The 144,179-nt window shown below is 35.4% G+C and overlaps 1 protein-coding gene across 3 annotated transcripts; it reads right to left on the bottom strand.

The window, feature by feature from the left end:
* Nucleotides 1–26,499: 26,499 nt before the first annotated feature.
* Nucleotides 26,500–118,589, bottom strand: LOC149806813 (uncharacterized). 3 transcript variants are annotated; one of them, XM_089958040.1, is made up of 22 exons: nucleotides 118,549–118,589; nucleotides 113,002–113,046; nucleotides 111,127–111,216; nucleotides 104,698–104,841; nucleotides 104,028–104,087; nucleotides 102,620–102,703; nucleotides 99,554–99,655; nucleotides 97,044–97,211; nucleotides 94,846–95,015; nucleotides 93,954–94,134; nucleotides 90,921–91,015; nucleotides 85,503–85,674; nucleotides 84,235–84,297; nucleotides 78,452–78,499; nucleotides 76,650–76,799; nucleotides 70,951–71,088; nucleotides 67,858–68,005; nucleotides 65,109–65,209; nucleotides 62,948–63,076; nucleotides 62,008–62,310; nucleotides 48,944–49,006; nucleotides 35,713–35,841 (listed from the first exon to the last, which is right to left on the bottom strand). In XM_089958040.1, the coding sequence occupies exons 1-21, from the start codon at nucleotides 118,573–118,575 to the stop codon at nucleotides 48,971–48,973; spliced, it is 2,454 nt and encodes an 817-aa protein (XP_089814166.1). In that variant the 5' UTR covers nucleotides 118,576–118,589; the 3' UTR covers nucleotides 35,713–35,841; nucleotides 48,944–48,970. The 3 variants fall into 3 exon arrangements, with proteins under 3 accessions (XP_089814157.1, XP_089814166.1, XP_089814174.1); XM_089958031.1 differs by lacking the exon at nucleotides 48,944–49,006 and having other exon boundaries at nucleotides 26,500–35,841; XM_089958048.1 differs by lacking the exons at nucleotides 35,713–35,841; nucleotides 48,944–49,006 and adding an exon at nucleotides 50,316–50,633.
* Between the last annotated feature and the right edge of the window lie 25,590 nt (nucleotides 118,590–144,179).

Raw genomic sequence — 144,179 nt, forward strand, 5'->3', positions numbered from 1 at the left:
AGTGTGGTATAAATGAATACATTGTATGTTTAATCTCATCATAAATTCTTTGACCTAAACATATCACTATACGTGAGGATTTTTTTCGCATAAAAATGTATTGTTATTGCAATATAGAACATAGTATGGTTTAATAAGTCAAGTAACAATTACCATAATTGTGGATAATTATGTATTATGATGACTGTTTTGAATTTGTACCAAATGTTTATTGCTCCATAAATGTAAAAGAAAGCCGTATGTTGAGCAACTGATAGTAAAAAAAATTGTTGCAGCCTTGTATTTGGTGCGTGAATGTCTTCGTGCGAATTGATGCGAACATTTAAAGAATATGCCGTTGGAAGAGGAAGATAGCCTACATAAAAAACGATTCAAATCATAAATCAGCTGTACTTTATATACTCGCTTATAATACCAGCCCAACTGCAAAGAGCACAGACCTGGCTCTTCCGTCGCGTATCGCTCTGGTAGATCTGGTTATGTGCATTTTGTTAGGAATAATTATTAGAACAAACAATTTGTTTGACTTTCGGGGCTGTCGGGTGTTTTCTGTTCAATTTTTGGGCAGAGGGGGTGCATTTTTCATGAAAACGCAAGAAGATATAAAACGGCTACTTCAGAACATAAAATAAATCCTGTTCGTTTCACTCATGTCATCGATCTTGATACTGTTCTGAAAGCCTGCGTTTGAACACAAAATTCAAAATATTTTTAATCGTAGAGCAAAGAGATTCTCATGAATCAGGCTAGAACAATTCTTTTCGATCACAATTTTTTTATTTCACTCAATATAAAATTAAATATTATTTCTACGAAAAAATAACATTTAGTTATACATTTATTCAAAGATTTGTATGATGACCAGTGACATATTTTAAAGTGGCGAAATCACTCCCACTCAATCCTCAATCTGAGCCGAAATGGATCGTTTCACCCTCTCCGTCGTCACGTGTAGTTGCGCCCCAGAATCCCGAATTTGAACCTAGACGGCTTCCAGACTCCTAGCCTTTTAAACGTCAATCACTACAAAATCGTCCACTCTCCTCATCACCACAAGAGACAGGGGCGTAACATTATTTTCTGATTAGTCGTGGTAATGTGGCCATAATTAGGGACATAGTGCTTGTGCATTATATATATATATATATATATATATATATATATATATATATATATATATATATATATATATATATATATATAATTTGTAGGCTGGATCTTACAAAATGGTAAAAATAAATTTGATTCCCTAACTAATTTTGTCACAAAGGTCATCATTATAGCATACCCTGATTTTTTGATGGCATTAAAAGGTTTGGGGTTCTCCTGAATCAAAATATTTTCACATTTTACTTAATTAATCCAGTTTCTTTTGTAGTTTAGATAAAGTTAAAATGTTAGTAGCTCTTAAAAACATAAGAAATCATAAAAGATCGCCTTGCTTAAAATAAATTTTAAGAAACTGGTTAATGCACATCATAAACGTACTTCAGGTATTGGTGCCGTCCAATAAAATAGCAGAATATGTTTCTAAATTTGGGTAGGTGACCGGCGCAAAATGTGTCAGTTACCAAAAAGGAAAGAATAAACTAGGAATAAATGTACCAGTTTGATCAATCTGACTGCATAGCGATATATTTTGTGTCCAAAGGACTGTTTCTTTTTATGTCGTAAAATAACTGACTCACTGAACAATCACACTAAAACAAGAAGTAATATGTTTATTTGTTAACGTATATTATAATTTCTGTCTCCAATCTTAAAATAAAAGTATACTTAGTTCTTTCTGCCGATGACGTAAAATTTGCCGTGAAATGGTCGTCTACTTTTAAGTATCTTTCTATCATAAAAGCGAGTGCAATAAAAGTAGACCGGATGAATAATCTGTATTTAGAAAACACAGTTATATCAGGCGGTCAATATTTGATTAACTATTATGAAATTTGACATCGAGAAAAGAAGAAATTGTACACACACACAGGCACACACACGCACGCACACACATACACACGTGCTTACATACATCCATGCATACATACATACATACATACATACATACATACATACTTTTCATTCTTAGGTTCTTTTTATTTCATTATATGCTATGGATAATTGTGTTTTGGACTTCATCTTGTCTAAAATCAGTTAATTTCCTACTTGATCTGAATCACTGATTTTCGTTTTGTAAACAACATGTTTTTCTCAATCTGAGTCCAGAACATTGGAGATGCCCAATCTAATGCTGGGTCTACTTGTTGTTTAACACATGTTATATTATCATGTTAGTAACATAACTACGATTTTATCTTGTAAACATTTGGAATCTTCCAGGACGAAATTTCCCATTAGGTAATTGTTTGTTGTTTTTTTTAATTCTGACCTGAGGCCAAGCAGATAACTACAAAAACTTGTTTATCTAGAGATTATTCATTCGTGCAGTAAGATCTGAGCCGAGTCAATTGCATTATTGTTGTGGTCAGTATTTCATTTGGGCTGAAATTTTTTTTTTTTAATTATTTAATTAAATGTATTCTTCTCTGAAAATACAAACTGCTCAAGAATAACTTTCATGGAAATAGAGAAGTCGATTTATAATGAAATTCAAAGATTTATTCTTGGATTATATTATTGTGATCCAACAAAGAACTGTTGGCACATCACCGCGACACGGGCCACCACAGGCACATCAATACCTCCAGTGGTGGATTTATTTTTGAATACCACTAACGTTTATTCAAAACTTTAGTCATTAGGACTTGTGCTAGAAATTCTAGGATTTTTGGGGATTTATTGCATAGTAAGTTCTTTTCTTATTTTTCACTTTGTATTCATAGGAAATAAATTATTTGTTACATTTGACAAAGCTTGTTGCTTCTAACTCTTCTCTATTGTTTATTTTAAAACAACATAGTCGTAATACATAAACATACACACAGGCACGCACGGACGCACGCACTCACACACGCACGCACACATACATATATACATATAGACATGCATATATACATACATGCATACATACGTAAGTACGTACGTACGTACCTACATACATACATACATACAACATACATGCATACATACGTACATACATACACACACACATACATACATACATACATGCATGCATGCATGCATGCATGCATGCATGCATACATACATACATACATACATACATACATACATACATACATACATACATACATACATACATACATACATACATATACAACATACATACATACATACATACATACATACATACATACATACATAAAAATTTCAAAAGAATCAATCAATCATGCAATAAGAAATATCACTGAAGACATTAAAGGAATATAGCTGCTCGTATAGATTCTGAGATTCATACAGAACTGGTACAAAATACCGAAAGATGGCCTTAAGTGCCATTGACGAGTTTGCAGTATAATGTATAACGGACGCTTACTTTTTTCGAATTCAGATATTTATCTGTTTTAATTCAGGAACTGAACTATCCTTTTATGGAGTATCTAAAATTAAACTTTCTCACAAATATAAACGAAGTAGTTAAAAGGTACGCTGAAGGACTTTTAATTTGAATATAGCTCTTCAATCAATAATCTTCATGAGAGATGAATGCAATTAAGTCTTCAGAAAGAAATGTTAATCTTTTTAATGTGTAATAAAATAGAGGAAAACAATCTCACCCTTTAATTATTTTTTTTTCGTCTTTAAAGATCGTTAGTATTGCTATTAAATATCACTGAGTTATATTCGTTGATATATAAATCTCGCAGCAATAGACAAGTCCCACCTTTTCAGATAGCAATAGACAAGTTACACCTATACAGATAACAATAGGCAAGTTACACATGTACATATAGCAAAACTTCTGACATGAACAAAAACTTTTTCTGAAAGTAAAATGTGTTTGCATGACTAGACACAATTGTCAAGCAGTCATCAGCTTTATAAAATAGTAAATACAACACGTCATTTGGATTACTTTGCTTCTTTCGATTCTTGATGCCATTGGTCGATTTCACTCCAACGACGTAGGTTACCACATTAAACACAACTCTTTGGAGATTCTTTTGCATTCTCAACAATATCAGACTCTTTATCAGACACCGCCTTGTCACTGGATGCACCTGCAGTCACTCCAAAATCAATTTTTTGTACGCCATTGGAGGACTTATTGGAACTATAACCCTTGTCCAAGCTTACACCTCCTACAGTCGTTTCTGGACTTTGGTCCTTTACCAAGAATTTGGAAAAATCTTGATCAAGCTCCGGAGGCCCAAAGATTATCTTCCCATTTTCGAACTCATACTCGGGAATATAATTCCAAAACCCAAATGCGTTCCATGCTGGAAAAAGTCCCATTTCTTCTCTCTGCTCAAAATATTCCTCTAGCTGCTCAGTCTCGTTTTCTCGCCTTTCTTCAGCAGCTTCACTTTCACTTTTACTCTGTGACGGTAACTGTTGAATAGTATTTATATCTCCGTGAACGTTTCCTCCAAAACCAGTTCCCGCTGAAAAACTGTGTCTGCTTTCTGGAAGCACTTGCATTCCAGAAAAGAAATTTTGCTGAGTAAAAGGATGCATAATATTCCGAGAAAAGATCGGCAATTGCCTATTCACCTGATGCACATCGTTGACTAAATAATTTGATAATCCCTGATGTTCGTTTCTGTTCACAAGAGGTGAAGGACTCCTCGTCAAGAAAGGGCTCAGTTGCAGTAAAGGACCTTGTCGCACAACATTTGGCAAAATAGATCCTCGTTGAAAGGGGTAGCTCATGGCAGAACTTGGTTGCACAGGACTCAGTAGAAAAGGTCTTTGCTGTATAGAACTTCCAAAAATTGCACCTCCTCTTGAAAATGGTATGACATCTTGTTGTCGCATATGATTCATGAAAACGCGTTGACGGATCGCCTCGGAAGCTAACCACGGTGTCACCAGAGGGGATTCCATAGATAAAGATATTCCTGCAGACTGTTGATGCATGACAGGGTTACGGTTTGGAGTAGGAAGTGGCCACATCTGTTTGTGATTCACATATGGTTGACCAGATTGATCAATGGTATTTCCAGGAACTACAACATCATGGATTCCGAGAGATGGCGAAATCTGACCAGACTGATGCAAAGCACTTCCAGGGACCATAGCCTGGTGGATACCAAGAGATAACGGATGCATTTGAACTTGTTTGTCTCGCATTCTGGGTGAGATCGGAAACGGAAATTGTTGAAACGTTGGCAATAACCTGGAATGTTCCGCTTGGATCATTGCAGGTCCCGATTCAGGTCCCATTGTGGGTCTTTGTGGACCGGAGTGTACACTGCTCAGCTTTGGCAATGGAAAATATTGTCCGTGAGAATACTCACAACCGAACAATACGAAAAGGAGAAGGCCGGCAATGAATTCCATCCCCTGTAAGAAGATTTTAATACGGAAAGCTAGTTTATGTTTTACTTTTGCACTTAATACTTTTCACAGCTTTGTAAGGGTAATTAAAGCTTCTAAATAGTTATATGGTGCAATGACATCGACAAAACGTTTTAGCTTTCTAAATGTCAGGTCAGACTTTATGTCTTATCATTTAGAAATAAATGTTTTCACTCGACCATAGACATATTCACAGAGAGATACCTGCAGAATATATTTGTGATGTGTTATATATTATAAGTTAGCTTTAACTGTATTTCCTATTCCAAGTTCATGCCTCCCAGTCAATGCACGTTATAATTAAAGGGATAACTGGGGTTGGGTGGGTGGAATATTGAGATTGTGTAGGGAAATAATAAGAAAATATAGGGAAAATAGTGTGCTAATATTGCCTAGTCAGTACCAAATTTTTAACACACACAAACTAGCCAAAAGTAATAACAGAATACATTGAAATAATAATTTAGACGCAGGTGCGAATCCAGAAATATCCTTTCGGGGTAAGCGCAAACAGGTAGGCGAGGGTTCGGTGGGGCGGATTTTCCCAGGGTCAGATTTTAACTGTATAGAAAGGCTACTTTAGGAAATGTTCCTGGTATTTCGTGTTCATTTTTCAAAGGGTGAAAGGCTCCGGTACCCCACCCCCTCCACACATTTTTCTCTATTTTATTGAATATAATATGTAATGGCGAAACATATGTATGTCCTTTTTCTGCATAAAACAAAAATGATAAGAAAAATGGGCACACGGTTCTCCCAGAAAAGTATAGGAATGTGATAGAGATTCTATAAATATTATTGGGGAAATACGAATTAAAAATATGTAAGGATGGATACAAAATATATGGATGTATGTTGGGCCTGCCATTTTTAAATTCTGAAGCATTCAATAAAACATCAATGTGTGTGACATTTATAAACTTTGCACAGGGATGATCTGTAATATATTTTAGCTTCAGTAATACAAAGTCATTGCAAATCTTGTCGACCTTTTACTTTACAATGAGATGCATGTGAATGCGGCTTTATGATTAAGAAGACTGGTTACCGACCAGTTCATATGAATTCCTTTATTTAGTCAATTCTATGGTGGTCTTCTGTGCCACTTGAAAATTTTGCTTTTCTGTTGCATCTCATCATTAACATTAAATGCAAACTTTTCAATATACTAAAATTATAAACGTTACCAAAATGTACAATTTACAATTGATACTTCTAGGCATATTTATGACCACTAAATAAAGACGATGTATTTATTTATTTATTTATTTATTTATTTATTTATTTATTTATTTTATTTTTTTATTTATTGACAAGTTAGCTATTTTTAATGAGTAGTTGGCTACCTGGCTGCATGGTCTGCAGCATTGATTTACTAATTTACACGTTATTACTTAAGTAATCAACACATTCGGAGTCATGACAATCTGTCTTTCTTGAAAAGAAAATGTAATGGAAACTATAGGCTAGAACTTTATAGATTTTATATTTTTATATGTCTCTGCTTTTAATGGTTGGACAATTTACCAAGCCGTTACATCATTAAATCTTTTATTTTTGAAAGCATTTGCTCTAGTGAAGGATGATCGACGTGCTTTCAGAAAGCAGTGAGACCAAATAAATCAATGAATAAACGACTTTATTGTTGATGGATCGTCAAGGAAAAGAAACAGGTAGGACATGTGGGATATTTTCTTGCAATTTGTGTAGATTCGCTATGATATTAAGTGCTGCTTTATTAGAAACAAAATACTACCTAGTCATTCTAAAATTTTAACCTTCATTCTTATTAGTGAATCTTTTTCGTTTAGAAGACAATGAACAAAATGGTATAGGTTAAAGCAGAATCTTTAATTCTCTTCAAGACTGACGTAATATCAAAGTTAAGTACATTTCATGCAAGCCTTTAACACTTTAAATTGCAGTAGTGCAAATATAATTTTTGAATCATGATAACAGTAATAAAAATTGCTTCGTTTTTTTTTTAAATAAATTATTTGATCGTCTTCTTATTATTATTCCTCTTCTTTTTTCTTCTTCTTCTTCTTATTATTTAATTATGTGTTTATAGTAGAGTAATCTGCATTACTCTGTGCACTGGCCTAAGGAGAATTACTCTTGAGAGATAATATTTGGAGGTCAGTTGGTTTCGAACCCGGGACCCCTCATGCTAAGATATGGCATCTTAATCGCCAGCCCACACGTTCCAGCGTTCATACTACCATTATTATTATTATTGTTTTTGTTGCTGTTATTAATGATTATCATGAAGACGTTGTGGTTGTTTGTTTTGTTATTTTTGTTTACTGCCTCTTTCTTATAAATACAGATTAATATATTTTGTATGGACTAGAATATCTTTGTTCTTTGCAGAATCAATATATGCAGATAAATTACCAACCAAATAAACATTATCAGGGCTGAGCTCTCATAAACAAACATACTGAAAATATTATTTATCTTACCTGTGATTGCAGCTGTTTTGCGCCTTTAGGTATGATTAGTCTCGGTGTCTCTCCTGCTTATATAACCATTTCCCCTTGGATAAACACAACGTGACTTCAAAACATGACGCGTGGAGGAGAAACATTAAACGGAAGTTGAAGCAGGTTAATTCACTTTGGCTTAACATCGTTTTACAGCTATATAACCCATGAACATCTTCGATATTTAAAACACTATGTTTGTAGTAAATAACTAAAATTAAACATTTAATTTATAATGAATTCCTAGAAACGGAGAATTTATTAATATGTCTAAACAAACACCGATGTATAATGCGCACGATCCTTCTCTGCAACGTAAAAGACAATGTAAAATACGTTCAAATAGTGTATAATTCCATTTCAGTCAGCTTGGAATATTTTAAATGTTCATCGAGCGTCCTTTTAAGGAAAAGAGTAAATTACATATTATTCTTTTTGCATGCATGCTTATCGTTCCCCAAACAAATCTAAAACTGTGCACTATAAAGATGGGATAATTCGGCAATGTTTACATTAGCTTATAAATTTTGAGGGTTGTTTTTGTTTATGTTCAACAGCGGCGACATGTTTTTATGGTAACTATTGGATGGTGGTGGATTACTGGAGATGAAAATGTACACAATCCCATGCGACACACAAGAACTAATGGTATGTGACCCTCATACAAGACAACAAAGTCCCCCACATGTCTATATATAAGTAGAGTCTATATATAAGTAGAGACATAAGACGTCATACAGTGACTCATCAAATAGACTTATCTGAGTGGACTGGTGATAAAATATAGACCTTTTTCAGGAAGTCGAATCTGGGGTTTTCCACTCCGATATTTAACGGATGCGCAATCAACGTAGGGCAACTTTTAACATGTTCGTGAAGAACGTTTCAAAAAAAATTTTAAAGGTTTGACATCTGTACACCCTTCACAGAAATAGTGTGTTTAAAAATAATGAGTAAATAGTTCAGTAACCTGCCTAAAACAGAAAAGTAGATATGAGCACAGAAAGCATCAGAGAGGACCAGGGCAGCGGACAGGATTTGTGGGCCCTAGGAAAAATTGTCAAAATGGCCCTAATGAATCACAAATTGAAACAACGGTGGACGCCCTGACCTCTGTGGTCCCCAGGAATTTGTCCTACTCTGCCCGCGGTCCTTTGTATGATCCATTTCTGAAAGGAATGGGGTGAGTGGACGATTTTCGTATGTGACCAGAATTACAATTTGTACAAATCTACGTGTATTTAGATGATTCTTCAAGACTATATACTCGTGAAAACATGAGGACTTACAAATCTCTTTGTTGCATATAATTAATTTCATAGTGGATGGATGCATACAGGTGAACACAGCATCATCAATGCCAGCGTAATCAGATCCCAAACCCAATCAAAGAATCCACAGAGTTACACTAGCTGATAGTACCGTAGCCACTGGTCATTACAAATGTATCGCAGGATGAGTTAACTCATCATTATTATCCATATTTTTTCATGGAGTTAACAAACTAAGGAGAGAGAGAGAGAGAGAGAGAGAGAGAGAGAATAAATTTCTTAGCCAATCCAATGTATCATAAGCAGTTTTGGGATTCACATTCATTCCCATTTAATTTATTAACTAAATGGCAAACCTTTGAGGAATCTGCTTAATATGTGACGTGCCGCCTTTGGTGTTCATTGTTTGCTGCTAATTAGACAAGATAACTTGTTTATTTTCGGATTATTCATTACCATGCAGTCGTGGGGGGGGGGCAGGGTTTAGATGAGAGTCACGATGCAGTAACATAAAGCAATATACACTCATTTATTGTTACAAAAATACTTGATGAAAACGTACATTTCAACTCTTATACTTGTGTACTGGCATATTATTGTTTACTACTATCTGCGGCGAATCTATAAAGACAAATGTTCTATTCATGTAAGAAGTGTAGGTCACTCGAGTTGCCCTACGTCAAATGCGCATGGCCGTACCGGATGCGGCTATGGGATAGGTTTGGCCAGCTAAAAATAGTATCTAAAAATGATCTATATAGAGCAATTTGTATTATGTAAACAGCGTCAAAAACCATTTGACTTCCATTTGAACAATACAGAACAAAAAAAAAAGGTAGCTGAAATATTTATTCTTCAACTATATACATGATAAATCCATCTATTTACAACTTTGGCATATATTGGGAACAACTCTTTGGCACACGATCAGCAAGTAAGAAGCATCTCACTAACTCATAAGCATATAATAAAATATATGATACATATAAACTAAGGAAAAAAATAGTAGAGTATGGTGTGGCTGGCTAAGGAGCTGTACCTGTGCAAATAACTATGGAGCTGCTTATACAAATCATGGTGCAACTAACTAAGGAGTTGTAACATAGACATTAACTCGGAGCATGCAACTGGCTAAGGAGCTGCACTCAGAAATTGAACTACTGCAAGTAACTAAGGATCTGATAGAGGTGCAGTTAGTATTGGGGGCAAGAGAACGAAGTAACACGAAATGAAGTCCCAAATGAAGTGCAGTTGAAGTCGTCAGATGAAATTGCACAGAGTGCCCCCAATATGTAGTTGTCTTCGTTGATTTTTTTTAAAGAAGAAAACAACGTAGCAAGTCTCACATACATGGCAAATATACATACTAAATGAAAACGCGATGGCAAATTTAAGATATGAAAATGTTCTGCATGTCCTAGATAAAGCCACATGCAACAACTCTTGACAAATGAAAACACTGGAAATTCAACTATGAACACAGGGTAAATTATGTATGAACAACAATCTGCATGTTCTAGATAAAGTCACATGCAACAACTCTTGACAAATGAAAACACTGGAAATTCAACTATGAACACAGGGTAAATTATGTATGAACAACAATCGTGTCAGTGCCTGGTTGGATCCACAAACAAATGGGTCCAAAGGAAGGGTACCCATGCTTTTGCGCACTTGCAGAAATTTCACCATCACAAAATAAGGACATATGGAGTTGTTTGTCCTGTAATACAACAAAGTAATCCCTCTGCGGAAAGGATCAGTTTTGGAGGATTTAAGTTTGAAAGTAAAATAATCGGCAGCAACAGAGACATCTTGAACACACAAATGGAGCGCAGTTTCAAACTTGCCTGTGGAAACCGTGAATTCGCCACACCATAAAAAGCCAAAAAATGCAACACATGACACCACTTCCATCAAGAGATCCGTGCATGGTGAAAAATGTTCTGTATGGAATAAGAAGCACAACTGCCTGAGCATCTGAACAGTTATTGGAAACCTTGGTCTGGTAAGATTAGATTGCAAGCATTTAACTCCTCTCAAAATAGTGAACAAACAATAGCACTGATGTCCAGCTTGCTGCAAAAGTGGGTTTGGAAGTCCGCTTTTTAGATATGCAAACAAACTGCACACAAGTAAAGTTTAATCTTGTTGTAGCGCAATTTCTGCACTCCATAACAATGAGCTACATACTGAAGAAGAGTATCCTCAGAAATTTGAGGAAGTCAAGACACTTGGTGTTTGCCAGTCATAACCATGAAATTGGGAAAATGGTGTTGGCCGGATTGGTAAGATATCTATGTTGCAGGGCTGAAGGCAGCATCCCAGATATGACTGATAACATCAATTAATACAGACTCTCGTCCAGACATGTGTATGTTTCCGGTACCCTGTTTGCTTCCGGTGAAAGTTGATGAAATCTGCTCCACTGAAAACGTTAAAACTAGATAAAGAACCAGCAATGCCATTGTTTACAGCTGGCAAGTATCGGCAGTCACAACGTAACTGTAAATCATAGCACATAGTGTGAGTGTCCATGTTAATTATAGCAACTGCTGCCTGATGGTCACAGTTAAAGATAATTTTTCGGGATGTCCAATTTTGACCCCAAAGTACAGCAGCAGCAACAATTGGGTATAATTCAAGAAAAGCCATAGATGACTCATTATCATAAATATAAATACCGTTAGGCCATTTATCTGAAAACCACATCATTTGAAAGTAGGCACCAAAGCCACGAATGGAAGATGCATCAGTATACAATTCGAAGTCAACAGCAAAGGTAAGTTCATTCATAAGGAAGAAGGATATGCCATTACATTTCTGAAGAAAAGAATGCCGCATTTCCAATTCAAGTCTGCATTCAGTATCCAGATACCCATATTGATATAGTTCTTTGACTGACTTAGCCAATAACAAAATCTAAATGTAAGAAACAAAAGTTCTGCCTGCACAATAATTCTGGATGCAAAATTAAGATGGCCAAGTAAACTCAATAGTTCTCTCTTTGTACACTTTTCCCGATGTAAAATCTGTCAAAAAAGTAGCAATGATCCTGTTCCTGTATATTTTTTCTTTTGGTGAACGAGCTTCCGTTTTATTAGTGTTAAACACAATTCCCATATATTCCAGAACATGAGTAGGTCCCATTGTTTTATGGGGAAAGTGAGATATTTAGTTTAGCAAATATCAAGGTGATACGTGCCATGGTGCAGTCAGCATCTGCATCAGGAGAATCTTTTGCCAAGTAATCATCTAATAGATTGCACAAGTGACTGGTACCATGTTCTTCTTTGCAATCTAGCAGATGATGCTGGCTAAATCATTAAATAATTTTGGACTTGGTCTACATCCAAAAACAAGACGAGTAAAAAAGAAATATTGATTCAAGTGTTTTACACCCTGAATGCACTACTGAGAGGGTTTCACATATATTAGTTTAAATGCATCTGTTATACCGGCCTTTTACACATCCAAGAACCAGCTCCCAAAGTCTGCAATGTTTGAATGGCGTCGTAAATCCTTACATAGGTCAGAGAACAGTTTTCCCTATCAATAAGATCACTGATGCTCATGATTTCTGAGCAGTGAGGGGCTGACATGTCAACAAAAAGTTTTTATTTACCAGATTATTTGCCCTCGACAATGCCAAGTGGATTTATTATGTAAGTGTCAAAAGCAGGGAAAGAAAATGGACCTAAAAGATAATCTTTGACTAACTCTTTCTGTAACAATTCCGAAACCATACTTTATTGTTTACAAGCTGTCAGATTGTTTTTACATTCCAGACTCTGTTGTACAGGAACTTCTATGCCAATGTCAAAACCCTCACTCAAACCTACAAGTAATATTTCAACCACTGATGTGTCATGTCACATAGTTTTTACATGTGTGACTCTGTAGTACAGGATCTTCTATGCCAATGTCAAAACCCTCACTCAAACCTACAAGTAATGTTTCAACCACTGATTTGTCATGTCACATTGTTTTTACATGCGTGACTCTGTAGCACATGATCTTCTATGCCAATGTCAAAACCCTCGCTCAAACCTACAAGTAATGTTTCAACCACTGATTTGTCATGTCACATTGTTTTTACATGCGTGACTCTGTAGTACAGGATCTTCTATGCCAATGTCAAAACCTTCACTCAAAACTACAAGTAATGTTTTATCCACTGATTTGTCATGATAATCTTTTAGTTCAAGTGCAAGTTGCATAATGTTAATTGGAGTGGAAGCCTTCAAAGAAAGATCTGAGATTGGTAGTCATTAGCCACATTGCACTTAGGATGTTCCTTCTTACAATTAAGGCAAGCATGTATATGAGTGCATTTTTCATGCCTGAAGCCAGTTTTTGAAATAAAATTATTGCATATTTCTTTTCTTTGATAAACAAAAGGCGTGGACATCCACATTTATCAAAATTCCTGTCCCAACGCAATTTATGTGTATCCAGGTCCTTTTTAAATAGGTTTGGTGGGCACTGTGGAGAGAAATGGTCCAAGTTATTACAGTAATTACATGAAATAATTTTTTCTCCCGGCTATCACGTTAGAGAAAATATAATTACCATGCATGCCCCAGTTAATCCGAATTTTATGTTGTGCATACATAGCAGATGCTCTTGAAAACATGATGATAATCACATCATAGAAAACGCTTCCTACAAATTTCATAGCAATTGAAACTCTCTCTCTCTCTCTCTCTCTCTCTCTCTCTCTCGTCCAGATCTTTCCTACGATTTTGGTACACCGCGCACATAATAGTTCGATATTCGGAGAATGCAGTCAGGAATTCTCCTAAAGTCAGTGTTCCAGAGAGGCGCGGATCAGTATTCTGAAACTAAACTTCCAGCACATTTGACTGAATGGCTCACATACTGCTAGTGTCAACATTAGGAAGTAGTAAAGAAGCTAAATTCACGTCCTTACCAGTCAGAATTTGCTGCCTAATATTGTCCAGCACGGTCTCGACATGGGGTAAGGACTGCGAAGGAACACCCTCCTTTGCCATTAGTGATATGTGAAAAGTTGTCTCCTGTTCACTCGTTATATTACCATCAGAGATAAATGGGCTGCAAAACCCATTCACCTTGTTCGCCAGGAAATCCACCGTTCTGTCAAGGAGGCAATGGCTGCCGCCATGTTGGACACGATCATATGATCAGATGTCATCAGCAGGGGGATGCAAGCCAGGCGTCACATCACCACTATTATCTGACCTGGATGAATCCTGCGCAATATTTCCATTTGTCCGGAGCTCCTCCTATCCAGACACATTGCGAATAATACCATCAATCTCAGATGGTGATGTGATGGTTGCTGAAGGTTGCCTTCTTTTCCTTCTGTTGTAGTTGAATTAGAGCCGACGTTTTAAACGTGGGCGGAGCTTCATGCCCTTGCAAATGTATCCCCGTTCTCAATTGTTCCAAAGTCCAGCTGGATGGATTTTCCATATCATAACGTGGAATGCGATCCGATCCGCCACTATCCAGTAATCTTTCAGTATTTACACGCGTCGGCGAGAGCGAACAAGGACGCTGGACTAGTTCACCCAAAAGTACATTATTGTGGACTCTGGTCCGCTGTCGTCCTTGTTAAGGCATTGTCTAAATCAAGGACAAAGATCACGAAACGAAGAAATTTCCAAGTAAATGAACATAATTTGTTCAGCACACTACGAAGTTCACCGATGTTATCATTGGGAATGTGAAACACCCAGGATCCACGACGAAAATAAAATCATTACTGGAGCGGAAATGTACACAGTCACACCTAATGTACAAGAATTAATGGTATATATAAGTAGATACCTCCGACATCATGCAGTGACTCATCAAATAGACTTATATGAGTGAACTGGTGATAAAATATAGAGCAATTTGTATTATGTAAACAACGTCAAAACCATTTGACTTCCATATACAGTCCAGCTGACTATAGCATACAGTCCAGCTGACTATAGCATACAGTCCAACTTGATAACCTTCTTATCGCAAATAAGTGAATCGGCTTATCCAAAACTACCACATTCTTGTCTTAATCCTTGACTATAAAATAGATCTGAGAAATCCGACCCTTGAAAAAACGATCCTGATGCATCTGAAAACAATTTTAATGCTTTCACGGGCTAGAAAACAAAATGTATTACTGCGGATTAATTTTGAGTGTTACATTTTCTAGTCATAATTTGACATAGTTGTAGCCATATTTTCACTATGAAATGTATAACTGCATTTTAATATTAATTTCCGCTTAAATAATAAATTGAAAGAACTTTGTGCATCGAAATCAAAAATACTATAAGTCCCAATACTAAGATCTGATAGGTTTGATTTTCACGTTTATCTGTTAAAATGTAATGGGGTTTTTTTCTCCATTGAAGCACGTTTCCGTACAATAACTTCTTGCTCTTGATATATTAAAACCAAATTTGATATGAGGTTTAAAATAAATGATGGAAACACTTTCATATATCTGAAGGGTGAAAATTGGGTTGAGTTACGGCTCTAGCGTCATAAATCGCGTTCTATACGATAAATATTGACGGACAGCATGGAATTAAACAAAATTGTGTGCGGGTCTTAATAGGTAAAAAGTCTTGATCGTATTATGTTTTCACCCTTTCTTGTCAAATATTTGTTAACAGAGATAAGATCCTTGTTTAACTTAGAAGTTTTGCTTTTGCATCTTAAAGCACGATTACTGCTATAATACCTTAGGCAATCGGTATCTTTTGAACAAATCATTTGTTCCGATCTTTATTTGCATTTAAATTAGGTCGATTGCACAAACTGCATCTCTTTTATAACGGGCTCCCAACAGCTCACTTGTTGGTCAGACGTTGGACTAGTGACGTGAAGGAAACCAGAGAACCCCCAAGGAAACCACAGTATTAGAATAGGTAACAACATATACATGCACGTAACAGAAACATGCATTCAGCTCGATAATGCAAGCGAAAGTGTTACCGTCATGACATACGGAAAGACTGATACAAGTCTAACAGCACAGGAAACATTTTATCCTGCTGCGGCAATGGGACTAAGGTGTTGTGCCCAGAGATAACCCACAGAGGCCAAAACGGTCTGATCTGGGCATAATTCGAACATGCACTCTTCTAGCAGCGAATCAAATACGCTAACCATTGAAATACGTTTGTTCCTCTAACGGTAACAGATTGTATGCGATTAAATATCAAAATTAGATATGAAATTAGCTAATCTTTCAATGCAAAAGACTTACATTTTTACTGGAAGCTCTTTAGTGGGAAACCTTTGTGGCTTTACAAGAGCAAACACCTGCGAAGTTTGTAGGAATATTTTATAGGAGTTAAGTAATCAAAACTAACAATGGCGTTCAACTATCATGTAAAGGTTGAGAGATATTGATCTCAGAGTTCCAAGTAATTTATTAGCCCCGTCTTTAATGTTTTGTGAAGTCAAATACATACAAAACTGAGGTATGGAGAACACATGCTAAAACTGAATCCTTTCTAAAACACGGAAAACTCGTATTTCAAAACCATCGTTAGACTTGCAGTCTAAACTTAAACACAGCCCACAAGTAAATTCCGAACCCTTTATCTAATTATTTCAAGGCAAAAAGTCATAACAGTTTCAAAAACTACTGAAGAATCTAAAGGAAATTGTATCACTACAATAAACTAATTGAGTTTTGCGCACACATACAATATTAACTTCGTTACCCTGATATCAAGCAGGTATAATTTATGAATCAGATAGTAAAGCTGGTTTATTACGTTAATGAACACAACATTTCCTCTGTTAGAACGTTTGAGTTTAATTTGCCCGTCATATTCACAATTACTATGTACTCCAAAGGCTTTGTTATAAAGTCCCTTATTACATCGTTTAATTGGCTTAGGCGTTTATATATTCTGATGTGGTTTTCACGCAATTTTTACGAAAAGAGTTTTATAATTCGTAAACTCTAAGTTAATCCGTTCCTCAATTCCGAGAGAGAGAGAGAGAGAGAGATAGAAGAAAGGAAGGAAGTTCAAGCCATTTGATGTAGTGTCACTCGATGATGAAGACGTGACTACATTCTTGGGGAATTGAAGGTACTCGGGATCGAGCTGCAAAAGACAGAGCCTGCTTGAGTTTCTGGCTAGCAAAACTTTATTGAAATACTCGACATGTAAACTTACATTTCAATATCAAACTACAACAAGCTCAATTTTCGAATATAAGAAATACATATAAAACTACGATATTCTTTCACTTACCAACATCATACTTGTATAATATCTGCCGTTTAGAATGTAATACAGATAATTAAATATCGAATAAATTCACGATAGCAAAGGAATCTAAAATTCAATATTTCAGACTAATACCGTAATTGAAATATATTTTACTGAATTTATTCTAAAAAGTCAACATATTAAACTCTATTATATAAAGAGTATTTTATTTCTAAATTAACTATTACTGAGTATGAAGTTGGTAGCGAACGTTGCTTTTACTATAATCAATAATATAATTATAAGTAAATATGAGTTCTTCAAACAATTAAACTTTCCGATACATTATATTAAAGAATAGCAAAGAAATATTAAAATTATCTAATGTTTAAACATACTGATGTTAGGTTAACATCTTAGCACTAAAAATTCTTATAACACTAAAAATTCTTATACTATGAAAACTGTACATAGACGGTTATCTTACCTGCAAAAGACAGAGCCTGCTTGAGTTTCTGGCTAGCAAAACTGGTGTCGACCCGTGGCTGGGCTTAATATACCCGCTTTCTTAAGACAACGCCAAATATGGCGTGTTCTTTAGCTCTTGCGTTTGGCCAGAATCTCAAAGCGAGGCTTCGTAGTCTCTTACAGATTATTGTCTAGGTCTGTGTACATTATTACGTAAGTACTTCTGCAAGATCAGCACATTTGCCCTCCATGAGAATTTTTGGAATCTGTCTAGTTCGCTATTTTTATAACCTGATGAATGTACTCTCTTTCTGCTGAGTCTGAGATACAAATAATGTTTTGCATAAGACGGTTCGTTCTTGATCATAATAGCGTAATCATTGTTGAATAGTAGTATATAATTGTAACACGAATAAATGGATTAAATCTCAATATATTTAAGTAGAAGATTACTTTCAGTATGATTTATCAACTTACTTCTAATACAATTTAATCAAAACTTACTCTTAACACAATTTAGAGAAAATTTCAATCTTGTTACTTGTACTAAAAAATTCTGTCCTAATACAATAATATTGTTCCTTGTTTATAAATCGACAGTACAAATACAGAACATAGATCAACTGTAAAATACGCATCATTGCAAAAATCTCAGGGATAAAGTAATTAGCATTTGATATCTTCTTAGACAATACTGCATTCATATTATTACATTGATCAATACGGAATATTCCTTATTACATGTATTGTACCAGTCTAGGCAGATAACAGAAGTAACGGATTATTTCTAAATTGAAAGGTTTTATAATGATAATGCACGTTTTAACAAAACATCCATTTAAATTCGATATATATAAAAGCGACTCCTCTAAATATGTTAGTTGGTCTGCAATAATATATAATTAAACAGTTCTTCGTAAGTTCAAGATTCAATTGCCATTCATGGAGAAAATGATATTCGTCTTCTAGAACTGAGCAAAATTTACATATTTTATTTCCTCTGGAAGTCTTATTAGACCTGTCATGTCTTTCATTTTCTATTTCCAATCTATATTATGATGTTCCTGGTTTATTTCATGCAGTTCTACATTTTTGTATATTAATGGCTTCTAAATATAAATGTTAGTTAAAATTAGCAAGCGTTCTATAGAAAATAGCCCTTGATGAATACTCCACCCTTTGCATTTCAGTTTTTAATATATCATCAGTCAACCATCATTTAACAAAAGCTGGAAAATAATTTATATCATCACTACCTTGGAAACGCCAAGCTTCGATGATTAGATAAAAAGAATCTAAGCAGGCTTTCCTCATAAAACATTACTATCATATCAGAACACTGTCTTACGCTAGCTACTTTCTAAATGAAATGCAACTGTTCCCTTTCAAGACAGTCAACTTTGCAAAATCATGTACCTCTGCTCTGTAGTTAAATATGGGAGTTATGAGTTTGTCAACTTAGTTTACAGAAACATCGGTGGATTTATAAAGGTATTTAATTAACTTATAAACTGTTTCTGGAGCCTTACAAAAGAGTTTTCTGATTTTCTGTGAAGAAAGCAAAATCCCGCAGATCTATAAACAATACTTAAATATGAAAAAAAGAAATTTTCTCTCTGCATTTAATTTGTATTATAGAAAAATGTACAATTTCAAGGTATTATTCCATTTTGCCTAAATATAATTACTGTTGTCTCCATTAGAGTACAATTTTAAAATTTCAGATCCTTTCTGTGGACTGCTTGTTGAGTCAGAAAAAATTTATAATAACATCAGCATGCATTACTAAAAACAACTTTATCTTACATTTTTCTATCTCAACAACACGATTAGGTAGAATTTATTTTCTAGGTCACTGAGATATACTTTAACAAATAAACAAATGGAGACAAACATTCGCATTGACATACACCTAAAAAGCATGAAACTTCTTCGCTAAATACATGCTGGGACTCTACCAATTGAATTCGTATTTTCATAAAGATTAACCTTTAACATTTTGCCACAGATACCTGGTGTAATCAGTTTACACCATGGAGTATTTCTAGCAACGTAATCAATAACCTTTGTAAAGTCAATGAATCCACAGTAATTTCTCACCACTAATGTCTCGCTGTCAGTAACTGATTTTACTCTCAATTTGATTTACCGTATTGTAATTACTTATACAACGAGTCCAACTGCAAACTGCACAGACCCAGATCTGCCGTCGCATGACGCGCTGGCAGATCTTGGTCTCTGCAGTTTGTTTAGAGTAATCAGTAGAACAAACAACATAGACCTGATCTGCGGGCGCATTATGCTACGGCAGACAAAGATCTTCGTTGTTTGCAGTTCGACTCGACCTATAAGCGAGTCAAGACGGTCCGACAAATAAATGTGTTATCAAAGGTATTCATTATTTCATTTCATTTGCTTATGTACTTTAACAACATATCCATTTGACAGATGGTTAAGCCACGTCTGGGCCTTCTAGTTTTATTCTAATAACTGTCGCAAACATCTTTTTAGTTTATCGATATTCGTGTCTACAAAAGGAAATTAAATGCATGTTTTACAAGGATATAATCACCGGCATGATTTTTTTCCGTAAGAGTGATAATTGTTCAGACATTTGAAACAGGTGTTGTCATCAGTCCGTCAACAATTTATGTAACAGCCAGTTAAATACATGGGGTTAATATCATTTTGCAGTCATGCTAAAACAGCCTTTCACAACATCCGGAATATGTCTACAAATTTTAATTTGAAGTTTTTACTTTTTTGTCCATTCCACAACAAGGTTTAACATATAACTTACATAATTTGCTGTTGTATGCCTTGAAAAAAGACAGACGCACCCAAAGGTAAGCAGAAATGGGTAGGTAGATATGAAAGGTAGATAGATATGTAGTCAGGGAGATAAGTAAGGTATGTATATCGAATTCTAGTTACCGACATACCTACCAACCTACCTAACAAAACAACCCACATACATACTGATGCAAGCCAGGGGTCTTTACTTGACCGATCGGTTGTCAATACTCCAAATTTATTATAATATAATTTATTTATCAATTTGAGACAAATTATGGACAACTGGAATAACAGATAACGAAAGCAAAACAGGAAAAAGCTATCTAAATACAAAACAATAAAAAGGTGACTACATACATACACGTTTATACATACATACATGCATACATACATACATACATACATACACCTTTATACATACATACATACATACATACATACATACATACATACATACATACATACATACGTCTCCGTTTTCCACGAACGCCTATCTGTAAAACAAACAAAACAAAAGCGAACAAAAAACACGCAAAAGAACAAAAACAAAAGACAAATATCAAGCAAGAAAAAAACTGCGCAACATACATCACCTAACGATTTCAATTGATTTGGGCAAATTCTGAAGACAACTAAGCGAAAAACTGAAGAGCAAGTGGTCAGTTTATTGCGAGAATGATTGATGATGGAGTTGAACACAAGACCACCTTTACACGGATTTGACACTCGAGAGGTCTAATCATGACGAATGGAAACCAATCGGCTTACAAAGAGAACGCAGGAGGTGAAATTAATTTTCACTAAAGGCATTCATGACTTTTTCCTGTGTATTATAACCTGCATTCATTGTATCTCAAAGAAACTAGACCAGAACAAATACACCGACAGATCCTGATATATGCCGTTTTTCTACTTATTTATACCGTGCTTGCGAAGGCAGACCCTTATCTATCCTGTTTTAATGCTAATGATTTATATTGAGCTTGTGAAAGCAGATCTGGGTCTACACTGTTCCCAGCTGGGTGAATTTTGCACACTAATAAACAGGGTAATATAAATCTGCAACAAATCGCAATCCAGTGTCCCCTACGTCTCCCCCCCCCCCGACTCCAGACCGTTGTCGCACCTCTTCTATATCGCAAATGTTTGCCGACTAATAATTATTATGATACCAATCTGCACAATCAGAAACACATTCATAACATATTCCTTAGTAAAAAGATTCTAACAAATTTATAACATATTCCTTTGTAACAAAAAAAGTATCTAACAAATTTATTACATATTCCTTTTTAAAAAGTATCTAACAAATTTATAATATATTCCTTAGTAACAAGTATCTAACAAATTTATTACATATTCCTTTGTAAAAAGTATCTAACAAATTTATAACATATTCCTTTGTAAAAAGTATCTAACAAATTTATAACATATTCCTTTGTAAAAAAAAAAAGTATCTAACAAATTTATTATATATTCCTTTGTAAGAAGTATCTAACAAATTTATAACATATTCCTTTGTAAAAAGTATCTAACAAATTTATAACATTCCTTTGTAAAAAAAAAAGTATCTAACAAATATATAACATATTCCTTTTTAAAACGTATCTAACAAATTTATAACATATTCCTTTGTATAAAAAAGTATCTAACAAATTTATAGCATATTCCTTAGCCAAAGAGTATATGTTTATTGGATACAATCAAAATGCAGATCCAGCTGCATTCATCCTTTATACTTTATGTCGTTTCCGTTAAAATTATACAACAATGCAGTCATGTAAAAACCTTTATAGATCTTATTTTGTTGTTCAACAATGTAATACTTGACGAGTTGTTCATTCCTGCATGCTGAGTAACCTGCATCTATACTGTATTAAACAATGAGGTAACCTCTTAACTGAAACCGACAGAAATAACAAAATTTTCATCCTAAATAGGACGTGGGTTGAAGACGAAAACACAGAAACATTCACGTTCCGAAATATTTCTGAGATTGACTATTCAATAGCAATATTTTATGCTACAATTTACGCGTTGATGATTTTAGTATAGCACAATATGACTGACATGATTCACTCGCTACGCAAAACTAAACTTGAATTCACACATCATGCGATTTTTAAAAATGTACACACAAACAGAAAACACACACACACATATCGGTTTGGGAAGCCAAAATGGAAAAAACAAAATAAGCTTAATCTAGCCGGTAACGTTAATTCTGATCAAACTGATGACATAAAGAATAAAGAACATCATGAAAACAAGCAATACTAAATAAAATATGGAACACAAATAAATTATTCATGATATATGTCTCTCAGTTTACAAATTGTTCAATGATTGGAGCTGAAAAACAGTTTCGAAAATAATAGGGTACAAATGATGCTGATAGTAGTAATCAGCCTGATAAATGTTTGTGCATACGATAGTGAGAGGCTCCGGATGGCCTAGTTTTCTAAGGCGCTCGCCTTTATAGATCACTCACGTATCTCACTTCTGTCCGCTTGAGTTCGAGTCTCGGCTCGACCACCGTGGTTATGTGACAAAGACAGCCAGGAGTTTCCCTTGGGTCAGTGGTCCTTCTCGAGGTTGCCCCAGGTTCTTCTTCCACAAAATATTCTGGCCGCCATGCATAATATATCATGTGCTGAAAAATGTCGTTCAACCCCACAAAGCACAAACCAATCGGATAACAGTGTCAAAGTGCATGAAAAAAAAACCCAACATTTAGTTAAGAATATATAAAACGTAAATCACTGCCTAGGAACTAAATTTTACATCCAAAGGGCAAGCAAGAATTACACACAAATAATTTTAAAAAATTACTTAAGAAACACAAAACAAACTAAGAAAACCGAAAAGAAAACAACCAAAATATTTTTGGAAGATTGTCAACGGCTTTGAAAACAAAAGCGACGACTCAAACATTACATTATACACACTACACGAATCTTTAAACAATGTAAACAATATGGCGATAATGACAACCGTAGGGAACTTTCGAATAAATCTGAACAAGGATGATGTTATATTGAATTACCAGATAACGGAGGAAGAGATCCTAAAATGCAATAAATCACTCAACAATAATAAGAAACCATCAAATAATAAAATTATCAATGAAATGTCAAGTATACTTCGGTTATAATGACTTACTTATGTTTCATTTTTTTCAACCTGATACTCGAGACAGGAATAAGCGCAGATTATGGGCTTGAGAGAATCACAAGACCCACATGCGAATTAGGGTTTGACATTTCCAGAAAGGTGTTCGTCCAGTAATAATACTAAACTGCCGCCGTAAATTATTTACTGTTATACTAAATTTCAGAATCAACAAGTTTTGGTTGTCAAAATATAATGGAGGAAAACCAAGCAAGATTCCGAACTGGATACTAAACAAATGGATAATAAACAACAGATAATATCCCCGTACCACATACCGAAAAATATTTCCAAACTTCTGACCACAAAACCCAAACTTCTGACCACAAAACCCGACGTGTTCTTCAATAGATTTTTTTTAACCAAACCTATTTATTCTTATGCATTTTTTCCCGGCAAGGGGACAGAACTCCTGATCGCACACACACATCCTACGCTGACGTGCAAGTTTATTTTTCTCATAAGCTACCTGTGTGGCCCGAGATTTAAAATAAAAATTAAATTTGGCTCATATGCATGTATGTATTGTGTGTGTGTGTGTGTATATATATATATATATATATATATATATATATATATATATATATATATATATATATATATATATAACAATAGCAGAATTTGGTTCTGTTCATTACCAGTGTAGAACAAAGCCCCGTAACGGTTCAAAAGTAATGATTTTATTGACAGACCATTCTTGGGGTTGGGGGCTGGGATTTTATTTTGAAGACATTTTTTTTTCTTTAACATCAATATAATAGTCTTAAGTAATATAATAGAGTTGTTTCCATACTATTTTGAGGGCTGGACACCCACCTCCACTAACATGCCGAGTGCTATGTTCGTTTAGCTCCTTGTCTTGGCTAACCGATTACTCGTAAGGTCATTTCACCTTGTGGGTCACATGGAGCAGCCCTTATATGATATTGCACCTGTGATTGGACGCAAAAACTTACGAATATCACGTCGGTACATGGCAGTGTGTCCTTAAACATCCGTGTTCTCGTTTTTTTTTATAAAAAAAACAGCACTGAAAACGTGAAAAATCTGTAGTACTTGATTACGACGATCAATTTGCTTATTTATATAGTTGTTTAAAATAACTTTCAGAGTGATTTAAGTAATAATCTGGACAAAATATCAATTCAGAAGATCGAGATATTCAAAGTTTAGTTTCCTTTCAAATAATCATTGTTAATATTTGAAACTAATGCAAATATCCCCAACGTTTCTGTTATTTGCCAGTTTAAAATATTTAAATCTCTCAAAGGCATTCTAGCAATAGAATACTTCTGATTTCAACGGAATTGTAAATGTCAAAAATAAATGAAAACGATTTTCGTTGATTGCTGTTACAAACACACACGTTTCAAGGAAATACTGAAACCACAAAAGAAACTAGATGAATGCACGTAACCTTTCCTATAGTACAGCTTGATAGTGCAACCGTTTTTGAGGCATGCATCAGACAAATTTTTTTTAAAAATTAGATCGAGCCATTAGTACACGCTACACTCAGAAACCTTGTCAAGAAAGACGGACGTGCTAAAGAAGGACCCGTTAGTATTTGTTGTGCACCATTCATCTTAACTGTACCAGAAATTCCTGTTGCAGATGGTCTCCACATTGAAGACAAGGTTTCAAATATATTTTTCGGAGAGAGAGAGAGATTCTATTGTTTCAAATTTATGTCCTTAATGGCGATTTCTATGCTTTACCTGTTAAATATTATTAATGAATCACTACTGCAATACATCATATGCCGGCAGATATGGGTCTACGCAGTTTGCAAGAAGTAATGAGTAAAACAAATCAAAATCTACTCTGATCGGTTGGTCCACTATGCGACAGATAAGGGTCTGTTTTTTGTTGTTGAACTTGACTTATAAGCGACTATATATGATTATTACAAGTTGAGCAACTTGCCTTTTGTTTTATGCATTCTTAAATTTCCAGTAATTTCAAGACCTACTGTAAGTGTATCCTTTTTTAAAAGTAATCTTGCAATCACACGACACTGCCATCAAGCCATGATGCTCAAAAAAAAAAATGTGTGGAGCTATGCTTGAGAAAATGTTTTTAAATTAAACTTCTGCAATAAAAATAAATTCACATGCAAATGGAAAACATGCCAAATGAAAAAAAGAAAGGAAAAGATTGTCATCAAAATTAACACAAACACCATAAAAATAAGTACATTACTCCATCAAATCAGATATAAATAAACAGTACAACAGGCAGAAGTCTGGACGATGTAAGTAACTGCATAAGTGATTCTTCTTGTTTCTAATAAATAGAGTTGAAAATATTTTTACCTGTATTTCAGACTCATTTAATTCCCACGGATGAAATCCCTTTTCAGTGATAATCTGCAAATTATTTTATTCTTTACAGCGAAAATTTTTCACTACCTGGAAGTCATAAATTATTCTAACAACTGTCAATGATGTGATGACATTACAAGTGGTAGTTGCATCCATACCATTTTGGTTATAATGAAATGAAATAAGAACTAAAATTTGCTGTCAAACATTCTACACAAATATTTAGTATTTACTGCAGTCATATGGTAATGCTTTATTTTTATTTATTACAAATTCAATTCCATCTTTAAATTGAATGTATTTTCTTTTTATTAAAGCAGATGATTAATAAGACAAGACACGAATGCAACAGTTCTTTCCATTTAATACCATGATAATGGAAATCCCAATTTTTGCAAATGCATTCCAAATGAATGAAAATGGACAAGAAATGATCAATGGAAGCAATAAACACAAAAATCAAAATGCATTTGTGACAATGTAAATGAAATACAACCAGACAGTAGCTCAAATGCAAATGTGAACAGAATGTAAATGTCAATAAGATTTGACATTTCATATATATATAGTGCTTTTAATACCATTTAAGAGGTTGCAGAAACTTCATATGAAAAAATATGAATCTTTACTCAAAATACTTAAGATGAATTCTATGGAACATGGTGACTGGCCTGCAACTTACGATGTGATGACCACACACATTTTGGTTCCTAGATAGTCCAGCAGTAGTGCACTCAATTTGCTTATCAACATTACTATGTTTGATACCAGGCTCCAGGTTTAGTTGATCCCCATGCCGGATTGGTTTCCTCTGTTCTCATGTTTCTTTCACCATGAAAGACCACCTTACACCAACTTCTGAACCATCAAGATCATGTTTACATAAGTTGAAATAACTTGTGCAATTCACATAAAATAAACTAAGTTTAAACTTTAACCATACCACTCACCCAAACTGACTTGCAAAATTTTTAACACCGATCCTTAAAATTAAGCACTGGAATCTGACAACAATAATCAATGACCACTTCTTTGCTTCCTCACTTTAAGTTAATGTGACCACTGGTACTCAACGATAATGATCAATGATCTCGGTTGTTTCCTCACTAAAACAAATTGGCCACTTGGACATCTTCCTACTGACCAGTGCAAACGTACATTAGTGAGACTTATACAGAAGACTTCAAAGTCAGCAAAGTTAATTCTAGAAGTGCCCAATTCTAACTACACTATATTTGAAAGGCAAAATGTATAACACAGTTCATCATTACATGTCATAAAAAACACTGACAGCAACCTAAGTTATTGTGCAAACTCAAATCACACAATTTCAGTTCCTGCAAACCTACTCGGCAAGACTATTTATTTCTTTTAGAATCCGAAACTGACCTGGTCGAATTATAGGCGAAGGAATTATATATTAAATAACTAGCCAATCAATGATGAGGATATGTATTAGATTTTCTTTCTAAAGTGTCTGGAACATATCAAATGATCAGTAGTTACAGATAATGTGTTATAAATACACAGCCAAAACACAGGAGAGTACTTGACTGAGGTGAGATGGCAGTGCCACCTATAAAGTGAGCACTTTAAACCTGGGCCCCAGGCGGCTGTGTGGTCTAAAGCACTCACCTGAAACAATCACTGCCATCTCACTTCTGTCGCATGGGTTTGAGTCTCAGAGCTGTCCAATGTGGGAATGTGAGGTAGCTACCAGTACCTTCCCATGGGCTGGTGGTTCTTACTGGGGATTTCTCTGGGTGTTTCCTCCACCAGTTATACTGGCTGCCATATATAGCCTGTCTTGTGCTGAGAAATGGTGTTAAACCCAAAACAACAACAACAGGCACTTTACACCCCTTGGCCAATTAGGTCCCTGGCAAGTAACTGTAATTCTTCTGAAGCATCTTACTATAATATGAGGAATATAATAATACACTTTTGATAAATATATTGGGAAATAAACCCAGATTTTGATTATCTTACTGTAGGGTAAGGGGCAAATGCATATGGAAATGAACTGATGAAATTTTATATTGCTTAATTTGTCTGTGCTTTTTCTTAAAATGCATGAGAATTTTTTTTTAATATAACAGAAATCAAATACTCAGAAGGAAAGGCAACACCCCCACATTGGTCAATTATAAATAGCACACAAATATTTCAGATTACAATTGAAAACTGCCTGGTCATCCTCCTGACCAGAATTTTTTTATTGCACATATATGCTAGAATTAATAAATACACCATACACATTTGCAATAACCTGTAAACATATGTAAAAGTATAATATTCTGCACAAAATGCTTATTAGTTATTTACCTAAATCTACCTTATGACATAAGTGTATGAGTATTAATAAATGCAACAACAGTTATTATCAGCATGCTGAAGATATTCAATTAAATGTTCTTCAACAGGAATGGTAGTAATATTACAGAAAAATGGCACAACGTCTGAGTTGGCCCTTTCACATTAAAATATCCATAGTTTTACAGCCTTTTAACAGGCAACCATGACAGTAAAAATTGGTAAAATAAAACTCAATGACCTACATAAATGGACAAACAAGTTTAAGAAAAATATTGAACCAAACAGGAATGAAAAGACTCAAAATCATATATGCAAATATGTTAGGAAAACAAAGAAAGGTGCTAAGTACAAAAGAAAAATACTTTAAATTATTATACAAAAAAAAATAATGAAAAAGACTTTTTTCCATCCAGCTATATACAAAAGAAGTAAAGAACCAATTCAAAATTTATTCTGACATTCAGTTGTAACTGAGTGATATCAGGTCGATTTAATTCCATCACTTGAGTACACTGATAGTGAGTAACAATCTCAAACATAACATATTGTGGTTAAATTTGTATTTATTCCTTGTATGTTTTTAATTGTGCCCTAATAGTATTGCTGTGTTTCCTTAAATAAAAGCTACCTCCTTGCTTATCAGCTGAGTCATGGCTGGCACAAGCTATGTGTGAGCACTGCACTTGCCTCCATAAAATCCATAACATCTATTGGCCAAACACGATTTCCAATGTGACCTATATGAAAAGATGGGATGTAAAAACATTTCCCGGGAGATTAAGATGCGCAAGATCAAATGGCTCAGAAATGTAACAAGAATGCCCCAAGAATGGCTACCCAAGGTAGCCCTCAGATGGACTCCAGCTGGTAAGTAATAACCTGGTGAAGGATAGTGATGACTTTACTGGAAGAGATGTAGCACTTTACTGGGGCAAGGTATAAACCATTGCTTATGACCAAACAAGATAGCAAAAGATTGTTGCAGGCTTATATCCCAGATGAGATGACATTGACTAGCTTACAAATTAATCATGCCCTAATATTATTGCTGTGTTTAATTAAAATATAAGCTATCTCCCTGCTTATCAATTGAGTCATGGCTGGCACAAGCTATGTGTGAGCATTGGGCTTGCCACAGGATGCTGTTTGCAGTGAGGCACCAAATCAAAGTGGTGCAAAAATCAGGCAAGAGAGCTAAAATGAAATGGAACCTTTGTTTTTTCTTCATACAAAAATATTTTTATTGGTCATAACTTAATATTAATGTTGTTAGTAGCTTTCAAATCAGCAAATATTGTAATGGGGGCTGGAGGCCAAATATCTGTTTTGCACAGGGCACCATATTGCCTCATGTTTGTTAAAATAATTAGTCCTACAGGGTCTATGCAGTTTGCAATTGGCTCTGACTTATAAAGGAGCATAAATGGTATTCTATGCAAAATACAGTACTGATGTTTTGACATCTTAGCACTTAAAAGAAGGAGAAAAATTATACTTGATGTTGACTTAAACCTTCAGCATGCTGTAAATTATTCACTTTTCTTGGTCACTATTTTAATGCTTTATTGTTTCTTTCATCTGTATATTGTGAAATTTTAAAAATTCGAAAATTTGAATTACATATTGCTCATAAACTTACTGCCTCAGGAGTGTGAATTTAACTGCCAAGACCAATTTAAATTACTAGAAAGCAAAATCTCCTCTTAAATAGTACTGATGTACCATATTTTGAGTTAAATATAATACACAGGCAGTGGCACAGTAAGGCATACATACAGATGTACATGTGTAACATAGAAAATCACATTGAAAGTTTCAGCCCTGTTATATTACATACACAAGAAAAATGCAAGGCCATGCCCCGATAAGTGGGGAGACACTGGTGATTACATTTCTTTAAAATATATCAAATAATATTCTCACAATATTTTAACATGATTTTTTTTAAAATCATGTCTGTTTAAGCAAGTAATTAATATTAACAAAAAGAACATACCTAATGGACCTCTGAGAATGCTGACCAGACAGACTTCAAATAGTCATCTGCAAGTGTAATTTGCAAATTTCTTTGGAGTAGTATGGTGCTCTCTTTTTAAACTGGTCAAATCAGCTTAATGGTTTTAAGCACAAGTTTAAAGGGTTGTCTGTATTTAGTAACAATGGCCATATTAGACTGCAGACTGGCATGGGAATCTGGATTGATGAAAAGCAATGAATGATGCACGATGGGCACAGGATACGGGGTCATACCATAAATTTATTTGGCAGTAACAAGCCTATTGATTTAGAGTTCAGTAAGATGCTTTCTGCATAGAACTTGATATATACAATGAACTACATCAATGAAACAATGTAAAATAATAAAATACTGTGCTATTATGATGCTTATAGCTAGGTCCCTGTCAGTCTCTAATCACTCAATTGATAAAACTATATTTAGACATAGCAATATACATGTAGTTTTAAGGTGTCAAGTGAATATTCTCATGTTTAGAGTGTGTCATTTTTCTTCGTCTTCATATTACTGTAGGAAGTTACAAAGTGGTACAGTCATCAGTGTGCAAGATTTGTGAATAAAGTGTTTTGGATTCAAATCCTACTATTGGATCAGTGCAGGTTTGCTACCATGGTGTGTCTCTGGAAAAGGCACTTTATTCCAACTGCATCAGGACTAAATAATCTGTAACTGATGCTGTATCATAAAACAAATTAACAATATTACTGTCAAACTGGCAAATATTTGCAGCATTAAATTGTTTTTATTTCTTGGATCAAAAAAGTTGCATTGTAATATTTGTGGTTTCAATGTTTAGTAGTCTGACTGTCCAAGAAGTCACAGCTTCTGTCAGAGGGAATATTTTGTCATCATAATCTTTAGTCATCTGACTGCCAAAGAAGTCTTAGCTGTAGTAAAAGGAATTGTCATTGTAACTCTTGGTTGTTTACATGACAAATAAGTCATAGCTTTTGTTGGAGGGAGTATTTTGTCATCATTTTTGTTAGTCTGAATGTCAAAGAAGTCATAGTTTTTTCCGAAGGAATTATTTTATCATAATAATTTTTGCATTCCCCTTCAATTGACTACAACAATTACAGAAAATTTAGCTGCTGCAAAAAACTCTTGTACAGTATTACAAGTGACTTACTGATAGTACTGAGATAATGAAAGAATACTTTACACGTAGAAAACTGATACAAGAAGTAACTGCATATATGGTGCATGATTTTATTCCCTGGCCAAACAAAAAGTCTTTTGTCACATATTACATATAATAAGATCCATAGATATTGCTCTAAGTACCATGTGGATTTGTAACACGTAATTGTTACATTGGTCTTTAATGGCACATCAATGGATGAAAGGCTATATCAGCTAATGTAACTGGAGTAAAAGTGACTTATCCAGAGAATACCATGGTGACCAAACTCCCTCCCACCAGTCTGGGCAGGATTCAAACCAAACTCCACACAAACCACTAACATACTATGGAAGAATTTTCTTGCAGCTGTATATTTCAAAATATGCATAACAACAAAGCATTTTCTTTTACCTTTTTTCATCAGGTAACATGTACCTCTTTTTGAAACAATACAGAGTGAAACAATCTGCCTTTTGTTGACATTTTTATTCTTGTAGAAATCGGACAAATGCAATAAGACAGGAAGAAGATGTAGTGGATACAACTTCGTATATTTTGCACTGATTCTGTAAATTCATTATCAGACATTCAGTGATCATTAGAAGAATATGAGCTTTCTTTACATGGCAGAAACTAAGATAAATTAATCTACATGCCCTGATAAATATAATTAATATCACATTGGCTGGCTCTAAAATAAATTAATGTATTTGTACCCATACTGCGTACTGTTGGATTGAATTTTTCAGATATGTACATAAATCTGAAATAAATCTGCACATATACTAACGTTACAAGCTGATGCATGTAGATGCATATATGTACATATATATGTACCAAAGGTCAGGCTGAAGTGAAATTGTTCAACAAAAGTTATCTTGAATCTTACCTTGGGCAAGATAATTCTGTCCTACCCTCGGGACTGAACTGTTGTGTTACCCTAAAGTACAAGTCAGATGGGTCATGTATGCGCATTGACTCATTTTAAATTAAATATAAATATACACTATTCTTTCAAAATTTAACACTTTTTATCTTTAACCAAATTGTATTCAATCCTGATTATTGAATCCTCTGCACCAAGAAACTTCCAAACAAAAATTATCTATCGCTATGGACTTTTACAATGGTGGCCATGTACTAAACTTGGGTCAAAATAGGAGCACATTGAGTGGAATCATCACAACTGGGGGTAGTACGAATTTGTTTATCAATATCGTTAGCTTTCACTGCGACGTCACAATGCACAACATTCAATCCAGATTTTACTGGATCACACCTTTAGGTTCATTTTGTCCAAAAATGTCTATGTACTTTAACATTGATTTTGCCTTATGCACCTCTCGGAGCATCTACATAATGACCTTCCAAAGGAATCTGGATGTACACAAATCCAAATGAAGTGAATACTTGCCACTTAAAGGTATGTAGAATCAAATTCTAAAAAAAATGACAGCCATAACTGAAATAGTCGGTGTTGAATGCGCACATGACCTGTGTAACTTGTACTTTAGGATCTGATGAGGTCAAACAGGAAAAAACTGCATATATTCCAAATATTTATTTCCCAAAAAAAAAGATTAAAGGTTAAATAATATCAATAACATAAGTGTTCTGGATATAACTACCATGTAAATCCAACAATCAAATAGACACCATGTGAACTTGTCTTGGTAGTAAAATAATGTCTGCAGTGGGTAACAAAACGAATCTACTTGTAATGATTAAATTTTCTTTCCATGACTTAGAAAACATTGCATTTAACAGAAAACTTTCCCAATGGGTTGGATCTTCCAACTCCAACCCCATCTCCTTTTCACAACATTAGGGGACACTGTGTATGTTTCGGATTTGTTTGCCAAGTTCCTTGATTTGCTTGGATTATAAGCTCAGCCTAGCTAGAAGAACAATGTTAAAAAACACCTAAACATAGTTATTTAAATGCATTCTTACATGTTATTTTCATAGCTACATATGGCAAAATGTCGCAAGATTTCTCACATAATATGATTTAATGAAGACATATTGTGTACAAATTAAACAAAATGACACAATATTTCAAAATCTTTGAGGTTGAATATTGTAAAAGCTTAAATCTCTTGGCAGATGTACATTAGACTAGATACACATTTGTATATTAATTAAATTACATGCAGGACAAAGAACACTGACAAATTAAAACAACTGGCACTGTAAAAATTCATTGAAAGTCTTGCCCACAAAAAATGTCACTTTGCAATCAACACTCGATACCAACAAACACAATTTTAACAAACATGACTTTTCATGAATTTTCCAACAAAAAACTTAATTTCTAAATAGAGTTTTAAGTATATTTAGCAACATCATTCATGAATATTATATATAATGCTGACCCAAAATTTGTGAAAATTATATTCTAAAATGTTATGAATTTACCCCCACCCGCCCACAATTTTATACTAAAATGTTATGATCTACAGTAGTTTACCTTTAGACCACAATGGATATGTAATTAAACTACTGTATTTATTTGCCTGTATATATGGAAACAGCCAAGTGTACACAGCATACACTCTGATCTCCCTGCACATACTACAATGGTAAATCAGGGCCTGAACTGTATTGCTTTCAATAAATTCTAAGCAAAAACAAGAAGCTGGCTATGGCTTCGTGTCCAGCCCACACTCATGCTTTTGGTAAAATGGTGTTGTACACATCATGATGTATGCAAATAACATGACCCTGTTGAAAACTGTGCTTGAGAACTGACCATATAAAAGAACTGAAATACTGAGGTTAATATATGGTGTGGATGGACATAAAAATGGACATATGAATGGAAGGAGAGACATACAGACTGATGAATTGACACCAAGGTCAATGTGAAGGTTCTACCAATGCAGGCATGACAACAGATCAAGGTTTACACTGTTTAAAGCTATGTGCTCAAAATGGATAAATACAGTATGAACAAAGTCTAATGTTAATCCACTAATCTTGACTGCAAACTAGGAATGTGTTCATGGAACATGAATGTCTCAGCACAGTGACCAAGAAACTTAAACAGACTAATGGAACAATCATAACATTATAAGCCTCATGATGGGGCACTTAAGACTGTACAACAACTCTAGAAAAAAAAACAGTAAGTAAAAGGCAAATATGAAGCTAAACTGTGTGTGATCCCTATGAGGCTCATGACATGACAGAGTTATCCCCCTTTGCTTATACAGGCAAATCAAAACACTTCTTTACATGATGATACCAATTCTGTGGAAATAGAGAACTACAATTCGTCCAAAACACTACTGAGACTGAACCTCCAATGTCCAACTGGATCTAATAAATTTATAAAACAAAAGCCTCAAAAAATTTCTTTCTATTAGAAATTTACCAAGTCCAGACTATTTTTCAAACAAATTATACAATGAAATATCATGCTCTCTTTCATATCTCTTTCAAACAAGTTATCTGTGTTTAATTTGCAAATATCATTTCTTTTGTGCAAATGAATAACAGCTCATCAAAAATATTCTGAACAACCCTTTGTAAATTAAAAAATTAAATTTAGGAAGAATTAATTAGAAATTGCATTACCAGAATTCAAATGAGCCCTACAGGTGTTAAAATTGTGACAATGTTTTGGCAGTTTCACCATTACCACCTCTAACTTGGACCAAACATCAAGAGCTTGGTATTTCAGTGTACTGAGGAAAGAATGGCAAGACTGGATAAAGTTAAGATAAAAACAACCTTTCTTTGCCTGTATTGACAAGGCTGGCTAAATCTTTTCCTTGATCTAGCCAGGGTACCCGTCTCAAACTCGTACTTGACAAACCATAGACTTTATGAGTGCTATATCTCTCCTAAAACAAGAACAGTTGAATTTCTAATTCTTTATATGTAGTATAAGTACTAAAAGAGACACAAGTAATACATGTAAAGAAATACAATTCAACCTTTATATTGTAACAATATACTTTGATTTGGCTACAAAGATGTTTAGATGCAGTAACATGGAATAAATTATGAGATAACATGGTGATATAAAATGTGATAACTGATTATTATTATGGCTACACTGCACTGTCAGGAACTTCTCCACGACTAAGTGCCAGTGCAAATTTATAATCTTCCTCCTCCTGTTTGGCTTTTGCTTTCTGTCGTTCAAACTCATCCCAACCAGAGGTCTTTGTTGATGATGATGACCCTGAACTTCCCCATCCATGTTGGTCAGTTTCTGAATTGAACTGAAATGTAAAATACAAAACAATATATATGTAAGCAAATTGAAGAAACTTTTAGAAAGTGTTGTCCATATTATTAGCAAAGACTTTTTTCCCCCTCAAAATTACATCATAAACTTATGGGCCTTAAGTTCATAGATAGAGTTTTATGAAATATTAAACCTAATATCAATCAACACAAAGCAGAGGTCAATGTGATAGGATATGTTTCTTGATATTCACACTAATCAGGGACTATACTTATGTTATTATTCTGTTTAATGCAGAATGTCATTTAACATGTCTTCAAATAAATGAAACGGATTATGTTTGTATGGTATCTCAAATATAACAGTATGTGAAATGGCTTTTCAGCTGTATGATATCATAAATATCACAAATATAACAATATGTCATAGACAGGTCAATTATATCATGTCAAGATGTTGATTTATCACACATGACACTATGTATGAGCCACTAAATTAAAATAAATGTCATATAGTAATACTAAAAACATTATTTTCTACTTCAAATTGATTGCTATGAAAGCCATATGGTTGCTAAGGATGCTGCCAAAACCATGAATTCTGTACAATGGGTCATAAGGGACATTTCCAAAAAGTTCAATAAAAATTGGCACAAAAAATAAATTTTTCACCTGGTTGCTATGGAAGCCAAACATTTGATTGACAGGGTACTTAAAATACAACTATGGTTGAACAGCTCATATGGTAAATTCCAACAAAGAATGATGTCAAAAGTACATTTTCCACCTGGTTGCTAAGGAAGCCAATAGCTGCTGTGAATGTTACCTAAAACTCAGCCCTGGTCATTCTTGTATGAAACATTTTAAAGTTATATCAAATAGGTCAAGCAATTTTTATTTTTGAGATATTAAAAATGCATTTTCCCCCGATTGCTATCATAAGTCAAACAGCCATAAATGAGGCTGCCATGTGTGTGTGTGTGAGTTTTTAATGTAGCTTTAAAAACTGTTAAGTGCTGTTGCTGTGATTTTGGCAGTGTGGCAGTTGATAGTGATGTCTAGCACTGGGGCATAATGCTGAAGACACCTAGGATCATGTTCCACCCAGTCACATTATCCTGACATTCGGCCGACCAGTCCTAACACTAGAATCTTAATGATGAGCACCAAGCATAGCAGCTGCTAGCACCATTTTTATAAGTCTTTGGTAAGATTCTGCCAGATTTCAAACCCACATACGAGGTGGACGCTCTGCGAACTTAGGCCACCGGAGCAGTGAAGGTCACCATGACCACAAGTATTATACAGCATGACAGAAAGATCACCTCCACAATGTCTCCTCCTACCTGATGTACCTTATGGTTTTAGAGATATTGACAAAAATATAATACCGATCTGGTTGCCTTGAAAGCCAAACACTTGCTAGGAAAGCCATTAACGATGATGAAACTTTTGGTGAAGTGTGTCATATAGAAAATTCTTGTAAAATCTGATCAACAAGTTACAAACCAGGCATTCTATATCAAAAACATGTTTTCCACCTGATTCTAGTTTGATGGAATCCATATGGTTTATACAGAGGCCGCTTAAAACAAGTTTTGTAAAACATGTAATGAGGAACATTTTAAAAAGTTTAATTAAAGCTGGCACAGTGCTTAAATATTAAGTGATTATTTTAATATATATATTTTTTGGTGTACCTACTGAGTGAGTTTAGTATGTTTCTGGATCCCAAAAAGACAAACAGTTGCCAGGCCCCCCAACCCCCAATACAACATGATATCAAATATCATCAGGAATAGGTCTGAAAATTCTAATAAAAACTGGGTTGGCCATTTTTAACATTTGAAGAATGTCCTAAAATGTTGATGGACACAGGAGCCATAACAATGGCTGTACAAGTCATGGTCATAGGTTACTGAATAAATTGGATAAATAAAATGTATTGAAAGAAAAATATTTAAATCACATTTCAAATTTACTTAATTTCAGTTTAATAAATTCTGTCAACATTCATGCTTTAAAGTATTTTTCTTGCAGGACTATCTTTTTCTTAGTTTATCTGGAAGGTTTTACCTTCCTACAGTTTCCCCAACATTTATTTTAACATTACAGCAAATTAGTTTTAACTGACACAAAAAAGCCAGGATAGTGTTGATGAGCCATAAAATCCTGTACTTATATAAACTAAAATAATTTTATTTCTTTGTCTTCCAACCACTTATTTATTTATAATAATATTTATTCTGTACCTTAAAAACCCTAGTTTGGTGGAAGACAACTGTAGCACCCATGATTTATACAACAGTTAAATCAGTTACAGTAAATGACAAATATTTAGTTTTTATTTATTAAACAAAATATAAAAATTAAGATTAAATCTAATTCAGCATTACTCAAAACCACCTGCAAGCTATACTATGATGTTCAAAGGATTATGTCATATCACGGAAATTACACTAGGTGTTTGACAAGGGTACCTCATGTAATTCACCCTGGACAATTACTCTACACTAGGTGTTTGACAAGGGTATCTCATATAATTCACCCTGGGCAATTACCCTACACTAGGTGTTTGACATGGTTACCTCATGTAATTCAGCCTGGACAATTACTCTACACTAGGTGTTTGACTATGGTACCTTATGTAATTTACCCTGGACAATTACTCTACACCAGGTGTTTGATAATGGTACCTTATATAATTCAGCTACTGTCTCCTAAACACTATGCTGGGCTCCTTACAAAAGCTCCAGTCATATTACCAACTGTGCAATGAACGGTTGTCAGGGAACAATTAACCAATAAAATTTTGTCACGAGTCCCAGACAATATGCCAGACAACTATGCCAAAATATGTAAGAGTCCCAAATAATATGCTAGACAACTATGCCAAACTACAGGAGAGTCCCTGACAATATGCCAGACAACTGTCTTAAACTACAGGAGACACCCCTGACAATATGCCAGACAACTATGTCAAACTAAGGAGAGTCCCTGACAATATGTCAGACAACTATGTCAAACTAGAGGAGAATCCCTGACAATATGCCAGACAATTATGCTAAACTTCATGAAAGTCCCTGTCAATGTGCCAGACAAGATTTACTTAACAATGAATCCTACACACGATTCTTGATATTTAAATAAATATCCCTAAAGACGAAAATAAATCATACACATATTTTACAAATCAGAGGTTAATCAAAGGAACTAGTCACTGTGCAGACAATATAACTTCACTTGTTATGCTGCCAAAATTAGATCTTTGGTATATAAAAAAAATCATTAACATGCTAGTCATCTGCTTATACAATTGTCGAAATATGGCCATAATTATACAATTAACAAAATATGGCCATAATTATACAATTAACAAAATATGGCCATAATTATACAATTAACAAAATATGGCCATAATTATATAATATACAAAATATGGCCATAATTATATAATTTACAAAATATGGCCATAATTATACAAATGATTAAACATGACCTATAATTATTAAATTGACAAAATAGGGCCATAATTATACAATTGACAAAATATGGATGTAATAATACAATTGACAAAATATGGCTGTAATAATACAACTGACAAAATATGGCCATAATTATACAATTGACAAAACATGACCAATAATTATGAAATTGATAAAATATGGCCTTAATTTTACAACAGACACAATATGGCTGTAATTGTTTATAATTTTAAAAGGATATACAGTGTCAGATAATCAGAACAAGTCTATTATAGTATCAGTACACATCTAAATAAGCCATCTCAGTTGTCAACATGGAGAACTTTGTAATATTTATGACAAAGGTGACATACTACAAGTAGACATGGAGAGAGCAATCAAATGACAAACCCTAGGACAATTTTTTCTTCAAGCCCCGTTACATCATAGCTCAGAAAGGTATGTTATATTTCAAAGTTGGCCCCGAATGGTGATTCACAATTCATGTTATAACCAACCAACCATAAATGAATTTTATTTTGCACAGAAAACACACAATAATAATGATAAGACCAACTATTAATTATAGGTTACTGCATTTGTATGGGAAAATATGAACTAGTTTTTCAGATGAAAATACTGCACAACCTTGGGAGTGCAGATATCCATCCAACAAAACAAACAAGTTCATATTTTCCCCCACAAATGCAGTAACCTTTTCATTATATGCTCATTTTCTACCTAAGGCTTAATTATGTAAACAAAATACACTACACCAAACAAAGTAACTGAATGTATGCCGTATTCCAAACTAAATACACAAGCACAGATTCATCATTACACAACAACATTATTAATGCACACATAACTCCGCCCAGATAAATTTGAACTTAGTCATGCGCTAGACATAACTTTCAAAATAAAATGATGTTTTGGTCTACTTAAAATTGAAATTTGGAGTCATACTGTGAATGAATGTACATTGCAACAACTTTTCCATTTGATCTGGAATGAATAGATTTTGGTATTTTTGTCATTTCTATAAAATTTCATGATTATGGACAGGATTTATCTGTGCAAATTCTACTTGAAGTACATTGGATTTCAGCAGTGAAGGAGCAGCATGTTGACATCTGCAAGTTTGTTTCTGTTCTGTCACTGAATGTTTGAAATCATAATGTGGTAAAAATATGAAGTCTTTCAACTGCAATTATCAAAAAGATGCTATGGAATATAATGTTTATTTCATTTTGAGTGCACTGAAGAAGATGTAATTGCACTTGGAATATAGTCAAAATTACAGTACAATTTCCAAATGTATAATCAAGCTTGAGAACCCATGATATGGCTCAAGTAATTCGTATTTGAAGACCTAAGAAAGTACATTCTGTCCAATTCAGGATGTAAAACTAAGTATATTTTTTGCCATTCTTAATACCATCTAAAGAAGACAGTTTATGCCTTGTCACTTGCATGTTATTTTTAGGGACCTAGCAATTTTATGAAATCTGGCATCTGTCACCCGCCTAAATCCAAAACATTGTATCAAAAAAGTAAACACTGAATGTAGCAAAGCAACTGGTATGTGGCAGTTCACCAAACATCTGCTTTAGTTCATTCAGAAACAAATTTAATCAACCAAAATGTAAAGCGCCTACTACGTGAGTGTACATGATTTGTTTACAAAGTAGTTATCATACAGCCATCGCTGCACATTTCTGATATCACCATCAGTTGCCTGCTTCATTGAAAGTTTCTTATGTGAGTCTATGAATTCATCCACATTGTCATCTTTGTCATCTCTACTTTCAAATGGCTCAAACGGTTTACTTCATCCACAGACAAATAAAAAAAACAAAGGTGCTGGAGTCTGCATCTTATGTTTGTTTACAATAGCAAGCAGTTCCTTTATGAGTACAACATGAATTGTGTGTGCAAGTGCAATATCGAAAAATACTGAAAGATTCTGACGAAGTAAAATTAACAGAGAAAAATATAATTACAAAACATGAAATACGAGTTCAAAAATCTCGTATTTTTCACAACCTCCCAGCATTCAATGAGATTGTCTTGTGAACATATTACTTCACAGTATATGTGGTCAATCTGATATAAATCTATCATTATTTTAAGTTAAAATTACACACGTGTACATTTATATCTGAAACAACACAAGCTAACTCAGTGAACTTTTTTGTCCCCATCATATCACAATGCTGTCACCAAAATTATATATTGATGAAATCAGATTGTGGACCTTGTGAAAATATGTCAAGTTACTAGGCAGACACAGAAAGTTTTCATGTCTATCCTAAAGGCTATCAGTGTAAAAGTGAAGAAATGATGGGGGTTTTTTGTTGACGCTGTCTCCCAGATCTGATGTTGTTAATTTGGCTGAATTGCACACTCTGTCCTCTGATCTTTCTATAGCAAGAGTGTGCACCTGGACATGTATGGTAATGATATGTGTCAGGAACACTAGGGAGAAGAGATTCCTCCATCTTTGCCATATATCATGTTTTTCTCCTAGGTTTTTCAAATATCCTTGAGTGAATTGTTCTTCCAAGTTCAGGATTCATCATGCATCACATAAATCTTCCATCAATGTATTGGATTAACCAGAGTTCCTTGGAGATGGATGATCTGTCCTGATGTAATTGTCTTTTTGGACAGCCATCTAAAATGTGTTAGGTTTACTAAGAAGTTTTCAGTAGATTCCTGATTTGGTTGAGAAGTCTGTACTTCATATGGCAGGGCCCAGAGTGGCCACATGGTCTAAAGCGCTCTCCATTATGGATCACTGCCATCTCAGCTCTGCATAGGATTGAATCTTGGATTCTGCCAATGTAGGTATGTGAGAAAGCTTGCCAGTAGCTTTTTGTGAGTCAGTGGTTCTTTCCGGTGTTTTCCCTGGTTCTTCCTCCACCATCAATACTGGCTGCCATGTATAGCCTATCATGTGCTGAAAAATGGTGTTAAAGTGCATGGTGTTGTTCTTACATCAATTATAGTAAATTTATATTTAGAATATTGTGACAGGCATGAAGCAAGTCTTTTACTGCATCAGTTCTGTCAGGATGAGTTCAAGCATGGTCTTCTAAGATTAAATGGTCCAAGAAATTGCATATTTTATGTGTTCAGCATCAAGCTTGATTCCAGCAATCTTTCAAAATCAAATTCATGTCCTTAAAGCCTTTATGAAAATATCATTGTGATATGATTATGTTATTCATTTAGTTTACTGGTATGATTATATCATCCATGTAGATTACAGGTATGATTACAACATCAATGTAGATTGCTAGTATAATCATGTCATCCATGTAGATTACTGGTATGATTACATCATCTATGTAGATTACAGGTATGATTATGTCATCCATGTAGATTACTGGTATGATTACATCATCAATGTAGATTGCTAGTATAATCATGTCATACATATAGACTGCTGGTATAATCATGTTATCCATACAGAATACTGGTATGATTACATCATCAATGCAGATTGCTAGTATAATCATGTCATCCATACAGAATACTGGTATGATTACATCATCAATGCAGATTGCTAGTATAATCATGTTATCCATACAGAATACTGGTATGATTACATCATCAATGCAGATTGCTAGTATAATCATGTCATCCATATAGAATACTGGTATGATTACATCATCAATGTAGATTGCTGGTATAATCAGGACATCCATGTAGACTGCTGGTATAATCATGTTATCCATACAGAATACTGGTATGATTACATCATCAATGCAGATTGCTAGTATAATCATGTCATCCATATAGAATACTGGTATGATTGCATCATCAATGTAGATTACAGGTATGATTATGTCATCCATGTAGATTACTGGTATGATTACATCATCAATGTAGATTACTGGTATAATCATGTCATACATATAGACTGCTGGTATAATCATGTTATCCATACAGAATACTGGTATGATTGCATCATCAATGTAGACTGCTAGTATAATCATGTCATCCATAAAGAATACTGGCATGATTACATCATCTATGTAGATTACAGGTATGATTATGTCATCCATGTAGATTACTGGTATGATTACATCATCAATGTAGATTACTGGTATAATCATGTCATACATATAGACTGCTGGTATAATCATGTTATCCATACAGAATACTGGTATGATTGCATCATCAATGTAGATTGCTGGCATAAGGACATCTATGTAGACTGCTAGTATAATCATGTTATCCATTTAGAATACTGGTATGATTACAACATCAATGTAGATTGCTGGCATGAGGACGTCTATGTAGACTGCTGGTATAATCATGTCATCCATAAAGAATACTGGCATGATTACATCATCAATGTACATTGCTAGTATAATCATGTCATCCATATAGAATACTGGTATGATTACATCATCAATGTAGATTACTGGTATAATCAGGACATCCATGTAGACTGCTGGTATAATCATGTCATCCATATAGAATACTGGTATGATTACATCATCAATGTAGATTGCTGGCATGAGGACGTCTATGTAGACTGCTGGTATAATCATGTCATCCATAAAGAATACTGGCATGATTACATCATCAATGTACATTGCTAGTATAATCATGTCATCCATATAGAATACTGGTATGATTACATCATCAATGTAGATTACTGGTATAATCAGGACATCCATGTAGACTGCTGGTATAATCATGTCATCCATATAGAATACTGGTATGATTACAACATCAATGTAGATTGCTGGCATGAGGACGTCTATGTAGACTGCTGGTATAATCATGTCATCCATAAAGAATACTGGCATGATTACATCATCAATGTACATTGCTAGTATAATCATGTCATCCATATAGAATACTGGTATGATTACATCATCAATGTAGATTACTGGTATAATCAGGACATCCATGTAGACTGCTGGTATAATCATGTCATCCATATAGAATACTGGCATGATTACATCATCAATGTAGATTGCTGGCATGAGGACGTCTATGTAGACTGCTGGTATAATCATGTCATCCATAAAGAATACTGGCATGATTACATCATCAATGTACATTGCTAGTATAATCATGTCATCCATATAGAATACTGGTATGATTACATCATCAATGTAGATTACTGGTATAATCAGGACATCCATGTAGACTGCTAGTATAATCATGTTATCCATACAGAATACTGGTATGATTACAACATCAATGTAGATTGCTGGCATGAGGACGTCTATGTAGACTGCTGGTATAATCATGTCATCCATAAAGAATACTGGCATGATTACATCATCAATGTACATTGCTAGTATAATCATGTCATCCATATAGAATACTGGTATGATTACATCATCAATGTAGATTACTGGTATAATCAGGACATCCATGTAGACTGCTGGTATAATCATGTCATCCATATAGAATACTGGTATGATTACATCATCAATGTAGATTGCTGGTATAATCAGGACATCCATGTAGACTGCTGGTATAATCATGTCATCCATACAGAATACTGGTATGATTACATCATCAATGTAGATTGCAGGTATAATTATGTCATCCATGTATTCTACTGGTATGATTAAGTCATCCATGAAGATTGCTGGTGGTGGTTGTTGTCATTTTGGGTTTAACAGTTCTCAGTGCAAGAAAATCTATACATAGCAGTCAGTATAACTGGTGGAGGAGGAACCTAGGAAAACCCAGGAAAGAACCGCCAACCCATTGGAAGTTACTGGCAGCTTTCTCACATACCCACACTGGCTGAGTCTGAGACTCAAACTCACACTGACAAAGGTGAGATGGCAGTGATCATTAAAGGTGGGCACTTTTGACCACTCGCAGCCACCTGGGGCACTTTAGACTGCTGGTATACTAAAGTTACATATGTGAACTGCTGGTATACTGAAGTTACCCATCTGGACTGCTGGTATAATTATGCCATCCAAGTCATCCATGTACCAGTCAATTAAACATTATTCCCATTGGAGTCCATGCAGCATGGTCTCTATGAGACACTCCAGCCCAATGGTATACCTTTAAACTACTAATAGCCACTGCTGGTGGTAAAAGCAGTCTCCTCTTTGTCCTTTGGAGCTATTCCTATTTTCAAGAAGTGTAAGCTGAAGCCAAGGCAATGAAACCATTTGACACTACTGAGTCAGGACAGTTATCCACCTTTGGAATCAGATAACTGTCTTTAACAGTGAACTCATTCGGCCAATAATAGTCCACAAAGATTTGATTGAAGGCATCCTTCTAAGTTACATGAACTACAGGAGAGGCAAATGGGTTATTTAACAGTTCCACCACATGTCTGCACTTCACAATTTCTTCTCTCAATGCTTTCCTCTTTTTCCCAAAGACTTTTCTTAGTGGCTGCCTAAAAAATGTTGTATTATCTGCATTTATAAGATTATAGATTCAGTAGCCAAATTGAATAACTTACCCCAACAGATCCCAATCTGGGGAGAGACATATGCATTTGATTTATCATGGAGTTGTTAAATCAAAATACATTTATAAGCAACTATATTGGTTCCAAAGATTTAAGAAAGAAAAGGACAATTGTAATACACACTCTGTGAATTCAAGATATTTAAATGCATTTCTTGTATTGGTAATGATTATTTCAGTGTACATACTGAGATAGTGTGGCATAAGCGAAACATAACCTTAATAAATGTTTACTTTGCAAAATGATGGCTGGCAATCAGGAATGGATTTATGATTTGAATAGCAAAACGTTATTCAAAGCATAAAATCTAATAAAACATCACTTTTAGCAATGATGTAACTGTGCACAATGAAGAATTTGCTGTTGTCTCATTTGATTCCATGTCTACTGAGATTAATACATTACCTTCTTCATGAAAACTCTTGACATTGCTAACTCTGATTACTCTCTTCAGCCAGGTGAATAAAAAATGTACCTATCAGCACCCATTATTGATGTAATTGTTATGATTGGTCTCTCAATAATGCACTGATACACCAATACTGATTTCTTTGTATGACAATAAAGTTTCTTGGGGGTTGTTGATGACAAATGGAAAAATTGTGGCCTGACTCTGGATCTCTAACTTTAGCGTGTACTCTGCAGCCGAGCTAATACTTGTAGCTAGTTCCTGTGACCTATTTGCCCTTTTTACAGATATGTTTCAATTATCCACAAGTATACAGACATAGTAAAGCTGATATTAAAACTAGTTTTAAGTGTCACAATGGCTTTTGTGTGTCCAATGGTTTTCATGTGCATCCCACTGCTGCCACCAAATAACACACTGGGGACAAAATGCACAGCCAGAGTGGGCCTCTCCACTTTAAGGTTAAACTTATGATCTTGAGAAATATTCTGGCCAATCAAAAGCTACATTTAAACATTTCTAATAAGAATTTCAAGTCTACAAAAAAAAATTATTATTGATATAGTGAGTTAAATGTATGACAGGAACCAGATCTTGGACCTGGGACATCCCTAACTCTAGATGGGTCCTCAACCATCTGACATATGAATCAGTGCCACCAGCTGGTTCCTGTGACAGTGACATGCAAAACAAAAACAGATAAACAAGAATAAACTAAACACCACTGCTCACTAATTTATGCCTGAGTATATTACCATATTCCACATAATATCAACCTATATCTTAATACACACACACACCTTTTATAGTCAAAATGAATATGTTTTAAATCACATGTCTCTTGATCCTAACATCTCTCATGGGAGGGAAACAACTGTTACAACATGCCAGGCACATCACTGTTTTCTTAGAAGTTCTCATTATACATGCCTTAGTGCTGAGTAACCAATCAACTCTGTTGGTTAAAACAGTCCCAAAAACAAGTTTTTATACATGGTTTATTCAGCATGACCATGTTTGGATAAATAATGAGCCTTATCAATGGAGAGCTCCCACAAAAGGAAGCTACTTCTCACAGTGAGAAGGACACCACTGTGTGCTTAATATGATGTGCTTCATCACCATGGAGTTTACTGCAAATATGTTGGGTTTTCTTTAAAGTGCACAGTGTATATTACATTGAATAAAACTTAAAACATGAGCCAGTAGAAAAAAAGTATCTGCCAAGCCTGCACAAATCAATGCTTTCTCTCAAAGACATTATGACTACTGTCGTCACTCACTGTTATGCCCCTCAATATACTGATGTCCTCCTTATAATGTGAATATGGTCATGGCTGTATCCCATTAAACTATTCACATTTTCTTCTGTCACTGCTACTTATAATATTTCCTTTTATTTTAGTTTCTGGGTGCTGAGAAGTAATTATAAATGGTTTGAAATGCCCCATTTTTTGTTTTGCTCACTTTTATGACACAGCTTATTTTCAAATATACCTCATTACTTTGTTCACTCAATCACAACATGATTCTGATTTAAGCCTCCTTTGAACAGCGTTACTGAGATGGTATTGCCAACTCAATTTGAAAATTCTGGTCTCATTAAAGTTAAAATACTGTTTAAATGTAACATTTTTATTATCTCAATAAATCAGACCCAAAATCAGTCTATAACTACTACCATGTACCAAAGAAACCAGTCATTTTATATGGTCTATCACCTTGTCACTACACTTGGGTCAACATGCAAACTATAATGGAAGACACTATTGGTTTTTAAAGTCAAAGTCATATTCCATGCATTCAATCACAGCATTTCAGGCCTTTCTGTGAACAGAAAAACACCTAACATGTAATATGGTGGACAATATGTTCAAATGTTTCACATATGCCGAAAGTGTGGCCATTTGCTCAGGTAACCACAATCATAAATATAAAGTCTTTCCCACCAATCAACATGAACAATATGGCATCTTATTAAGGGTACATCCGTGTTTCTGATATGTGATTTATAGCAGTCTCAATGTACCATTAATATATTAAATTTCACTATGTTTTTACTGTCAGCAGAAAGCCCAATATCTTGTGACTGTGTATGTATGTGTATATATATATATATATATATATATATATATATATATATATATATATATATATATATATATATATATATATATATCAACTGCAGAAATTGAAACAAGAAAATCAAACTGTACAAAGTTGCTCCTTGAGAAAGCCATGGGAACATTTTCTCACCTCTGTTAATCAGTGTCCCCATAATTTAACAAATACCCCTATCATGTTCAATTTAAAGGAAGAAAAGTACATAAAATGCTTCCTTGACAGCTCAGTCAAGGTGCAACAATACAAAATGTAAGAGTGTGCATCAGATAATACATTTAAACTTATATAACTTGCTGCACATTCTTCATGTCATAAACCTGTTCTATTGATAGCAGTTTGTTTTCCTTTAAGACCTGTATTCAACCAACCTTAACCAAAAACTGAAAACTGCTAAGAAGTGGTGAAACTCTGAATGTGAGATTTGCTATTCAGATTTAAAGGTCATAGGTCATATGGCATTAAGCCTAACATACATGTATGTTAGAGCAATTTTGTTACAAATTATACAAACAATTTGTGTATAATTTGCAAACAAGCCAAAACCAAATTGCACTTAAACATTTCTTGGTTCTGAGTATGTTTTATGACCTATGTCATTTATTCTTCTGTAGAACATAATAAACGAGACTGGTTGAAAAATGGAGACAACAGATCCCACATACTGCATTAACTGGTGTGTAGTGCTATGGCTACTGACTTGCATCCAAGAGTTGGTCATCTTCAAACTACTCTCAGCCACAGCAGCAACACAAGAGAGAAGAGAGAAGACAAAAGTTATAACATTTGGTTAGAATTAACTTCCTGAGAGAATCAAACTCATGAGTACATGACCTTATAGCAAGGTTGGGTTAGAACTAAATTACACTAAATTTTTATTCTAACAAATGTTCATTTCATCTGCAATTTGACAAACAAAATTTATTCATAATGTGTACATAAACTTTTCAAAAGAGTTCCATTTCATTTCCAACTGGTTCTAGTCAATGAGTTTCAATCAATATGAAACTTTGCCATTTTACTTATTGATTCTAAAATAAATAATTTTAACAGTGAAAAAAAAGCAGGACGCTAGTGTAATGCAGAATGAACGCATATGAAATACAGAATGAATGCAAACAAAAAAGATGAATGCATTCTTAAGAAAATGTACAGCATAAATGCAAAATGCATAATGATGAATTCTAAACAAAAATGGAAAGAAATGCAAATGCATTTCATTAAACTGCCACTAAATTTCCACATCTGAATTAAAAAATCATACCAAATAGGTAACAAATTACATACAGATTTTATCACATTTTGCAAAATCAAATAAGTACCAATAGTTTTCTTAACTTGCAGTCAATATATACTGTACATCATCTTCCCAAAGAAACTGAAATTAACTAAACAGAATTGTTCAAGTTACCACACATGCTTTCAAAACATGGAACTGTGATCTTATGAATGAATGCTGTCTATTCAACATACAAATAAGTATTTGTATTGTAGTTCAAATTCATTCATTAAATGGTATATTACAGGAGTGGAAATGTGTCTTGAAAGAGTCTCAACAGAAAATGTCGCATATAAGTTTACAATATGAGGAACTGTGTCTTGAATTATGATCAACTTCAACATTTAAAGGAAACATGGCAATTGAGTTGTGTGAATTTTAATATCAGGATTTCAATCTATAGTTACTAACAATTTCTTTCAAAATTATTTTATCTACTTGTTGATTTTCATGACTATAATAGCAACCTTGTTTTTTCCAACTTCTTTAAATTTTCTACATATCCATTGTATAAGGGTTTCATTTTCTTAACGGATGAAAAAAGTGAGGATTTTTTGCCAAACCTGTGTGGTCACCTGTCTGTCTGTCTCTCATAGAAAACCAAAGCGTATTACAAATTAACTGTGCAATATGTTGTCAAATTTTTTTAATTTGTTTCCATCCACAAAACATATCCAAGTGTTTTCAATCTACTGTTTACAAACATTAATGTGTGTGAGAAAGCAATGCAATGCAAACAAAGTCAAAGAAAGTCTTAATCTTGATACAATTTTAATTTGTAGGACCTGGAAAATACAACTTATCTATTAGCTCTGCCACCCACCCCTAACCCTCTTTTCTTTCTCATCCAGGGTTATTATCACTATTGCAATAGAGGTAAAATGTATAGATCTCAATTGTGTTTGTGAGCAAAGACTGGCACAATATTCATAATCTTTGATCCCAAAATTAAAAAGCTTCTTCCTTGGTCCAGGTCTGTGATGTAGAAATAATATTATTATGCAGAATCCAAATATCTTCAGTTCAGTGACCTTGACCTTTAATCTTCTGACCCCAAGATCAAATGGTTTCTTTCACTATCCAGAGAAGAAAAAAAACTTATCTGTAAAGTTTGGTGAAGGTATGCGCTGTAGAACTAAAGTTATCATGTGAAAAAGTTCAATTACACAAATACAATGTCAGAACATAATACACTCTAATAAAGAGCATTAATATAACAAGCCTTGCTCCACATAGCTTACTTGTTGTGATTGTGTGTGTGTGTGTGTGTGTGTGTGTGTGTGTGTGTGTGTGTGTGTGTGTGTGTGTGTGTGTGTGTGTGTGTGTGTGTGTGTGTGTGTGTGATTTGGACTTTTAACGTAGCTTTAATAAAATTTCAGTCTTATCACTATGATGTCTGCAGTGTATCAGTTTATAGTGATGTCTAACAATGAGGTATCATGCCACAGACATATAGCATTATGTCCCACCCAGTCACATTATCTTGACACCAGGCCAACCAGTACTAACACTAACCTCTTAATGCTGAGTGCCTAGCAAGGCAGCTGTTAGCATCGTTTTTGTAAGCATTTGGTTTGACTCAGCTGGGGTTCAAACCCACAACCTCCTGCATCCGAGGTGGACACTGGAGCAGACACATAATCTAGTGATCAAAGAGATCACTGAGGGATACTTCACAGTAATTAATTCCAGATTATACCCATGTTTGGTATGGTTCACACTTTCTATTCCTGTGAAATTATCAAGATGTCCAGTTAATTCTACTCCATGATATTTGTCTTTGTTTATTACCTTAAATGTATGTTACATTCACATATGCTAACTAATGAGCATGCTTATCCAAGCATCATTTTTTCAAACTTTATGCAGCCTACCCAGAATGGATGACATGTTCATAAAGTACTCATATTGGCAACAATGCATCATCCCAAACCAAAGCTCAAGTCAGTAACAATTAAGGTCCAATAAGAATTAATGGTACATCCATTTCAAAACCTTGCATTCCTTTTGACCATAAATCATCTTAATCTTTTCTTTCCTTCTTCTATGCCACCATTTTTCACCAATTTACAGTCTAACTGACTGGGTTGTTTTTTTTTTGTTATTGTACATTAGTATTTTACACCGTGAAGCTACATTATTTGTACCAGTCTATGATATTAGTACTGATGAATTTTTCTCTATACCTGTGTCCATTCAGAAAACTCAAGTTCAAAACTGTATCCACAAAATGTTATTTTCCAGAATGTTGTCAATACAATTGGGAATGTGGAGTTGTCATTAAAAACTCATAATAATTCCACTAAATCCAAAATGGTTGGCATTTCAACATGTTTTAAAGTTGGTGACATTCATTCTGAACAAATTATGTCACCCACATTATTTGTGTCAAATAACAATGAAACAGCCTATTACATAACAAAGGGTGCTATTTGGACATAGTTAAATGCAGCTCTTGGTTAGAAATGATTCAGATTCAATACTCTTAAAGGGAAAAGTGAATTGTGATTCCCTCACCGAACCCCAATAATCAGTGTTGCTACAATTCTCAAGTGTGAAATTTGAGTTGTGATATATCAGGGTCCATGCGGGACTCAAATTTTCAGGCAAAGTGAATTCTCATGGCTGCCAGAATTGAAAGAAATAGTGGAAAAATAAGGAGAACTGATCAAAGAGGTAAATATTCATAATATAAAACAAGGTATCTTTTTATAAATATGAATCCCTTCACCAACATGAACACATTTGGAGTAGCCAATGTACAGACTGGCACAAAAAATTTAAGCAGTGTCAACTGGAATAAGGAGCAGTGCAAAGGGTTTTAGGGCAATTTGGGGATGGACAATTTGGAGTGGACAATTCGGAGAAGGACATTTTGGAAAGTGGACAGTTTCAAATGGGGACGTTTCAGAGACAGACAATGTGGAGATCACAAGGACTGAATTCAGAGCTGAAAATGTAGAATAAAAATGCAAGGTGAATTAATAAGACATAAAAACACACTTTAATGAATTAATTGGTTTTTTTTAAATTGACTAGGGCTAAAGCATTTGCAATAAGAATCTTGTATAAAGAAGCTACAAATTTTGAGCTAAGTTACAGGTCAACATATGACTGAAGGCATACCATATTAAAATAATCAAACAGAATGTAAATAATTCATAGTTTAACAAAACCTTATGATTTGTGAACAAAATGCTTCAAAGAAATTGCAAACAAACTCTATCATTACACCAGAATCAAAATTTCCATTATTGTTGAAAAAAGTGCTTTTCATAAACTGTGACAAGTCAATATTTATGCAATTAGGTTAGTTCAGGAGGAAAGTTATTGTTCTCAACTGAAGGAAGCAACAGTATCTCTTGATATTGCATTTATTAGTCTCAGTTTCTAGTAAAGACACCTGTGTGATCCAAGACATAATTTCAGAGTTCTGACTGAAATATAACTAGAGAATATTCTTCTGTTCATCATTTGATTGATATGCAAACACATGCCATGTCAGTCTCTCCTGAAGATGCAGTATGCATGTGATCAGAAGGTCTCAATGATCATTCCTCCATTGACAGTGTGGCAACAGCCTTTGCAGTAACAATTTCTACATCATCATACTTCCTTCCTGTTATTTTGTCTATAAGGTAACAATCGTCTTCAACAACTAACATTCTTTTTCCCTTTTCTGGTTCAAGAAATTCAAAAGAAATTATGTAAAATATTTTGTCCTTGATATAAAGATTTAATACCGCAAAGCTCGTATACTGTCTCTTAGAAAAAGCAATGTAATGAATAGTATAAAAACCAATGTAATGAATAGTATAAAAACCAATGTAATAAACAGTATAAAAACCAATGTAATGAATAGTATAAAAACCAGTGTAATGAATAGTATAAAAACCAATGTAATGAATAGTATAAAAACCAATGTAATGAATAGTATAAAATCCAATTAAGAGCCATTCACAACTCATATAAAGATGGCTGCTGCAGATATATAAAAGTAAATTGTTTCATTGAGCACATATTAAGTGTTAATCATACCCAGTGACAGCCGATGGATTGTGAAAATGCTTTTAACTTAAAATAGCTATTGCGAATACATAACAGAATGGTTTTATTTGATAATTGTTAAGAAGGCATGTAATTATATCAGTATGAAACAGTCTGATTTTGATTGTGTTCATTCATTTCATATTGTCTTTCATGTGCCCGCAGAAAGAATGGCTAAACATCAAAAGGATTATGTCTTATTAAGTAGATGTTAAGACATCACCTAATTATGTCGATTATTCTGGTATTACATGGCAATTACTATTATTCAGTGATATAATCTGAATTAGGAAAAATGTATTAATTAATTTAATACCACTGGTAACAGTAAAACACAGGCATACAGTTGTATGTTGTCATGTAACTGAACAAATAGATGTTTCTAAAAAACTGATTCATTTAATCGTGTTTTTATATGTGAATTGTCCCCTCTCTAAATTGTCAATTCTCTGAAATGTCTGCTCATAATTGTCCACCTCCAAATTTTCCGGACACCCTTTGCAATGATGTATGCCATGACAGCTGATCTAGACTGGTCTAGAAAGATCTGAACCGTCACAAATGTGTTGTGAGCCAATGATTAAGTCACCATAAGAATAAAGAAATATTACTGCAAACAAACTACTCATTAGGAATACAACACATGGGGAGCTTCATCAATGTGGGATAAAGGAAAGTTTGATGAGTCTAAATATAATGTGGTTATAATGTGGTTAAAGATAGTGAGGATGCAAGAAACAAATGGCTGAAATTCTGAAAATCACTTAAGTGTGAAAATTATTTACCATTGGTTTGGTATAGTTGACTTATTTCCTTGAGATGTATCCACATATCACTTTTCATAAGGGTATATAAAACAATACAAGTTATTGAGGGTGTAATCAGTGAATTATTTAAACAACACAAGTCATTCAAGTGTGATAATTAGGCCACAATGACCTAGTTTTGTAATGGCTGGGCTTACTCATTTTCATAACTATAGGTGAAATGGCACCCAAGATAACTGAGGCCATGAGGAATGAATATCTGAAAATACATGTGAATTGATGTTTGCAAATTAGGTCAGACTGATCTAGTTTTGGTATAACTGAGTTCCAATTGTTGAGATGTATCTACTTACCAGTTTTTTTAATAAAAGGTGAGATGGGGTTCAAGATATAGAGGAGGTAGTGAATGAATAACTGAAAATACACAAGTCATTCAAGCATGAAAGTTAGGTTGGAATAACCTAGGTTTTGTAAGACTGAGTTAATGTCAAAGATGCAGCCACATGCATATTCTGATGAACACTGATAGAGTCCGAGATACTGAGGGTATAATGAACAAATCAGTGAAAATGCACAAGTCACTCAAGTATAAAAGTATAACCTGGTTTGGGTATAGTTACTTTTCATAAGATGCATCCACATCATAATTTTCATGCATGTAGGTGAAATAGAATTCCATATACCAAGGTCATAACACATTAATGGCTCACTTAAGTAATAAAATAGGTCTCAGTGAGTAGATTTGGTATGGCTGAATTACTGTTGTTGAGATGCATCCATGTACTAATTATTACATTGTATTTGCCAAAGGTGAACTATACATATCAAACAAATCATTAAAAATACAAGTCATTCAGCTGTGAAAAATGTCACAGTGACCTAGTTTTGGCATGGTTTAGTTACCATCCACATACCAATTTCATAAACAAAGGTGAAATAGGGTTCATAATAAGGTGAAAATAAAAAGCCATTCAAGCATGAAAATTTTGTCAAACTGACCTAGTTTATATTTTGTAGAGTTAATTTTGTTAAACTGGTCGGGTTACTTTTGTCAAAATGCATCCACATGCTCATTTTATAAGTGAAAGTGAAGCAGGGTCTCAAAAGTTAAGGTGTACTGAACAAATAGCTAAAAATACAAAAGTCACTTAAGTATGAAAATTAGGTCATGGTGGCCTAGTTTAGGTATTGTTGAATTACTCTTGTTGAGGAAGGTAGTGATGTACTAATTTAAAAAGTAGACAACATAGGGTCATGGTAATTGAGGATGTAATTAGTACCTTAAAATCCAGAAGTCACTAAAGCAAAAAAAATAGGTCACAGTGATCAAGTTTTGGTACGGTTGATTTACTCTTGTTTAAATGCATCCAGATATCAATTTTCATGAGTGCAAATTAAATAGGGTCCTAGATACTGAAGGTGTAATTAACAAATGGCTAAAAGAAAAGTAACCTGAGAAAAAAATTTAATGACAATGACCTAGTTTTTATATGTCCAATTTCTTTCAAGATGCATCTACAAACCAATTTTCACAGGTGTAGGTGAAATAGTTTAAAACAAATTAAGGCCATAATTAATGAATGAACACAAAAATTTACGGATAAAACACTATCTTCCCTCTGAATTGTTGGCATCAGAGACAAAATTTCCAATAACTCAATCTCAGATTTAAATAATGTTAAATTACAAGGAATTGCTGTACACTTAATACAAATAATACAATTTTCTTTTCTTGATTTTCAAAGTTGTCATAAAACGTTATTATTGCATTCAAAATCAAACGACTGACTACTGAAAATAGGTGAATGAATTATAATGGGGATAATTATGTCGGGATTTTAGCTGTACACAAAAAAGCACTGAATTTCACTCACTTGCTAGAGAGCCACATTGAAATTCTCCATCAACAACAGAAAGAAATTTATATTACATCAGTTTACAAAATCATTACAAAACATTTAACTACTGAGTACAAATTTTGTGTATTTTTCTCTTAACTGATAAGCAAGCACAAGTAATTTTTATCGTGTTCAGAATACCAAATGTGAAAACTAAATTTGTGAAGTAAATAATGTTTCTCCATGAATACATACCCAATCACAACAATACCAGGAAGAAGCTCTGCTACCACTCAAATCCAATTATCACAAAATGATAACAAATGTTCTTTCCCATCCATATGGAATATCGGTGAAGGAAAGAAACACTTTCCAACCCCTTTCCTTACCTCTCTTCACCACCACTAGGAGGCTGTGGGGTTGAATAAGCTTAATAGACACCTCAACAAGAATGCTTGCATTTGTGGAAAGGTGTGGGAGGGTTGAATAGCAATGTGATTGGGTAAGTAGCATCACAACCATGCTGAAGGACCTACAGTGCGAAGACCTGAGAACCCGATGTCAACAGAACAAGGTCATCACGATGTACCAAATCATTAACCAACTAGTTGAAATACCAACAACAGGTCATTAGACACCATCAACCAGAGGCCATGCCAACAGATATAGGGTACCATAATGTTCCGTGGATGCATATAAGAACTTCTTCCCCACAGGCATTCGTCTTTGGAACTGCATGCCAGCGACAGCCATTACAGCACCTTCCGTTGATATCTTTAAGGTCCACAATGGTGCTGCATGTCTGATGTCTTAGCATGTTCACTGTGTGTTATTTTATCCTGTTTTTAGCTTGTACAAAGAGCTTTAATTCACATATGTACACAGTTCACCACAGTGCACCTATGCCTGTATATAGGCCAAGCACATAATTGGAAGATGAAACTGAAGTATCCTCAGAAAAACATAATTTAGTTAAAAATGTGCTTTCTCCATTGAACACATTTCTCTGCATTGCTAAATCATAGAGATGATTGGGAAGGCTGACTGTGCATGATAGTCAACTGCATCTATTATGTCTCATATCGCCACATTCTGAATGCACGGTGTGTAGAGATAACTCTGATTTGGTGAGCTGAGATTTTCATGAGGCATATCTATCTCTTGAAATCTCAAAAAACATAGAGCATATTGCCCACTTCAGCCGAGATGAGTAGTTAGAATGCCTTTTTCATGCACTTTACATATTGTTTCAACAGTGTACAGACTGGGTCCTACACCACTGCTTCCTATATTCATTGATGGAGGAGACAGAATGGATGACCACTCTATGATTGCCAAATGACAGCAACCTGTTCCTTGACCCTGCATGCTGAAACTAGAGCCATCAAGAAACGCATTTTGTATGATACCATCTTAAAAGAGGTACTGAATAAGGATTAAACTAATTCTGATGAGCCACATCAATACGCATGATAAAATTCTGCTTGGGGAAAAAGCGTGAGTGATTTTGGCCTATTAAATTCACAACAGACTAATAGGTCTGATGAATCCTAATCGTGACCTACATCTGCTACACTGTGATGCCTAACTCTGTCTGTGATATCGAGTGGTAGCCACTTCCCTAGTAAAACCTTATGGCCTTCATGCTTTTTAAATTCTCTCCAAGAAAAAAAAAGGGGTTAAATTATTTTATTCACAAAGCTCTCCTGATAAGAGCCAGGTGTGAAGGAGTAGCCTGTCTGTGCATGATTGAAAGGAAATGCAACTCAGGCTGTCAGAGTAGGTTGTGTCTTGGGTGAATTTTCCTGGTAAGTTTTATTGCTAAATCAAGCAGATCATTCATCTAAGATTCCACTGCAAACTGATTTATCATGTGGAAGCCACAAAGTACACAAATCTGCTGATAGATGGGTTGATGGACCACTCTGCGTGAATGGTGGACAAATAACTCTTCTTGCCCCTGTATGCCACTGACCAAGGTAAAGCTGGGCAAAAGACGGGCTCACCAACTGTACAAGCTGGTATCTCTACAGATTGTAATTTATGTCTTGGGTCTCTTCTAGAGGAATTCCTGCTGTGAACTGTTGAGCCACTGGCAAAGTTAAGACACTACTTCATACAAGATCACGATCTATTGACAAAAACCAACTGGAAAAGGGGCAGCATTGGGCTAGATGGACAATTTTCAAAGGGCACAGGAGGATAATCAATTTTGCTGCTGTGTTGAGAAGACCAAGGAGATGCACAAACTCTCTTGCCAAGATCCACTCCCTATTGGAAATTGGCTCTGTGATTGATAATCCCTGCCATGTGCAACTGAAAGTGACAAACAAGTCTGAGGTTTGTAAAAATTTCCATGCCCAGGTGGACAAACAACTGGAAAGGAATGAGGTCTCACTTGTCCCCATTGATCAGAAGTCCTAATTGACTCAAAAACCTATCATTATTGCAATTGACCAAAGATAAATTTAACACGTGTTTTTGAAGAATGTCAACAAAATATGCTGCTGTTGCTGGTGATGAGGTTGAATGAATGAGATGACACAGCTGATGCTCCTGGTGAAAGCTCATGAGCTGATATTAAGACTACATAGGAGAGTGTGAGACGGAAATAGTTCCTTTGAATCTAATTGATGGAACTTGTGCAAGGATGTGTGTATGGGGACATGAAACTAAGCATCAATTAAGTTTAAACTGCAAATTTGTCCCTTTCTAACATATATCTGGAAGCCACTGTGGCACAGTAGTTAGCATGATGTGATCGTGACTGAAAAGAGTTTGGGTTTCAATCATTGGACCAGCCTGGGTTAGCTACCATGGTGTCTAAATAATAAAAAAACTTGGAATTGCCTGGGTCATGTATGTTATGAGTCTGGTGGTCAGAAAATTCTTTAACCTTCACTGACTGGAAGAAGACATCTTCCAAATGCACTGACTCTTTAAACTTGTAGGTCAAGTTTGCAGCTGATGCAGCTGGGACACTCCATTGTACACTGTAAGTTATGGCTATTGCTGCACTCACGGGGGGGGTGGGGGAGGGGGGCTGTCCTCATAATGCATTCTATCAACATCAGAAAGACACCCCAGGAGGCAAGGTCGAGGCTGTGCTTTGATTTTTCCTCAAAGGATAAGCCATAAAGATTTTAGATGTTGGTTGCATCAGCAGCCCGGCAAGTGCTATGTTTCCTCTAGCGAACACGAAATGATGATAAGTGTGATGGCAAGTTGGCTCAGTTATTGTCTGGCTAGTTATTTCTGCTCTCAGCTGGACAGACAACAAGTCCAGTAACCACATGGTTGGTCTGTTTGGAAAATGGATGGATTGACTAACTGGATCTCCATACAGCTCCACATATCAAGATACAGTCAGTTGGGTAATGGCATAGCTCGACAAAGTGATGGATTCATTGTCAACGACTGTGGAGTACGGCCAGACTGCTGAACCGAATGGTCAGTAGATGGAATGGTGTTATATGGCATGGATGGATGGAAAAATGGATAATTCAAATCGGAACAATACCTCATGCACCCCAACTTACAGACCCTAAAGGCCAAGCTCAAGCATGTGGGGCACCTTACACCTGCTGGGCAGCCTAGAAAGGTGAAATGTTTCCCAAAACATAAGAGGGATGGAGAGGAATGAATTTACCCAAGGCCAGCAACTGTGCCGTCACCTCTTGAACTTAACCAGTCAACACATATACAACTCCAACAATGCCTGTGGAGAAAGTGTGGGTGGCAACTCTGCAATGCCTTTTTTCTTTCCTCTATAGTTAACCTGATGAAGTGGTCACCATGAAAGTGTTCCCCATTATGATGGCCAGAGACGATGTCTTCAGATGTAAACTTGATATGTCTCAGTCAGTCTCTCTGGACTTGTTGCATCTCTCTTTTGCCTTTAGTCTTTGTTACAGTATAGTAGATCAGTTGTTTTCTGTCAATGACTCACAAATGCTGCATGTATCTGTAAATGAACATTTGATATATGCAAGGCAGGTCCCATGCATGTGCTCTTTGCCTTAAACCATTTGCATTTACACATTTTATTGACAGGGGCAATCAACTTCTGCAAGACAAGAATGATGAAAATATTTTGGGAAATAACAAACTGAAAGTGTTGAACAGCATAAATAATCAATGCTTGTTACTAAATATGTGAAGAAATATCAGCAGTGTGTAAAAACAGTTAACAAGAAGCACGAATGATATTGTGTTGGAGAATAAGGTCAGAAAATAAAACTATAAGCCCAAAACTGTCAGAAATTCACATAAATATAAAACAATTACACAAAATAAATATTGCAACATAGAGTAAATATCTTTACACTCAATACTCCATTGACTTTGTCAATGGATGGTCAATACTCCACATGATTAACTTAGATTTTGTGAATGTATGAGATACAATCTAGATCATAATGAACAAAAGCTAAAAACTAGTAAAACAACTGTAGCAACCTAACATTGGTGATGGGAGGTAAGGGCAAGGGTTGGACAGAGTTTCCTCCCTTTGTCTATATGAAATCCACACATGTATTGTGCATATTTAATTTGCATCGAATGGTATGTTATTGTGATATTTTTATAACTGAAGTTGCTGAATTAACAGTATTTCATGAAGACTTTAATTTATTGTTAGCACATCAACCTTTTTCAATATTAATGGTTCATCAACACTTTCAAGATTGATGTTCGTTTGGAACATCACTGGAATTTATTCAGAATACTCTATGCTTTTGGACTTGCGACAGAACTTTTAGGACTATTAAGGGTTTAATTCACAATACTTTTCACATCCTATTATAGGGAAATAAACTGTTGTTGAATTTTACTAAACTTGTTTGGTTTTATGCTCTTTTCTGTTACTTAGTATAAGACCAATAGAGGCACAACAAAGGTAAGATGAATGTTTTGTTCCTTTTGCACAACTGCTGAATTTGTGAGGTCACAGAGCTTCTTCCTAACAGTAATGTGATCAGTGAATGTATCCAAAGGAGAAACAAGATATGGATGATATCAAACTATAGCAAGGAGAATTCAGCATTACATTTTTAGTGTTCTGAAGCAGATTAGTATGGACCGAGGTATATGCAGTTCTTTGCGTCATGTGTAAAATGGGTCTAGTGCTCTGGTTGGTGAAGGATGCAAATTATAGTTTACCAGGTCTGAACTGATAAACATGGAGGTTTAGGTTATTGTTTAACGATATTAGCTCCCTTGGTTATAGTCATCTGATAATAGTTGCATCATATAAAGCTTAGTCTGAATAAAGCATAATAAATCTTTACCCTTTTTCTTTTTTTTTAACTGAAAGAAAGTGGTTAATGTAATAAGACTCTATATAAGTATGTGTGTATGCATGTACTTATGTATATATCCTGTGAGGAAGAAAACTGATGTATAGTTTTCATCCTCATCGTGTCTCATTTTACTCTTTGCTGCATGGAACAGGTGAAATGTTATAAATGTTGTACCAATTATTTGAATACTGTTTATGATATCAAAATATACAAAATTATATTTTTTAAAGAATTAAGTAACTGTATTGAAAATAATATTAGATCTTAGTAGTGGCAAAGTGAATGAAAATAACGATATGAATGAACTGAATTTGTCTCTTTTTTCTTTTACTATATGAAATCATATATTCCAGTCATTACTCCCTTTTGTTAGAATCAAATATTATCCTCCTTTTGGAGAAATATATGTTTATTTAATAATTCTTGATCTAACTGAACACATTAATATGTGACAAATGATTGCTTTTCTACACATTTCAATGGAAGAAACTGACTTACTTTGCTTGGACTGAAATCAGCAAAATTGGCAAAATTATCTCCACTTCCCGTTGACGTACTGGCAAATGGGTCAGATGATGCAAATGGGTCACTTGGGAAGCCTCCAAAAGGATCAACAGAAGGTTTAGGAGGAGCTGGCTTAGAGGGGCTTTGTTTTCCTCCTTTTGGTGGGGCAGGACGAGGTGGGGGTGCTTTCCTCTGTTTGGGGGGTAATACTGGTGTTGGAGATTCTGAGCGCATGGAGCTGGAGCTGGCTGATTGTGGCAAGAAGGGATCAGTACCAAAAAGGTCTGCTTCCACTTTCTGCAATAACCCATATACAATTAAATACAGTGTACAACTTTCTGCAAAATCCCATTTTGTTATACACACCGATTAAATGCAGTTAAATGCAGTGTACAAAATTTATGCAAGATCGGCAAAGAAGAAAAAGGACAAAAATATTATTTGTGAATGAATAAGTACATCATACATTATTAACAGTATGTTACTGTGATATTTTTTCCACTGAAGTTGCTGAATTGACAGAATTCATGAAGACTCTAATTTAATGTATATCAGTAGCATCAGTACAAAATGTCCAATTCATAAAAATAAAGTTTTTTGAAGATTATATACATCAGTCTGATTAAATCCCATTATAGCTGTTTTAATTTTAAATTTAATCAAAGCAATGTATGAGAAAATAAGTCTGAATGATGTAATATTAAGACTAAATAAAACTATCATAATTTAACATTAACATAGCCAGTGATGAATATAACATTTTACCAAATAAAAGTGTTCCAATAATGAAAGTTTGCTCAAATTTAAACACACTTAAACTGTCTCTTATATTGTACTCATCCTATCTATTCATGCTAAACAGATGGATAAACATGGACTACTTTAGTATAGCCGCTACACAATTCAATTCAGTTAAAATCTGAAGAAGACTTACAGATTTACTAGACGTGCTTGAGCTACCACTACTTGACTCAAAGGCAGCAAATACATCGGTCATTTTTTTACTGCTGGTGGAGGAGGTATTGGAACTTGTAAAAGGGTCAAAACTGGAAAAAGGGTCAGCCTAAAATGGACATTATTATTGAACATGCAAATAGTGAGAGAAAAGGAGGCAATGAATATTTTTGTAATGATGAAATGCATGCAAGAAAGATATAGATAATGGCAAATAAGTAAGAGACTTCCTTTAAATGTCATTTCATTCAATAACAGGCTGGGTTTATGGTTCAGCATTTCAGAGTACATTCCATCAAAACAATTCTCAAGACATGTACATTGGTAATAGCATTACCCAAACACCATGTAAGACAATAAAAAATTTAAGAAAACAATTCCTTTAAATGAAAGATGTAATTTCGCTGATTAAAATTTGTGTGAATGCCCCGTTATCTCCTGATTTTCACCACAGAATGGCTCAAATTCTGACTGCTTGTGTAATGCACTTTTGCAGTTGTTTTAATTATGAAAACAAACTGCTTCTTATCAAAATAAGTTCCTAAAATTGCTTAAGCTAGCAAAAATCAAGCACTAATTAGTCTAAATTCATAATATATTTGAATTCAATAATGTAAACTCCTTATCCTTAAGAATAACTTCTAAAAAGCAAAATATCTGCTAATTCAGCATTTATCTGAGTGTATTATTGTAATGATTTCAAAATAATAACTAGAAAGTTCTCCCTCCTCCCACATATGACTGAGTGGCACAAGTAGAAAAGAGCAATAACTATGGCAGAAAGTATGCTTGTATCCCAAATAACATTTTAAATGGATAAAAAAGGAATGGAAATAATTCTAATAAATAATTGTAGAATCAGAAGAACATGTTCACTTGATGACATGTTTCATATCTGAAAATATAAAGTTATTTCCTTAAAATACAAAGTGAAAGAAGCAAAAACAGGGGTTAATGAATTCCTAAAATTCCTAAAGACTTCTATCAATTCCAAGTAATCCAGATTTTTTCCAAACATTATTCAGAATGAAAAGTGTAATGTGCTTATATGCTAACACCACAGAAGAATCAAAATGTCCTTTAACTGAATGCAAGGTAAATGCAAAAGAAATAAAATCCCAAGTGTTATTGAATGTCCCACAGTAAATCCAAAGACATAAATCCAAAATGTCCTTGAATGTTCCATGGTAAATAGAAAATTATAGAGCCCAAACTTTGAATAAATGTTACAGCACTGTAGTTCCAATGAATGATATAAAGCAAATTAAATAAACCAAGCTTTTAGTACTCTTTCGAGACAAATGTTAACTTTAAGACTGAGTGATTCCGCATTCTACTTTGTATATATAAAGATATATTAAGCTAACAACACAATAGCTAACATGCCATTTCGAGAATGTGATTCCAGGTCTTCAGTGAATCATCTAATAGTTTGAAATAACTCATCTGCAGTGAACAGTTCTTGCCACTCAGGAACTAGGTCAGTCTGACCCCTAAGCAGTAATAATGTCCTCCTTGGATCATGTGATGCTTACTACATTCATCAACCTTGGAATTTATCCATGAAGTTATACTATGTATTATATATCATTCATCTATACAATACAAACCATTCATAGGACATTAGCATTAAAAAAATGTCATTGACTAAATGACCTTTATAAAAATCATTATTTTAAAAACAATACACTGTTTGCATGTATGCATGCATGCACAAGTACGTGCATGCAATTTATGTGTGTGTCTCTCACACACACAGACATCCAAGCCTAATCTTATATGCCTCTGCCATACTCATGGGTAATGGCATACAAAGAGTCAAAGAAAAGCAATGCATTTACTCAAATCCCCATTATAAAACATAGGCCCATGAGGACATTTATACTACACACACACACATTTGATTCTGGATAATCAATCAATCAATCAATCAATCAATCAATTTTAATTTCAATAATACACACTGGGTAAAATGCACAAGTCATTAAGAAATAACATATCACCCACAACCCCATAAAGACTCCTTCTGGAAGTACCCAAGGTCCAGCAATCTCAACTTATTATAATAGTTCCCTATTCACCAATAAAGCATATTATATTAAGCTTACAAGTGCTTTTATCACAATGATACGATACATTACCTTACTAGAAGCAGTTTCCATCGAAGAACCGAAAGCATCCTTGAATGGATCTTCTGATGCAAAGGGATCCGAACCAAATCCTTCTGATCGGAATGGATCACCTGGGAAAAGTGAAATGTTATCTTGTTCTGAATCAGAGACAAGTAAATTACATGTTAACTGTAACTCAGTGTACAGTAAATAATGAACATTAAAATTTCCTTATAAATCAAGATTTATTAAAAGTCTGTGCTAAACTATTGTGCAACACTAATGGTATAGCCAAAGGTTATATGCATTCATAAATATAAGTGTAATAAAAAATTGTACACAGTTTAACAGAACTAAATATATTTTTCGTACCTGATAAACATGAGTAAACTATGCTCAATGCACTCTGTGTGTAATATAACTATGATTTGTCAATTTGCTGAATAAAGGTTACGAACTTCACAAAATTTCAGCAAAACTGGATATTCCTTCACAAATAAAACAATGATCGTAAACTTAAATTTTTCTCATAATAATCAACCAATGGGGGTGTTATATGTGTACAGGGTTAAATGAAACATTAGCATAATCTATGCTATAAAGTGCTAAGTAAGTTTAGGTATCTGATAAAGACACAAAAAACAAAGGTTACGGTAATATTGTACACTTGTAGCAGATGTGCCAACCCTACCAAGACCTTCTCAGCAAGGCAGTCAATTATTTTTCCATCTGCTGGACCAGTTTTCAGTTAGGTGAAACAAAATATCGTGCCACTATTGTCGTGCTGGAAAACATCCATTTAAAAGTCCAGAAGTGTGATTCAAGTCTGATGCAGTGACAGCAGACATCGCATTCAACTAAAAAAATTGTAAAGTTTACTTGAACCTTAATTACCTCTATTACAATTTCACCAACTGCAGTTCCAAACCCAATGGAGCTCAATGGCTTCTTCATATCTTTCAACCTGACATAATCCTTAAAAAAAATTAAATTTCACGAGGGACATGATGACAGCAATCATCCTTCCCACCATGTGACATGCTCAAATCAACACAAGATGTCCACTGTGTAATTTTTGCCCTTCCTGATTTTCCCCAACAATCCAAATGTTCGTTTTTATTCATCTGTACTATTAAACATTTTAAGGGGGTTATTGTTCCTTTTGTCTTGTCTAGTCGCTTGTTGGAAACCATTTTTAAAAAAAAAATAAAGCAAAAGCTTGATCATGCAGATGTTTCCATCACAAAATATGTGCAATTTAAAGCATCTGAGATACTCCAGTAACATCAGTCTGGTTCTCTGACTAATTCCTCTGAATCTATTATGAAACCTGGATCTGAATCAAATGAAGACAAGTTAGTATCTGGATTTTACTGCAAACAATCATATTTCTGTAATTTGTGATTTTACTCTATAAGTCCATATTTTAAGCATTATTTCCATAACATTATGGCAAAATTGTAAGGGTTGGCCGGTCAGGTCAAGTGTAGCAGGGTTCCCAAACTGTTTGAAACAAATATTTCTAGGTTTATCTTTGATTAAATTAATTTTTTTTAAGTTTTACTCATTACCTTTACTGCATGGAATAAAAAACATTTTGGTTTAGAAAAAGTTCATTTCTAAAATCAAATGATGTATCTGTTTTGAGAATCTCCCATAACATCTGAATTAGAAACATAACATTGTATGAAACCACAGAATACATTATTTTTAATGATATTAGTATATCTACTAATATTAAAACAAATCTGCATTTAACTTGTTTTAATTACAGAATAAATATGTTCATTTTACTCTTTTTAAATGCAAATGTTCCTATGATAAAAGAAATTACCTGTTTTACAATTTGACAATAAACCCTTAAAATGATATACCTTTATTAAAAGGGACTGAAGTTTTAAAAAGATTCACTTATGCAAGTCTCAGAGAAAATATTTCCTTACACTTCTCTTTGGGACAAGTTCATTACAACAGATGCTCGTCCATGTTATCACTTTACTTAGCACATTACACTTATAACATTCCTCATTTTCTTACTAAAAAGCAACAGGCAAACTTGATACTAGATGGGCTTTTAATCTGCTGTCTTCGTTCTCAATACATAGAGTCCTGATCTGAACAAATTTTATTATAAATTCTGTGAAAGGTGTAGAAAGCAAAGTTGCCTTCCCCTGCGACATGTTCTGGACTGTTAAAAAGGCAAAACAGACAAAAGTAATTGATATTTAATGTATACTGGATCTTGAGCTTCAGAGCTTGATAAGGGCAGATAATGCACACTTATATTCTCAAGCAGCAAATCTGCATCTACTTGGCTCAAAGACAAGTAGTCAAGCTTTCCTGGACAATTTGTATGTGGTGATGATCAAAGAGTGTTTATCCTGAGCAATGCTATATATCTGGTTGGTGCCCTATCATCAAAATTTCAATGTAATCTGACTATGGACTATGGACTGTGTATTTGATGCAGTCATTGTCAGGAAAACCAGAAAATGGAATTCTACATTGTAAATTACCCCAAGAATCAGTAGATTCTGACATATTTTGCATGAACAGAGAGTTCTTAAGACAAGAAGAACATTTTGTTACTTTTAAACGAATATGTTAAATGTTTTGAAGTTATATGTAGCTTTCTTACTACATACACATACATACATATACATATATTTCTCATAAATATAGTCTCCTTCTGGAAAGGCTCCATCTTATAATGCCGTTTTCCATGTGCAGAAGGGGTGGCCTTATAAGAGGGGGACTACTGTACAACTGAGTGGCTTACTTCCTTTGAATGGGTCCTCTGACTGGAAAGGATCAGTTGGTGTTCCTTCACTCCCAAAAGGATCTTTGGTTTTAAAAAGATCATCCTTGAAATCATCCATAGCTGAGCCTGCACTGAAATTACTGATGGTACTCACTGGACTGCCCATCTAGAAAACAGGAACAAATTTACAGTGCTGCCCTGATAATCCATATCACGAGTATCCAACTTACTTTCAAAGAATACAAGAAATTTAAACAAACTGTCTTGTTTGTTCCACCACTGTATCACCCCCCCCAAAAAAAAAATTACATGTATATTTATCACAGCAATAAAAATAAATCACTATGGCCTTCTTTACTTTGAAGTAATGAATGCAGTTTCATGCCTGTGAATGCAAAATTGTACAAGAAATGGTGTTATATGCATTCTACCTAATTAAAAGAGACTGCAAAGTGTGTCAGAGACAAGTGTCCCACTGCATCTACACTGTACATAGATCAGATACATTTCTCTGCTTACTGGCACAACAAATGCAACAGCAATGATAAAACTTTGTCTAGTCCAGTAGAAATGAAATCACTAAAATTTTGACCAAAAAAACAAACACTATGGCAGATGGAGAAGGGGTACGCCAATAAGAGTGATGTGCCAAAAGAGGATGTGAATGTTAAAAATTTGGGAAACACTAGTTTAGTCTATGCTTTGAGGGCACAACTACAACACCAACATTTTCAGAACTCATTATTTATCCTATTATGAAACTTTCTCACTAAGTTTTGACAGTTACTGTTCTAATGGAGTATTTTAAAATTTGGGCAACTGTATTTTTTGTACTTAACTTTAGAATCATTATTTTCATAAAGACATTTAGTTTTATTGTGTTGGTTGATACATGTGAACCTTCCAGACAGAAATATGATTCTTTTGCCATCTAAAATTCCTCCCATTCCTCCATTCATTGAAATTTCCATTTGGGGATGTGGGAGTCACAGAAAAATTCTGGGGCCTGACAGTATACCAGAACATTGAAATCACTATATTGCTGGTTATTAGTGCAATCTGAGCAAGCTGATGTTTGCTTTCTATATAATGTATAAAGCTCAGCAAAGAAAATCATTTGATGTACCTCAGTGATCTGAACATTCCAAAACATTAAATCTCAATGAATACCTCAGGGCTTATAAAGTCTAAAGGACAGAAAATGATCACATCAGTAACAAAAAGCTGTATGTTAAGGCGAAAACGACAAAAACCTCCAGGGCCGAATGAGTTAAGATGCACACAATTTGGCAAATTACATCTTGACATAACTCTGTTGACACGGTGAGAGAAATTCAAGTGTGTTGACATAACTTTGCTGATACAGTGAAAGTGGTGAGTGTGTCTAGACACTGTCCCATGAGATGCTACTTTCTCACATACTCCAAAATGACCAAGAATGAGACTCGAACCCACACAGATAGGGGTGAGATGGGTGTAATCAGTAAGGGTGAGCAGTTTAGACCAAGTGGCAACCTGGGGTCCCCAGTTACATATGTCGAAGTGATTCCACTAGTATATACAACTGACAATGTTCACAAGCTCATTTAAGTATAAAAGTGCAAGCAAATATTCTTTAACTTAACTCCAAGGTCAATTTGGTCTGGCTTTCATAGTTCCTTCACAAAAGTGTGGATATGTTTGTGGTCAGATCTGCATCATTTTCATTCTGAACCAATTAAATATTGCAAAAAGTGTTTAGATGAAATCTTGCCAATACCACCTTTCGTGCAGGAGAGGTGTTATTTTCAAGATGGTCACTATGGTGTCATAGTGACGGTCAGATGAGCAGGATTTTCATTCATTAGCTGCTAAAATATTGCTTTCATGAAAACTCTCAATGAGATCATCCATTCAAGAAAAGCTGCCATATGATTTTCACTATGGCCATCAAGGCAGCCATTTTGGAAAGCTAGATCAGCCTAATATTAATATAGGTTTAATTTCACTTTGGTGATTTATGGCACAGCAACACAAACAAGATTATTTAGTGCTATGGCAACTTAAGAAAACTGCCTTGTTATGGATGCACCATTATACCATCCAATCTGGCCTGATCCAATGGTAGGATTTGTTCCTGCATCATTCTGGTCACAAGTCAAACACACTAACCCTGAACGAGCATGGCTCATTTTTAATACTAGAGTCATGGCAGTACTATAATTAACATGCCAGACCCATGACTAAATATAGGAATAACTATGTACTGCAAGAAAGAATCAGTTTCTTTGTTGTTTTAAATGTTACTATGACGATCCATTAAAAAAACAGTGAAGCAAGGTTTTCGATATAGATGCCACAATGACCATATTGGCTGTCTAAGGGGTTACATTTAATCTAGAACCAGCTCGACACCAGAATAAGTCTTTTAGTGAAATTCTCCAGTCAATATGACAGTAAGTGAAACAACTGAAAGCCAAATTAAAACTATACATAAATGCACCTAAAAGTTTTAAATTAGTTGACAATACTAATGTGATAGCAAAATAGTTTATACTGAATAGAAACAGAAATGTAAATTAATTTTTAATTTTTGGGGAATCATTTATTTGATTATTTTGTATTTACCATGAATTTAAAAACCCAGCAAACAATATTCTAAGTGAACAGAAAAGCAATTCAAGAACCCAAAACTTGTCACAGTTTCAAAACAATGAAAATTGATACTATGAATATACATTAATGCACAACACATACCATTCACAGTACACTGCAGAGGCATACAATTTTAAAACACATATGACTGGACAAAACTTTTGGCAATGGTTTGCATGTAATGAATACTGAAATTCTCTCATCGGACCAAACCGAGCATTAAAACCACACTGTTATATCTATTTGATTTATTAGCCCCAAAATCAATGTCTTATATCAACATTTGACTAATTTGTTTGAATACAATAAACATTATTGTTTGTCATCATCATCCATGATGATGATGAAGTAAATGAATGAGCAGCAAAATCAACAGACATATGGAAAGAAAACAGGGACATATAATGAATACTCAAATTTTGAGAAAAGAGGGGAAACAGACAGAAATTGAAAATGAGTGTGCCAAGCTGCACTTACTGTAGCCCTTGTGCTGAACTGATCATCAGAAAATACAGATGTTGTGCTATTTATGTCATCTCCAAGGGAGGTTAATACACTTGTGCCTTGTTGCAATGCCCTCTGTTGGTCTTGCAAGTGTTGTACTCTAGTTCTTGCCTTAAATAATACAGAGAACATATAACATTTTACCCCATATGGCAAAAATAAAATACAGCTTAATATAAATTATTTGTCCTTGCATGAAATAACACAGAGACAATAGAAAATACAGCTTAATATAAATTATTTGTCCTTGCATGAAATAACACAGAGACAATAGAAAATACAGCTTCATATAAATTATTTGTCCTTGCATGAAATAACACAGAGACAATAGAAAATGTTACCCAATTTAGCAAAACAATATATTGCTTAATATCAATTACTTGTCCTTGCCTGAAATAACACAGAGACCATAGAAAATTTTACCCCATATGGAAAAACAATATACTGTTTAATATAAATCATTTTTATAAAAATGTACATCAGTTCAATGAGACTTTATTTTCATACTGATTGCTGCTCTTGTACAAAAAAAGAAAATAATTCATAAACTATGGATCAAAAATTACACTTCTGCTTTCTGGGGCAAGTTAATTTTTACCAGGGCAAGTAAATATTTAGATGTAGATTACCATCAGTATGATGAAGATACTTTCCATCTTGTAACTTCCCTTCTCTGCCATTTTACTCAAAGATCTGCATACAAGTAGTGATTTTGTGTGAATGTGGATTAAAATCAGTAACACATCAACTGAATGACTGGTGCTTAAAATTTATGGTAACTGTTTCCAATTTATAAATGCATAAAACATGACACTGACGTTAGTCATGATACTTTATAAGGCAACACATTGCCTTTTCTTACAAGGCAACAGGTCGATTGCCTGATTGCATATTTTATTTGTTGTTTAACACCAATATATTTTCAGTTCTTGTTTGCTTTCTGCTAATGAATATTCAAAGCTGTTGTGTATCATGGATTCTCAGGGCAAGTATAGTAAGTTTTTTCTCTTGACAATGACAATGGAAGGAAATGTGTATCAGAGGAATGACTAACCCTACCATCATTCACATAGGAGAAAGATTTAACTGTGTATTATACAGACTCAGAGACAATCAACTTACGATGACAATGGATGTAAATATATAGCACAGCATGGACTAACCCTACCTTTAACCATAAGAGTGAAAGATCTGATGTCATCAGACTGATCCTACATCTGCTTTTATTTAGCACAAGCCATAATGTGGCTTTACCCTATTACTTGTATATAATAATGGAAATATAAAGGAGCAGCATTCATATGACAGCAAAATTTAATGTCTAATAAGGAAGCATCCTAATTTTTGTCAGAAAGACTCTTCCTGACTAACATACACACTGATCCAACTTATCATCTGTGTACCTTAAGTAACATGGATTTTGTTTACTAAAAGAATGTCTACTTGAATCAGGTGTGGGACACGGTCAAATAATCATCTGACAGGTACAAGTAATCATCAGTGAAATAAAGACAAGACCTCAATAAAATTATCTACAATTCTAGTGGACAAAAAAATGTGTATAAAGATGAAAGCAAATAACTTTTTTTATGACACAAATATATGCATATGTAGACACTTTATATTATGTCATAAAATGATAACAACAATGAAAATATCATCTTTAACTGGACATATTGTACCAAAGTCACTAAGACCCAGCCTGCTCTGGGCAGGATTCTGATCTGTACTATTCAATGTTTATTCGCACTCCCTTATCATTGAACAAATCTGAGATCCAATTTTTATTTTAAAACAGGGAAGTGATATAATTTTATTTGCCCATGGGCAAGTATATGTTCTAAAATAATTAGAAATCGCCTGCTGATTATGTTTATCTCTGAAACTACACAAATGCATTTTCAGTTCCAAGTTCTCTCTTACTCCCACTCAGTCTCCTCTCTTTTGCTATAAGTACAAAACTTTCATTTCTGTTACATAAAGCTCAGATTTGTCCAAATTGTTGAATGTGTAGCATTAATTCCCTCAATAAAAATGATCCATTTAATTAATATTGCCAAATTTTAAACAAAACTAACTCTAAATACTTAAATATCCTCATTAATAAGCTATTTCCCTTTGTCTGCAGTTGTCCATTTTATGTTTTAAGAATTCGCTGTAACACCAGATCTACTACCCAGATATCATACTCTTTTATTCCAAGTTCGAGGATCAAGCTTAAAGATCAGTTAAACATGTGAACAGAAAATAAAATCTCCATAAAATAATATGCAAACAGAAAATAAAATATGAAGCTGCAAAATAATCATGTGGGAAAATGATCTTCCGCTTTGTGAAAAGGATCTGCAGAAAATAAGTGCTATGCCCCTGCAACATTTTGAAAATGGGAAACAGCTCTTTCCTTAATTACACTTTATAAAAAGGATCTTAAGGAATCAATGGTGCACCACGGAAAGCAAATCCCTGAAATCACTTACCTCTAAATTATTCCCTATCATGATTTATGTAATATCTAAAAATTTCAACCCAATGCAATTAATGGTTAGCAATACAGTAGTCCCCCTCTTGAATGTCCCCCCTGACCAGCGGCCACCCACTCCTTACATCCAGAATCCATTGGCACCGACGAGTTTGTGTTCAAAAGTACCCCTCACAAAAGGCCACCCAGCTAACACAACCAGCGGCCACCATATTAGTGCAATAATATAAAATTTACCCCTCACAAGCAGCCGCATTTTATTTTAATATGTATCCAGAACCAGTATTTTATTCCAAAAGTGTGTTAAGTAATCCGATTTCTGTTTCCCGATGTCAGGTTTTCATTACTGAAAGAAGTGTTGACTAAAGTACAAGTACCACTAAGATTAATATTATATCATTTATGCCTCACAAGAAGCCACATTTATTTCATAAGCCGAGAAAGACTCAAATTTTAATCCATACAAAAGGGTAAGTACATGTAATCCAATTAGCCTTCCTGCCGTGTTATCATAACATGTCCGGTTTAGTCACTGTGATAACTGTTAAGAGTACAATTATTAACAGTAGTAACAGCTGATAAGTGGCAGTATCGATGTACAATACACAAGTCAGCAGGAAAATGGTTTGATAGCCTTTATGGCTTCCCTTAGTAAGATGTTGAGCTTGTTCACTTTGATAATTGTGACGAGACTGCTTTGTTTTTTAGACTGTTACCAACAAAGTGACAGATGATGTGATCTGTAACATAATTATAAAGACAGCTTTAAATCTATATCAATGGTTAATCATAACATTCTTTTGAAAATGATGACACAGTTTGTTTTACATTTATTTCACAACATGCATGTGACTTTTTAATGAAAATATTAAATGTTTTAGAATTAAATGTACTTGTGACTTTCTTCATATGTATTTACTATTCGCATTTGTCATCCCCCTCTAGAAAGGCCACCTGCATTATAAGGCCACTCCCCTGCTGCAATAAGGGTGGCCTTATAAGAGGGAGACTACTGTATATTTAAGTTCAAATGTAAATGTCGAAATATTCCCCAGAAGCCATGCACAGCTTTGACAGTTTCCATGACTCAAGTATATGCACTGTCACAAGAAGAACCCCACATTGTGAATCACAACTGTTCTACTGCTGATGAGCATTAAGTTAAATAGACTGTTTTCTGATTGCATTATGGGATAGGGGTGTGTCACTGGTGGATGAAATAGTAGGAGTATGTCTTCGGCATCATAACATCATGAAAACAGAATATCAACTAACTAGCCATTTCTTTATCAACTAAATGTCAGATGATAATGGAATGAATCAAGTCATTCAATTTGTGTGTGTGTGAGAGAGAGAGAGAGAGACAGTGAGAGAGAGAGAGAGACAGAATATGTTAAGATTGCTTACAACTGCTTCAGACATATATATATCTATGCTGATAGTTTTAGAATACATGCCATTCTTTTATTTTTTTAAACTATACAAACAAAACCATATGTTGGATGAGAAAGTTTCATTTTCAACTGCTATTTTTAAAAAATGCCTGTTCAAATTGTTTTGGTAAAACAATTTTATCTTCATAAGCATGCCTTAGGTTAAAACATGATTCTCTTCCTAAGCATGGGTGTCTGAAGCAGACACACCAATAATTAAGTCCCATTATTAGCAAAGATGTTCTTACTGCACGTAATTTAATATATTTACATGGATTTTCTGGGGGAAAAAGTATTTAACAGATTTAAGTCAGAGAAACAGGGTTGTGAGCAATCAATGAAATATGTGCTCAACGTTTTATCTAAAAGTGAATTTAATTATATAGATTTAAGAATAATGGGAAAAAGTGTTAAAATTAAACCATGAGAAGGACAGACAGACAGACAAACACAGAGAGAGAGAGAGAGAGAGAGAGAGAGAGAGAGAGAAGAACTGGCAAAGACAGATGACTACAGCAACAGATGAATACATGGCAGTGTCAGACTAGTGGTCAAGTGTCCCCTATAGAGAGATAGCTATTTTCTCACATTATTAATCACTTTCGCATTAAATCTAACTCATTATTTACAGACATTTATTAATCATCAAACTTCTGTTTATTGCTGGACTATACTTGGGACTGTTAAATACAATGCTCCAAGTCATCTGGCTTTGTGCAATATAAATGATACTTTTCCCAAATGAAATCTGAAATGGTCAATTATCAACTCTCTTATTATCAAGCTTCCACTCTTAATAGATTGCTGGGCTAAACAATTTGGGCTGTTCAATAATGTGCTTCGCATTAGATGACATTATGCAACATGAATGACATAAAACACAAGTGTTCAATATCCAAGACTCTTTTGAAAATATTTATTTTTGTACAAATATATAATCAACGTAAAGGTGATTGATTCTTCGCTTGGTATCAGCTAGTACAATTGTACAAATGGTTTGCATGCCCTGTGTTACTCTTGTTGCATCACAAGCTGGCATGTGCATATCAGGCTGTTTACAAAACATCACTCAACTGTTTCCATGAAAGGAACATTTTGGTGGCAATTAAATAGCTATATCAACTAATCCAGTGAATGAATATACTGTAAAACCACAATTTATGCATATACTGCATTCCTGAGAAACCTTGTGCATATTCAATTCACATGACTTAATCCATCCATCAATGGGGAACCTAATCTTCATTCCAGTTCAACACATTAAAAAAATGGTGGTTCCTGCTTGGGAATTCATTCTGTGCATTCATGTATATACACAAATAATGCACATCTCATGGTGTGCTTTTTGCTTTGGTGTTAATATTAATTCTTGTAAATGCAAGACATGGGTAAGTTGAATATGCATAAAAAGTGAGTTTACTGTACAACAAGTCTTTGCAGCACACATAAAATATCTAACAAATTAACAAATGAGGTGTTAAACATGCAGGTCTATTTTCAACAAAAAAATTGCCCCCTCAGCACTTAAAATTTCCAAAGTTCAATATATCATCGACCAAAAGAATAAGCCTTTTATTAAAATTGCTTTTTGAATACCAACGAAGGCAACACAAATAAATAATATGGAAATTAGAATCCCTAATGCTTATGTCCACCTCAGTAAATAAAAGTGGACCCATGCAATCAAACAAGGTGTTTTTTGTGCATCCTTAATTCAAATCAATAATGTACACATGATAAAAAAGGAATAAATATCATACCTGACTAATTTGTAACTGCACATCTTTATGTGATTTGGTAAGTAGTTCAAGTTGTTTTTTACCAGCATCCACTTTCTGTTCAAGCTGTGCTTCCTCCTCCCGTAACTGATTCAATTCTGTCTTGAGTCTTGCAAATTCTTCATCTTGTTCCTATATGAACAATGTTGGTTTGTTTTTTTAGCAGAACTTTCAACAAATTATTTGGCAAAATATGTGGAGAAAGGTAATTGCTTTTCCCTAGGCAGCAGACCTAGACTGGCATGGTCAGGTATAAAAAATGCTATCCTTGGATTATTAGTCCAGCACTATACTAAAATGAGTTACCATGGCTCTCTCCTATATGAATAAGTACACTGTATTGAATTGTATGCAACATACACTCTGCTGTAAGCAATATAGAATCAGATCAGATCTGCTGTCACCCAATACACTAGCAAATCATGAAAATCTTGAGCTATAGTTTAAAACTAAGACTTTGTTTTACCAATCACAAATAAATTGACTTTTGAAACTTCATATATGTGTGTGTATATACAATTTTTGGTTACTACCCTGGGTAAGGATGGATCCTCTAACCTCTGAAGCCCTCAGCATTCAAAATAAACTCCACAACCATAACCATCAACATGCATTCATATTTTTAACCCATCTGACAATGAAGAAACCAAATTAGAGACTAGATTAACATGGCAAGGCTTAACCTTCTATGATACCCTTTAAGGATTACAAAAAGCACCAATCATGCTGCATGTGAAAATTGCTAAAATTCATTACTTTCAATTCCTTAACTTGTACTCATTAAAAACATTTTATAAAGGATAGTGACAACTGCATTCCAGACTACTTTAATGAAATGGAAAATTCACCATGAACTGACAAATGTTTTAAAAAAGCATTCTCTATGAACATTTCCAACAAAGAGCAAGATCAGAGCAAGGAGAAAATAGACAGCAGAATTTTTTTTAAAGACCAAACAAAATTGGATATACCAACACAATCAAAATGTCCCTCTTCCCATGTCTAGAATTTAAATATCCATGAAAATTTCCTAGAAATCTTGAAAATGAATGTCCATGAAATTCTCTAATTTCACAGTATTTTTATAATAATATTGATGAAGAAAAAAAATATTAATTTAAGATTTTACTCTGTTAACTGTAAAAAATGTCTGCTACATAAACTTGAATTTTGGACTTTGAGTTTACCAGTAGGCTATGGAAGCATATGATAAAAATGATTAAACGGTTAAATCAACTCAAGTAAATACATCAGTAACTTCATGATGGAAATATTTCTACGCAAATAAATAAAAAAACATACCCACTGGAAATATTAGATACTAGATGTCAATTGACATTTACATTTATCATTCTCAAGACATAATACTGAAAACCCTGTATTCAGACAACTCAATCTTAATTCTTTAGTCCACTCTGTTTATAACTCAAAGTTGACCATCAAGTTTACTATAGGTGATGGGATCTATTTAAAATATTATTTTATAAAAATCATATATGTGTCAATATAATACCGATGTCCCCATCAATATCATGCATTGGAAAGGCAAAGTTCAGAGTCAAATAGGGGCCATAACTCTGCTAAATTTTGTCAGAAAAAAATGAAACTATAATCTGACCTACGTTATCCTATTGTAAAGCCCTACAGATAGGCATGGGTAACATTATATGATCCCCCCACAGATATGGTAAAATCATAAATATAACAAAAACTAATCTCATGCTTCAAAGTAAAGTACAGTCCCTACACTTCCAGTAACAAAAAATTATCAATTTCAGACATACCTTGACTGATTTTTCTTGGTTCATGAGTTGCGTCCTTAAAATGTCAATCTGTAAAATGAAAAGGGGAATGACTTTATAAGTATTCTAATAAATGAAGTCAAATATATTACTTTATTCATTTTGAGGTTAATTCAAGCTTATAATTGTATTAATTTGTACATTCTTCAATAATTTATTGGCTTATATTTAAAGACTTTTAGGAACAAGGCTGTTTTATCCACTTTATGCTGAATGTACATCAACTTTAAACTCATGTTATAGATCATCTGTGCCACAAGTCAGTACTTTAATACAAATCAGTGTTATATGAACCCCTAAGGTGGGTATCAACAACCCAGTTTTGATGCATGAAACATCTTCTTCCCATGATACCTTTCAATACACATTTGGTGGGAAAAGGTGTTGTCGGTGTATCCCAATAAGAACCTGGATTCAAATAAAACATGCAAAGTAGGTCACTTAGACCAAATTTCAGTATCTGATACTTTCATCCCAAGATGTACCTGGAGTATAAGTTTAGTGGCAACAGGTGAAAAAGTACTGGAATTAGAGGCAAGACTTATCTTGAAGTAAGAATTAGAGACAAGACTTATCTTGAAGTAATGTTCAATAGCTTTTTAAAAGAAGGTTATAGTGACTCAGTTTTGAAACACAAAATACATTCACCTGAAGACAAATCTTCAGTACAAGTCTGGTGGCAATAGGTACAAACAGACAAGACTTACCTTGAAGTAATGTTCAATAGCTCTTTAAAAGTAGGTTACAGTGACTCAGTTTTGAAGCACAAAATACATTCACTTGAAGACAAATTTTTTGGTGGCAATAGGTACAAAAAGTGCTTGAATTAGAACATGGACACAGCTGTTACCTGGTAAGTAGGTCTCAGAAACCCAATTTTAGTGCATTACACACATTCATCCCAAAGTGCAGAGAGAGTATAAGTTTAAAGTAAATAGGTCTGGCAATAAAGATTTTAGAGTCTACATCAAGAGAATATATACAACCTTTTTTTTGAAATTTTCAATAGATCCTGGTAAGTAGGCCAGAGCAAATCAGTTTTGGTGTGGGACACATGTTTATCCCAGTATGCTCAGTCCACATTTAGAGGCAATAAATGACAAGGTTTTGAAATTTAGCCCAGATATATTTTTTTACAGCAATTTTACATAAATCCTGAAAATCTCATTTTCTTTAGGTAAAATGTCTTTATTTCTCACTATTTATTTGATTATAATATGTTAGGAGTAAGTTCATTACCTTGAAAAACCCAACCAAGCTAAAAACATTAAAACTGTATTTTCTTGGTTTAACAACAGTTTTGCTAACCTGTTGTTTCCATGCTTTAGAAGGAAGCTAGATGACACTATCCTCCTCTAGGATAAGGCTTGTCACCAAATCCCTCAAGTTGTAAGATAGTACTGTACCAGAGGCATACACATTACAAAAATATAACTGCTGAGACAGCATGGGAAGATGAGCTTGTATTATTATTTAATAAGCATTGTTGGAGAATAATATTTTACCTTCAAAACACTGGTTTATTATTCAAATATGCTACCAATCATAATATGTTATAAGAACAGGTAAGAGTAGGAGTGAGCTATAGTCTCTTATCTTGGAATCAACCAGGACTCAAGTCTCTTAACATATACGAAGCTACTTTGTTACAAACAAAATATGGGTTAGGACTGGCAGTTGGCATACAGAAGTGAAAGTCATAAGATAGATGAAAAACTCTTCTTCCCACCAATCCAGCATTAAGTACGGTGATCTTTGTTACTACAAAGTTGCTGATAGTCCTGGGTGGGTAGACTCTTTTGCTGCCACTATAGGTCCCACCAGGCTGAACTGGTTTTTGGAATGAAAGGTCTCTGAGGTAGAAGCAGGAAAAGATTGCTTCTAACCTCCATCTCAAACCTTGGATGATAACAGGGGAGCAGTTTCACTGGAAAGTTATGCTTATGATGACTACCAAAACCTCATGAGCCAAAATATGTAAGAAACTCTTATGAACTTGGATTAGTTCCCTACATGCTGATGGGATAATCCAACATATCCAAGACAGGAGTACTTACAAGAATAATTGCCTTTACCCATTTGAAATAGGAATACGAGACCTATCTCATGATTGGCTCAGTATACTTCAGGAACCAATTCAAAGTCCTGAGGGGCTCTTGATGATGCCCTTGGATAAACTGCCCTAGGAAGAAAGATGAATGATCAGTTGCTCATGGGTGGGAGCCCATTCTAGTTAACAAAAGCAGGGTCTTTTTGAAATAAAAGGAAAATGAAACCTTCTTGATGGAGCAGTAGACGGTTCAGGTTGACTATAGCACACTTATTCCACCTACAAACAGACAGCAGGTTTTATATTGGATAAGAGTCGCCAAAATTCTGGACAAGGGATCAAATGATGCTCTTTTCAGGCATGTTACTTCCAGTCCTTTCAGAAAGCCTAAGCTTTCAATCTGGAGAAAACAGGCCAGAAGGTTAGAGAGGTCTTCATTTTGGTTCATGTCCATACATCCATTGTGTCAAAGAGTTCTGAGATCAAAGAATGGAAGCCTTTGATGATGACTGGAGCAAGAATCCTCTTAAAATTGCTAAATGTAAAAGTTAGCTACCTGTGGTACTGAGGGTTTGCCTAAAATGACCCATGTGTGCATATTTGCCTCTTCCGATTTGAATATAAAAACCAGCATTAAGATTCATTTAAGCAGGCAAGGAGAGGGCAAGATCATCCCGGGAATCCCCTCAGCTTGATTCAGAAAATCAGATCCATAATTTGTCCAACAAGAGGGCATAAATCAGGATCAATCAGCACTCTGGTCTGCTGTAGGGGAGATGAGCCTGGAATTTCCATCACACAACAAATAAATATACCAGATTTTGATTTTTGTTGGTGCCGATTCTGTTGAAGGCCAATAGGTGAAGGATGAATCTTCTGATTTAGAAGGGACAAAAATTATGTTCAGATACTGACCCTACCAATTATGTGGCACACTTATAGGTGGATTATGTTCCTCCTTACATTCTGATGAAGATGACTACAGCTGAGATAATGGAATAGGTGCAAATAAAGTATTGAATAGAATGTTAATATATTTTCCAGCTGTATCTTACGCCATGAGTGGAAGCATTCACAATGCTACATTATTATTATTTTAACTTCAGATGGCACCATATAGCCATTATTGCACTGATGTGCTGAAAAATGCAACTAGATACATACATATCATTTCCAGCAGAATGATCCAGATTTGATTACTTTACCCTTAGTTGACACCATGTAGCCATTATTGTGCTGATGTGCTGAAAAATGCAGCTATATACATACATATCATCTCAAGGAGACTGACCTGCACACTTCAAGGAAGAAGGGCAGGAAGTGACTCTGCAGTCTATTGTAAGCCAAGTTAGATCCCCACCTTTGCTTACATGGGATATAATAAATATAGCCTGAACTTAATAGCTAGTGTAGAAAGCAAAGATCACATTTTGGTCATCACTGGGATTGAAGGATTGTCTGCTAGGTCCCATGGCACCATGTGAGGGGATTTTTTGGTCATCTTGAGAAGTCCCATGAGGCAAAGAAAATTCAGGGCTGAAATTCTATTTTCTCAGCAAATAGTAGACACCACAGAAATGATTCAAGACACATTCCTACGAGAGTTCAGCATAGTTCAAGATGGTTAAGAACTCCATGCCCAAATAAATGATGAAAAGGATAAGACAGGGTCCGTATCCACAGAAGGGGAAGGAGTGGTCCTATTTAGTGTGCCTTATCATGTCCTTTCTATTTTTCATTTTTCTGTTCTTTCCTAGGAAACAAGTTTGGAACTAAAAGTAACAGGTCCTTTGTTGTGTTCAACTTTGTTGGCCTGCTGTGAACTGAAAATGTCTTTGCAAAGGTTTTCAAGAGGAGAGTGGATGTAGAGAGAAAGCATCTTCTCCCACAAGTTATAGAATAATGGATACAGCTTTGGCATTGGAAGCGAGTTTTGATCTGGTCTGCTAGTACACATGCCATATGAAAGACTGACATCAAGGAAGGTTTGTAGATGGATTCTTGACAGAGCAGTTATACTATAATCAGATTTGAGTCAAACAGTCAAAGAAACTAATACGAAACCTATGCCTATCGTATTTCAAAATAGTTGTTGCATGACAAGGAAGGGCTTCTGGGCCATATACACTGAAGAGGGTTTGACAGTTCCAATCCTACAATATCTCTTTTAACTAATACAACTTTAAAAGTGAAAAGTAGGTGTGTCTTTTAGCATACCAGGTTAAAAGTTGATGGAAGGCACTGGTGCAAAAGGAAAGGACTTTTAATCCAATCAAACATGTCCACAACTGGAGTAGATTGTTGTAGCTGCTTGAATGATCGCTGGTCTTGACTAAGAGATCAACAGACACTGGAATTGCAAGATGCCACTGGCAGTTTCAAAGCAGGAAGTAGACAGAACTCTGGTGGCAGATGCCATAAAACCTCTTTGATATATGCATGGAATGCAGAGTCTTCTCTGAACATCATCAGATTGAAAAAAGGAAGATGATGCTTGTAAACATGAATGTTCACAAATGGATGAATATGTTGACAGGCGAACCATACATAAGGTTGCATCAACCAAGCCAGCAAAACATGTGGGATTGTGAACAAAGACTGGGAGTCTGTCCATGTTTGGATAGGGTTATCTCCAGGAATTTGCTGTGTGCATCACCTGCTGTCGGGGACTAGTACTGGGCATCAGGGAATGGGTCTTGATGTAGCCAGTACTGGACCATGATGGAGCAGAGACCAGTGATGGAGTTTTCTGGTACCAGTCCACTATATTTCTATGGGCCCAATCCTGGTCAGTGTCAGATGCTTTTTATGAGGGATGCAACCAGCGTACCATTTAAGCAGCTGAAGTGGTGAGGTGAACAAGACATGGAAAACAGTAGTTCTCTTTTGTCCATTAATCTGTAAGCAGTTCATTCCACAAATCTGTAAGCAGTTCATTCCACAAATCTGTAAGCAGTTCATTCCACAAATTATCCTTTTGTCCATTAATCTGTAAGCAGTTCATTCCACAAATTATCCTTTTGTCCATTAATCTGTAAGCAGTTCATTCCACAAATTATCCTTTTGTCCATTAATCTGTAAGCAGTTCATTCCACAAATTATCCTTGTTGGGATACAGTGATCATTCAAAGATTTACCATCATTCTGGTCTGGCACTGGGCACTGAGTGCTAGACCATGGCCACAGCCAGTACTGAGTCATGGTAGAATCAGGACTGGTGATAGATTAAAAACTCTGCTGTATCCACAGCAAGAAAAGTTGCATGTATCTGTGAATTTAAGTATTTCAGAAAGTAGATTTGAACATAAAAAATATTTTGATGCTGTGGGTATTTTGGAATTAGAGAACTGTATTTTCGAATGTTGATCCTTGTTTCTGTTGTGACAAACGTCAGTGAAACACATGCATGACCCATACAAGACAGAATGATTTATTAATTAGTCACTAAATCAAAGACAAAAGAGAAAACCATCGTCGTTTCTCTTTTGTCCATTAATCTGTAAGCAGTTCATTCCCTAAATTTTTTATCAGTCTTGTTTGCACCTCGTTTTACTTAATGTAATAGTTAAATAAAATTATATTTTAGTGCTCATCTTTTCTTTGTTTTATATAATAATTTCTATACTTTATATAACATTTTTGATATTTATAACATGTTCTATATTTAATATAATATTTTCTATGTTTATCCATACAAGTATCCTCTTCTACAAACCTGTTTTTGTTCCTCTTCACACTTTTCCCGTATTTCTTTCACATTAATCTCTAAATTTGATTTCTGGAAAGAGAATTCATACTTAAAATCAGGAAAAAGTCTGTCAACAAAATAGTGTATACAAAATTATATATATATATATATATATATATATATATATATATATATATATATTACAATCTAAGATTAACATCATATTACAACTTATTCCAGTTAGGCATGTACTTCCTATTAGTCGGGTTTACCAGGCATTTCAACTGTTTCAAAGTTTGGTCAGAAAACATCTCAAATTGTTTTTTAAAATCTTATGGTATAAAAATTATGAATTTCTCATGCTCCTGAATAAGATGTAGATTATTAAAAAAACAGCATGACACAATAAAGATATTTAATTTTGAATCAACAGCTAATAAAAACAAAGGTACAATAAATGGGATATAATAACACCCATACAGTGTTTGACGGCCTCTATGAAGGCACAAATGGGGCATTACTGACCAATGGGTCTCAATGACCTAGACCTTTGGGCAAGAAATCCAGTCTTGAACAAAGGTTTCTAAGCAGAAACCATTTCTTCACATTAGTCTTACCATGACCAAATGGGGCCCCGAGTGGCCGAGTGGTCTAAAGCGCTCACCGTTACGGAACACTGCCATCTCACCTCTGTCTGCGTGGGTTCGAGTCCAAGGCTCAGCTAGCGTGGGTACGTGGGAAAGCCTGCCAGTAGCTTCTCATGGGTCGGTGGTTCTTTCCTGGGTATTCCAGTGTTCTTCCTCCACCAGTTATACTGGCCGCCATGTATAGCCTATCTTGTGCTGAAAAATGGCGCTAAACCCTAGAACAACAACAACAACAACAAGAACCATGACCAAAACCTGACTGCAGATTATATAGGTTTCTTTTTCACTCTAACTGCAAACCATTAGCAAAGCTCAGTCAAGTGACTTGCTCCAAAATAAAAGTTACTCTGTAAAAACATTTATTTTTCTTTGTGCCACAATGACCTTGTTCTTTGACCTTTTAACCCCAAGGTCAACAGACCTTATCCATACCTGAAATGTAAGTACTCCCATGAACTTTGGGCATGGTATGTAATCTAAAACTAGAGTTTTTAAGCAAAACCATTTTTCTTTGGTCAAAATAATGTTGACCTTTGACTTTTGACACCATGGTCACTGTGAGACCAACTTTACAAACATGCAGAGAACATCAAAGTCATCCATATAAATGATGTATCTGACATGGAGTATTAGCCTGCAAGACCCTACCTTATCATCCAGTTCATCCAGACATTTCTGTGCTTCTTTTTTCTGATTTTCCAACTGATGTAGTGTGTTAGTGATGGCATCCAACTCCTTCTGTAACATTTGGACCTCTCCATTAATGATTTTAATGTCTGCATCTCTCTGAGCACTGTCTTTCTCAAGCTGCAGCTTTTCCCTGTTATATTGGGAAAGAATAAATTGTAGTTTTATCCTTTACATGTGAACATACAGGAAACCTCTGTATATATGAAAAGAATACTAGTTTTCAATTATACACCAGAGGCACCACTAAAATTCAAAATGGTTACCCTGTCTATCAAGGAGTATTACAGGATGTACTAATGTAGCAATCATGCTAATTCTTAAAACATGTCAATAAATATCAACCAATTTCATGAAAATCATGCATTGTATTTTCATGCCTATCTTTATTTCTTTATTAAATACTACCTGTATTCAGAACATTCCCCTCTTTCTATCCAAATGAAGGGGGATTAAATTTCAGTCATCATTATGACACAATGAGATGATATAATTACAGTAATACAGTCAACTCTCACTACATTGTGATACACTACAAGATAATATTAAGTTTCAGACAGAAAATTTATGTCTTTAGTAAGCCTGCTCTATATAACAGAAAATATTCTGCCTCCAACTCTAATAGCAATTAACATAGTTAAACATATGTATTTTCTTTATATATTGTTCTTTACAAAGACAATGTATTTGCTCAGGATTTTATTTCTACTGTGAATGTGACAAATTCGTCTGTAAACATTTACTTTTCTAAACCAAAAAGGCACATCGAGCCTGTGATCAAAGGCATTGTTGTAAAATCAGTGACCTTGACAAAAAGGTCAAAAAGCTGAAAAAGCATATTGCAGATTGCAGAATTAATTGTCTTCATAATACATTAACCCCAAGGTCAAAGGGGCAAGTGTTGTAGAATACATTTTATTAGCTTCATAATAATTCTTTCAAAGTATGAACAAAATCTATCTGGAGGTTTAGGAAATATAAGGAAATGAAAAACTGTAACCACAACCTTAATGCAAATTTGTGATGATGGTGCACAGTATGAATGGTCTTAGCTTCAAAATTTTTTATCAAAATTATGAGCAAATCCAACAAGGGATTTGGGGAATGTGTGCAAATAAAACAAACTGAATCAAGAACCTTGATGCAAATTTCCTGTGACTGTGACCTTGACTCAATGGTCAAGGGCAAATAAACATGTCACAAAATGAATTGTTTTAGCTTCATAATGATTCATGCCAAAATATGAAAAGAATCTATCTAGGGGTTCAGGAAATGTATTCAAAAGAAAAACTTTACCCACAACATTAAAAAATGTATGAATATGCAAATGATGCATCATAGTCTGCAGAACAGTGACTGCTACTTATTTCCCATTAATGTGAGCATGTCAAAACAGACATTTAAATATGGGACATTTTAAACCTATTATAATGATCACACTGGACAACAAATTTTTACAAAAGTCATGTTACTGAAATAAAATTAGTCAATTCTTATCAATTTTTATGTGCTGAACACGAATATGACAGTCAAATTGCAAAATTGGCTCTAGTTTTTTTGTAATCTGCAAGAAATTAATGTTTACATAACGAAATGCATTCCAATAGTAAAAGGTCAACTGTAATAGCCTACCTATAAAAAATCAAGTCATTGACTACATCTTAGATTTCTTCGCCTGTCTCTTGTACAGCTGTTCGGGAGCATCTCTGAGGAGTGTCCAGCAGTAGTCAGCCAGCATTGTAGTGGACCATTTTCCCTGGTATCTTTGTTCCATTGTTGCGATATCTTGATGAAAACGTTCGCCGTGTTCATCACTAACAATACCACAGTTGCTAGGAAAGAAATCCAAATGGGAATGAAGGAAGTGAATCTTTAGAGACATATTGCAGCCAAGTTTCTTATACTTCATCAACATGTCTTCTACTAGTTCCTTATAGTTTTCTGCCCTAACATTTCCGAGGACGTTTGTAGAAACTAGGCGAAAAGCATTCCATGCTTGTTTCGCGTCACCTTCCAGCAAGTTGTTGAACCGGTCATCTTTGAAAAGCTCTCGAATCTGAGGACCCACAAAAACTCCCTCTTTAATCTTTGCTTCGCTGAGTCGAGGGAATTTTTCATGCAGGTATCGGAATGCTGGCAAAGTCCGGTCAATGGCTTTCACGAAGTTCTTCATCAAACCTAGTTTGATGTGAAGGGGTGGTAGCAAGATTTTCTGAGCCTCAACCAGAGCTGGGTGTTGGATATTCTTCTCTCCAATGGCTACATTCTGCCTGTGAGTCCATTCCTTCCTCATGTAGTGCATTTCCCTTGCTCGGCTATCCCACTCGCATAAGAAACACATGTATTTTGTATATCCTTGCTGCAGTCCCATTAAAAGGGCAACTACCTTCAAATCACCACAGAGGTGCCAGCTGTACTTGTTATACTCAATGGAATTCAGTAGCTGCCTTAAGTTATCATATGTCTCTTTCATGTGGACAGCATACGCTACTGGAATAGATGGAAGAATGTTTCCATTGTGCAAAAGCACAGCCTTGAGACTCAGTTTCGAAGAGTCCACAAATAGTCTCCATTCTTGTGGGTCATGAGTGATTTTTAAAGCATTCATGAGGCCCTCAATATCGGAACAGAATATCAGATTACTTTCCTTTCTGAAGAAAGGCTCCAATTGCTGGTGGCGCTTTCGATATGCAGTAATTGTGACATCTTCTTCTAGAAGATTCCATTGTTGGAGTCTTGATCCTAGCAATTCTGCCTTGTTCTTTGATAAGTCCAAATCACGAATCAGGTCATTTAGTTCTTCCTGTGTTATTCTGTGTGGGGTTGATGATGCACCACAGTGAAAATCTGGATCACTGCATGCTGATGGACCAGAAGAAGAACAGGTCGACTCACCTTTGTCTTCGTCAGATGAATCAAGAGAATATTCTGCTGGAGGTTCTGGAATAGGAAGTCCCTCACCATGTGGAACTGGTCTCAATGCAGACGGAATGTTTGGGTAGACTATTCTCGACTTCTTTCGCTTCGTTATTCCGCCGGAAAGAGGAGGAACCAAGCAGAAGTAACAGTCATTTAGGTGGTTGCTTGGCTCTCTCCACACCATTGGGACTGCAAACGGCATTGATGACCTTTTGCAATTCAACCACTGTGAAAGCTGTGTTGTACATGTAGCACAGCATATATGCGGAGCCCAAGGCTTGTCTTGGTCACCAACCTTGCATCCGAAGTAAAGATGATATGCCTTCTTCACTTGAGAATTGATACTTTTCTTCTGGTTGGCAAATGTCACTTCCCCACAAATATAGCAAAAATTGTCCGCGGTATTAACACACTTTCGAGGCATTACTGTTCTTTATTGTACGTAAATGGATAAAATAATAAGTTTTATGTAACAGTAGCTTGAACTGTCTCGCACAACGTCTAAAATATTTTAAATGCTGAACCTATCTGATTGGGCTTTATATAGTACACTGCTTACGTCAGCTTCAGCAGCCGCCTGGCATTAGTATAATAGGCCTACACATGTATAGTACACTGCTGACGTCAACTTACTTCAGCAGCCGCATGGCATTAGTATTGCATTGCATCAGAAAATGATGCAATCAACTGTGGATGATGTGAGCATGATGGTATTATGCAATGTTACATCATTATTCCGGATGTTGCTGCAGTCCTACTGGAGAAATTTACACAGTGAAACATAGAAAATGAGGTATATGAATATCTTCAAAACGAGAGCCAATACAAATTTTTCACGGTTATATTCGTGTTCGGCACACCAAAATACTACAGATTAGGGCCTTTTCAAGTCAGTAATGATTTCACTGTTGACCAGTGTCATTTGAAACTATTATGGGTTTGTCAAAAATGAGTTTTAAATATTGGACAATGTGTACAAGATTTTAAAACTAAATTATTATAATCTTAATTATTAAATAGATTTATATTATATATTTATATTATTTATATTTCTGACTCACTTGTCTCATTTATACATGTCATTTTTACTAATGATAAGATAATGGCTGTAACTCTTTAATTTTGTTATCAAGAAAGATTCATTACTATGACAGAATTATCGAAATATGTTTATTTCAATGAAAGTTGACTATATTTGAAAGGTAGGTTTTAATTATTAGCATCAGTATTTTTGATAGCTTTCAAAAGAAATGAGTCCCTCAGAGACCCTTGAAGGTGGATTTAGGGGTCCTTTCACTTTCTGGGGCCCTGCCGATTATTTTGTCATTTACAATGGACTTGCTATAGTAAAACAAAAGGGACTTAGATTTCATCCAGACAACTTGTCATACAGATGAATACATTTTTGGTCAAAAAGTACAGCTGTGAATGGACACGTCTGGATTAAATGGATCCAATAATAACATGCTTGATAGCATGTGTATCAGTAATTAGGAAAATATTTACACACAACATACTTAAAAGCATGGTGGAAGGATAACATGGTGTGATGGTTAGTTATTTCATGTGTGGTCTAAGTGTCAAAGGACTTTGATCAAAGTAAATTCAGCTGACATAGATTCTATTCACACCTGTACCTTCAGATGATTAACTTATCTCACCCACTTGGTCATCACTGATCACTGACCAACAGTTAATTACACAGGCTCAAACCACAGAATGTATTTGAATCGAGCATTAATCTTTAATCATGCCTGATTAGTGTGGGATTTCTGCATGAAAAATTACAAACTGAAATCCACAAAAACTGATACACTACAAGCAACAGTGAATTAGTAGTATGCCAACAGGAATATGCTGTTCATTCTATTTTTGATTTCCAGTGAATGGCATAATCTTTGCTTTCATGGCATAAAAGGCATAATATGCAACAGCAGATTCAACTATCCACTTCACATGTAGCAGGGACACAAAATAGGTCACAATCACTCTATAGACAGTACAACCTGTCTTGAAGGACAAATGCTATGAAAGACCACCTGTCCATGGGGAGACCAGATTTACTGATTATACAGCATTATGACATGTTGAGACCAACTGTCTTGAGACTTTTATATTTGGCATAAGGGTTGTCTTTCAAGACATGTTATACTGTAGTTGCACATGAGTTGGGTCTAACTGAAAGCAACATAGACCCTGATCAGTCCTCAGATAATGCATTGGCAGATCAGGGTGAGTTGGGTTTTTTTCTGTTCATTAGACTTAAGAAACCACATAGAACCATATTTGCTGGCACATTATAAGATAGCAGACCTGGGTATCTGTGGCTTGCAGCTGGATCTCACTTATTAGCAAGTAGATATGGTACAAATGTTTGAGAAAAAAGCATCACTAATACAGCCTGAAACCCAAAGGAACAAGCAATACCAATACAAACTTGTAATGCAAAGTAACACGTACTTTTTAATCTCTTCTATTTCCTTGCTTATCATATCAAGTTCCTTCATTGCTGAAAAATCTGCCATATGCGCAAAAGGACCACCAGTAACCCCATCCTGAAACAAGTGATAAACAATCATGTAACATTATTAACAATAATCATTAAATAACAATGCAACAGATAGGCAGACAGACAGAAAAACAGACAGTGATGTACAGACACATGTAAAATAAGGAAAGACTTGAGAGAGACTGGTCAAGGCAGGGATAAAAACAAATAAGACAAAGATAGATACATGTAGGCTTGTCAACCCTGACAAATGTCTTTGAGCACTTTGCTGAAGTCCTGTCCATAACTGTAGCCACCAGTCCAGCTTGTCATCTTAATACTGATAGCTGGGCTATTTCTATCACCAATCACCAATCCTCTAACCAGCAGAAAATAAACCAATTTCTCCCCTTCTATAATTACAAATAATTTGGCTGATGCAAAATCATTATCCTCAGGGCTGTTCCATTTAAAAACATACATGGGACCCTGGGAAGGCACTTATAAAGTAGGGTCTCTCACCCACAAATGCAATTTAAAGTTTTCTTATCATTTTAAAATGAACCTTACTACCAATCTTCAATCCTAATAAGACCATCTAATCTGCTATTCAAAGTCATCATAATCCCAATGTTTATTTTACTTGTCAACAATTCATAAAATCAAACCTTGTGTGCATGACCTGATTCATAATGTTACAGATGCTTTAATTTAATGCAAAAGACAATTCTCAAGCACATCAGTGACTGAGTTGAAAAGGCTAATAAGTAAACAGAACTCTGGCATGCTGTATCTTTTGAAGAAACACACTGCCCATAAAATCAATACCTTTAACTGTAGCCTGTATGTTTTTTTTTAAATTTTCTGCAGCAATTACATTTGTCCTAAAATAATATTGACATGCCTGCAAGATCTTGCTCTTATTTAACTTCAGTCTTCATAATTAACTGACCATACTTTCTCCTTTATTTTGAGGTTTTACTTTTCAAACTAATCAAAACATCATTCGTATAATTTATGTCTTTGTGCAAGTTGTTACCGAAGGAAAGTGAGTTCTTTAAATTAACCATACAACCATCACAAAATGTGTTCAGCAGCAACTGACAGTGATTGAAGCAAGTAGTTAAAAAAAACCTCTAACTTTCACATTTCCAAAAGTTGTTGGCAGTGGGGGTCGGAATAACTAACTTCAATGATGCAACACCTACCTGTCACTATTGCCTTGCTTACTTTTCCCAAGATGGAATTACCCTCACCTAAATAATAAATTCCATCGTCTCATTAGAAGGAAAGTTGTAGAATGTTTAGGACCAGAAAGAACACAGACCCAGTCTGTTCTCCAATCATAGTCACATGTGCAGTAGTCATCCTCTTTTATTTGGATCAGGACTAATTATTGGACATCTGAGCAAGGTGAGAGGAGGGAATCTTAAAATAGTGACAGGTAACTATTACATCATTAAAAGTGGTATTGCCCTCCCGAATTAAAAAATCCCTTTTAATATCAGTATTACAACACCTGTCTCTACTGCCTTGCTGAATTTGCCAGAGCAGTGGGAGACTGATGGTGTAGAGATTAACATACTCCTCCTTTTATGGTAGGAGTGTCCACCTCAGTTGGCACCAGCTGACACTTTCAGCACCTCAACTATTGGGCCCATGAAGAAAAAAAATGCCTTTACTCTGGTGCACCAAAGACTGAATATAGAAGGATAAAGTAGTATGTGACAACCAAACACTGCTCTCATAACATCCACCCATGACAGATGAGTTGGACAGGCTCATGAAGTTGCAGCAGTCCTAACTTCACTGGCTTTAACTTTCATCAAGGAGAGACCACTTTCAATAAGTGACTGATAAGGTCCCTTGAAAACAATCCACATGGATCTGGTAGATGCCAAAATGACAGCATAGCCCTAAATATGTAGAAAAAGACATTTCCTACCATTTCTTCTCTATTTTTAAGTGGCCAAATAATATTAATTGTGTTTGTGTGATTTGGATTTTTAACATAACTTTAACAATTTTTCAGTCATATCGCTATGATGTCTGCAGCGTGGCAGATTATATTGATGCCCAGCAATGGGGCATCATGTCACAGACATGTAGCATGATGTTCCACTCAGTCACATTATCATGATACCAGGCCAACCAGTCCTAACACAAACCTCTTAACACTGAGCACCAAGCGAGGCAGCTGTTAGTACCATTTTTGTAAGTTTTGGCATGACTCAGCTGGAGATCAAACCCACAACCTCCTGGATCCTAGGCAAACACTCTAACCACTAGGCCACTGGAGCGGCCAATAATATTATAAAGTTCCAACATATTATATTACTGAAATACAACGATCTGTTGATGGGAATAACAAACACATACTGGATGTGAGAGCATTATCACTCAACAAGGAAATCAATATCTGAATTCTAGAAATCATCTTACACCATGAGAAAAGGCAATTCTTCCAAAAGCAATTTAAAATACAAGTCATACCAAAAAGAGGATGACTACACCACATGCAAACTATGACATGAGAAACAGACTGGATCTGTATTCTTTTAAGTTCTAGACATTCTAGAATGTTCCATCTAATGGGAGAATGTAATTTTATAATTTGGATGCAGGTAATTCTGTCCCAGAAAAAGGAAAGTAATAGTGACAGAAAAATAACTGAGATTTGTTTTTATTTAACATGATCTCCATCTAAAATATTTAATCTCCTTTGGTAAGTTTTGTAATCTCTAGATAAAGATGGATATGAATGCTGGTTCATGCATTAAATGCATTAATGAGATTGACTAAATAGATGATGTTATGTGAATCTAATGTTTATCTCAAATACAGTCTAAAGATGCTATTGTTCAACTGAATCTTGTACCATGCTTTTCTCATGTCTTTGCAATAATTCAAATATCAGAAATGAAGTGACCAGACTTCACCAAATCTCAGTATTCATTGAATGGAAATCTTACAAAAATCCTTCAAAACATATGACCATTTCTTACTGCAACTCCAAAAGCAGCTGTGTCAGCAGGTGCCTGTTTGGGCCTCATGGAAGGAGGGACCATTTCTGGTGTCAGGATGGCTGGAGGGTCCACTCCTTTAATCTTCTGTTGAATTAGATGAATGGCTAGGGCAAACTGCTCTGCATTTAACTTTCCCAAACTGCTTGTGTCACACAGTTCCCTGTATTTATAGATGATCCAAGTTCATGCAACTTAAATGCAGTCGAACTTACATTTTAATACTTTCAATTCAAAGTATCTAATTACTGACAATGAATGTAGATTTTTAGAATTAGAACCATGAAACTGATACTCATGAAAATAAATTACTCCAATGTACTGAATGTACTCGCTCACAAGTCAAGTCCAACTGCAAATAATATAAACCTGATTTTCTGTTGCATAATGCACAAGCAGATCAGGGTTTACATTGTTTGTTCTGCTGAATACTCCAACCAAACTGATAAGACCTAGATCCGCTGGCACATTATGTGATGGCAGATGTGGATTTGTGCAGTTTGCTGTTGAACTTGAACTAAATGTGAGTAAAGATTGTAATCTCTATTTTAGCAATCACATGTAATAAACAGTCAATCTCAGTAGTGTTGGGAAAAACAGACTTTTATTAAATAGTCCACTGTTCTGGGAGTCACAGCTATAACTTTATTTCTCAGTATCATATTTTAATTTATTCCGCATATGTTACATTCTGTAATCTTTATTCCCAACTAATTAGAAAAACCTACATTTTAGTGATGAGCAAAAACTTAGTTAAATGGAGTAAGGATAACCTAATAACATGTTCCTCATTTCATTTAAATGGGCAATTTTCATGTACTGCCATGATTTGGTAGGTACTGTGATGATATTAGACATGTAGCATCTATCTTACCATATGTGAGCCAGAACATTTGGTTGAAGCCCACTCTGAAGAAAAATTGAGCGTATTTCCTGTCCTGACACAAACCCATCCATATCTATATCTGCCTTCCTAAACATGACATCATAACTGGCTTTCTCGACAGGGGACACAACCCAGATTGGCGCAGCTCCAATAACAGTCTAACAGAAAAAGACAATAGTGTAGGATGCCAGAGAAACTGGTTTGTTTGTCTTACTGGTATGAGTGAAATGGATAGACAGAGATACACCAAGTTCATGGAATACCTTATTTAATGGCAGCATATGTTACAGATTTTCAAGATCATACAAATATTTATTTCATTCCATTAGAATATCCACTGACAATTAACTGATGTGTTATTTTTTTTAATTACTATGACTTTAGGGAGGTGTTCTGGATAAATATTTCATTAATTACATTTTCTTAAATTAATAAAAATTTAGGCCTTTACACATCTAAATAAATGATGATGGGCTGTGAAGTTTTTCTTCAAGGTCTATTTTCCCCCATACATGGAAGTGAGTGTTTTGATAAAAGCCCTTTCTATAATTTAGCCACATATCCATAGATGCTCATCCTGCCACTGATAGCTAGTCCATCAACAACTATTTTCAAGTGCATCGTAAAGTGTCTAGGTGACTAAATTCTAGCACTGCGAATTCTCTATTTAGCTCTTACAATCCTTTATATAACAACAATAATTTGCATGCATTGGTTTATCCAAGGTCAAAATTCAGGGTGTTTATCTTCATTTCTATATATATTATCTAATCTTTTGATCCAAATTATCACAGATCACATAGCAAACTTCTCTTTTCAACAATTCATCACAACCAAATAATTTTTGGTTTGATAAGTGATGGTCTCATTTGTAAGAAGAAGAAACAATGCTTGAAAACATCACATTACAGCAGAATCAAGTAATTCTTTGACAAGATGGAAATAATGGATAAAACCTGGTCATGCTATAATGTTGTGGGAAAAGTCTCAGCCTGTAAAATGAATTCCAGGAACCAAATCCAATATATGTGGAAACTTTACTTAAAACTAGTCTGAAACCATAGCAGTAAACCTTATTACTTCAGCCTTCATTGCTGTTTTCATTTTTGCTTTAAAACATTTTTGGAAATTATCTGTTGGATTCAAACACAAACCTGTATAAATATTTTTTTATTTTAAAAAACAATTTTATACTTGAGTTTCTAAGTTTAAAAAAAAAATAAAACAGATTCCCTTAAAAATGCAAATAGCAGAATATAAGTTGTTGGTTATTTTCAGGACAAAAATCCAAGACTACATCCAGATCAAAAGGAAAATATAAGGTTACATAAATGATAAGAACCTGAGGTTACAAGTTTAATAAAGCAATATTTTTTTTACAAAAATTGTTTGCTGACCTCCAAACAAGTCATCAAAATTGAAGTGACAAACTTTTTTTCACAACCATGAATACTGATTAAAAAAAGGCTATGAATGTGTCCATACAACATGGATGCCACCACAAGCTCGATGTAATTAAAGTGCAAAGTTCTAAAATGCAATGAGGCATTAACTCCATAAATTTTTCACTCAAAACGATACAAATCAAACTTCGGTCTCCCTGATGTAAAGTCAGTCCAAATTTGGAATAATTCATGATGTCATTCAACTGCTGTTTACAAGAAACAGGATGGTAAAGTCCGAGTCCAACTGGAGCCATAACTCAATAAAATTATGCCACATAATGGCAAAATTCAAACTTGACCTATGTCTTTTTAATGTAAAGCCTTTGACCAAAATTTATTCAAATCCATGCAACTCTTCCAAATCTTACTACACACAAATGAAATGGGATGACAAAATTCAAAGATAAACCGAATCTGCAACTCCATAAAATTCTGGCAGAAAATGGCAAGAAACAGACCTGACCTAGTTAATGAATGAAAACAAAAAAGGGCCAAAATTCAATATCAAACACGGTAAACACCTCTATATAATTTTGCTAGATAAAGCTGAAAATAAAATGTAGCATAAGTTTGAAGTTTATTTAAAAGAAAGGAATCAAAACACCTACTGGAAGAAGGAAGGAAGTCATGGTCATAAATTAATTTTAAGACAGGTTTAGAAATACATTACTCATTTAAGATCAATGGTAACTTTCAAGAAAGCTATCAATGGCTACTTGATTTCAACATGTGTTTACTTACAGAAGATTCTGGCACTAGGACTGGTGTGGACCTTCCACTTACAGCCAGTGGCAATACAGGTACTCCACCAACTGGAACAGCCTTCCGCTTGGAAGGTGGAACTAGCCTAGGAGGCAGCACAGAGGGGATGGGTTCTTTCTCCATTCCTCTGTGAACAAGGTGCATTGCCTAAAACAAAGAAAGAAACTACCCTCACATCATTGAAACCTAAACAGCACTTAAATAATTTTCACATTCATAAATAATCTCAGTAACTGTGGCTATAATGCAATGCCCTTAATCAAAATATTTTAGTGTCAATAAATCTTAATAAATACAATAAATTAAATATACTTTTACATTAAACCATAGCACTTATCTCTTTGACAATACTTTTATTGATTAAAAACACTACTATTAATGTGAATATTAGCAAATTCAGCCATCACCTGAAAAACTACATTATTTACAGTTTACCCTGACAAATTTCTGCCTCAGCTAAAAGTGTTGATCGATTGCCATACATCACCAGTAGAAGGGTTAATTATGTAGTTATGTAGCATATAGTACTCCTTTGATTATTCTTCAATTTTCATAAAAACAGGCAAATGGCAGGGTAAAATGAGAGTATGATCAATGAGGTTCATCTGTTAGATAAACAGATAGATTCATGGGTGGAGAGTTCTCATTTTGTAGGGTTAATGACATTTTTCACCATATGATTGACTAAACATAGCAGCCCCTATATTTAGAAGGAGAAGAACCTGGGATGATGTGAGATGTGTGAGTGATCTGTAAAGACAAGCACTTTACATCACTTGTAGAGAGACACAGACTGACACAGGCAAATCCAGCCAATGAATCATTCAGCTAATGTTGCATCAATTTATGAAATGGAATTTAATTATTTATAGAGAATTCCAAGACCTCAGTATATCCCTTTACTGCATACATTCCCCAGTCCTTAACAATATAAGTGGAAACCAAAAGTAAACCATAGGTCACTATGGTACACCGTACACTTAAGACCCAATAGCACTAAATTTACTGTCTCAAATAAAGTTTGTAACTGATCATTATTTAATCCTTTCTCAGTTACAGGAATGTTCCATGCTCTAGAATTGAGGAACTATAAAAAGAAGGCTTCACCATATTGGCATTGTTTAGCTGTGTTCTTAATTTTTTCCAGGGGTCCATAGTCAGGTCTGTGATTATCCCACTTGGCACCCTGTGCAAAAACATCACCCACAATGCACCTCTTGATTGGATAATCCAACATATTAGCAAACTGGTTGGTAATCTCTTGTGCACTAGACGTCAAATGTATTTTTGGAATACTGCACAATTTCTCACTCACACAGTCATAAACATAAGTTTCAATGACTACTGGTTTGTCCTTTTATCTTTTAGAGAATGATTCAACTGTTCTTACAAACATTACTCTTTATCCATGAAATCGAATGGTTTAGACCCAAACTTTGTCTAGCCAGTTACAAATACCTGTTGAATTGTTCATCTAAGGTACATTATGAGGTCGATACCCTTAACCTTGTGAATTAATTTCAGTGAAAGTATTTTTCCAACCTAAATACAAGTTTCTTTTTAGAAACATCCAATGTCTGATTGATGCATCAAAATCATACCCTTTCGTCATGTCTTTTGATTTGAATGGAATCAGGAGGAATAAAAATGAAGAAATTATGCTTCTTTGTACACCTTTTCAATGAAATTACTATTATGAATACATGAGATCAGCTAGTCAGTAAATGTACTCAAACTACCTGAACTTCAGTTGTCAATCTTATTTTACATGTCCATGTATGCATCAATTAATGGTTCTCTGCCCAAATAACAAATATTAAAATCTGCGAAAACTGTTTAAAGTATTTCTCATTTAATATCCAACAAGTTGGCAACTGTATTACTGAAGTCAGTAGTTTTCCATGTCCCCCCCATCCCGTCCTGTAGTCTTCTATGGCTAAGAGGATTCACATGCCCCCCTCCCATCCCATCCTGTAGTCTTGTATGGCTAAGAGGATTCATATGCCCCCCCCCCCCATCCCGTCCTGTAGTCGTCTATGGCTAAGAGGATTCACTTGCCCCAACCCCAATCCCGTCCTGTAGTCGTCTATGGCTAAGAGGATTCACATGCCCTCCCCCATCCCATCCTGTAGTCGTCTATGGCTAAGAGGATTCACATGCCCTCCCATCCCATCCTGTAGTCATCTATGGTTAAGAGGATTCACATGCAATACTTTCTTCAGTTAACTTGGTTGGATATTACATGATATGGTACGAAGCACAATGACACTTTGTGGATGCTGACCATTCTGTTACAGTGGGGTTTTCCCTGTGAACATTTTACTGTTAAGATGCCATACACCTGTCATAAAATGTAGCTATTTTTTTTAATACTATTTTTGGTTCATGACAGTGCACACCATACTAATCTAATATTTTTAATGCCACAAAATGCATAAATTGTTCAACAATCATATTTATAATGAATTTTTATGATGCTGCAAACTTACCAATGCAAATTCATCCCTATCCAGGTAGCCATCCTTGTCAATATCACTGAGGTCCCATATCCGACCAAGTACATCAGTGGCTAGTTTAGAATTCAGCAGAATCTTCAATAAAATAATGAACAATATTAAACTATGCCAAATATGGGCATACTGTCAAGAATCTGGCTCAAGGCACAAGGAACATTCATAAAAAAATATATTGCATATAAATAAATTAGCATGCAGTCCAAGTCAGCTTAATATTGCTCACATAGGTGACATTTTATACCATTTAATAGAGCCTCTGTGGCTCAATGGTTAGAGTTAAGGATTCAAAATCAATGAGTTGCAGGTTCAAATCTCACCCAGACTGGCCTATATGACAAATTTCCAGACAAAGAACTTTTGTCCCTTTGCACAGGCATGTGCTGATGTGCCACTAAATATCAACCAGCTATTTTTTTCTCGGGTGGTTGCGAGTTTGAACACCCCCTGTTGAGTTGTCACAAAGACTTATAAAAATGGTACTAGCAGCCGCCTCACTTGGTGCATATTATTAAGAGGTTAGTGTTAGGACTGGTCTGCCTGGTGTCAGAATAATATGAGTGGGTGGGACATGATGCTACATGTCTGCAGCATGATGCCCCAGTGGCAGACATCACTATAAACTGCTAAACTGCAGACATGATAGCAATATGACTGAAAAATTGTTCAAGCTACGTTAAAAATCTAAATCACACACACACATTATTTTACTTCTCATAATTTTTTCTTTATTTATGCTAGAATAAATTTTGAATTTCTCAGTCATGCATGTATATTTGTTTCAGCAAATCATTTAAAATCCTAATTCCTAACAGTAGGTTTACAAAGATCAATTTTGACGTACATTTGTATATAACACTTTATTAACCAGGTTTATTCTTTGAACCATGTCAAGGTAAATAATAGAGTGATCTCTCAGTACTGAACCCCTAAGTGTTGTAAAAAGAAAGCAATGCAATTTTCCATGAAGTGTAACCTTGACCTGGCCACTTAACCTGATGCACAATAGTATAGATAGCAGACATGATCTTGGTCTTCCATAAAAAAAGCTGAAAATCTGAAAGGGGGATTTGGGGGTCCTCCCCCAACAGGGTCTCGAGGAGCAGTGCCCCTTATCAGGGGGTCCAATTGGCCGAAGGCCCCCGGCCAAGAATGCATTTTACACTCATGAGAAGCTGCTCCTGGTGCAACTTATGATCATAATATATAACAAAATAATCATTTGAAAAACTAACAAACTTACCAAAAATTTTCAACTTGAATAATTTCACAATATTTATTGTCACATGAATTTGTTTTCCAATTATATTGGTGCTTAAGTTATTTCATGTGCATGTCAGTGTTCACATCGTAATTAAGTCAATAATTAGGCATTCTTTGCTGCCAACATATTACACTTTTCTCTTTTCATAACAAATCTGTAAAATAAACACCCAAGTACATCACCAATATACAAATAATCCCATATATTCACTTGTCTTTTTGTCCACTGGACAAAACCTGTTGATATGCCAGTCGAGCTCTTTTTGCGGCTTTATCAAAGATTTCTTTAGCCTTCCTTTTTGTCACCAATGATTTTGTTGGCTCAATTTGCAATCGTTTCTTTTCCTTCTCAACGAAAGACTTTTTCCTTTCAAGCTCCAGCTTGTATTGGCGACATGCAGTGCACATATTCTGACAGAGGGTTACATCTGTTCCAGACTCTTCCAACCACGACTTCCGTAATTTATATATTTATTGCAGAGGTCACAAAATGCCAGTCCTCAAGCGTTCAGTTTTCTTATAAACTGACCAACTAAATTTCCATCACCTTTTCACCCATTTCCGTACATTATTTAAACTTTTATCTAAATTTCTTGTGTCATGGTCTCTCTCAACAACTTGGGATGCCATTTTTTTGTAAGCACGCTGCTTCTTTCCATTGCCATCAGTTTAATTTACACGAGGATTCATTGGATGAATTTAGACTTTTGACCAATCAGAATACTCTTTACGAGAGTCATGGGCTAACTAATGTATGGAGCGAATACGTCACAAGGGTCGTTGCGGAATGGGACTGAACAGACCATTTAAAAAAACAAAAAAAACCGGATCGGACAAAATAATAAAAAAAAGGACTATATCAAGAAAAATTGGATTCAAGTCAGGAGAAAAGTGGAGTTCCGCTTTAAAACGGAGAAAAATCATGTGTGAGATTGTGACATTATTTACAAAGTGACCATATCACAATATAACTTTTGACTCTCAATAAAATCACTAGTGGCAAGCCATGATGCATATACTGCAACCTAGTAACTTTATTACCTCTCTAATTCCTAAAGAAATTGAAGCCTCAATAGACAATTTCAGTTGTACAGTGTAACTCCGATTTATAAACTTGGACGATTTTAGCCTACTGGACAAGGTGCAAACTAATACTTGCACAGAACCAAGTGACCAATGCAGCAAATGTACATCTAATGACTGAAGACATCTGCAATTTCTGAATATTATGGTAATTTAAATCGTGAAATAAAACTTGCAATCAGTTCAATTATGATTTTTAATGTATTTGTTCTCCAAATGACCTATGTAACAGCTGAAAATTCACTAACTTTGAATTTTTTTGTGCAACAATGCAGGACTTTTCCCTGTCAAAATCAAACCTATTATTATTCCTTTCTTTTTCCCCTTTTTCCAGTAGCATGGAAACCCTGATTATAAAACAATATTTTCAACTTTGAATTAACAAATTCTGAACTGATGTGAATAGATGACAAAAAGATAAATTCTTTAATATACCAAATTTCTATGCAGCATACACTTTTATGAAGGTTGATTCTTAAAATATGCACAAAAAGATGCCACCATCATGTATGTGAGTTAAAAATAAAACAATGAAAAAAAGATGAATAAGCTGAATGCTAAATTAGGAAGACACATTCTCCTTGTGATAAATTATTCCAATGTGTAAAACAAACAACTTCATAAAAGTTGATGAAGACAGTCATGAAATATTACTGAATCTTGAATATTTAAAAACAAATTATAAGCTTCATTTACCTGTTTGACTTTATCTCCTCCAAGTAAACCATTTACTGGCTGTAAACTATCAAACACCTGGTCATATTTAGACTTTTCTGTAGCCTAAAGCAAAAGAAAATAGTATTACATTATAAAACAAAAATTAGAAAGATGTATGAACACTTACATTCCATTCTTTCATACATCATTAATGTTTTTCTTGTCTAATAATGTTTCTGGTCTAACACCCCAACCCCTATCATCAGGTGACAAAACAAACTTTCACACTGACCATTTTCACTCATATTCAACTGCAAAGAGCATAGACTCAGATTTCATGTTGCATAATGTGTCAAAAGATCAGGGTCTATATTGTACACTCTATTTACAACTATAAGCTGACATCATTAACCCTGATCTGCTGACATAATATGTGGTTTCAGATCTATGTCTTCACTGTTTGCATTTGGATGCAGATTGCTAACATTGTTGATGGATGATTGAAAACTCTCATGATATTCCTTGGATTCTGAAAGGCACAGGATATATGTTGATTGTATCCAAACCAACCTAAAACTAAAGATAAATAATTAGTAATTCAAGTCATGGTAAGGGGAGGTAGTTTCTTCTCCTTTGTCTATATGTTATATAGATGGGAAAGAACCTGATCTGTTGTAATGTAATATGATGGCATCTCAGGTTCTGTGTTGTTTTATCTACCAATTACTCCTAACAAACCAAAAAGAGTAAGATGTGCTGTGTCTGTCCAGTTTGCAGTTGGATTTAACTTGTAAGCAAATATATACAGTATAGTATGTGTCTGTACTGCATAAATGAAGTTTTGTCAAAATATACTTGCAAATGTAACTATCATTAAACTTTTTCAAACATTCTGTCTTTTGACTTCTCTCCAGGGACCCAAGAGGAGGATGCCAAAACCTCCTGTTGCAGTTAGTTACCATATGGTCAAGTAAGATACCATGTTTGAGAAACTTTTATCTATTTTACGAGGGTATTGTAACTGACAGCTGGATGGCCAGATGAATGAACATTGACCTTACACATTTTCAGCAAGAATTTATCTATACCACTATTCCCCACTCACGATCATTTTTCCTAGTGAAAGAGTGTCCTCTTTTAGGTTGGGTTGGGTAGTATTCTAAACTGATAAATGCACATACAAATTCTGTAACTGTACAGGCAACAAGAAATTGAGCTTAACACAAAAAAATGAATGTTGCCACTGGATGATATAGCATAAGCTCCCCTGTTTGTGTAAATTAAATGTGGTTTATTTTGAAAGACAATATTAAGAAGACTATTTTACACAATTATTGTTCTGATTTAATTCAATCATAAATTACTCAAGATGATTATTTTAATTATTGTGTCCCAGTTTTAATTTGTGATTTCAAAGTTTCATGACTATCAACCCAATGTAACTCACCGACAGTGCCCACTGCACATTAGTACCTGCAGTTGGAGGTGGCTCTAGCTCAAATGGACCCTTCAAAAGCAAAAAAGGACATTATGAGCAGTTTTTATAGAAAAGATCCATTCTGCACATACATAATTTTATTACCTACCTCCAAAAAAATCTGCCAAAACTTACATCAAAAAGCAATTGAATGTTCACAAATTACAAATCATTATCTGCAACTTCTGTATTTATTTCTTCAGTAAAATCCATCCAGTAATTACAAAATTCCCATCCCTGTTTCAAATGGAGGGGAGAACTTTGCAACTAAATTTTCAGTTGCAAAATAGACCCTGTAAATGTAACTTTATATTTTGACTGGCTTGTTTCATAAGGTGACATCTTTCTGAGTGGAAACTTATACAAGGAATCAGTTTCCATTCCATCGAAGTACAGTTGTACTTAAATAGCACCAAGTATGCTTCCTACAAATGCACTAGAAGTGCACTCTGATTGGTAAACAAAATTATACAATTAATGAATTACCACTGTTACACTAGTTACAACCCAGTGCAAAGATGTGTATCATTTAACTTAGGTCAAAATGTATTCTAATAAGCTGAACATTAATTTCCATTACTTTGTATCACAAATTAGTTTTAATTTCAGCATGCATCAATTCATTCCATGATCTACTTACAAGATTTGGTGGTGGTGCTTCAGTAGTTAGTTTTGCAATACTCAATTCCTGTCCATTCTGGGCCAGAGCTATAAGTTTAAGAGCTACAAAGAATCCTGGCTTCTCGAGGTACCCTTTCCCTGTTGGATCTGATAGATCCCAAACCTGGAAACATACAACAACTATAGAGTATTTTATTCACTATTGCTGTATCTAATGTTGCATAGCAGAACTAAAAAATGATTTTAAGTTAAAATGAAATTTTTCATTAAAACAAGGTTTTCCATAAAGCAAGGTGTTTAAACTAGATATAAACCCTGCTATTCATCTTCAGATATATGCAAACATTCAACATGATACAATTAATTTGTTGCTATGCGAGGAACAGATCAAACTATTTGCCCTAAGGTGCTCTGGGCAAACAGATATCTGCCTGCCTCAAGTTTTAGGCTGGGGCAACTGAACACATGCTTGCTCACATCAACAAGAGACATAAAGTTGGGTCTATTTCCAACAAAACAACTGCCTTTCCACAGCAACTAGAGACACCTACTTGGGGTTATATCCTACAAAACACCTGCTTATCCACAGCAACAAGAGACATATACTTGGGTCTATTTCCTATATAACCATAAACTAAATGATGCATTTCCTAACTTAGATAATGATTACAGAAAAACAATTGCTGCTGTCTATTTGTAAATAACTTGCTTTCACTACAGCATTGTTATCAGGTATGTTATGTTTATGAGCAGTTTTATATACTATTTGTGGCAATAGGTTTCAGGCATTTTGCTCTCATGTACTACTCTTACCCATTTTCAAATTCATATGCAAATATACTGTGAATTCATTACATTTTGTGGGATACAAATTTTTTGAGATTTTGCAGTCGGTTGCTACAAAGAACAACTTTAATGATCCAGTGAAGTATTTCTACTCTTTACTTCCAAATCCATGAATTTATTGACTGACAAAAATATAATTGCTGTGAAAACCAAGAAAACTGATACCCATAGAAAAAATAAATGAATTCACAGTAATGTATATACTTGATTATAATTTACTTCAAACTGCACAGACATATATTTGTCTTTGCATAATGCGTTAGCAGATCTGATTCTGTGCAGTTTGATATGAGTAGTCAACATAACAAACATAAACCTGGATCTAGTTGTGCATTATGTGATGGCAGATCTGGGTCTACGATGTCTGCAGTTGCATTCTACTTATAAGTGAGTATATTTAGTATATAACAAAATCCCAATAATAAAAAATAAATATTTCACTACAAATAAAATAGTGATTACCTGTATGAAATACAGCAATTAGTCTAATGTGTAGAAAGCCCTATCCATGTTCACACTAAAATTTCAGATGGCAATTGCCATCAATAAAACCATCATATTTAGTGATTAATAATTCATACTTTTTTAATGCCTGATTTAGATTTTCATCATGAAGTCAATGACATTTGCTGGTGTGACATATTTCTGATACAGCATAACTTCTATAACGTATTAGATATCTGAACAGAAATGCATAATTCAGCAACACTTAACTTTATTAATGTGAACAATGAAAGAGGGGAATTATGAAGGGAAATACTAGAAACAATACATGGTTTTCCAGAATGGAAAATTCAGTGGTGCAGTCTACAGTTCATCAAGTTTCATTACTCCAGGTTTAACACTAAACTTTAACTAAATGCACAACTTAAACAATAATGTACAACTAATATGTACAACATTAGACCCCTTCATGTTAAGGAACCTACTCAAATACCAAAGCCTTAGACCTAGGAAGAAAGAATAGTTAAAATTCAGCAAGGCTCTTCATAAATATATGCTTTTATATGTGTGAAAATCAATGCCAGGTGTAGTAGGATAGCCTACTTCTTCATAGTAGAAAGATAAAAATATCAAGCCCAAAGTAGTTTGTCAATACATAAATCTTCTGTTGATGACCGTAATATTTACCAAATTTCAAAACAATTGATCAAAAACTGTGGGGATAGTTGTGCTAACAAGACTGTGTCATATACTGCATTAAGTCACAAGATAAAAGGGCAATATCTCTAACAAAAAATGTGTGTGTAAAGTGATTTGTCAATATATATCTTTAGGTCATACCATAAAATTTATTATGGCAAACCATCCAAAATTGCTGGACTAGTTGCAATGATGAGATTAAATCATACTCTGCTGCAAAACAAAAATGGTAATAACTACCATATTTCATGTATTTTTTTCATATATGAAAAACTAATTATTCCTTTCAGAGAACAAAAAATTACAGGTACACAAAATTTTAATAATGACCGTGTAAAGGGTTTGGACCTAAACAAGGTTTATGTGACATGCGATGCTTGGCAACCTAACAGCACGGACATAAACATAACACTGCTTTTGTCCAATGTCGCTTTCAACCAAATTAATTTTTGTTTAAAGTACCATATTTGATGGCCTATAAGTCGACACGGAGTATAAGTAAAATCAGCAAATTTGGCAAATTTTTGATCCTTCATCTGTATATAAGTCTATGCTGAGTATAACATGAGGCCAGATCAACACTTCATATTGTGTTTTTCACTTCATTTCAGAATTTCAGATTACCAGCAATAGGAAAATTGCATCTAAATACTAAAATGCATTTTTTGGAGGGGGGGGGGGTAGATACTAAGAGAAGGATGCATATGCATTCCATTGCATTTTTCTTTTTGCATCTCATGATCAAATCAAATATGGTCCGATATATATGAGAGAGAGAGAGAGAGAAAAAGTAAAGTTCAGCTCTTAGTGGACATTTTTGTTCTTTTTTTTATTTATTGCCCTCATGTTGATGAAGCTTTTGTCAAAGAGAGAAAACATTAAAAAATAAAAAAAAGTTGTTGTTGTTGTTGTAGGGTTAAACGGCATTTTTCAGCACAAGATAGGCTATATATGGCGGCCAGTATAATTGGTGGAGGAAGAACCCTGGAAAACCCCAGGAAGAACCACCAACCCACGAGAAGCTACTGGCAGGCTTTCTCACGTACCAACGTTAGCCAAATAAAAAAGTAAATGTAAACTCTGAAAATACACACCATACTCCTTCAGTGTTTAAATATGCACAACAGTTTTATTCACATAGTCTCCATTAGGTTAAATCCCAAGAATAACCATTTTGCATGCTGTCTAATTTTCTTTGCAAGTATCACGACCTATCCATTCCCAACAATTAAGATTTTGTTTAAAGTGCATGTACTCTTCCTGTACTTAGGCAGCAATTGTTTTTGATCTTTGCTCATGCTAGATGTACTTTAAATTGCTCAGTTCTGTCGGCAAGTTAAAAAATGTCTTTGGCTGAGAAATTTACACTAGTAACCACCTGGCATTTCCTTTAACTATATGGTATGGTATGCATAATACCCATGGGAATCCTCATTTCCCTCATGGTAGCCTCGCTAATCTGATCTGGTCTGCAGAATCTTGACCTCAAACAGTTGTTATCTTGGAATGACTTAATACAGCCATAGCATATTTAATTAGCATGTAAATACCACTACAAAGCCATGTGATTCTTTTAATTAATGGAAGTGGAAACAAAAATTAGAAGGAATCACTTAACTAGTGGTATTAATTGATACTGGAATATGGTACTGCACTTGTAGACAAGTAAAATCAGTCATCAGGTAAGTGAACCATACAGATTTACAATGATGAATACATCTGTCTGTCTCTCTCACAGGGGCATAAAAATTGTTTGACTATTAGGTGCAAGAAGAAAAATGATGGAATATGTCTTTGTCATGGTTATTCATCTTATAACTTGTAAATTCTAACACACATGTATGTAATTAAATTTAAATAAAGTATATTACAATAACGTACATTACTGGTGCATGCTGCTTTACATCTATGTTCATTTTTAATACTTACGATCATGTAATTGTTTAAAATACTCACTGTGGGATCCTATATTTGTTCATACATGATCTCTTCCCAAAAATAAAATATTTTTTGCATGTTATTTTTCATTCTCTTGGAGAATTATATTCCATACAAAAAATATGATAAAGCGATTTGGATGACATAATCCATATGTCAATTCGGAGTATAAGTATCAAAAAGTATCATCTTATAGAACGACAAATATGGTACTCAAATACATTATAAATTAATGTGTGCGGGGGGCAACAACATGACAATGTGTAAAATTATGTCTAAGCCGAGTGTATTTTTTTCCAAAAAATATATGTTGTAGTGGGCAGATTTATGAAAATGATCCAGGTCAAATCATCTACTATTACTTGCAAGTTAGATATTTGTTTCCATGAATGTGACTATATGAGAGAGAGAGAGAGAGAGAGGAATATAAGGGTTACAAGGTGATTGTAATCTTTATTATTCAGTTACCTGATGATTGTGTTATTCCTTATGTAAACACTACAAGGGCACTATTATACTTCATTGGCAATTAAAACCTGAATAAATAAATTGTTCTTCTTGTAATTAGAAGATCCATTGTCACTGGGCCACAGAGATATGCAAATGTGTTATACACATGTTAAATAAATAAGCTCTGACCTTTAGCTTGGTCTTTTCCAGTAAATACTGGACTGAAGACCAGATCTGCCTCAACAGATCAAATTAGTGTGGCTCCATGTAGGAAAATGAAGCGACCCTTGAGGTAATGAAAATGTGTTTCACACAGTAAAACATTCACAAGAAGTTAAAAGATAATTCAGTTTGGTTTTTCATTGAGGAAACAAATATTTATATTTTGTATATACCAAACATAATCAGCAAACAATGTATTGGTCATTTTATGTATCTAAAGGATACAGCAATAATTTTTTGAAGCTGTTTGAAATATGAACTTTGCTTTCTGATGCAAATAAAAAACATAAAAATATGTAGTGAAAAATACAATAATGAAAGAAATGATCAATGACCTTTCTACATGATTATAAATGATGATTATTACATTTTGTTAATCTCCTTATTCGATGCCTCAGAGAAGAACTTACCCAAAGTTAATCACTATTCATAACTTACTTAACAAAACATTACCATGGTCAATCGATGTACCTAAATCGTACTTTGGTATATTTTTAAAACCATTTGAAATGGGAACCTGTCTTTAATTTTAACATCCAAAACTGAAATAAAAACAATAGATAAATAAAAATGCAACAAATAAATGATTTTAATCTTTTAGACCTTGTTGTAAAATATAAAAGGGCAATATTTTCAACCACTTTGGCAAATGTAAATCTTAATAGTAAAACACTGTATGTATGAAAAATAAGATTTGCCCAAAGTATTCATTTTTGTGTACAGAAAAATATGATTCATTTAATTATTATTTTTATAGCTTGATGGTGTATGAAATATTAAAGGGTATGAAAAATAACATGAAATATGATAACTGAAGAAGCAAATATCATGACCACTACATTTACCAAGTTACTTGGAAATCCATCAAAACTATGGGGCTAGTTGTACTAACAGGTGTTGGATGGATGGATGGATGGACAGATAAACACGATGATTATAATAGAGACAGGAGTAGAAAAAGTTGAGTTGGCAAAAGTGAATAACCCAAATATATCATTTACAGCAGTTACTCATATTTCTGATGTACAGAATAAATTTTACTTAAATTAGCATGTTCTTTGTCATTGGTAACTACCTTTATCAAATGACAGAACCTAAAGCAGCTGGCAAAAATTAAGTTTTAACACTTGCCCACAATAAGAATTTATTGAAGATTAATCCCTGATTGACATAGCCCTGCTACCATTTCATAGAAAAATTTGACAGTTTAGAGCAAAAATTCTGGAAAACAGGATGGGCTTTTCAGATTAATGGCAACAAGGGAGTTCCATCACTGATGCTAAAATGCTTTTTCCAGTTTTTGAGTAGACATCCACCACCATGTAGTGGACACTTGACCCCTTGACCCATGTGTCCACATCAATTGTATTGAGTGAGGAACCAGAGATCCACAAATCGTGTACTGTACGTTTTTACAAAACTGCGATGTTCTTTGCAGGTATCACTATCCACTTAACTCTAATACAGCACACCAAAAAAAAAAGACACTTGCCCAAATGATTAATATCTTTTTAGTTTTAAAGAAATATATGGTGTACGTTTATTCAATCATGTGTGGGTATTATATCAAATATGGTACCTAATTTTGAGGTAGTCATTTATCTTATTGTCAAATTATGCAATAACTGATGTCTGTAATTGTTGTTGCAACTGATAGCAGTTTTTATAACCAACAACAATTGACCATACAAGCTATATGATAATTTATTATTGATCTAACTTATCAAAACAGGTTTGTCAAATTAAATATTGCTACTGATGTAAAATTTATCCCATAGCTTCTTAGAGGCAAAAAGAAAAGAAGAAACAAAACATGGCACAACAAAGAGTGGGGCTATAACTTACAAACCTGTGATAGGATATTTTCCTTCAAGTTTGACTTCTTTAAAAACACGGCAGCATCCAAAGCTCCAATACTTCCAGTATTATTTGGATCTGCCTGTAACAGAAGTAAAATTCTATTGTATGAAGACTTATAAATTAATGTAAAAAAGAATTTTAAGAATGCTCACACACACACACACACACACAGATATATATATATATATATATATATATATATATATATATATATATATATATATAAAGATCTGTTCTATCTTTTATTGGGCTTGTGTCCATGGTCGCGGAATATGGGAGTTGGTGTGTGCAGGCAAGGTGCACCAACATTGATCCATTTGTGCTTGTGCTGTAATTCCTGTACCCAGGTCTCAACAGGAATGAAATAAATATTAAGAACCTATATGTGTGTGTGTGTGCGTGTGTGTGTGTGTGTGTGAAGAGAGAAAGAACCATCTCTTTAAGAAAAATGTTTGACAATATTTAATAGACTGAAATGTTTCTAATATAATGCTTACCAGATCATAATACTTTAGGAGTACAACCACCATTGCAAATCATGATCTCCCACGTTGATTTGCCCATCTCTGTGCAATTCAGACAAAAGTGATCTTTTCTTGTATAAAGGGATTGGTCCATCCATACTTCAGTTACTACTGAAGTGGATATGGACACTCACGTTAGGGGTCTAAATGTCAGAGACTGTGAGGGAATGCCCATATCATAATTGGGTAAGTATTATTGGTTTCTTCTTCAAATACATTACATAAATATGTTATCTCTTTGAGTTCACATTAGAACAATCTCACTTTTGTAAGGAGAGTGTGGAATCTTGGTACAAGATGTCTACTTGTACAGTCTCTTGGAATATCTGTAATTGTGGTAATGTTCAAAATTGTGGTAGTGTAAAAGAAAAAGATCTGAAGGTCCACCAGAAAAAACACACAAAAACAGTACCCAGGGTCAGCTGGGCAGCTTAATCATGGCATAATGGCAGACTCAACTGAAAGAATGAGAATGGAATTGATGTATGCATACTGTAGATGATCCTTCCTGTTTCTTTGACTTCAAGAAAACAAGGACATAGTCCTGATTAGTGGGTCTATGAGGTCTGCCTCACTGGTGGCCAATTGAAATCTCAAGATAGCTATATACTAATTGCCTTGATAGTAAATGTGACTAGAAAAATGCATCTCTTCTACCAGGATAAAGTGGCTGTTATATTAAGTGGGTATTTAGATATAATCTATTATTGCACAAGTGATATGAAATAAAAAAAATGACTCCCCATCAGGTTTTTGATGAAATGGTTTAGGCTGTGCTAATCAGACTTTGCAATGTAAGTGTTTAGGCTTAAAACAGGACCATAGAAACCATAGTGACAATGTGTTATCATTACATTTCAAGCAGCTCTTGCAAACTGAACGAGGACTTCTGATCCCTACAAACAAAGAAAGGATGAAGTCCCAGGCCCGCGATGACTGTCAGCAGATAGGACTGCAGGGTGAAGGTCACTGGCCTTAAGTTGTAGCAGATACACTTGGTTAAAAATGCTGGAGATTACACAAGAAAGGATTCAGTGGTAAACAAGTAACATTGTTGTATTAACTCCAGTAGAGTTAAATCAGTTAGACAATCATACATTGCTGCTTGTCATGAATAACATGTATGTATGTATGTATGTATGTATGTATGTATGTATGTATGTATGTATAAAATATGTACAACTTTAGGAACATACACCCTTAAAAAAAGAAACTTAACTCTGTAGTCCTGTATCTTCTAAAAATCATTTTAGTAAAATGAAGCTTACTTTAATGAGTTTTCCCTCTCTCTCAGTATTTTTGTTTATTTCTATTATAATGTACATGTATTATATTCATACCTGCTTGTAGTATGCTTCAAAGACAGCACCATGATTTCCCACAATCTGGAAAAGAGCCAGTTGAAATTATGTATCAGCTCTCTATTTTGTAATTTTACCAAAAACACATGAAACAACAGTCCCCGACAGGGATTGATACTCTACTGGCTGAAATAGACTTCTACAAATCCGCAATAAGTCCATTTCTTCCATCCTTCATTTCTTCTAACTAATAAGTATTGCAACCATCTCTTTGAGTGATATTCTCAAGAAACTCAAACATTCCAAATCTGGCAGGAAATATGTTGTTACAATTTTCAAAAATTAACCTATTCACAAGAGATCTGCCAGTGCAGTACAAAACTCTATGTCATGGCAACAGCCTGATATCACAGCTGGAAGAAAATCAACTTCATTGTCCCTAAAAATGTCATGATACTCACACATGCTAAGATTGCTTATAATTATAAATTTTAGGAGAAATACCCAAGTTATTGAACTGGCAGCATTCTATCAACAAAATACAAAGTAAGGTCAAATTATACTTACATAAATACAAATCACTGTTCGTAAATTTAATGAAGTAAAAAAAAAATGTAAGCAATAACCTCTGCTTTGACCCCTAAGTCAATTAGGCCTGGTTTTGACACTTTTTCACAAAGTGTGCATATTTTGGTAGTTTGATCTGCTCTACTTTCATACAAAATCAATTACATATTGCAAGAATTGTAACAGTGAAAATCCATTTTGATGTTGCTATCACAGGCAAAAGGAGTAATGATAACTAGATTATTCATATAGCTACTATGGTGCCATGCTGTTGGTCAGAAGGGCATAGTGTTTCTGTGAAAAACCGATCCTGATATAGCCACCCATTCATGCCAAGTAGACATACACAAATTTCCAGTACGGCTATCAGGGCAGCTATCTTCATGGTTCGATCAGCATTATTTGTTATACAGAAACAATGCTATATTGCAAGAAATAAGTTCAACAGAAGTAGTTGTAATGGCCTAAATGTCTGGTCTAGTATTTATGGTATTAAAGTAAACTTGCAAAAACCATTATTTTCTTATTTGACCTATTATGATGATGGCCCCTGACCTTTAGACCCCAAAACCTACATCTTTTATTACCTTAAATGCAAGCATTTCACAATGTGAAGGAACTTTATCTAAAACTAAAGTTATTCCAAAACGCCAATTTTTCTTGGAGTAACAATGGCCATGATCTTTTATCTTATGACCCAAAGTCAATAGTTTTTTTTATTACCACAAGTGCAAATGTGATACAACATCTGGAAACTCTATCTGATGAAGTTATTGTGCTGAAATTGCTTTTCTTTTCAAAGACCTTGACATCTGACCTTTTGAGCTAGAAATCAATAATAATCTTTCTTATCCCAAGTGCAAACATAACACAAAGTTTGATAACTGTAAATGGTGAACAACTCCAGCTATTGTGCAGAAATGATATTAGTAACAGTCTTCCTTACCCCAACTACAAACCATCCACAGTTAGCAACTGTTGGTGATATAAAATAAGTTATTATGCATAATCCATTTTTCATTTTGTAACACTGACCTTCACCTTTGCCAATGTGACCCCCAATTTGAGTGATATCTTCAACAGCCTTAAAGCAAGCTATCCACAAACTTTTTTTCACTATAGATGGCAGAGAACTCTAATTATTGTGCAGAAAACATTTTTCTTGTTTACATCACAGTGACCTTGATCTTTGACCCCAAACTCAACAGAGTTCTTCCTAACAATGAGTGCAAGCCAGCCACAAATTTTGGTAACTGTAGATGATGGACAAATCAAGCTTTTTAGTAGAAATGAAATTAGTAAAAGACAGAAAACATAATACACACTGCTGGGCATATATCAAATAAAAAGAAAGCATTCATAGGTATCAAGATACAAAAACTTTTTTCTAGCCATCCCCACAAATTCTCCCAGCATTAAGGATGCACTCAGGATAAAAAGATAAGTTTGCTGTCATCTATTTATCCATGCAAAAAGATCATGCCAAAACAAATTACTATCTCTAAATTAGCATGGACAGAATTCAGGTTAAGTATAAAGATGCGACTTTTAACACTCAACACGAATCCCTCATGAGTCTGTTTCCATATCTAAAATCCAAGATGTCTCATCTTTTCGTATCTTATTACAAGTACCCTCTAGTTTTGAAAATAAAAGTCAAATAACAAGGAGAACAATGATTATGAACAGACAGCTTTTGCTTTTGTGTGATTAACACCACTATTCAGCACATGAAAGGCCATACATGGTGGCCAGAAAATTTGGTAGAAAAAAAACCCCAGGAATAACCATCAACCCACAGGAAACAACTGACCCATACTGGCAGAATCAAGATTTCAACCCACGTGGACAGAGGTGAGATGTCAGTAAAGGTGAGCACCCAATGGCACCCAGCCACCCAGGGACTCAATTATAATCAGGGCAGACCATGATATATTGTCTAAACAGATATTAATATATCTAACCAAGTGTCGATATACTGACATACTGAACATCATACTGTCAATATCTACTACAAAATAAACCTCCTCAGTGAGCCCAATAGAAGATTATGAACCCCATTTAACTGGTATGGAGCTGATTGAGTAATTAGTTCCCTGCTATGGAACCAAATTGCCATTGTTTTTATTCCATGGGGTGTAAATGATGCAAAAACAGGATTTGTCCAACCATAATTTACCAAAGCTAATTCAGGATGCATTCAATTATATGGCTCTTTCTGACTGTTCCAGATGCTTAAGTGGTTAGAGCATCTGCCTCAGATGCAGGAGGTTGCAGGTTTGAACCCTAACCGAGCCATACCAAAGACATAAAAATGGTACTAACAGCTGCCTTGCTAGGCACTCAGCATTAAGATACTAGTGTTAGGACTGGTCAGAATGGTGTCAGGATAATGTGACTGGGTGGGATATCATGCTAAATGTCTGCAGCATAATGCCCCAGTGCCAGACATCACTATAAGCTGCCACACTTCAGACATTGTAGTGATATAACCAAAATTCTTTTAAAGCTACGTTAAAAATCTAAATAAATCACACACACACATTATGACTCTTTTTAAGTACCAGTAAGTGTTCTCATGGTGATCAAATGCTACCATTTTAAAATGTGTGTGAAACATTCATAACTTGTTCTGATAACATGGATCATGCAATATGCTGGAAACTGTGGATAAATGCTCCAAATTAAATGATTCTATTTAATATGAATGCATTAAAAATTCCTGTATGCAATGGAGTTGGTCTGTTTCAATTATACAAATCACTGTTTATCTAAAGCTCTGTTGAACTGACAGCATGTTTTCTGCACTTTATATTGATTAATATTTTATAAGCAGGGCCTTCTATTAGATTTAAAGTTTTAAGATTAGTTGCCAAAGGAGGGCAGGGGGTTTCATTTGGGTTACCTCTGTGTCCATGGTTGTGTCAGAAAACATGACAGATAACCTCAGTGATACTGACATTAACTTCCATGCCAGTTACAATCATTGCCAAATTTCAAAGAATAGGTAATCCATGTCCATTTGGAACACAATTTTGTCTTATTTGTCTTATAAATATTTACCTTCCCAATGATAACAAGTCAGTAATTTGCATTCTTGCAACCATTTCATTGCTCATTGATGTCATAGTCATCCCAATGCCTACATGATCACATGGTGTGCCTTGAAGACAAACAAAAGTGCCATGTGGAGGATGAAAACTGGTGTAGACATACTTAACTACTCAATAAATTTGACTGGTTAAAAAAATTGCCGTTTTTTTTTAGTAGACACGTGCAAAGTAAAAGTAGTTAAATAAATCACCCAACTCCAAAGTTATTATCCCCATGTTTTAGTGGGTACATATTATCCTATTCCCCATTTGTCATCCATCAATCGATCCATAACCACAGCTCCTAAACTGTTGAATGAAAATTCACATAACCTTACCTTTGTGATGACCATCTGTGTGACATGTATGATTTTATTACCTCTATCCTAGGATCCATGTGAGGGGGTCAAATGTGAGATACATAAATTGCAATTATAGAGACATTTTTTAATATAATTTTTACCAACCTATGTACATGTATTAGCAGGGGGAGTGGTCTAAGGTGTTTACCTTTACTGATCACCCACATCTAACCTCTGTCCACATGTGTTGGAGTCTTGGTTTGGACAAGATGGGTATGCAAGAAAACTTGCCAGTAGCTTCCCAAAATTCTTCCCAGGTTCATCCACTACCAAATATACTGGCTGCAATGTATAGCCTATCATATGCTATAAAATGGCATTAAACCAACAAAACCACAAGTTTCTAGCAGACCTAATATAAATTTTGGATTACAAACCCTGGCCACAGTCAGAGAGTGTGGCCATGGTTGTGGTTTAGCCAGTGGGTCAACAAGTAATGAAAAGCATGGGGGCTGTTCTGCTAAAGTTGGCAATTATAGTAAAAGTCACACAGGTCATGTATGTACATTTACTCATTTTAAATTAAAAAAAGTTAAATTTAACACTAATTTTCTTTAACCAAAGTCTTTTCAGTCCTGATTATTGAATGTTCTACACCTTAACTGTCATCAAGAAACTTCCAGAGGAAAATTATCAATTTCTATGGTCTTTTACAATGGTGGCCATGTACTAAACTTGGGTCAAGTAAAGAATATTTTTAGCAGAATTGTCACAATAAAGGGTAGTACAAATTTGTTAATCAATATGCGCAGCTTTCATTATGACATCACAGCATGTGACATTCAATCCAGATTGTACTGGATCACACCTTTAGGTTCCTTTCATCCAAAAATGTCTACGTACTTTAGCATTGAATTTGCCACATGCACTTCTAGGGTCATCTAAATAATAACCTTCCAAAAGAATCTGGATGTGTAAGAATCCAAATGAGGCGAATACTTTTCCCTTAAAGGTATGAAAAACTGAATTCAAAAATTTACAGCCATTACTGAAATAGTCGCTGAATGCGCACATGAACTTTGTGACTTTTACTATAACAAAGGTTTACAGGAGGAAGATAGCTGTAGGAATGTCGATTTTGCAAAATTAATTGACTTTACAGACATGTCTACTAGTCTTTTTTTAACCTTAAGATTATAAAATATTTTCAGAAATAGTTTCTGCCTATATTATGTGTCCTGGGATAAAACGAAAAAATGCACCAATCAATATGGCAGTGATGTAATCATGCAGATGACTAATAATGTACAACTGATAGGCAGAAAACATTATATATTCAAGCCCTCTCCTTAATTTTGATTATTATTTTTTTTTATATCTCCGGATCTTCTGTGGAGTTGGTCTCATATTTAAATAAACCAGCTCCTCCCCCACATCTGCACTGCGGTCATCATGATCGGAATACGATGACCTCATGTAAATTTCTTCGTGCATGTACACTGATAAATTCCAGGAAGAAAAACGCAATTGTACTTTACAATTAGATGTTTTAAATTAAAATGCTTGCAGGCAACTAATAAAATGATTTGTAGTTTTCACATAAAATATAAAGTACACATGTTAACCTGTGGGAGCGGTGGAGAGGCCGCCATGTTTACAGCGGAAGTGAGAGGAAATGCAGAAGACTGACTCGATTGGAACAAACCTTCGTACAACTGTACATCAATTTGAGCATCTGCTCAAAATTTAGACTACAGACCTATATCAAAAGATCGGCTGCTATTAACAAAAACAAAGTGTATGTCATTGTTTTCATTTATAGGCATTTACGCAAACTAAATATGAATTGTTCTTCTAAACTTTAATATTAAAATAGTTTTTTAAAGACTTCAATCGCAACTTAAATGCAATTTAATTTAAATGTCATCTTGTCATCCGAAAACTTCCTGACGAAATTATTGATCGCTACAGTATAGAGTTTTACAGTGGGTGCGCTCTACAGATAGTATATACTTCTCAGAGTGGCAGGTGTAAGGTGTAGTTGTTTGCATTTGCAACGGGTACAATGGAGAGAATGTTGGCATACTACTAAGTTACGTTCGGGTAATGTAGCTGAAATTTCTTTGGATATCGTACTTTTCACAAGTGTACATGATCTAGGCACATCAGTTACCTCAACGACTGTTCCTATGTGCTCGAAAATTTAAGCCTGAATTAGTCTTAAGAACACTATATTTAGTAGTTATTAAAACAGAGAAAAGGAATTTTGCCAGACTAAACAATAACAGCAGTAGTATATGGGGGCGATTTTCGGACAATGGGAAAATACATTACAAAACACCATGGGGGATATACAGACAAGATTTTCTAGATCACCTTGGGGGCGATATACGGATAACGGATAACGGGAATTGAACATGGGGAATATTGGGACTGTATACGGACAATGGAAAGTAAGGTTGTTGTATAGGGACAGGAACAGGTGAGGTGACGTCACGGTACTGGAGATTGGTAACACTGTTGCAAGGGGTTACCTCAATCGGACAAAACAGCGGGGAAAATCCTAGAATGCTTGGCGGGGTGGGACTGGCGGGACAGAGACATATATAACACAAACAACAAATATATGGCAAAGAGAATAAATATATTTTCGAGACAATGGAGTGGCCCTTCAAAGTGCCCTTCAAAGTGTCTGTGGTTTTCTTCTTCTAATTTCTTCTTTTCCTGCATCAACTTCTTATTTTCTGTCTTCATTCTTCTTTTTCTTGTCCTCTTTCTCCTTCTCCTCCTCCTCTTTTTTCCTCTTCTCATTCTCGTCTTCTTTTTCTAATTTTTTTTTCGTTTCAGGTTCTCATTCTTCTTCTATCTTCTTCGTCCTCTTTCTCCTCCTTTTCTTGTTTCATCAGTTCCCTTAGTCTTTCTTTCGTCTTTCTCAAATTGTTGATTTCCATTTTCACTCTATGTGGGCTATAAGAATAGTAATCATCATTTAGTTTGACTAGCATCTCCTCCCCCATACCCATATCGTCTACAGATTCCTGCAACGTCTTCATTTTATCAATCGTGTTTGAAGCCATCTTCTTAGATTATTCAATGCACATAGTGCATGCGCGACGATCTAAATTCCGCAATAGCGAACTAATTCATTTTTCGAGGGGGACGGAAAAAGAGCCTCATCTCCCAATACTTTAATGCACACAAAGTGTGCTACTTAGTTATGTCCGATTTCGGGATAATGTAATCCCACGGGACAAACGACGAGCTGGAATATGAGCACCCGAGCTCATAGTTTTTAGTCTGTATCAGTTGCTTCGCTTAATGGGGAATTACACCCCACTTATAGCGCTAATCCAGTACCATGATGGCACGTTCATCGGGGTAGTAGGTTTAATACGTGCTAGCATAGTATGATTGAATGTCTGGTTGAGGGTAGGAAGGTATGGGTATAAAGAGGAAGGGAGCTGTTTCTGACATCCAGAGTTAATTCTGATCCCAATTTCCAGAGTAAATAGCGTGTTGCTGAATTTTTAAAGATTGTATATGTGCTGTTGGATATAGTGGGGATAAAAGGAAAGGAATAATATTTTTTTAAAATATATTTCTAATTTGTTTAATTATTTTGTTTTAAATATATATTGTTTTGTTTGTGATTAAGTTCTAATGAACGCGAACGACGAGCGCTTGACTTTATATTTGTCAAGCACGGACGTGAAGGAAAACATCCCTTACACTCACTTCACATATTATCTACTATCCACATAAACGTACGCAAACTCGTACAAACCCAAAATATAATATCCACACATGGGAAGAAGAAAAGAAAAAACAATCACAAATATACTATCCACACATGGGAAGAAGAAGAAAAAAACGATTATATACTATTCACAAACACCGAATATACTATCCACAAACGGGAAGAAGAAAAAACCCACAGTATCTACTATCCACACCAACGTACGCAAACTCATACAAACCTAAACATTTACTATCCACACACGGCAAGAGGGAAAAAAACCACAATTATCTACTATCCACACAAACGTACGCGAACACATACAAACCCCAAAATTTACTATCCGCACATGCGAAGAAGAAAAACACTGCAATATCTACTGTGCACACAAACGTACGCGAACGCATACAACCACACACACACGTACAAACACATACAAACACACGCATAAACACACACTGTACTACCCACACAAACGTACGTGAACGCATGCAAACCCAAAATATACCTTCCATACACACGTACGCGCACTCACACACACAACACAAACATCAGCAAAGACGTGAGTGTTTATAATCACACTACTCCACATATACACCAACTGACAACTTGAATAGTCTCTTTTCTAAAGATCTGGTTAGCCCTGAGAAGGGATGTTTTCTTTCTAACTCCAAATGCACCTTTCTTGGTGCTGGCACCTCCCAGGCCTGGCACCACAAACATAACGGCGGCTCCAGTCATTGTCCCAACTGACCTTACGCCAGATGGTAGATCGCTCCGCCTATCGAACACGTGACTTGACAACCTCTTAACCTCCGACAAACATTCTGTGAAAATGGCAGGCGTGATAACATTAAAAGATATACCAGACGATATTGATGAGCAATATTTGCCATATGAAACAACATCGAGACAGAGACAGAAAGCGAGAGCATTTATCCATCGCTTGCACTTCTCTAAGTTACGTCGGTATGCGGAGAACTTGCCCCACGGAGAACTCGCCCCCACGTATCTGGAGAAGTCGCACCAGAGTGGTTGTTGAAGTCGCCCCAATTGGCTGGAGAAGTCATCCCAAAACTTGTCACCCAAATAACCTTTTTATAACGGAATTAAGTCATCTTTTACGTGATTCATATGTATATTTTTATATATACGCGATCACAAAAGATACATTAACTAAATTAAAGCAATACCATAGTAATATTTATAAGGACGAAATTTAGTCAGTATATAATCTAATGAATGACGACAGAATAGTGATTAAAAAGGATAAGTCAAACACTATTATTATTATGAATCAAGATGCTTATGTTAAAGAAGTTGAACGTCAATTAGAAATTAAATAAAAAATGTCAACATGCATTAATGAGATCGCTAAAAATGATAATAACCGTATGTGAGGAATTTGATACTTTCCCTCTTAACATACGTACACCTCAGAAATAATACTTTCGTATACGAGGAATATGACACTTTCCCTCTTAACATATGTACACCTCAATTCTACATATTACCCAAAATTCATACAAATCCTGACCATAATTTACCTTTAAATTTTCCAGGATGACCCATTATATCAGGTTGTGATTCATATACTGAAAACCTATCCAAATTTATTGATAGTGTTTTACAACCTTTAATGAAATCACTTCCTTCATACATTAAAGATACAACTACTTTCATTAAAATTTTGAAGTCTATTCCACATCTATCTGATAATTTCAATCCTGGTAACATTAGATGTAACATCACTAAATACCAACATTCGGCATGCAGATGGTATTGAAGCGTGCACATATTTTCTTGATAACAATCCTAATAATAGCCCACTATCTTGTGAAGATATTTGTATAATATTAAAACTTATCTTGGAAAATAATTATTTTCAATTTAATAATACGAATTACATACAGATAATGGGTATTAATGTGGCTCCTATATACTCTTCCCTTTCATGGGTGAATTAGAACAGGATTTTATTCAAAACGAAAAGTTTAATCCATCTCTTTGGTTCACATTTTTAGATGACATATTTATGATCTGGAAGCATTCAACTGAAGAACTGAAAATAATTATTGATCCTCTAAATCATTTTCACCCGACGATTAAATTTATTTATACTACATCTAGTACGCATGTTTCATTTTTAGATGTAAATGTAATAAAAAAATATTGACAACACTGTCTCTACAAATATTATTAAAATGCATCTAATAATTTGAAGAGCAGAGCAAAGGGACAGATACCACTTATTTTTCGTTAAGTACAGAAGCGGAGTTGATCAAATGGAAAAGCTGAAAAATTGCAAATTTTATAAATTCAATAAGTTATTAAGTTGAGAAAAAAAAAACAATAAATAAAGCCTTAACCACCTGGTGACATCTCGGAATTACTATATATGATCCTTGGGACGACTTCTCCAGGCGAAGTGGGGCGACTTCTCCGAACCGTTGCGATATTTGTAAATATATACAATAGCCGAGTCGATATCGACAGAAGCAGCTTGTCGGAGGAAAATGGCGGACGTAAACAGTGCCTGGAGGTGTGTATAATAGTGCTCGCTGATTGGTCAATCGAGCAGAATGATTGACAACTGGCGATAGGTCAATTGACTGTAGCTGCTGGGAGTGCGGAGGCAGAATAAGTCGCCTTATCATCCAAAGCTTCAGTTTGCGGGACCCTGAAGACTCTCTCCCTTACAATTCTTCGTCCTGCTTGTGGATGCTGCTGTGCTGTCCTTACTTGTGGGGGACGCTGCTGTTTTCCAACTCCTCCTCCCAGTTTTCCAGCTGGGGAATCACGGCTCTTGGTAGTGGTTGTGGCAGTTGCTGTAGCTGACGTGGGTGTGGTGGTGTTACTCTTGCCTGTGGAGGTGTCCTCACCTCAGGCTTCATCTCACACAAAGGTCTCATCATGAGGTGAGGCAGGTTCCTTTCCTTCTTCTCTTCTTTCTTTTTTCTCTCCTCCTCTTCTATCCTTCACTTTCTGATATGGCCTCCATAGTCAGCTCGTCCAGGAAGCGCCTGGCATGCTACAGGTGCATTTGGAGTTCTAAGAGTTTTGAAATTCTGTTACTCATTCTTCGTAGTTCACGAATGAACGACGGTAGCCAGACTGACGAACGCTTTCGTTTTATATGTGTGAAGCGCTGACGTGAAGGAAAACATCCCATGTTACCAAAACGTACAAGACCCATATTATCACAAAAAACATGGAACGCTCTGACCTAAAAGAAACACTCACTCACTTTTTACTTACAAACACTTATTATAATCACAAACACATACAAACTATTTTCGACAAGCTACGGAAACGAAGTGCTTAAAGACATATTTCTTTTTTGTTTTACATAAAACAAAGAAATGAACTGCTTATAGAGACATACTTCTATTTTTGCCAGTTGAACTAGTATCTCGTTTCTAGAGTATTGGGGTAGCCCTGAAAAGGGCTGTTTTTGTGGAAGGAGAGTTATGACAATCTTTAATTGTTTAATATTGCGTCTGGCGACAGGCTTTCACACAGGTTAAGGTCTGCTTCTTCTGAAAGTTATGGAGAACTCTTTCGTGTCTACACGGCAGTCGACAAAACCTCTGTCTGGTTCCTGCTGTTGATGCTGATGTTGCTGCTGCTGTCTCTGCTCTCTATGCTTTTGAAGTCTATACTCCTCCATCCATTCTTCTTTCTCCTTCTTGATTTCCTCTCTGAAGAGCTATTCTATCATGTCTTCGGTAACATTGAACATTCTGACATTCTCTATCTCTTCAGGTTTTGGTATCAGGTTTTGCCTGGCCGATGTAAATTCACCTAAGCTTCGTTCAGCTTGGCTAGTCTTGAACACATCTTCATAGGAGGATGAGTCAACAATGGATGGTCAGACTGTCTGACTGACTCGTTAAAATAATGTGGTTTTCGTACATCAGTACATGTACCACTGTTTTATGCCTGAACGGCAGGCTATTTAATTAATCCTGGGGAAAGGAATTGGAGCCACATCCCAGGCATGTATGTGCTCAAAGAGCACTATTTAAATTAGCCATCAGATCCTGGGACAAATTAAAGTCCTTAACGACCTGAATGTAGGGCTTTCAAACGTAAGAAAACTTGCCAAACACAAATGGTGGTATTGTTTAATGTTAGTGGCGAACCTGTATTTGTATTCATGGAAGATCGAACTCATAAAATATAATTTTTCTGAAAGTTTAGCGAATACAAAGCATAAAGGCTCTCTTTCCTTTTTCCGCCATTTCTTACTCGATCAATATCTCAGATTTAAATGTTTATTTCAGAAAGAATGGATTCATTTCAGAATTGTAATCTGTCTTAACGTCTTCAAATTAGAGGGAATAAATATAGAAAACTTTACATTTAAACAAAAGAAAAATATTGTTTTACATGCATAGGTCACATGTATCGCCTGGTGCACAAAGTTTATAGTTTGTGTTACAAATAATTAGACGACCTTTTTCAACTACGAAGGACGTTTAAATGGACCCCAGCAGGTGGCTACCTTTGTCTTTCAAGAACTTTAAATAAATAACACATTTTACAAATCAAATGAGCAACTCACTAAGAATATGGGATGTGCCTGAACTGAATATAAACGTGTCCCAGGCATCAGGCTATCCTGTATCTCAAGCCGGGTATTTAACTAATAATAATTGCAATTGCATTTGTTGGTAAACGAAGCGCATATTTTCATTGGTCAGAACATGACCTTGTGATACCGAGCTGCGTTTATTTCGGTATAAATTGTAGAAAGAACCTCTTTATACCAACTTACTGAAACATTCTCGTGCAAAGTAACTAATATAAGCACTGAAACAAAAATGTTGGTTGATTTACACTATATTCTGAACATTAAATAATTGGTTTTGACAGAATCAAATAGCAAATCATTTTATATTGTTGAAAATAAATAACTATTTTTTTTAACTGGATTCGATATAAATCTGGAATTAAAAAAAAAGTGCAAGTACGATAGATTTTGGTCCGTTGTACCATTGATATTCTGCAACCAACTGTTGTGTCCGAAATGGCAGAATTCTAAAATAAATTCCCTAAATTCGTACATGGAGACTAAAAACACTGTCACGTCAATATCTGGCAAGCCTTCTGAAGTAGGCGATATTTCACAAGCTGAAATGTCAAGCAACCAGAATGAGCCAACTGAGCTATAGCCACTTGCCAGTTAAACAGCAGGATGATCACAAACTAAAACGATATTTATCGCGCAAAGCGGAAGACTGACCAGAAACCAAAACGATTAAAACTCTAATAAAGTAAGATCTGTTATGTTGACCCTTATCTCAGAGCTTGGAAACTCATGATCTACCAAGAGGAATATTGAAGCTACATCACTTTCACTGCGGCTCTTCTTTACAAATGAAATTAAAATTATAGGCAAATGTATATAGGGATTGGGGAAGAGGTTTCAAGGACAGTCAATTGGGTCCATTGTCCTACAAAGTAAACGGCCCACCCTGATAGTGGTGATGTTGGTGAGGGATAGATCACGCCCCTTCCCCATTATTACTGTCAGAGTCGATGTCTTACTTTCCTTGACTATTATAATAACATCACTATAACTGTCTACCGAAAGGTTTAATTTCATTTATAAGTAGCCCCTATAGGTAACATAATAATTGAATGAACACAAAAATAAATTTGAAGAAATAAAAATTGGCTACTCACAAGTCTGGACAATAATGAATCGGCCAAGTCACATTGAACTCATCCATGATATCATAAAACAATTCAAGAGTCATTTGCATGTAAACAACTCAACACATCCAGACAAATATATGTCCCCGTTTGCCCTAATTTGCTTTTGGCAATGTAATGATCATTTTTCCTTTTCAATTTTTCTTTTATAAATTATAATGCCGTAATTTATAGTTCATTACCAACGTTCACCACAGGCACAAAATGAATTCCCATAGATGTGTTGTCCATTAAAAAATACGTCAACATTGAAACGCAGTTCTTATTATTTCATGCCAACAATCGTGTGGGTAAAACACGCCATGGAAAAAGCTATATTTTAAACAAATAAGATAAAGCTATACGACGGTACATGCGTTCTCAGGTAGATAAGTCCTTCGTATTTTCTAGGTCACGGTATTAATGGGGTGAATAATTTTACGGAAAGATCTGAAATGGTCATCGCCAGTAGAAGAATAGAAAATTAAAATCATGGCTATTTGTTAAACGTTAATGAAATTGATAAGTTAGCAAATAGATAAATAAAATAATGTGGTATAAGTTTCATTATGGTCTAATTTATAATGTTTAAGTTATTAAATTTAAAACAAATTTGTTTCATTTCATTAAGACCGTTTCGAAAAGTTGCGTGTATTCCATGCTAACAATGAATTTGATCTGAGATTCTTTTTTATTTTAAATCAATTCAATATATTTCCTTAAAATGTTAACTGACATTGAAAAGATAGGACGTATTTTGTTTAAATGTCGCTTTAAAGGGGGAAAACACAACCCTAACACACAGTGCACTCTGCGCATAACCAAATTTAATAAGCACATACACATCGTCCATCTAACTGTTTAAAGACTTGTATGCAATTCTTTATTCGAAAGAGCGAGGTAATGTACAGAATAACAGCAAACTCAAATTGTCTAACCCTATTACTGTTGTCGCCATAACGCCTACCTAGTCATAATTATGTCACCGTAATGACGTTTGCATTGTAACGCACACACACACACACACACACACACACACAGAATCAGTGTGTTTATATCGTGAACTCACTATATTTTATATTAGAATAGGAAGGTTTAATGTTTCTAGAGCAAACGCCAGATGTAGTTTGTCTATCAATCTACTGTCCCCAAAAGGCAAGCAAGAGTCATACTATATCCTTGAATCTCAAAGTTCCTCAAAGTTTACTCCATAATGAATTGTTTATTATCCATTAGTATGAACACATAGTATTGTCGTTCAAGTTATTGTTTATGATTCATTAATAATTCGTTCTTTTGTTTATGCAGAAATAATGTATATGATGTCCATGAATTATTTTTATGTTAAAAATTTAGCATTTATACAAGTGCAAAAACTGAGTTAAAATTTAAATGCTATGTAAGCTGCTCCACATCTAAGGATAACGTCTCACTAGAAAGGCTAAGAGAAAAACTGTTGCAACCATTTGAGTATTTATCAAGTGCTTTAATAACACACCCATGCAGCATGATATGCATTTTGGAGGATATTGTCTAACAGTTGTTTACATTTCAAGTGGCTTTGCAAAATTGCTTTGTTTCAATCTTCAGGAATGTAGACCTGTCTGATATGCCAAAATTTTGTCATTTCTTTGCCGCTCGTCCTTTTTATTACAGTATCAACATTTAATAAAGGGTCATGGAACTATATATAAAACTCGACTGAGTTTTGTACATAAATTTAATTTTAATGTGTTTATTTGCACTCGATACTTGTATTTCCTGCATATCTTTGGTTTAGCTTTGTTTTAAGATATGCATGACCTTTTTGAATTAATTAGCTCTCACTATAAAAGGTTCAGCAGCAGGGAAGTTCTACAGACCAGATCCCCAGACCAAAATAAACCTTTCTACGAGAACTTTCTCCGTACAAGCCTCAGATTTCAAAAATAAGCCTTCCCACGAAAAATAATTTGCGTAAATTCGTCACCGATTGCAATTTTTGTGTGCAAAAATCATTGATTTTGGACAGCAATTTTAGGGGGGGGGGTAGGAGAAATTTATTCCATCGATGAAGTTTGCGAAGATTTGGCTGCCGATCCTAATTTTACCTCGCATTAAAACAATATAGTTGAAAATAATATGAGTCGGAAAGCTAGTAGAGTTGGAGAGCCTCATTCTGCAAGATTAGCGCGAGAGCAATTAGCGGCAGTGAAGAAACTTATCCCAACAAAACAATTATTTAAGAAAAAAGTTCGTGATTACGAAGATTCTCAGTATGGAATTACCGAGATATCGTCAAAGTTGTTGAGTCCAGTCACTGGAGCGATCGAACAGGTAGCATACGGCGACGAAAAGAAAGATAAGGAACTTAGGAAGCGCGGGCTTATTCCCATGACGAGAGACATCGAGGAACACACTAGAGCGGTTCCGGGTCAGCTTGAGCAAATTCATCAAGAACAAACACAAACGCGTCAAGAAAAAACACAAGCACGAGTGCGAGCACAAGCACAAAAGCTACAGGGACAAATACAGCAGGCGCGAACAAAAGCACAAATACAAGCACAAACACAAGCGCTGCGAGAACAATTGCAGCAAAAACAAGCACAATTACCTCAAGAACAACCAGAGCAAGAAGAAGAGGAAGAAGAAGAAGAGGAAAGCGGTAGAGAGCCTCGTGAAGAAATAAAAGATAAATTTACTGATGATGGTTGGACAACAATGGAAAAGCAATTTAAATTATTTGGTAATAATATTGATGAATTTGGCGCATTTGCTGAGGATTCTTTTAATGCTAGATCGAAGTTTTTAACGAAGGATGGATTAGATAAAATTAAAACGCGAGAATCTTGGATCAGAAATTTATACCGAGCTAAATTTAATTTATCCAGGATACCTAAGGGCGACGCGATTTTTAATGAATTTCGTAAATCGGCACGGGATAGATTCACGTATAATATGAGTCAACCTAAGAGGGTGGAAGAAAAACCTGAATCTTCGAAATCAAAGAAAATATCCCAAATAAAATCCTCTGATACATCTCAGATACTTCCTCCAACAGATAAGGGAACCAATATCTCAGGAACTTTTCCGCGCACACATTTCGACGAAGATTCCTCCGATTTTTTCAACAAAGGCGAGGATATTTTAATCGATATTGCCAGATTTGGCTTCGATGAAAGAGGTAAATATTTGAAGTCGGGACGCGTTAATAAATTTACTAAAGAAAGTTGGGCTCCCGCGGTATATTTTGCTTCAAAGAAAAAATCCATCAATCTTGATGACCCGGGTTACCAAGATTTTATCAAAAAAATAATACAAAAAAATGAAGAAGAAAAAGAAAAAGAAAAGGAGGAGGAGGACGTGTTAACGGAGTGGTTTAGCGAACCATCAACACCAGAACCAAAGACAGGAAGCGGATATACCATTTGCCCTGACAGTGTTGTCAACGACGTATCTCGCCTTGAAGTTTTAATCGGAGGAAAACGAGCCGGAAATAACTCCCGTGAAATAATCAACGAAGCCTCAGATATTTGTCAGCGATTATTCCGCGGCGGTGTCATCGACTCTCACATTTACAAGGAACTTGTCGATGAACTCATCGATTAAAACAACACAATTGAAATAACATGATTGTTCACAAACATCAGCGCAGACCCAAACAGGTCCGCGTAGTAAACTCTCGATTGCCCGTATACAGATATATCCACGGCAATGGATTCGGCGATATCATTGGAAGTCTCTTTACGCGAATAATACCTAAAATTGGACCCGTGATCAAACAGCTCGGGTTAAAAGCAATAGGAAAAATTGGCGAGACTGCCATTTCTGGTATCGGTAATTTGGCCAGCAAGGGCTTCAATGTTGTCAAAAGTAAAATATTAAATTTAATGCGCAAAAAACAACCCGTCAAATTGCCTATCACCAGCGAAATGCCACCCGAAATCAGCAAAGTCATAAATGACGCGGCAAATAAAAAAATAAACGATCTAGCGCAGGAAGTTGCTAAGACAAATTTAGCGCAGGAAGTTGCTAAGATAAATCTCGCAAATGAAGTTGCTAACACAAATCTAGCAAAGGAAGTTGCTAAGACAAATCTAGCAAAGGAAATTGCTAAGACAAATCTAGCAAATAAAGTTGCAAATACAAGCTTCATTTCAGGCAGCGGTCTTCGTTTTAGATGATATTCTTAATAATAAATGTTCGCACAAGTGTCAAATGAAGTGTTTGACATGGACGAGCCCGTAGGTAGAGACACATCCGTGCGAGATTTCCAGTATTTCTCGTACGATGCAGTTGACCCAAATACAAATAATCGCTTGGAAATTCAAGTCCACGATACAACAAGGTATTTTCTTCCATCTGAGGCATATATCGAAGTTGTTGGGAGAATTGTGAAAAACGATGATACCAACTATGCCGATGATTTTGCTGTTGGGTTTGTCAACAACGGCATCATGGCATTATTCAAGAGCGCCACTTACATGATCGACGGAAGAGAGATCGAATCAATTACGGACAACGTTGATATAGCAACGACGATTATAGGCCTAGCGAGATACTCGGATGATTTTACCAGGTCAGCCGGTCCTAGTATGATGTTCGCCAAAGATAACTCCGATGACCCTGAGCATTCCCCGTATGATATCGGCATACCGAGAAATGCCGCTGGCGGTGCCGCTGATGTTCGTGCAGTGATGATCGCCCCCAATAACAATTACAACCTTGGATTTGCCACGAGAAGAGCTATGCTAAGGGGAAATGAGCGAAGATTTTCCTGTGCAATTCCGCTATCTCACATTTTTGGATTTTGCAGGCATTTCAGAAAAGTTATTTACGGAACAAAACACACGATAACTTTCGTTCGAGACGCTGCTGGCAGTGACAAAGCCATCTGGCGAGATCCTGGTGATGCAGGCAAGGTGGTCCTAACTAAATTTACCCTGTGGATGCCAGCGATAGTTCCATCGATGCTCGAGGAAGAAAAATTATTATCATTCATGAATCAAGGTGGAAAATCCGTCATGTCCTGGTTGACAACGATGACCGACTCCTGTGATGTTAATATCAACGGAATATTTACCTGGCGAATTGCGTCACAACAAGGCGTTTCGGCACCTAGGCACATCTTCGTTGCTCTTCAAGCCGCAAACAGATACGATCAACTTCACAGTCATATGATATTCGACAAATTTGCAGCAACAAATGTTTCACTGAGAATAAACGGTCAGCAAGAACCATCCGAGGAAATAGCCATCGATTTTGAAAATTTTTCGACGGCCCGCGCATATCATCGCTTGCTAAGTTTCATGGGACGCGATCAAAATATCGATACCGGATTGCAAATATCACAGTTGGATTTTAATACTCGCTATCCCATCTATTACTTTTCCTTGGAACATCTCGATTTGGTAAAACAATCCGTTGTCGATATCCATTTCAAAGCCAGAATTAACACAGCCGGAGCAGCAAGGGCCATCGCGGTAATCCTCAGCGATAGAACAATGATCTTGGAAGGCATTAGCGGCAGAATGAGAGTCATCGATGCTCCTGTCGAGAATATGTGATAAATTCCAAATTTAGACTAAGCGATTATTAATATGCCATACGAACACGTCAGCGTAACTCTGACCCCGGGTCAGATAAAAAAACTCCAAACAGCAACAGCAAGGCGAAGCGGCTTGAATTTAACCCTGAAAAACGATCAGATTCACGGTGGGCCTAACAAACTATCGCTAACTAGAAGTCAGCGTGAAAGATTTACCAGAGCCAAATCAGCGAATTCCGGCGTTCATCTGAATCTCTCAATAGGCGCCATCAGAGACATGGTCAAAGTAGGCGGATTTATTCCTCTTCTTCCTTTACTGGCTCCATTAATAACAGGCGCAGCATCGGCCTTGGGTGGATTTGGGGTTAAAAAAACATTAGAAAAAGTTAAAGGAGGACAATACCGTAAAAAAAAGGGAGGACTCTTCATTCCCCCCAGCCTATTCGAGGAAATTTTTCAAAGATTTCCTCGGTTGGGATCAGGCCTTTATCTAAGACGGCCCCCATACGGATCCGGCCTAAGATTAGCACGGCCTATTCAAATTTAGATTTACTTAGCGAAGCAAAGAATAAAAAAAAAAAATTTTTCAGAGGCGTATTTATGCGAGATCAACTACCAGAAAAACCAAACCCTACCGAGACAGGAATAATAAATCTCGATAAAAATACCGGCCCTGGCACGCACTGGGTTGCCTACGCGGTTAATCCTCGCGAAGTCGTTTACTTTGACTCATATGGATTAGCACCGCCAAATGAATTTATCAGCTATGTGTCAAAACTAAATCTTCCGGTTTGGTATTCGACACTTCCAACGCAGACATTAGCGGATCCGCCAATATGCGGCCCTGAATCAATTAACGTCCTCGATGCAATTTCAAAATCATCCGGTCCGTATCACAAAATTGTATTTGAATACGCCGTAGATAAATATCATGGTTGATATTTACGGTAGATTTATCTACAGGAAGGAAAAAGCAGAAGTGACTGACGTCGATCTATCAAAGTTTGCAACCAAGAGCGATATTAACAATCTTCTATCGCTGTCAGAGGTGGACCCTGGCGAAGTTGCTGTTTTTCAAAATACCGAAGGAAGATTACAAACCAGCAACGTCAAAATAACTGATATAATCAAGCGAGACGAATACCGCGATCATATTAGTCAGTTTACTCGTCAATCGGAGATGGTATTAAAATCTATTGCTGATATCGCCGATATTATAGCGAAGTTACCCCTGAAGGCCAATATCGCGGATGTGGAAAAATCCGACAAAGAGTTAGCAGCAACGTTGCTTCTGAAGGCTGATAAAGCATTACACGACGATCTTCAGGACAGAGTGACAAAAAGATTTACCAAGCTAACTAACGATCTTAAAAAACTAGACGATACATCAAAAAATCTCAGTAAAAAACTCGACGAGGATATAAAAAAATTCATCGAAACCTCCTCAACTACACACAGCGATCTTACCGAGAAAACAAGAAAAATCAACGAAGATATCGCCCAAATCAACAAAGATATTGAAGCGGCACGTGCATTAATATTTCAAAAAGCCGATAGAACATCACATAACGATCTTACCGAGAAAACAAGAAAAATCAACGAAGATATCGCCCAAATCAACAAAGATATTGAATCGGCACGTGCACTAATATTTCAAAAAACCGATAGAACATCACATAACGATCTCAGCGAGAAAACAAGAAAAATCGACGAGGATATTACTAAAATTAACGATGATATTAACGCGGTACGCCAAATCGTAAACGAAAAAATCGATAAAACATCACACGACGAGAAAACAAAATCCATCAACGATGATATTAACGCGGTACGCCAAATCGTAAACGAAAAAGTCGATAAAACATCACACGATGATCTCCACGAGAAAACAAAAAAAATCAGCGAAGATGTTACTAAAATATCCGAGGAAACCTCCGCGGTACGCCAAATCGTAAACGAAAAAGTCGATAAAACATCACACGATGATCTCCACGAGAAAACAAAAAAAAATCAGCGAAGATGTTACTAAAATATCCGAGGAAATTAACGTGGTACAAGAATTAGCAAATAAAAAAGTCGATACATCAGTTTACGACGGAGAAATTCAAAATATCAACGCGAAACTTCTCGACGCAACTACAAAAATTAGTGATATTAACTTAGAAATATCATCGTTGGATATTCCTGCGTTGATGCGTATTTCGATACCAGATCAGGTAGAATCAAAAGATCTTTCCTGCAATGTATCATTTGTGCTGAGGACACAAAATATTACCTGGACACCTGATAATGATTCTTTTAACTTTACCGCGCCAATTCAGGGTGTATATCGAGTATATATTATTTCGAAGTTAATAAAATTTAACGTGACGGCCGATAATCATGAAATTTATGAATACTATCCTGGATTTTTCGTTATTTCCATAGATGAAAATAACATCGTAAATTTCACACTAGAACCAGAAGGCAGAACTACCATGGGACCAGTGTATTATTTTGTAATTTTCGAATATTTATCGGGTTGGGCCGTAATTGGTCAAACCGAGTCGGTCGTAATTGCCGAGATCTCCCCCCCAACCAGTTAAGGTTGCCGAGATAGAGAACTCTCAACTATTTGAAAACGGAAAGTCTATTTTACCAAGAATTGGCTAGATAAATTAATAATAATGACCGCATCGGATTACCGTTATAATCAGGCGCGATCATGGCAGGATTCGCTAAAAAAAACTCCTCGACGAGTATCAGATAAAAATAAAAAAATACCAGCGTAGATTAGTTATCATTGACGTCGCCGTGTACACGGTATCCGCGGTAGTCGCTGGTGCTGGAATAATTTTATCCGCGGTAACAACAATCGCGCTAATCGTTGCAACGATAATAATCTCGTCAACAACGACAATCGCTGGTGTTCTCAATATCGTAGCGAAAAAGATATCTTCGTGTACGAGTGAGAAATTATCATTATACATAAACAAACTAACCAAGATCAATGACGCATATTCAAAATTATCATCGCTGCTTTCGGAGAGTCTCAATGACGGTGTTATCTCCGATCTAGAATTTTCAGCAATGATCGGTATTTACTCGGAGATTGAACAAATGAATATTAATAATGTCCGAACTAGCCCAGATCGTGACAAACACGACACCGCCGACAACAACGTTAATATCGTTAAGCTCAACTAAGCCAGAATTTAGCATCAATTTTCCAACACCAATCAGCGTCAAAGAAATTGCGTTAACACAACTGCGTGTCTACAACAGCTGGCCTAATGTTAGATCGAAATCATTTGGCAGATTATTATCAAACAATTCACTTGTTTTTGCCAACAAAAACAAACCCGATGGAACACCTGATTGGATCGTCGTTGGCATACCAACAGGCAGTTACGAAATTGATCAGCTGGATAAGGAATTTACCACCAGAATATCAAATATAACCGGCGATGCTACTCCGGGAATAAAAATATCTGCGCATGAACCAACACTGTCATCGATGATAGAGGTGAAATCGCCGTACATGGTAGATATTTACCAATCATCGATTAGGACCATATTAGGTTGGCCTGAAATCGCACCTCTAGCAAAACCAAAAAAATCAGATTTTATTATTCCAGGTTGGTACGAGGAAGCTCCTCCAGAACTACCGGAACCAAAAAAAGAAGATTTTACCACCGACGAAGGATGGTATGGAGATATCAAACACAAACCTCTGATCGATAGCGCCATCAACCTCATGAATAACCACAAAATTAACCTGGTAATATTCGCTTTTACTTTTATTAACGAAAGAATTCTCTCGTGGTTGCCTCTTCCTAAAATTCCCCCCGGTGTGGAAATCTTCGACGCTACCCACATTTACAGGATAATAGCCCCCATAGATGGTATCTTGGTAAGAAGAACCCTCGACGAATTTATTCAAGAACATACAATACAATTAAATTTATTGCGGGAATCCTTTCATGAATGCATCTTAAATAAATCAGGCTCATGTAGCGAAATTATCAAACGCGTGAAGATTTTAAATCAACTCGCGAATGATGTTAAATATTATCATGGTATGTTTATTCAGGCGATAGTCGACGATATATCAATTGCCGATTATGTTCTTCCTATTAGCAAATTCGAGTTGATCAAAAATTCAGGAGAAAAACAAAAATTCATGAGAGTATTTGGATTAACCAAGGAAACGCTACCAAATTTCAAATTTCCCGATTATGATGTTGATAAAATGAGAAAATCCGTCACTGATATCATCGATGATTTATTTCCAAAGTTACATGCCGCGTGGACTAAAAAAATACAATCAGAATCAATTCTCAAACATAATAACGATCCCGCCGGGCAGGGGCGGCATATCTCACCAGGTATCGTTAACATAACGGAAGTTATCGCGATTTATCTTCACGCGGATGTTGTCGAAGGCAGCTACAATGTTGATTCGTCAGAGTCAAATCAAGCGCAGCAGGGATTTATCTTGTATTCGTTTTCACCTAGCGCATCTCCGGGTTATTTGATAATAAAGGAGCCGGTGAATCCGTTTTATCTGCGATGTCATAATCGATTGTTGTCAAGGATAAATTTCAAACTGACGGACCAGAAAGGAAATTTGCTTGATATCCGCGGAGAAACTGTTAGTATTAATTTACTGGTAAAATCGTGAGAGTCTCTGACTCCTGAATCTATTCACGGGAAAAACGGGCCAAAAAAATAAATAAAATCCAGGGAAATTTTCAAAATTGAAAGATTTTTTTAATTTTTGTTTTTTTTTTGTGGAATTTCTTCAGGAAATTTCAAGAATCAGAAATTTCCTTGGTTTTACTCTCATCGACAAGTTTTTTCAGTTGTCTGATGCGTGAACTTGTAATTTTTTTTGACTCGTATGCGTCCGATAAAATCAACCTAGCTTTTTCTACCAGCGTAGATAATTTAACAAAATCCTCGACGCGATCATCACTGACTGTCGCAAGTGATTGATACATCGCAATCTGGATTTTCTTTATTAATTTGTATTCGGATGGTAGCGTGTATTTGTATTCAAGTTTTCCTTGAACAATTGTCTCGAATTCGGATCGGATTTTATTCGCGTCCAACTCCGAGGGAAGATTTATATTTTTATTTCTCAGGTCATCTATGGCTTCGATAATGTTATTTATGGTTTGTTCATTCATGTTATATTAATTTTGTAATATTTAATTAATTTTCTTCGGATATTATCGGAATATAGTAAAACTCGATCCACTCGCCAAATTTGTAGGAAAATGCTGCGCTAGTTATTTTTTCTGCCGCACGATGCACCGATGCTGGATTAATATTATAATATTTTGCAGCGGCGCTCATCGACGTGAATATAATTTCTTCATTTGTTTCTCTATTTACTGATTTAACTGCCTTTGGTATTCTGTATCCGCCATTAAATTTACAATTTTCACTTGGAGTTACTGCGCGAAGGTTAGATATTTTGTTGTTAAGTTTATTTCCGTCAATGTGGTCGATAACAAGACCATCCCTGATAGGTCCTTTGTGACATTCGAACAAAAATCTGTGACAGAAATAATTCGTTTTTTTATTCTCACTGACAGTAAATCTGAGATAACCCGAATTACCAACCTTACCAGCATTTTTCTTCGTTCTGATATTTCTGACAATACCATCTGATGATGACTCGTATCCCTTGATCGTAGGATGAGATCTAAACTCGTGTGTGATTTTCATTGCAGGAATCGTCGATTTCAGTTCCATATACAATATTCCATTTGTCTAAATCGTAATTTGCCTTGAATCGATTAATATAATCTTCTTCGCATGTTATTATCGACGAGGATCTTTTTTCATAATATCGCCGCAATTCCCGATAATTTTTCCCTCCACAAGCCAGACACAATCGAGTTTTCCCTCGCGTGCCAACTTGACAAACTAAGCACCGCTGTGGTCCTTTACTGCCTCGTCGAATCGCATATATGTGAGCGCCACAATAATCGCCTCTGCAGGATTTGTCGCATGATTTTGTTGATCCGATTGGTATCCATTTGCACTGCATATTATAATTTAAATATTTGTCTAAAATATAATAATGGATGCATTTGATCTTGATGAGGCAGAATATATCATTCCTGAGGTTGATCGTGCCAAAAAAGAATTTTTCGATGATGGAGCGGTTCACACTTGGTCGACATGGAAAACTAACGCTGTTGATGCTACGATGAATCTGGAACGGGCCAAGAAGATAATCGAGCATATAAAATCCGAACATAAAGAAGAACGATTTATCTTCGGAATAAAATTTATTGCACAAATGCCTGACGACACTTGGATTATTCGCGATAAACGAGATCCTGTGCGTGGCGGTAAGAAAAATGTTATTCTTGATAAAAATTCGAAGCCAGGATTATTATTGGGAATCGATGGTCCTTATTATGCCAGGGCGTATCCTTCTAGTGCTGTTGTTTATGGAATTTATCGGCTGAATAACAACCCGGATGTGAAAAATCTACCTGCGATGAAAGAATCACCGATGATAAATTGCGTTGCCGAGCGTGTTATCGAGCATATGAAAAACGCTCGTCGTGGATCTGGTCTGACCCAGTTGAGGTTGAATAAAATTAATTCATGGGCAAAGACAGTTGTTGATGGCGCATCGATTGACGATGTTGCTGTGTTGAGCAAGAAACTTAAATTTCCTATTACGGTGAAAACGCTATCGGGAGAAATATTATATTCGTCGCCGTATAGATCTCGAGGAGTTCCAATCGAAATTATTGATCATAATTCACATGCGTGGTCGCAATCGGTAATGATATTTCCACGAGATCGCGCTGTTAAATTTTATCCCGTGGAAGGCGCAAAAGACAATTCCGATGCCATGTTCCGATATATCAAAATATTAGCCGCATCTGATCCGATATCGGTTTGGTTATTCTCGAGCGAAGAAAGATACGATCAATTTATATTGCCGCGCGGAGATATTTACCGAGATGAAAAATTGCATGAATCGATGAGAAATATCGCGGTGAAATATTCGTCAAATCCTGATCAGTTACTGACAAATTGTTTTACGGTTCCATCTGTTGCTGCTCACGCTGCCAGAGAAAGAAATTCGTGGAAACCTACAAGGAATGAATTTCTCACTGATATTCAACTTAGTTGTATCGAATACGGCCATGGCGGATTGTGGAATACCAAGTATTATTTCGAAGACATGATATCCGTTGATATGAGCGCGTGCTATCCTGGAAGTTTCCTCGGATACGGCGATTGTGCGGATTATTTTGCTAAATTTGGCCATCCCACCAACGAAATGACAAGGGTAGCAATTAACGGACCGTTGCCTGATTTTGTCATGACCGGATTCGCTTGTGTTACTTCATTCGAGTTTGCTGAAAATTTACATAAAATTTGTTATATTTGGTTTGGTCGGCATTTATCGCAGCGTCGTTGGGTCCCTATAGTGTTGTTGAGGTATATGCTGGATTCATCAATGTTAATATCGTTGACGGTTAGCGAGGCGATTATATCGTATAGAAAACAAACTAAGGTGTGGCTACCGACGGATTGTGAAAACGCGAAAGATATCGGAAGAAAAATAATTGGCAAATTTACTCAAGGAGGATCCGTTGATCATAAACACCGACACGCTAGGTTATTTATCAACGATGCCGAAATGGACTTTATTATAGCCGATACGGTATCGCGTGGAATATTCTGCAACAGAGAGAATATTATTATTGACGGAGTAAAGTTGGGTACCGTAATTAGCTATCTCGACGGAGAATCAGCGCAGTATACGCATTTGAGGTCTTCGATGCTCGCTTATGTTAGTATAAATTTACTGTCGATGATAAATAAATTTTCTGATATAGCGGTAAGGGTCGCAACGGACTCGTTTTATATCGATAAGAAATACCAGTATAGGCTGGATAATTTAATCGCCGATGGTTCTTGGGGAACTTGGAGGATAAAAAACGAGAATATCCTAGATTATTGTGAGGACGCCGATGTCGAAGATTGCGATAAATTTCATCGAGATAAATGCGAGGAAATATCGACGGCTGCATCTGCATTTGACCCGATTTCACGTAGTAAATTCGTTTACCTAAATGGACCTGGTGGTAGCGGTAAAACAACGAGAGCGATAAATTTATTTGCGAAATCTGATATGATCGTGTTGACTCCAACTCACAGATTAGCGCGAGAAATAAGGCAACGCGGCGTTGATTCTGGTACGTATCACAGTTATTTCAAATACAGCGGTGGATTATGGGATTCGGCTCGCATGGGAAATAAATATATCAACAGGATCATAACATTTGATGAAATTTGCACAGTAAATTTAGTTGTATTAAAATCGTTCCTAACCTGGCTGGAGGAGAAAAATACAGCCGTGATAATGTGCGGAGATCATGGCCAGCCTGATCCGATTGATGGAGAATCTCCTCACGAATGGCTCAGAAATTTCGTTGACTATTATGAGGAAATCGACGCTGATTATAGATCCGATGATATTTTATTGACTGAATTTAAGAAAATAATTCGATTACAACCGAATAAGTTTCAATGCGATGTGATGAGAAGAATAATCGACGAGACTCCGATGGATATTTTTCTTAATTTGTGGCGTCCCGATCATTTGATCGTTGCTAGCAGAAAAATTGTTCGCGATGTTATTCAGGAAATGTTATTCAAGCTTCATTGCGAGAAATTTCCAACATTACAGGTGCCGTTGTGTTACAGGCCCGCTGATACCAGGAAACAAAATATCAGTGTTACTTTACCATGCGGAGAGGAAAAGATCTTGGTACTGAATGATATTATTCTTGTTGATATTAATCTTGTTAATGACGCGATAAACGCAGAAAGATCGCCATGGAAACTAGGATATGCAACAACGATACACTCGTCGCAGGGATTAACCGTGGATGGCCAAGTTTGGATCGTCGATGATAGAATTTCCTGGTCAAATTTAGTGTATTTAGCCGTGTCGAGAGTAAGAAAATTATCTCAGTTAGGTAGAATTCGGTTTCACATTAATGACGCTGGCGGTAGTTGAGTATCTTTCGGTATTATTTGTAATTCCTCCTTGGTAAATCCGCGTTGTGGCGCTAGCGAATCTAGGAAATAAATTGCTGGTCTTCCCGATGATCTTGTTACGGCTGATATTTTGTGTGTTGTTACGCTCCAATTTGGATCGGTTGCTCTTTTTCTGCCTCCCTCGGCCTCGCCTTCTTTATATAAATACCGGACCGTGACGCTACCTAGCACAGGCGGAATTGTGGAACCTCGCTTTAGGGGTATATTCGGTTTTGTAATCGCAATTGCGGGTTTCATTGCTATTGTTCGAGTTACTTCATTATTTAACGCGTTAATCACATGAGGCAATCTCGATACCCAATCATGAGATCGATTATCTTGAATAAATTCGCGCGCGTACTGATATCCGAATAATCGTTCTGCAAGAGTTTTATTGAATCTCTCAACGATAGCTTGATTGTGATGAACACCTACAATACCGCGACGGATTTTAACATTATTCTTTTTCATCAGTGAAGTAACCGCGCCAAGAAATTCTCGACCTGGATCAACCTGGAGAAGCTTCGGCCATGTTAATGGAGATCGTGAATAAATTTCGCTAAACGCCTTAGCAATCTCTGTTGCTGTTTTATTCGATAACGGTTCCGCTTCCTTGTATCTGCTAGCGATATCAACGACTGTCAAGACATATTTATATGTGACTCCGTCGACGGTATCGTAAGGAAGAAACATTAAATCAGCTTGATGAACTTCATTAGGGACGCTGACTGAGAAACTCGCATACGGTATTCTCTTAGGCGGAGGAAGATAAATTTGCCAGACTGCCTGTTTCGATAACCACGATTCAGCGGTGGATTGTTTTACTTTTGCTGCCTTGGCGAGTTTGGCTATTGCTGATTTTCCTCGCCAAAAACCTCGCGGAGAATAATATATTTGCTCCATTATTATTTACCAGCGCCGAGTACTAATTTACCTTTCATCGCGCCTTTTATCAACCAAGTTGCCAATTTTTCTTTGAAACTTTTGTCAGGAATCGCGTTTAGTGCGTGAATTAGCCTAATATCAGCGAGATGTCTTTGTTGTAAATCCCCGCTGCGATACGCAAGATCATGATAGTAACACGCGTTATCGATGGCGTTTACTGGATCTTCGCCGGGATTTGGTTGATTATTATCGTTGAGTCTTATATCGAGCCTCGTACCAGGTCCGCAGTAATTGTATCCTGGTAGATGCTTCTCTCCGGGATATTTCGCCCAGGGCAACCCGGGTAGATTTTTCATGGAGGCGGTAATGTCTCCTCCGGTTCTTCTACTTTTTTTTTTACAAATTTAAACTTGCGTGTCTTACAAACTTCGCATTCTCCTGCAATTGCGTTCCTGTTATTGCGTGTGACGATTTCGATTGGATTTATCGTAGCTGTGCGCGTGCGACACTTAACACAATATAGATCCATGTATTCTAGTAACATGAATGTAATTGATTTTTCAGCCACGAAGCGACGCGAGCAGGTGAAACACAACGCGGTGTTACCGAATTCGATAAGGATGATAATTATTGGCCCGTCCGGTTCTGGAAAGACGCAGTTGTTGCTAAATTTGATAATGCGATGGCTAAAATGGGATAAGTTGTATTTGGTTGCACCGTCCGTTGATGATCAGCGTTGTTATCAGGTACTAAAGGAATTCAGCGACAATACCGACGAAGGCACGATCGAATTCATCACAGACATCAATGAAACTCCATCAGTGGAAAATTTAGATGGCGATGTTAATAATCTTGTTGTATTCGATGATGTTATGCTGGATAAGCAAACTAATCCGGCTAGGATATTCTCGCGTGGCCGACACAAGAACACCGATGTGATTTACGTGACGCAGCGATATACGCAAATTCCAAAGGTAATTAGGGACAATTGTAATATCTTATCGGTGTTCAATGGCGTCGATACTCACACGTTGAGAAATATTCATCAGACTTGGTGCAACGGCGATATGGACATAAACAAATTTAAAAATTTCTTCAGCCGCGCTCAGGCAATACCGCATGGTTTCATCACGATTAATCTTCATGATCCGCGTAGTAGATATCGAATCGGTCTCGATCAAATTTATTCATGAAAAGGCAGCCAAATCTTCGCAAACTTCATCGATGGAATAAATTTCTCCTACCCCCCCCCCCTAAAATTGCTGTCCAAAATCAATGATTTTTGCACACAAAAATTGCAATCGGTGACGAATTTACGCAAATTATTTTTCGTGGGAAGGCTTATTTTTGAAATCTGAGGCTTCTACGGAGAAAGTTCTCGTAGAAAGGTTTATTTTGGTCTGGGGATCTGGTCTGTAGAACTTCCCTGCTGCTAAGGTTCACTACATTATAAAGACAAATTTTCTCTCATTATTTTCTTTCTCTGCACAGTGGAGGAATTGTTGCAGACTTTTCTTAAATTTTGTCAGGCAAATCAATACGGCTGGAAACTGGGAACATAGGAGAAGCAAGGCAGTATTTGTAACAAAACAAAAGTTGATGGCTGAAAAAACAACAATTGAACTGCACCGAGATACTAAAGAAACGAACAGACAGCGAATAAGTTCATAACAAAACAAACCTTGATAGCTGAGAAATTAGATCAACACTGTTGTATGCAGAGTGTACATGTTAACAGTGAAAACTCTCTTTACATATTGCTTGTAATTACAGCCATAGCAACTGACTTCAAAAGCTGTGTTGGCTTAAGCTCTGGATTTCAAAACCAGCGTTTTATGGTTCAAAACTCACGTTCGCCAAAACAGTTAGCATTTTAAATTGAACATTTCTTTGATACCTAAAAACCACTGATCCACATAGTTAAATGAGACAGACTCAAGTGGACACCAAAACTAGCCATTGCAGTATGTTATAGAATTGAGGTTAGAAAAAAATATATAACGATATTGGATTTAAAAATCTCACAATCTCTATAAAATCTATTAGAATCTTAAATAAATGTCAGTGGGTTGCCATTGCATCTGCACAATTTCTCGTTGTATTTTGCTATATGTACTGTATAATAGTTATCTGGCATTACTTTGAATGTTGAGCTGTGTTTCAAACATTCAACGGCAACACTTTCTTCCAGTTCTATTAGTTTTATGTGTTCATGTGTAAAGGTGTCTTTCTTCTCAGTTTCATACATTTTTTATGTTTTATGTACTCGTTGTACTCATTGACTATGAAATGGGCTCAATATCAGACAGATCAGATGATTTATTTGACCTCTCCGGTGGCCT

The sequence above is a fragment of the Sinohyriopsis cumingii genome, chromosome 1, assembly GCF_028554795.1.
Source record: "Sinohyriopsis cumingii isolate HCF-2022 chromosome 1, ASM2855479v2, whole genome shotgun sequence".
Taxonomy (NCBI): domain Eukaryota; kingdom Metazoa; phylum Mollusca; class Bivalvia; order Unionida; family Unionidae; genus Sinohyriopsis; species Sinohyriopsis cumingii.

Bases quoted from the DNA above. Each gene is read 5' to 3' on its own strand.
- LOC149806813 (XM_089958031.1), bottom strand. From the start codon at position 118,575: ATGGCGGCCTCTCCACCGCTCCCACAG. The intron at 65,210-67,857 runs GTAAGCCACTCA...CACTTTTCCCAG, and splicing joins AGAGGACCCATTCAAAGGAA to GTGATCCATTCCGATCAGAA. The intron at 63,077-65,108 runs GTAATGTATCGT...TGTCCATTTTAG, and splicing joins TGGAAACTGCTTCTAGTAAG to GCTGACCCTTTTTCCAGTTT.